At 39.9% G+C, this 107,484-nt stretch overlaps 11 protein-coding genes across 23 annotated transcripts; 2 read left to right on the forward strand and 9 right to left on the reverse strand.

Moving 5' to 3' along the window:
- Positions 1-678: 678 nt before the first annotated feature.
- Positions 679-17,459, reverse strand: kdm1a (lysine (K)-specific demethylase 1a). 4 transcript variants are annotated; one of them, XM_044047565.1, is made up of 22 exons: positions 17,404-17,450; positions 15,122-15,158; positions 13,887-14,180; positions 12,538-12,703; positions 12,208-12,341; positions 12,045-12,123; positions 11,847-11,939; positions 11,474-11,580; positions 11,206-11,287; positions 10,900-10,994; positions 9,946-9,963; positions 9,174-9,316; positions 9,000-9,090; positions 8,375-8,509; positions 6,977-7,050; positions 5,690-5,801; positions 5,376-5,508; positions 5,083-5,270; positions 3,720-3,834; positions 3,428-3,555; positions 2,415-2,561; positions 679-1,674 (listed from the first exon to the last, which is right to left on the reverse strand). In XM_044047565.1, exons 2-22 carry the CDS (start codon positions 15,149-15,151, stop codon positions 1,471-1,473), a joined length of 2,568 nt encoding a protein of 855 aa, XP_043903500.1. In that variant the 5' UTR covers positions 15,152-15,158; positions 17,404-17,450; the 3' UTR covers positions 679-1,470. The 4 variants fall into 4 exon arrangements, with proteins under 4 accessions (XP_043903500.1, XP_043903499.1, XP_043903502.1 ...); XM_044047564.1 differs by having other exon boundaries at positions 12,538-12,706; XM_044047567.1 differs by lacking the exon at positions 15,122-15,158 and having other exon boundaries at positions 17,404-17,459.
- A 459-nt stretch (positions 17,460-17,918) lies between these two features.
- Positions 17,919-23,027, forward strand: tmem30b (transmembrane protein 30B). Its single transcript, XM_044047179.1, has 8 exons — positions 17,919-18,030; positions 19,087-19,300; positions 20,225-20,332; positions 20,424-20,531; positions 20,653-20,743; positions 20,838-20,975; positions 21,068-21,274; positions 22,154-23,027. The coding sequence occupies exons 2-8, from the start codon at positions 19,109-19,111 to the stop codon at positions 22,330-22,332; spliced, it is 1,023 nt and encodes a 340-aa protein (XP_043903114.1). The 5' UTR covers positions 17,919-18,030; positions 19,087-19,108; the 3' UTR covers positions 22,333-23,027.
- Positions 23,028-23,276: 249 nt separating this feature from the next.
- Positions 23,277-27,315, reverse strand: LOC122782710 (transformer-2 protein homolog alpha-like). Its single transcript, XM_044047180.1, has 8 exons — positions 27,158-27,315; positions 25,531-25,664; positions 25,273-25,432; positions 24,749-24,937; positions 24,458-24,573; positions 24,180-24,353; positions 23,966-24,036; positions 23,277-23,847 (listed from the first exon to the last, which is right to left on the reverse strand). Exons 1-8 carry the CDS (start codon positions 27,188-27,190, stop codon positions 23,837-23,839), a joined length of 888 nt encoding a protein of 295 aa, XP_043903115.1. The 5' UTR covers positions 27,191-27,315; the 3' UTR covers positions 23,277-23,836.
- A 373-nt stretch (positions 27,316-27,688) lies between these two features.
- senp2 (SUMO specific peptidase 2) lies at positions 27,689-36,545 on the reverse strand. Its single transcript, XM_044047178.1, has 17 exons — positions 36,224-36,545; positions 34,803-34,858; positions 34,605-34,717; positions 33,551-33,617; positions 33,335-33,419; positions 32,560-32,734; positions 32,202-32,308; positions 31,999-32,078; positions 31,656-31,704; positions 31,500-31,572; positions 31,244-31,399; positions 31,014-31,145; positions 29,607-29,831; positions 29,392-29,471; positions 29,224-29,308; positions 29,044-29,139; positions 27,689-28,723 (listed from the first exon to the last, which is right to left on the reverse strand). Exons 1-17 carry the CDS (start codon positions 36,400-36,402, stop codon positions 28,661-28,663), a joined length of 1,821 nt encoding a protein of 606 aa, XP_043903113.1. The 5' UTR covers positions 36,403-36,545; the 3' UTR covers positions 27,689-28,660.
- Positions 36,546-37,375: 830 nt separating this feature from the next.
- pcnt (pericentrin) lies at positions 37,376-70,134 on the reverse strand. Of its 4 annotated transcripts, XM_044046839.1 has the most exons (60): positions 69,978-70,134; positions 68,500-68,529; positions 66,309-66,485; positions 65,702-65,845; positions 64,759-64,908; positions 63,717-64,648; positions 63,256-63,600; positions 62,676-63,027; positions 62,180-62,587; positions 61,864-62,082; positions 61,673-61,768; positions 61,400-61,543; positions 60,944-61,199; positions 60,686-60,765; positions 60,238-60,535; positions 59,960-60,060; positions 59,657-59,768; positions 59,305-59,431; positions 58,976-59,095; positions 58,823-58,892; positions 58,568-58,675; positions 58,339-58,450; positions 58,169-58,209; positions 57,946-58,077; positions 57,648-57,862; positions 56,746-57,181; positions 56,157-56,354; positions 55,987-56,058; positions 55,134-55,238; positions 54,725-54,877; positions 54,047-54,193; positions 52,643-52,803; positions 52,075-52,247; positions 51,783-51,964; positions 51,531-51,693; positions 51,113-51,355; positions 50,376-50,608; positions 50,098-50,205; positions 49,186-49,206; positions 48,586-48,822; positions 48,315-48,488; positions 47,977-48,129; positions 47,681-47,860; positions 46,559-47,584; positions 45,574-45,744; positions 45,298-45,463; positions 44,811-45,145; positions 44,603-44,705; positions 44,181-44,353; positions 43,833-44,093; positions 43,474-43,631; positions 43,066-43,195; positions 42,125-42,916; positions 41,805-42,017; positions 40,999-41,217; positions 40,439-40,665; positions 40,272-40,351; positions 40,069-40,183; positions 39,858-39,985; positions 37,376-37,857 (listed from the first exon to the last, which is right to left on the reverse strand). In XM_044046839.1, exons 1-60 carry the CDS (start codon positions 70,023-70,025, stop codon positions 37,826-37,828), a joined length of 12,285 nt encoding a protein of 4,094 aa, XP_043902774.1. In that variant the 5' UTR covers positions 70,026-70,134; the 3' UTR covers positions 37,376-37,825. The 4 variants fall into 4 exon arrangements, with proteins under 4 accessions (XP_043902774.1, XP_043902776.1, XP_043902775.1 ...); XM_044046841.1 differs by lacking the exon at positions 68,500-68,529; XM_044046840.1 differs by lacking the exon at positions 49,186-49,206.
- Positions 70,135-70,783: 649 nt separating this feature from the next.
- zgc:112416 (uncharacterized protein LOC550509 homolog) lies at positions 70,784-73,234 on the forward strand. 3 transcript variants are annotated; one of them, XM_044048012.1, is made up of 9 exons: positions 70,784-70,844; positions 70,965-71,021; positions 71,168-71,225; positions 71,633-71,706; positions 72,025-72,228; positions 72,378-72,489; positions 72,570-72,706; positions 72,794-73,008; positions 73,122-73,234. In XM_044048012.1, the coding sequence occupies exons 1-9, from the start codon at positions 70,833-70,835 to the stop codon at positions 73,138-73,140; spliced, it is 888 nt and encodes a 295-aa protein (XP_043903947.1). In that variant the 5' UTR covers positions 70,784-70,832; the 3' UTR covers positions 73,141-73,234. The 3 variants fall into 3 exon arrangements, with proteins under 3 accessions (XP_043903947.1, XP_043903948.1, XP_043903949.1); XM_044048013.1 differs by having other exon boundaries at positions 72,025-72,138; XM_044048014.1 differs by lacking the exon at positions 72,025-72,228.
- A 1,582-nt stretch (positions 73,235-74,816) lies between these two features.
- On the reverse strand, positions 74,817-76,709 carry LOC122782596. Of its 2 annotated transcripts, none has more exons than XM_044047005.1 (6): positions 76,436-76,709; positions 76,106-76,237; positions 75,864-75,934; positions 75,581-75,742; positions 75,263-75,508; positions 74,817-75,149 (listed from the first exon to the last, which is right to left on the reverse strand). In XM_044047005.1, exons 1-5 carry the CDS (start codon positions 76,632-76,634, stop codon positions 75,470-75,472), a joined length of 603 nt encoding a protein of 200 aa, XP_043902940.1. In that variant the 5' UTR covers positions 76,635-76,709; the 3' UTR covers positions 74,817-75,149; positions 75,263-75,469. The 2 variants fall into 2 exon arrangements, with proteins under 2 accessions (XP_043902940.1, XP_043902939.1); XM_044047004.1 differs by having other exon boundaries at positions 74,819-75,149; positions 76,106-76,240.
- A 2,284-nt stretch (positions 76,710-78,993) lies between these two features.
- LOC122782823 lies at positions 78,994-82,206 on the reverse strand. 2 transcript variants are annotated; one of them, XM_044047365.1, is made up of 7 exons: positions 82,183-82,206; positions 80,844-81,215; positions 80,514-80,648; positions 80,272-80,342; positions 79,989-80,150; positions 79,671-79,916; positions 78,994-79,557 (listed from the first exon to the last, which is right to left on the reverse strand). In XM_044047365.1, the coding sequence occupies exons 2-6, from the start codon at positions 81,040-81,042 to the stop codon at positions 79,878-79,880; spliced, it is 606 nt and encodes a 201-aa protein (XP_043903300.1). In that variant the 5' UTR covers positions 81,043-81,215; positions 82,183-82,206; the 3' UTR covers positions 78,994-79,557; positions 79,671-79,877. The 2 variants fall into 2 exon arrangements, with proteins under 2 accessions (XP_043903300.1, XP_043903301.1); XM_044047366.1 differs by lacking the exon at positions 82,183-82,206 and having other exon boundaries at positions 80,514-80,645; positions 80,844-82,176.
- A 1,172-nt stretch (positions 82,207-83,378) lies between these two features.
- Positions 83,379-86,837, reverse strand: LOC122782826. 2 transcript variants are annotated; one of them, XM_044047369.1, is made up of 7 exons: positions 86,593-86,837; positions 85,254-85,625; positions 84,924-85,058; positions 84,682-84,752; positions 84,399-84,560; positions 84,081-84,326; positions 83,379-83,967 (listed from the first exon to the last, which is right to left on the reverse strand). In XM_044047369.1, the coding sequence occupies exons 2-6, from the start codon at positions 85,450-85,452 to the stop codon at positions 84,288-84,290; spliced, it is 606 nt and encodes a 201-aa protein (XP_043903304.1). In that variant the 5' UTR covers positions 85,453-85,625; positions 86,593-86,837; the 3' UTR covers positions 83,379-83,967; positions 84,081-84,287. The 2 variants fall into 2 exon arrangements, with proteins under 2 accessions (XP_043903304.1, XP_043903305.1); XM_044047370.1 differs by having other exon boundaries at positions 84,924-85,055; positions 85,254-86,837.
- A 284-nt stretch (positions 86,838-87,121) lies between these two features.
- atg9a (ATG9 autophagy related 9 homolog A (S. cerevisiae)) lies at positions 87,122-95,551 on the reverse strand. 2 transcript variants are annotated; one of them, XM_044047368.1, is made up of 20 exons: positions 95,387-95,551; positions 95,084-95,166; positions 94,540-94,691; positions 94,414-94,457; positions 94,208-94,272; positions 93,956-94,105; positions 93,428-93,569; positions 93,186-93,326; positions 92,952-93,072; positions 92,650-92,825; positions 92,442-92,564; positions 92,121-92,308; positions 91,622-91,775; positions 90,991-91,170; positions 90,635-90,847; positions 90,308-90,543; positions 89,420-89,537; positions 89,025-89,301; positions 88,620-88,765; positions 87,122-88,514 (listed from the first exon to the last, which is right to left on the reverse strand). In XM_044047368.1, exons 3-20 carry the CDS (start codon positions 94,640-94,642, stop codon positions 88,506-88,508), a joined length of 2,586 nt encoding a protein of 861 aa, XP_043903303.1. In that variant the 5' UTR covers positions 94,643-94,691; positions 95,084-95,166; positions 95,387-95,551; the 3' UTR covers positions 87,122-88,505. The 2 variants fall into 2 exon arrangements, with proteins under 2 accessions (XP_043903303.1, XP_043903302.1); XM_044047367.1 differs by having other exon boundaries at positions 95,382-95,551.
- Positions 95,552-96,579: 1,028 nt separating this feature from the next.
- mns1 (meiosis-specific nuclear structural 1) lies at positions 96,580-101,666 on the reverse strand. Its single transcript, XM_044047250.1, has 10 exons — positions 101,483-101,666; positions 101,129-101,341; positions 99,975-100,102; positions 99,764-99,866; positions 99,294-99,523; positions 98,851-99,067; positions 98,630-98,737; positions 98,239-98,496; positions 97,804-97,929; positions 96,580-97,718 (listed from the first exon to the last, which is right to left on the reverse strand). The coding sequence occupies exons 1-10, from the start codon at positions 101,483-101,485 to the stop codon at positions 97,596-97,598; spliced, it is 1,509 nt and encodes a 502-aa protein (XP_043903185.1). The 5' UTR covers positions 101,486-101,666; the 3' UTR covers positions 96,580-97,595.
- Between the last annotated feature and the right edge of the window lie 5,818 nt (positions 101,667-107,484).

Genomic DNA, 107,484 nt, shown 5'->3' on the forward strand with positions numbered 1-107,484 from the left:
TTACACACTGCTCTGAAACCACGGTTTACCAGGGAGGTGAAAATACCCGAGTAGTGCCGTCCAAACCCCAGCTCAAATTACTGTTGTTACATCAAACATCTCCTTTTGGTCACGATAATAATAACCGCAGCTCTGGGGGAAAACAAGGCCTGTGACGCTTGAGAGTGCATGGAAACAGAGGGGCACAGAGCCCTGAAATACAACTCATAGCTCATGGTCGACCATTTTAATCTCCCCCCTCATCATTCATCAGATCCCCCACTAAGTGCAGCTGCTGCCAGGGACCCTCGTCTACCTCCCTCACACTGTACCACAAACCCTGGGAAGCAGCCAGACCTGCAAGAAAGGAGGGGTCACTGCAGGGTCAGAACAGAAGCAGCCATGTTACTTTTGTACATGCACACTCACTGGCCATTTTATTAGGCACACAAGATACGCAACAGTGGCAGGAGTGTGGTCTTCGGCCACTGTTGTCCATCTACTGTGTCATTTTATGTCATCTTAACTTTTGTGCATTTGATTTATCTTCTTATTTAATATATAAAGCAACAAATAAACAGAAATTATTGTTATTATCTGCCTGAGAAGGAAATTTGTGCTATATATGTAGATGATACAGTAGAAGCACAGGGTGGTGTTGGTGTTTTGAAAATTAAAAAAAACACACAAATAGTTAGATGCATTTTTCTCTTCTTTTAATAACAAAAAAAAGTTGACAATATCAAAAGTATGTGATGACACGGACAGCCATAATAAAATACTTAAACTGTTATGCCAAAAAAAACAAAACACAAACATTCACAGATCTGTCATCCTATCTGTCTTTTACACGTTTAATACAAACTATTTTCCCTACATTCTGCAAACCTAGATGATAGAAGATAAATTCTCACTATGGTTTCAGCCTTCAGACAACCAGGACAAAGCCTCTGGAACAACAACAACAGAGGGAAATGTCTTTTCACTTAGAGGAGCAACACAGCTGTAGTGGATTGAGACAGTGGTACTGAATCTTCTGCCTTGTATATAGTTTTAAGTTGTGTGAACAAGGCGTGAAGAAGTTTCAAGCCGTTCTTTAATGTTCAGAGTGGGGCACATAAATAGACACTGGGTTCTGAAAGCACATATAACACCATGCTTCACTTTTAAGACTGGGGTAAATCGCACATTTATAAAATATAAGATGGATTTTTTACGTAAAAGATAAAATTCAGATCTATTTGAAGTCCAGTCTTTGCAATGTGAGTCGACTGTAAATGAGAACATCCAAATCCATAAGGTTTCTCAATTCAATTATACATACATATACATACAACCGGAAAATAAACTCTACAAGTGTCATTAATTTCATCAAAAGGCAAAAGAGGCAAAGTTGTTCCTGGACTTTCAAGATGTTTCAATTTCAACTCCCCACACACACACAAACTGTTAAGAGTTGGTTTGACAGTCCTGAGTTGTCAGGAAACTTTTTCAGACGCTGGGCGTGGGCTGCTGAGCCTGCTGAGGGTTGCTGGCCGCTGTAGGAGTGGCCTGTCGGGGAAGCGTGTACATGGCACCGAGGAACTGGTCTGCGATGCGGCCAGCCTCGCGGAGCCCGCTGAGGAGTGCGCCGTGAACTGTGGCCGGGTAGTTCCTGATGGTGTGTTCACCAGCGAAGAACAAACGAGGGACAGGCTGAGAGGTAAAAAAAAACCAAAACAAAACATTAGCCATGTTTCCACAAGTTGTATTGCAGAAAAGAAAGTGATTATTCTTGCGTTATACAATCGCCTGGGTCGCAACAGAGGGATGAGAAGATACAACTTGACAAAAAAAGCCTTTTGTTGCTGCTTCCCATCTATTCCTGTAGAAATCTTTGCATCTTGCACTAAGTAGAGGAATGTTGAGGTTTCCTCATCAGTCCACACATTCCTCCCCTTCTCGTTTACCAAATGGGTTTTTATTGGAGTGCAGTGAAATGCAGAAGCATTTTCCTTTTATCGATGCACCAACTTTTCCATCACCTTCTAAACTTTTCAGTGCTATTTTAAGAATCCCCCCCCCAAACAAAAAATTTTTAATGTGCAAATTGAAAATATGCAACAAAAAAAGAGATCAATGTTGGACTGTCCCAACATAATTCAGGACTGAGAGAAAAAAAGGGGGGGGGGCTGGTGAAAGGGAGGGAAGATTGTGTGGTAATAAACTGCCACAAGTCATCATTCAACACATAAATATGACTTTTTCACATTAATCTGCATGCCAACATCAAATGAGCCAAAAAAAAACATCAGTGTTGGGAATAAAATGCTCTGCCTTGGTTTGGTTGAATATTGTGGGCAGGCTGGGAAGCCTCCTCTTCATCACTTTCTCACACACACACACACACACACACTCGTTCTCATGCATACATAAACACATCTCTGTGTGTTTACCTGTGAGGCTCCGGGTATAGCAGGGCCGGGTGTGATGGGCTGCGCCATGAGGTCATAGTCGTTGCCCGAAGAACCCGCTGCTACGTACGAGTAGGAGCCCCGAGCCCAGGGGTCGGCACGCCAACGCGTGACCACAGTTTCCTTTGGCTGCCATGACAACAAACAACACATAATGTTCAGGAGATTCCATGATAGTATTTACAGGGACCTGTATACAGACGGATGTGAGCCGTCCCCTATCTGGCCTCTATGTATATGATTTTATCCAGTTTGAAACCATAAGCAGATGATTTATAATGATGGGTGGTTTGGATGTGATTTCACTTGCGAGTTCCTTTCACATGTGCTGTGTAAAATGGTCCTGGTTACGGGGGGCGGGCGGGGAGGGGGCAACAAACTTGACATTCCACTAAAAACCCTAATGATTAAGCTTGAAAGTATAACATGGCTCCACTTTCTCCGTAAACAACAAACACAATAAAGTCCTATGAGAACAAAACTGCCAGCTTTGTCAGCAAACTATGTTTGACGGAAATAAAACAAGTCAATGTGTGGAGAGATAGCGCGTGGCTACCCGAGCAGAAACGCTCGCTCCACAAATGATTGTTGGGCTCGGGTCAGGTTCGGCCACGTCGATTGACGGGGTCATCTCAACTTTCTTTTGCTTTATTGAATATATGATATTAACATTTCCATATGTAATGTAGTGAAAGTAAGTGATAATAAGTAGAAACTGATAATTGATTATCCTTAGTGTTCCTGTTTCGAAGAGAGGAGGTTATTATTTAAGACAGGACAGTGAACACAACACACAGGCTATAGAAGCATCCACGCTGGACACAAACAACTCAATATAAACCATGATGGTTCGGCTACAGTTCGACAAGAGTTAATTAGAAGAAATAATTGTTGTTAATGGTGTAAGCGAAATTGTATTACACTCATAAGTGCTGGTACAGGAAAGTCTAAAGGGTTTGGGTCAGCTTTATGACAAATGTAGTGCAAACACACACCTGCGGCACAGCACTGCTTCCAAATATTCCTTTGAGAATGGCGAGGCAGCGTCCGACAATAACGTCATCGCTGATGTTCTCCATGATTCCAGCAGCCTCTCCGGCCATCAGAGCAAGTAGGATCGGGGCTGATGAGGGGAAAAGTCACACCTCATTACTTCGTTTACCTTCACTTTAAATTGAAATCTTGTCATATCAATTCCTAGCAATTCACTCTCGAGAAGACAATGAATCAATAAGAATAAATAATGATTGAAATGTAATATTAAAAAAAAAGGTGATCTCTTGTCACCTTTGTAAAGGTTCCAGAAGAGGAAGAGTTCGCCCCGACTTGCTGTGGTGGAGCCGACATGACCAAACAGGTTGACACTCGGGTCCCAGAACACACGGTCAAAACACAGCACCACCTTTAAACAGGGAGGAACACAAAGGAGAAACAGTCACGCAGCCATAAAACGATAATTATATTCAAGAGCTCAACTGCCTGTGAAACACATCTATCACTTCCTCACAGTCTACTGCCCACATGAGTCACTGTGGAGTGAAAGGTGGAGCTCCACCTGCTGTACATAGAGAACAGTAGCAGGTCAGATTGCGTAATCATGCAGTACTGCCTCTGAGTGCTGCAGCAGTATGAAGAGATCAGCTACTCGGATGACGCTGCAGATGATGCTCAGCAACAGAGAGAGAGAGAGAGAGAGAGAGAGAAAGTGCTAGTGGGTCAGGAGTGACGCAGAACAAACACACTGACAAAAAGCATCTCTCTGTCGCACGCAACAGGCTTCAACTCACTCTTCCCACACATACTGCCCATGCCACCCACTCGCACATCCCATCATTCATCTGAGCAAAAAAGAAAAAAAGAAAAGAAAGGAGACTACACAACACTGACAATTTCAAAGGAAAAGGGAAACTCTTGTTCTCTGGGCACAGGACACAGTGACACAAGATGGATCAGTCTTCAAGGAGACTTAGCCCAATAAGGAAATAACTGCAAAAAAACCCACAAAACTAAATTCTGAAATCTCGCAGCAAAAGCTGCTCAAGAATCTCAAGGTCATGTGGCCACCATCAGGACACTGCAGCAGAAATAATGGCAGGTCCTGAATCCTCTGTCCAGTCAGAAATACACTCACCTAACAGTCTGTGTGATATAAAACATGACTCTGATGTGACACGTTATCATACGGCGATTTTATAATCATGACGAGAATCTGTCCTCTAACTCAACTTCAGATACGGATTACACTAAACAATATTTGGACAAATGTGAAGGTGATCCTGTAAACTGAGCAGATGAAAATGCAGAATTGAAAATGTTGCATTATTTTCGAGATCAGCTTGTACAACACACTTGCAAAAGAAATATACTTATGCAAAGGTTTTGATTGACCAAGGACTTATCATTAAAGGGAAATGATGTTTTTATTTAGAGAAGTAGAAAACATTTAAGGGGGCATTTAAATGTTTAAATAAAGCACTTAATATTTTTATGTTAACATCACATACTTATATATGTATTTGTTTATTTATCACAAGTCTTATTGTCAATAATTCATAATATCATGCAGCTGTAGAAGGAAAGAATACAGGAAGCTTGTTCTGATGAAGCCTAAGCTCCATAAATTACTGTAAGCTCATTGTGAGGCCCAAACCTTGTTGAGGTTGCCAAAGCCCATCCTCTGTATGGCAGATGTTTTCCACTCAGGCAGCGGGGGAACAAACTGCACAGCAGGGGGCTGCTGCTTCAACACACCGAGGGGCAGGGTGCACAGCACAGCATCACACTTGTAGATGAAGGTCTGGGTTGTTGAGCGAGTGTTGACCGCTATCACCTCACAGCCTGGTGGTCAAAACGGATAAATAACTGTACGGTACATCCATATTACAACAACAAGTATAAAATCTACGGTAAAATACATCCAAGCACAGCTGTGAGAACACATACCAGATGCTGTGTAGCGGACCTGCCGCACCGCTGTGTTTAGTTTGATGTCCAAGCCTTCAGCCAGGGCCACAGGAACACAAGAGTAACCGTTCCTTACAGTCAGGTGGCTGCCAGTGAACTCAAAGTCATCATCCTGAGGATAAATGAATAACCCGTCATCCTTGTAGCACAGTTAACCTCTTTGTGTCGTATAAAACAGAACAGCTTATTCAAACTAGCAACAACATATTACACACATGGGACTGTAAGGAGGCTTGAGGGTCCACTGTCACGACTAAACGGTTATGATTTTGTAAATGGGTACGTGTAGATACCTGATCCCAGTGTTTGAGAGAGAGGGTGGAAAGGGGTGTAGCGTTGGCAAACTCCAAGTTGGCAAAGTGCCAGTCTAAGATCTGTCGATCCCTTGATGACAGGTAAACATCACTGTGGGAAACAAAAAAGGAGGAAAGAGACATGGTGTTATATTCTGACAGCTATTCAGACATCACTGAGGCAGGTTTACTCATGCACAAGGGCAAAAAAAACAACTGCTACTGGCATTTAAATTCAAGTCACATTAACTGCAGACTGAAGGAAAAGAAAAGAAAAGAAAAACAAGAACATTTAGACAGGGGATACACATGTTGCTCACAGCTGCAGGTATCATACAAGGAAGCAACCTTGCAAGATTGCAAATGACAAAAATCAATATTGCAGCAAACAACTACTTTCTGTGTAAATAAATGACTAAGTAACAGTCTCTGGAGCAGAGACAGAAGTCAAACCCCCGCTGTGCTTCTTGTAACCCGACCTCCTCAGTTCTTTGTTTTGGTAGCTAGTGCAGTCGTGCATGCGGGAGGGTGTGTGTGAACGTATTTGTCCTTACATTTAAGGGTAACGTGGTAGAGGAATTGAAAAATGGAAAGTGAATTCCCTCAACCAACTCACGATCTAAAACGGTCACAGACAACTTAACGAGACAATACTAATCTGGATTTTCTGAGATGAAGATCTGTACGAGTTGATACAGGATTTAAAACTTTACTTACAACTAGGCATGATAATATCTAGTTGAGTTGTTACAAGCGATGTTATTTATTTGTTCAGTGGATCTTGCCTCAATACTAAGCTTACTACCAGCTTGGATGTGTAGTGGCAATGCCAGTGTGGTTGACAACATGGAAGGAGGGAGGAGCCAACGAAATGTACCTTGCTATGTGATGCTGGTGCTTGAGCAATATCTAGTGGCAGTGAATATCATTTATATAACCTTCAACGAGCAACTGTTTTCACCCCAGCCACATAAGCAATAAGGGTAGAGAGTAGCCAAGCTAAGACACTTAGCCTGACGCAGTACATCAAAGGCTAATGCAATGAACCAAACCACAAAACAAGCTGATCCCGCTGCCGTGTCGAGCATGAAGCATGCAAGTGTTTGATGTCTTTTCATACAGTCATTACTTTTACTTGACATTAGAAAGAGTCACATACATGGCAACATTTAAGTCGGTACATTTTTTAGACCGATGAGGAAACCTATATGCTATTAGTTTAAATAAGTGAATATGTTAACGTTCATGGATGGTAGGAATAGCTCAAGCTTCCTCAGAATGACTTACCTGGGTGGATTGGCTTCTAGCTCCTGTAACTTCTCCTCCAGTTTGACCTGCAGCTCCACCAACTCATCATACTCCTACACAAAGACAAACCCAGCAGCAAGACAATAAACTGTATTGTAAAAACATAAAAAAGGTGTATTACATTAACAACTTGATAAATAATATTTCAAAAACCCTAAAGTATTAATCATGTGCCAATAAATGGCTTCATTGGCTTAAGTTTATCAACAAAAATCCCCACAAAGTGAGATTTATAGACTTAAGAAGTTGTTCATATATAGGCGAGTGTTTTTCAAACACACACCTAAGTGTGCATGTGTGTTTAAAATGTACACACCCAGACGGTTTCAGGTCAAGTGGAAAGGAAAAGCAGTATTAACGACTCAACCTATTCATCAGTTCACCACAACAGAGCCAACTGTCATAGTAGCTCAGAGTCATGCCACCTACCACGCCAAGAACCAGGAAACTGTCTACAACATTTGATAAAGTATATTAATCTATGCATTCCTGTCACAGCCACCACCTTACTGCACTTAAAATCTTGTTATAGGGTGTCACAATGTGCAGAGAGACAAACTTGCTGTGTGTGTGTGTGTGTGTGTGTGTGTGCGTGTGTATCTTCAGACATAAAGACAGTCAGACCATGATTCGAGGCCTTGAAGTGGTTTTTCAGACAGCGGATGAGTTGCAGACAACTCCAGTTCAGACACCAGCTGTGTTTAAACCAACTAAAACCTCCTTTTAAAATATACACATGGCAGTAGTGGAGGTGATTTGTCTGCACCAAAAATAAAACAGCAGCACTCGCACTAATAATACATCTCACGGAGGCATTAAACCGCTTAAACATAGCCCGTCGTGTTTACTTAGATAGCACGGCATTAAATTTCTGTGAAGCACTCTGACCCAGCAATCCATAAAGGATCCCCTTTCATGCTAGCATAATAATACTTTTACACTTTACTTCCTTGTTTATAACAACTGTTATTTTTCAGATCTAAGACAAGGATTCTGTCCTGCAAATTGTAGTGGTTGACCTTCTGATTCACCAAATAATCAACCCAGAAAATCTAATACTGACTCAAAGTAAAAACTTCAAAGTTTCAAACTGCAGAAAATCAAAACACAAAAACTATATATTGTACACAGTTTGAAATAGTTAAAATTTAACTGCTGTGAAAAGATTATTTTACAAACTATGGTAAGATTTCTGTTTGGGCCAAAAGATCTGAGGAAGTAATGAAGGTGTCGAAACTAGTCTAGAAAAGTGCCTGCAGCTTGAACACATCTGTAGGAAGATGATGAAAGAACACTTTACTAACTTTATTCTATGTCACTTTAAAGCTTTTGGGCAGTAACTTTTTGTTCTTTTGCTGAAACAGTATTTGAGCTCACTTTGCAGAGTGCGGTGAGGTCCCGATGCTTGCTCTTCACCAGGAACTCAGCTGTGATATCTCTTGGTGGTTTGACTTCACTGGCCTCTTTATACTGCTGATGAAGCTCCTTAACCCGTTCCTTAGTGGACACCAACTGGTAAAGAGAAGAGGAGAAGGCAAAAATGACGCAAAACTTAAAACACTGAACAAATGAATCACTGTATTCAGTAAAAGAAATGCTTCCATGTGTTTAAATTAAATTTTGCCAGACATGCCTTTTCACCTGTGCTGCCAGATTTCAATCCTCATACCACTATGCACCACTCTCAAAGCTGCTTCTCTTATCATAATGGTGCATTCAGACTGCCATCACATCAGGCTGCTACCACAACAACCGAACCTCTAACACTACAGTAGTTTAACAATACAATTTCTCAAGGAATAGTAATTTTACTGGGGAACCATTGAATTTCCTAGGGGCCCACTGTATATTGCATAGCATTTACTACTATGCAATATATTATACTGTGTGAAAAGAGGAATTAAGGGTTCCACGGTAGCTTTTTTCTGACTATTTCATTGACTATGAAGGTCTTAAAATAATAGTTAAGGACTGCCATCGAGAAAAGATGACATTTACTCACCTTGTTGAGAAGATCCCTGAGATCTTCTTGAGTCTTTACAATCTTCTTCCAGTGCTCTATCTGTTCGTCTTTTACATGCTTCTCCTGCAGCCTGCATACACGGAGGCACAAGATTAGTGCTGGAGTTTGTGTGAATCACATCTGAAAGATTGTGATTGTGTATGCCACACTCACTGTATGACCACCTCCAGGGCCTGTCCCAGAGACACAGGTTTGTTGTTGAGGAAGTTGAAGTCAAGCTGGTGGCTGAGGTAGGAAGTGGCCTCCAGCAGTCTGTTGAACTCTTGCTCCACCATTTCATCTTTTTCTTTTGGCACCTGGACACCCAATCACATGACAATGACAGGGACTATTAGTCACAATTAAAACAGTAGCGCTGGAAAGAGATAAAGTACAGCTAATGGTTCATTTTTGATATCACCAATTAATTAATTAATTACATCTGTCCATATTTCACCTTCTGACCAAAAATGAAAACTTGCACAGAGATTATTGGTTGACTTATTGCACACAAGCAGAAGCAGCATGAATTATAGCCACTGCCCCAAAGAAACACTAAATATTTGACCAGCCGTAGCAGACTTAAAACATGCTTCCAAAACGATCTCATATGGACACAATGCAAACATAATACATACATAGAAACAGTTACAACAGTATTAACATTATTGTAAATGTCTTGTTTACGGCATCTTCTTTGAAACATCTTTTAAAATATCTATGCCAGACAATGGTAAATTATTGTATTCTTTAGATTTAGGTCTAGGTTAAGTTGCACATTGTTTCACAATTACATAATGTCTCTTTACATCTCCAACATAGACATGAAATGATGAGTAAACATTATATGAGTTAACATGAGTGATGATAAAATGAATGGTGCCTTTTAAAAAGTTATTCAAAAGGAGTAAAGTTGATTGAATTATGTAAATAAACCAATACATACACTTGTGCACCGTTCACCCTTTAGTTGTTCGCCAAAAGATAAACATGGAGGAGGTTGAGAAGACAAGAGGGGAGGGGGGTGGAGAGAAAAAGAGAAAATATTAAGTAAACACAACTTTAACCTTAAACAGGTTTGCACAAAATAAAACAGGAACACTTAATTTGCCTTTTCCTGCAGTGGGGGAAACCAGTTACATATGATGTAGATATCTCAAGAACTTCACTGGTTTGTCTCTTATTCAGTGGAAATGCCCTGAACATGAACTTAAACATCATATTACTATATCTGCCACAGATAGAATGAAAAAAATGAGAGGGAGCTTCCATTTTAATGACATTAGGCTGTATCCATTTTCTGCTCTGCTTTGAAAGGAACAGGAGCTGTTGTTGATGACATGCAAGGGTAAGTAGTTAAATACATCCACCACTAATTGTGTTTTAGTGGATCATGGAAAGCCAGATCCCTGCCTCAGGGCAACAAAGAGCGCGGAGTACAGCTGTAAAACCCTAAACACAGAGTACCGATTAAAATCTTGCACATACATAAACATCTTCTGTCAGAGGAAGTAAACAAAACAAAAAAGTAATAGTGTGTATCTCATGCAGACGCAGCTATGCTTCCCTGATGGGTGCATACTTCTGAGGTTAGCTGTTTATATGAGAACTTTTACCTAACACAGTGCTGGAAATCTCAGTATGACGGAAGCAGGCACTTATTTTTTCAAGCATGAGCTGCCTAGAGTAAATCACACGCATGCCTCTGCAGCCATAAGCCTCTTGCAATCTATCAAGCCATGAAGAAATGTCTCAATTTTATGAGAAAACCTGGGATTGTTTCAGAAAACATTTTCTTTTTACAACTACAGTAAATATTGAACCACACATTAGGTATCTCAGATTTTAACAAGGGGTTCGGCAACTCAGTTCACTCATTTAACCATTTCATTATACTCACAGCCTGGCCGTTGGCTTCATACAGAGGACACTTCTGTTTGATCTTGGCCAGCTCCATGTTAACCTGCTTACTGACCACTGCCATGGGATTCCCTCCTAAACAAGCAAAAAACATCAGAACAGGCAATGGCATAACATGGGCAATATCACCCTCTCCAGGAGGATCTGTGTAACTGCACATAACTATGAGAAAAGACTATTATCTGGCTCAGATAACAGTGACTTCAAATCATGTGCCACATAACAGACTAATCACTTGCATCCACGTAAATTCAGTATTTGCACAAAAGAGAATATCAATTCATACCAAGGCCTGTCACCACCATGGCTCCCAGATCAGCAACATAGTTGCCCTTCCTAAATGTGGCCACTCTGCCTCCAACACGGTCCTGCAGGGAAATATTATAAAAAGATATGTACAGTCATTTCTGCTTCTATCAAAACAATAGCATAAGACTTTGTTTTATGACAGTGATCAGTAAGCAGCTTAGGATTATGGGAATTGCTGTCTTGTTTGGTAAAACACAACAAATAATAATGTAAAAGGTGAATTAAAAACCCAGTTGGTGACTTACCCTGGCCTCTAATACTGTGACATCCATCCCAAAGCTTTGCAGTTGCCTTGCAGCAGCTAAGCCAGACACACCTCCACCAATAATTATAACCTTCCCAGTCTTCTTGGCTGCAAGGAAGAGGAAAAAAGGGCATGAATTTTCATGGGTTTTCCTTACATTGTTGACAGTTCAGAGTCAATGTCTCAGATTTTTTACACACTAGAGTAGGTACAAAATCTCACTATAATACAACTTTTGTAAAACATTGTTCTTCAGGGGGAAAAGAAAATTCAACATATCTTTTTTATTTCCAAACACAGTGCCCTTTAATGTACTGATAGTTTGCAAATGGTTACTGCAATTCTATCAGTTGCAATAAATGAAGTGAACTTACTGGGTAATGGCTTGACCCTCTTATAAATGCCAAAGTTAATGAGGCCATGTCTTTCCAAGTAGCTGTGTATCCTGTGGACCAGCACGGCATCACCTAAAAAGAGAACAAGAGTACATCAACGTTGTACTTCTACATAAAAATTAGAACGACAATGCAGGAAAATACAAGTAAAAAATAAAGTTCAATTTAATCTCTCACTGTTGTATGGAGCTTCAAGCTGCTGTGCTGTGGCCTCAAAGGTCAGTTGGATCTTAGGGTTGTCCAGCCACAGTTGGAGCTGAGTGAGTCAATATAATTAGGAATACTTTAATACCTATGCAGTAAAGTGATCTCTATGTAATGAGTTTAGATTGGAACTTACTGTACGGTTGCGAATATAGAGGAAGACTTTCTGAGTCTGCTGGGGACCACTGATGATATCTGGGAAGCAAGCGGCCTCTTGGGAAGTCATACGGTCATGAGGAAGACGACTCTGAAAAGCAGCTCCTTCCACACCTAATTGTAAATATACACATCTCTATACTGTGAGCACAACGTGTCATTAAAGACCGATTTCTCGACATTTTAGAATTAAGCTAATTTTTTCAATTCCCGTTTACACAAGAGTTTGCGAGAGATTTCAAATTTAAAGTTTCCTTCTGCTGTAAAAATCTGTTTCCCTTCACGGCGATGCCTCAGCTTTAAGACTCACCAGATGGTTCCTCTGGTTCACTGTCATTCTCTTCATCTACTGGTGGAGGTGGAGGTGGAATCACCTGCTTCCTTTCTTTTTCTGCCTTGGCATTTCTCTCCTCCTCTGAGTAATACTCATCCTCCGATAGATTAGCCAGGCTCTCGTCCATCTCGCGGTACTCCACCTGCAACGGTAGGCACAATAAAAGCATCATTAAAACCAGCGTTAACGAATCAGATTCAGGGGTGTACTCCCACTTCAGTTTTAAGGACAGGTTTTTTTTTTACACTTGTTCATACAATAAAATTTTTTCACTGTTCATTGTTTAGGAGGGCAGCTGTCATTTCAATTGTTTGAAAGATTCAGGCATCATTCATTCATCTTCTACCACCTTATCGTCCACATGAGGGCCACAGAGGGTGCTGGTGCCAATCCCAGCTGACATAGGGTGAAATGCAGGGTACATCATGGACAGGTCACCGGTCCATCACAGGGCAACATAGAGACAAACAACCATTCACTCTCACATTCACACCTATGGTGAATTTAGAGTGTCCAATTTGCCTAATTCACAAATCTGGTTTAATGTTTTTGGACTGTAGGAGGAAACCAGAGAACCTGGAGAAAACCAACACACACACGAGGAGAACAAGCAAACTCCATGCAGAAAGGCCCTTGTTCCAACTGGGTTGAGAACCCGGGTCTCCTTGCTGCAAAGGCAAGAGTAGATTGAGACATCCACCTACTAAAATCCTTTAACTAACTCAGGGGTTTCAAAGTGGCGGCCTGGGGGCCACATGTGGCCCTCCAATTGATTTCATGTGGCCCTCCAAACAATATCAAGTTGTAACGAGTAATTTCTATATGTTTTTATTTTTAAATGAATAGATTAATTTTGCATCACAATATTTTTTTTTTTGCATATTAAAACATCCACTTATATTTTGAAATCATCCAATCCAATCCAACTTTATTTGTAAAGCACTTTAAAACAAACACAGTGGACCAAAGTGCTGTACAGAATAATGGATAAAAGACAGAAAAGCTCACACGAGGCGATAGACTACATATAAAAAAAAGGGAATTAATACGGCATATTGATGATATGAGCTCATGACATCCACTGAAACTTTTGCTCTTCCCAAAAAAGTTGGGCTTTTTTTTACTTGACTGGCCCCTGACTGACCAGACGAGACCGTCAGTGGCCCACAGGTCATTTGAGTTTGAGAACCCTGATCTAACTAAAGATAGATTTTAGGTTCTATGGTTTTGAGAGGGTTATTAAAAGTGAAGATGGAAAATTATGCCTGGGCTGAAAAGAATTACTTTCCTGTCCTGTCGAGCTTCCAGAAAACTTAAATATTTACTTTTGCTCGCTTTCGTCGACTTGTCCTGCGGACTTCAGCTGAGTCCTGATCTGCCCCCCCAGGGCCTGCCTGGTGGGGCAAAGGAGCTCCTGCATGTTCCCCACTAGGGGAAGACCTTTCCTTCTTTTTTACATCCATAGCTCCTCCAGCTGAGGCTGAGGGTCCAGTCTGAGCATCAGCCATCTGGACCCTATCACCTCCTGCTGTGCCACCAGAGGAAGAAGAGGAGGAAGAAGAGGAGCCAGCATCTGACTTCTTGCTAGACAGCATTATGGAGGATGTCGGAGGCCTCTCCTGCACAAACAGGAAAGAGGAATTGTATGAAAAACTTAAAGATGAGACATAGAGCAACCCAAGTTAGAATAATTGTGTGTGAAATGGCTGAAATTTCATGTTAAAAAAAACAAAAAAAACAGACAGTACAACTGATAAAATATTTACAAAATATTGAATATATATTATTAAGTATGGGTTGTGAGCTGAAAAAATACAACAACAACAAAAAAAGGGATAGGATAGACCTATTCAAAAATGGAATGGGTCTATCCTTTGTGATTCCAAAGTGGGGAATTTCTGAATATAAATTAAACTGGTATGGCATCTTCTTCTTCTTCAAAATAGCTAACATATAAAACCTCCATAATCATAACAATCACATATCTTACTAAGTTCTATTGTATCTCAACTTCTGTAGCTTTTCTAGCCTTTACGCCACTAGATTTAAACTAGTATTAGATGCTGTCTAATTGAATGTGAAGACACAGGTGATCACGTCAGTGGGTTTCGATAAGCATTCAAACTAATGTTATGTGAATGAGACACACAGTCAGAGATGGGAGGAAGAACAGACTGATAAACCAGAAAAAAAGTGAGAAACTTCATATGGCATGTTCTGACAGTCAACTAGAGTTAGGATTAATCGAGACAATTCATTATTCAATGTGAACATTTTGGAAAAAACTATCACTAGAATATTATTTCACATCAGACGGGTGCTCAAAGATGTTGATGCACATGATGAAATATAATCATGACACCACTTAAGTCATTGTATTTAGAGATAATTCTCCATCTGGACCTATCTTAAATTTAATTGAACACCCTGCTTTTGAGGGTGCATCGCCCATGAAATATCACATCTGTGAAACTTGATGGCTTTAACATTAATAGTGCATGAATGTCATGGTTTTGTGAAATGAAGGCTCCATGGTACAGTAATCTTGTCTTTGTTTTACCCATTTCTCCGTGCACCTGGTAATATCCATTCAAACACTAAGAAACGAAAACAGAACCAGAAATACAGTTACGAACAGAACCACCTTCACATAAACGTTGGCCTTTTACATTAACAATTTGTAGAAACCCAGTAACAGAAACACTAACACACATGAGGTAATTTCACAAAAATATGCTTCAATAGTAAGCCAAAAATAAAACATATGAAGGCAGAGAAGGATTTAAGTCAGAATGCTACAATGTGTTTTGATAGTAATTTTTTTTATGCCATCAATAAGAGCTGAAACAATTACTCGATTAATCAATTATTAATCGATTACTTAATTAATCTTCAACTATTTTGATAATCCATAAATCGTTTTGTGATTAAAACCAGATCGTTTTCTGGTTTCTTTACTCCATATTATGAAGAAATCATTAAAAACTGAATCATTTTGGTTTGTGCACAACAACAAGACATTTGAGAACATCATCACTTCCAGGTAGGGATGCACGATATATCGGCATTAATATTGTTATCGGCCGATGTTCGTCATTTTTTAACATATCGGCATCGGTTCAATGAGTAAAACTGCGCCGATTTTAACAACCGATGTTTATACCCGTCTAATTGCTGTTTGTGTATGTGTGTCGGGAAGGGGAGACCATGCGGCATTTGTTTGGGCATATGATAGCGTCAGTGGCGCAAGCGCAGCACAAGATGTGTGTGTGTGTGTGTGTTTGTGTTGAGGAGAGAGAATGTCAGCGGTGTGGGCGATTTTTCAGGGTGTCAATAGAAGATACGCGAAAAGCATTATGCAACACTTGCAAAGTCTAGGTAATGGGCTGGAGGGTTCCGCGTCAAGTCATTCAATACCACAAATTTGATTACGTCATTTGAAAAACTGCCACCCTGAAGTACACAAACAACGGCAGGAAGCTAACGCTAGTAACATTAGGCGGCAGACAAAAAGAAAGCAGCGCAGCTGGGACTCGACCAAAGGAAGACAGTGGCCAGGGCAGTAACGATCAAGGTAATGGAAATGATTGCTCTTGACGACCAGCCGAGGGTTCCGACGGTTGATAGCGCATATTGAACCCCACAACAACCTGCCAAGTCGGCGCTACTTTTCCGATGTTTTGCAATTGAATAAATATCTGTTTTTTTTATTATGGCAGCTCTTAGTAGAGCTTGTCAGGTATCTGTTGTGTAGTTTTATTGTTAAGGGAAGTGGCGCGGTTATTGTTGCCGGAAGGAAGGGTTGTTGACTTTATTTACATACCCAGTATAGACGCCCTTATCTCGGTTACAGTAACTTTGGCAGGGTATTATTTTTATTTATGTTCATGTTTGTAATTTATGATCCAAACTTTCTCACAGGAGTTTAGTGAGTTGAGGGAGTTAAACTGTACTTTAATTTAGTTACACACTTGCTACAAGTGGCAAAGGTTTCTAAAAACCTTTACTTGTAGTTGGTTACTTGTGTCTTATGTGACCTTGTTATTTGGAGGTAAAACATGTTTTGAAAATAAAGGAAGACATTCAAAAATTCAGCTTGCGTGATTTTCATTCTGTACAAACTTTTATCATCTCAGAAACCTTTTTTTAAAACATATATCGATATCGGTAGATATCGGTTATCGGCCATAGCAGCAATATTAAGGGGTATCGGTATCGGTGTAAATAGTCATATCGGTGCATCCCTACTTCCAGGTTCCACCGATCCGCATTTTTTTTAACGTTTCCTGACATTTTATGGAACAAACGATTACTCGATTATTCGTGAAAATAATCGACAAATGAATCGCTTATGAAAATAATCGTTATATGCAGCTCTACCATCAAGACAATTATGGGCTGTAACTTGCAAGCTAGCAGAGCTAGCAGCCAAATGCCACAGCTATCACCGTTAGCTTTTGGCTAACAACATATTATTTTGCAGGCGTTGAGCACGTAGCGCATTCGAAAACAACAGCTCGCTACTTAAAATATGTCGTAGCATGTGCTACAATACAAACACAGTCCGGAAAGACTCGAATTATTACACATTTCTTTCAAATGTATCTCACGAGACCATGCTACGTTAGCTCATACGGCTAACAATGGATCGTGGCTAACAGCAACAGTGGCACTGCGGCAGGTGCGACATGTACTGACAAACTAAGAGAAAAAACGCCGGCTTCGCCTGCAAATTCAACAGTTTTCCATAGAGGGCTCTGGAATTCTTGGTTCACATCATACCGTGGTGTTTTAAGCGGTAAAAAAACATGAATAAAATCGTGAAAAAATATTACATATTACCTCTCAATCCCCCACAGATGTCAACACAAAGACGGCTCAGTAGCAGCTCCCCTCCGCTCAATGTACTCGTCAATGATTGGTGGATTGAAAGTGACGCAAAATCAGGCAAGCAAGATGATTGGTCAAAACGATTGTCAATTCAAAAAAGGCGGGGTTTTCTATTCAGTCTTCTTCTATAGTTTTGTATTCGTAGACTATAGGGAACGGAACCAGACCAGATAATTATTTTATGTATAAATATTTTTTTAAATAGAATCAGAATCAGCTTTATTTGTCACGTACGTAGACACATACAAAGAATTATTTGACCGTTGCCCAAAAATATAACATGTAATAAAGAAACCAAATAAGCAATAAAACGTGTCGCACTATCACATACATCTATTATAGCAGTATAATGTAATTATAAAATCACTCGTGGCTGACAGTTTACAGTTAGTGAATGAAACGACAGGACTGATCTCAGATCAGGTGCGTGCATACACAGTGACGTCACATGTAAAGGTGGGGGTGGACTCAGGTAAAGGTGAGATGTGCTCTGTCGCGTCTCTCTTAGACAGGGAAGCAGAGCCGAAGTTTTGTTTACGACGCCTTTGTTTTATTCTTCCATGTTCGTGCTGACTGTGTGTAAGTACCTTTAAATCCAGATTTATTTATTTTTTTAAAAAACAGACAAACAATCGAGGAAGCAGTTTGTTTAAAAGTGGGGAAGTCACTTTAATCTCTGATCCGTGTTGTGCTCTTGGCTAATCTGGGTGTTGCTGGTAGTTAGGCCACAGTTAGATTAAGACGTTTTAATAGTGCTCTGTTTTAAAAATAAGCATTGTGTGTTTCACCAAAATTGAGAACTCTGAATGTGTCAGAGCTGTGGTTGAGCACCATTCACATGTAAATAGACACCGGTACCGTGATTGTAGTACCGATACACGCTGTTTTTAAGATTAGATTTTACTTCCCGCCCCACACAGAGCAGGAAATTATTACGATTGTGGTTTTAAACAGAACATTTACAGCAATTTCGTAGCAGTTATGTGTTTGTACAGTGTATAATTGAGCTGCAGGTGACAATTTTTTCGTCCATTTTGTTTCTCGATGCTTTTAAAAAAATGATAGAAATTGTTGGGAAACGTTGATTGGCGTTTGGTGTTAACGAACGTCTTGTTTCGTCCACAAACCAAATGATTTGTTTGTTACATGGAGCAAAGGAAGTAGAAAATGTCCCCATCAATTCATACTGAGCCTTTGTTATAACGATACTGAGGAAAATTATCGTGTGATATGTATTGCCATTGAAATATTGCCCAGCCTTAACGGAAATATAAAAGTGTAAGAGAAAATATGGTCATCGAGATATTTACATAACATAAAATAAGCACCTTTCACTGTGGAAAAGTGAAAAAGTGCTGTGTCATTATTACATATTATTGACGTATTTCACAGTTTTAAAAACTAAATGTATAATACAGATGTATTATGTATAGATATGTATGTAAATGTATACAAGTAATTACTCGTACATAAGGCCATAATGTTGGTAACAGTGTTACCAACATGATCTATGTTTGATTCTCTATCCTAGTTTAAGTTGGAGTATGAAAGGCCAGGGAGTGTTTCACATGTTTGCCACAGCTTGTATCACAGTTGTACAGTATTAAGTGAGTGGATCTCCCTTCTATCCAACAGAAAACGAAGATACATACATAAAATGGTGAAAGAAGAGCAGCCGGAGTCAGTGAACCGGCCTGACAACACCGCCTTCACTCAGCAGAGGCTCCCGGCATGGCAGCCCATGCTCTCTGCTGGCATCATCATCCCGGGCTTTGTCCTCATTGGTCTGGCATTCATCGGCATCGGCGTGGCTCTCTTTGTCACTTCACGGAGCATCCAAATGTTGGAGGTACTGTATGTTTCACGTCTCGCATTAAGGGTCAAATGTCAGTAAACAAGAGAAGAAGAAGAAGAAGAAGAAGTAAATAAACCTTAGTCGGTGGAAGTGTTGTCAGGTTTGAGATGACATTACTGGTGTCATGTTTTTTTTGTACTATGCTGAAACAGTGTTTCTCCAAATGTTTATATGGGGACCCACTGTTTAGCCCTAAAAGACATACCCAAAGTAAATGAAGAATTGCTCCATAATGTTTAGGTTCATAAGCATGTTCTTGGTGTCCATGGACATCTAGGGACCTCAGAGATATTGTGTCTGTTAGTATATCTGAGTAAATCTGATTAAACCAAAGGAGAAAAGTGACATTTTCTTTGTTGTTGTTTTTCTGACAGAGGCTAACACCATGCTAACAATGCTTCTATGCACACAGATGCCATTGATCCCCTTCAGCGACTCCTTGACTACAAATAAACCAAATGAGATGATAGTTCAGTCGCTTCTTGTTGCCCGTTTTAGTCGAGTCCAACATTAAAAAGCCATTTCTAAACATAAGCTTAATACAACATAAACAGCACTTAAATACACGTTCTGACTTGTTTTGCGAGTATTAAGGTCTTAGCTTTGAGCAACGGTTAAAGAAGACCCAAATAAAACAAAATGTTGTGCAAAATATAACATTTCATATTTCATTTGTTTTGTAGAGAATAATCAAAATGTCATTGTATGCATGCGCTATTTAATAAATCTTAAGTAAAAGGTTTTGGTGACCCCAAAAAAACATCTCGTGTAACTCGTCAGTGGGTGCTGACCCGGCCTCTGGGAGTGACTGCCGTACAGTACTTGTGAGGCGAGGTGCGACGTGTCTCACAGACAATGGCGCTAGGTGTTGTCGCGATCAATAATTAACGATAAGCTTTGTCACTCTGTCCCGCACAGATGGACTACACTGGCTACGAGCAGAACTCCCCGTGCTTCAAGTGCTCTGATGAAAGTGTCAAGAACTGCATGTGCAACTTGGACTTCAACATTGACACGCTCTTTAAGGTTGTTCACAGTCACTGCACACGTTCCTAAATAAAGGTGAGCCACACGTACGCCTGCCTCTCACTCAGTATGTGTGCGTTGTCCTCCACAGGGACCCGTGTTCTTTTATTATGGTTTGTCCAACTACTTCCAAAACTTCAGGAGGTATGGTGTGTCAAAAGATCTCGACCAACTGTCTGGAGACATGGACGCATTTCTGGTGAGTTAAGTTGCCTCCTTAGTCAAACACAAAGGTGCGGCATTACAGTACATTAGAAAGACATAAAGCTAATATTACAAAGACTGATCTCAGATTATTTTCTTTTCTGTCTCTCTTGAAGGACCCGACTAGCGACTGTGCTCCGTATCAGTATGACGGCAACAACAAGCCCATTGTACCATGTGGAGCGGTAGCAAACAGCATGTTCAATGGTGCTTAAAAACATTTCAAATGACCTCAGTTTCTGTGCAGCGAGAAATGAGTCATTGTTTTTTTTATTCTTATTCTCGTTTTGTTGTATTAAAGACACCTTCAAGCTGTACCAGATTGTCAAAGGGGTGAAAAAGCTAGTGCCCTTGGACGGAAAAGGCATCGCGTGGTGGACTGATTACAACATCAAGTACAGGAACCCCACTGTGAAACCTCTGAAGAATGCATTTAATGGTACAAACTGTTTAATTAAAGACATGTCATTCAGTTTCGTGGATTGAACTTTGCATAATGTATATTTAGCGTTAATTCCATTTGACTCTCAGGTACTGTGAAGCCCTTAAATTGGCCCAAGCCTGCGTATGAGTTGGACCCTTCGGATCCCGCCAACAACGGCTTCATCAACCAGGACTTTCTGGTGTGGTTGAGGACGGCGGCGCTGCCCAACTTCAGTAAACTCTACCGACGAATCACTGAGGGCGATTATGCAGAGGGTCTGCCCGCTGGAAACTACTCTCTGGAAATTGCCTACAGTATCCTTTAATGTGTTATGGATTCAATGCATTTATTCAGTTGTAAAACAAGTATTGAGTTCAGAATCAGTGGACATGCTGAACATAAATCAAGCTCATTTAAAGGATGATAACTCATCCACAAACATCGGTGTCCTTTTTTTTAGCGTGGCTTTCATTTGGAAGATTGAACGAAAACAGCTCTGACACATGTTGTGTGGCACCTAACACCACAGTGGCTCAGTCAAACCTGTTTGGCCTGTTGTCGGGTGTGGTTCTGTCTTCATATGAGCAGAAGGAATACAGTGACACAGGAGAAGAGGGAAAAAAAACAAGGGAACAGGCAAATTTTCTAAAACAAGTAAATGAGAGACAAATTAGTTTGCACGACAGATCAGCGTATACCTGGGTGAGGCTTTAAAGTCATCGTTTATTTGCAGTGTATAACATTTAGGAGGCTACCCATACGTCTATTTGTAAAGGTGTATTGTTCATTTTAAATGCAACATGATAATCTGTTTGCGTGCATTTTAAGGAAGCGCCGTGCGCTGCCATGTTCCTGCAGCAGCCCGAACAGATAAACAGAAAGCCTGCTACGCAAATGAAGAAGAATGTGAAGGCCACCGTGGCTCTCTGACGTGCTTTGGGAAGGGGAGTGGCGAGCAGAGGAGTCTTCAGTTTGTCACAATGTGCAGTTTCACCATTAGATGGCACTAATTCATCGTCATCTCCAGTGCATTTGGAGAACTCAAGAAAGTTTTACAACTGCTGATTTAAAGTTTTATGTGTGAAGTGTTCATCAGTTAACCTGCTGGCATGAAGCTCAGAATTCCTCTTTTCTATATTTCACTGTATTTCCATTTTTTCTTGCGTGCGTATCCCTAACACGTTGCCCCTCAGACTATCCCGTGTTGAGCTTCGACGGCAGAAAGAAGGTGGTTTTCAGCAACGTGTCCTGGATGGGTGGCAAGAACGAGTTCCTGGGCATCGCCTATCTCGTGATTGGTTCAATGTGTGTCGTCATGTCCATCGTCATGCTCATCGTCTATGCTAAGTTTAAGTTCCCTGAGGAAGACTGATCACGTTGCCTTGTTTTTACTCGTGGACTGAGATCACATACGTAGAAGAATCCTGATGTTATTTTGCGAGGCAAGACTTGAATTTTTACCATTGACTGCAATCGAGGAACTGGCTTTCCACATTTACAAACGGCCTCTTGCTGGTATCTCAGATTTGTTACATATGCACGCCAAATCACATTGTAAGATATATACTTTCTTTAATCGTAAAGCCTCCATTCATCTTGTTATATGACACGAGGAGAGTAAAAGCAGTGCTGTGCTGATAATTGACACCAGTCTGTACATGTGCTCCTTTGTAAATTATTAAATGTGTTTTCAAGTTGGAGCAGCAGAGTTTGTGTAAGCAGGGTGTTTTTAGGAAGTCACTGAAGGCTCGTACTGCTCATGTTTTTTTCAGACTTGTTTTTTTTTTCCATCGTCATATGATGAAATACTGCCTGCCTCATTTTAGTTCAATTAATGATGTTGAAGCTATTTATTACCGGAGAAGTAGTTTCACTTTACTGTACATGTGTGGGATGCGTCGTGTAACTTGTAATCTGGTTTCTCAGGGATGGATATGGCGCACACGGGCTCTTCTCACTCTCTTCTTGTTCCTGTGTATGCTCGGTTTGGATTGCCATCTTTGTTGAAATTTGGTGTTTTTACTGTCCATGTGCTTTTTATTTATTGAATAAAATGTTTGTCATGCCCTTCGCCTCATTAGATGTACCATGCTTCAATTAGAAATTATAGCCTTTAAACCACTTCATTGATTTCAGAAATTGTTTTAACCAAGGATGAAAGTACAGTTGACCTTCCCATAAAAGCTAGAGGGTCCAGCATTATTACCCTCTGCTTCAGAGGTTCTTACCAAACCAAGTTTCACCCTAAATGTAATGTCAAATAATAGAACTCGTACTGTTATATGCTCATACCCTAATGATGTCACATGCATGAAATCATGGCTGTAATATTTAATTTCCGTCACTGGAATATTACAACACGTGTAACAGTAGTGCTTCAAAAACAATAGAGCAATGTGCAGAGCAACATCACATGATAGCATATAAACACAATAGTCTTTTATTGCTTATATACAACCCCCACAAAAAGTACTTTTAAGACAAAATAAAAAAAAAACCTGTCATATATCCTATATCAAACTATTGTTTCCTCTGTTTAAGAAAAACGGCAAAATCAGAAACTGCAGCACAAACGGCCACAGAAAATCCTTCCAATGGAAAAAAAAAGTCTGTGGAGCCAAACCCAAACAAGTCGGATCCTCGTCTAATTCACACCACAAGAGATTCTTCTCTAAATCAGAACATGAGCCACTTTGATGTGCCCATTTCCCAACAGACTCCATTTCAGGACAAATGATTTGAAATTTACACAAAAACAAATCCTGCATTCAATCATATAAACAATCTGGTCAAAAAATTAAAAGAAGAGGAAGAAGAAAATAGAATAAGCAACCAAACAATAACACTGGATCCATCACTGAGTCGTCTCATGCTGCTCAGTAGTGACCTATAGAGTGAGAAAGAATAATGTGAATATATTGAATAAATCAAAACACAAGTATGAGAAAGTTATTTAAATAGCCAACTTGTACTGATGTCTTTAGCCAAATATTAGAAAAACATACGCGGCGAATAGGATCGTGATCGCGATCTAGAGCGATAGCCCCTGCTGTAGTAAGGAGACGGAGATCTGCGTCTGCACACAAAAACAAATTCTCACATGAATATGAAGACTGAATCCTTTCATTAGTTTAACCCTAACCCTAACCTTAGGTTAGTTTATTATAGCATAAAAATGCTGAGTAAAATACTGTGATTAAAGAGCCGGAAACAACCCACCTGTACGATCTGTAATCTCGGTCGTCATAGCGATCGTAGTCGCGATCATAACCTCTGTCATAGCCTCTGTCGTAGCCCCTGTCATAGTCCCTTGAGACGCGGCGTGAACCACCGCCACTGCTGCTGCCACCTGAACCACCACCGCCTCCTCCACCACCACCACCACCACCACCGCTAAAACATAGAATTTAAGTGAACTGGTAGCCCAAAGCATGTCACATACACAAGTGTAAAAAATAGCAATTGCAATAGAATCAGCACAGTGGAGAAACACTCACTATGTGGGACGCCCCATGTAGATACCAGGGGTGGGCGTGTGGGCTCGTTTAGTGATGGAGAAATCCACTCGGATCCTGCGTCCATCAAGCTCCATTCCATTAGCACGTTCCTTAGCCTGAAACACAAAGGTGTAATATTGTTACTGACTTTGACGATGCGCAAGTGACACTTGGTTATCAATCCTACAATAATAGAGACAGTAGTTTGCACTCTTTTATTTACATTTACAATACTTCATCAAAAACAAGAAGTAAACAAAATGTATACATACGGTATGTTATTCTCCATACCTCCTTGGAGTCCTCAGAGTTTTCAAAGTAGACAAAGGCGAAGCCTCTTGAGCGGCGTGACTGCTGGTCATAGACGATGTTGACGTCGGCCAAAGGTCCATACTTTGAGAAAACCTCCCTCAGATCCCTCTCAGTGGTGTAGAGGCTCAAACCAAACACACCCAGACAGGTGTTGGGGTCTGGGTTGGCCTGTGGGAAAAGAGAGGAGGAAAACATTAACAAATGACCAAGAATATCAGTAGCTAATTGTCTAAAAGGAGATGTGAGGAAACACTACTCTACATGCAAACTGTATTTTATGTAGCATATTTACATTTGGTGTCTAAGTTGCGAAATTCTGAAAAAGCTGCAAATGAACAAGCTAATTTGGTATTTGAATGATAACCCATTTCAAAGATTAGACGCCACAAAGGGGTTTCACTCATGATCTATTTACAAGAAGCTGAAAATACTTGTGTGTCCGTTAAGATTCAGGTCTGTGGGAACCTCAAATAAAGCATGTACATATGAAAGGTTCTCCATACCCTGTTGCCAATGTGCCTACGTCGGTTTGACATGGGTGAGCGGCTATGGCTCCTACGGTGTCGATACTCCTGGCTGCGCGATCGGCTCCTGGAGCGTCGGCGGTGGGAGCGTGAACGAGAGCGGGAGTAGTGCCTGCGCGAGCTTCGGTGGGACCTTGACCTGCGGATGAACATGAGTTTAAAATCTGTTTGCATTCCACAAATGTAGCCTTAAATGACTTGAAATTTGAAAAACAGTAACTTTCCCCCCCGTCCTACCTTGATTTGGATCTGGATCGTGAACGAGATCTGGACCTGGAATGGTGGGAGCCATCTTTGGAGCGTGCTGGCGAGTGGCTGGTAGATTTGGCCGAGCCCTGAGGGGATGCACTCCGCGAGCTGTGCCTTGAGTCCTGGACAGACCAGAGAACACGATCAGAAACACTCTAAAGACAAACATTTGACAAAAAAAAACAAGAGTAAGGGGGACAGAAGGTGACTGCGTTCGCCCTCTACATGACTTTGAGAAAGAATTCAACATATTGTAGCATTTAAGCATTTAACAGGTTTCACATGGTATAATTAGGAATTCGATTATGTAAGGTCAAACACTGTAATTAATGTGTAATTAATGTACAAATGAAATAATTTAGCTGAAAATAACAGTGCACACAAAAAACTAAGCTGTATGAAGGGACTGATCAGTGATGTGTCTGACATAGAGGGAAAATAAATTATGCATGCTTTAGAGAAAGAAACAGGATGAAATAGAGTAATAACATAGCAGATTGTTAGGAAATTACTCATACCCTGGAAAACTTCTGATCTTAACTTCATAACTTCTTTAACTTCATTACTTCAAAACAACCCTTCATGTCTTCTTTCTTCTTTTTGACATGACTTCTTTTTCCTCCTCTTCCCCCATTTACCATCTGCCATTACAACACTAGTAGTGGGGACAGATCTTGATTGCTTCTTTTCTGCATCCAATACATTAGCATGCATCAACACCATCAGCTTCAAACATTAACAACTTCACATCTGAAACGTCTTCCGCCTTTTTCTTTCTTCCAACCTCAACCTTAACAAAGAACAAACAAGGGTGATAAGGCATGTTGGTTTCTGTTAAAAACCCAATGGTACAAAAAACAGGAAAACAACATAGGTAAGCTTAATACATGTTTACTATTTAGCTTTCTTTTATCTTGAGAGCTGCAACAATGAGTTGATTGATCGATTATTCAATGGATATAAAAATCAGTAACTTTCAAAAATATTATGAACTGTAACTTTCCTTTGTAAAAAAAATATTTTTAACTGTAAATTGTATTGTTAAGATTAATAGTATTATTTGTATTTCAATTGTAAATGTTGATCTATATTCAATAATAACAATAACTGAAAAAACCAACAGGACCAATATTTTCCCAAAGTGACCAAGTGAGTAATCGATCAATCGAAGACATACTACTTAATCGATGAAAGAAACTTTTAGTTGCAGCCCTGAATTACTTCACTTAAACTTAGCTGTCATTCGCTGAATGTTTACCTACACATAGACAAGTAATTCATATTTAATATTGTTGGTACCGGCTATGGAGTATTGAATATGCGATAATCGGTAACGTAACGTAACATGGTCGGGGGGTGAAGCACATTGGCTGCTGTGCTTTATGGGCCCGTGCTTTAGCTCTAGCAACGTTATAATGACTTCACGAAATAGTAGACTTAAGAAAACCACCGGGTACATAATATTAATCTCTGAAAACGCCATGGTTAGTCTAATATACATCAATACTTTTCGCAGGTCGGAGGCACAGTCTTTAAAATACGCTGTGACCTGCACACATAGCTAAGCTAAGTTAGCGAGCTTATTATCGTCCCGTTTAAAGCGCCATCTTCTCACCTGCTCCCTGAATTCTTTCTCGTTGTCGCTCATAATTACGTTGTTAGAAAACAAAATGTATATTAAACGTACGCGGTTACAGCGTCTACGACGACTGAGCAAACTCGATAGTACGACATTCACCGCACGTCAGACTGATGCGACGTGAAATGACGTCGATTTCCTGTTTCGGTTTGATTTTCAGAATAAAAGCGTAAATGTCATACACTTTAGACCTAAGTAATATAAAAAGTGACTTCAACATCTACCAAAGTAATTTTCTGTTAAGATACTTGTTATAGATGTGGCATAATGGCATATGGCGCCCCCTAGAAAGTTTCAAAACTCATATATGTACGTATATATACATATACGTACATATATACATATACATATATAGGCTAATTTTATGACCATATCCATGTTCAGCAGTGATGCAAAATACAAATACATTCATGAGAGGTACCAACACAACTGTGTTATCCAGGCTAAACTGAGTGAAGTTCATAGTGGTGCCTATAAGACTGAACTGTAAAAAGGCTGTAGTTTGCATTCTGAAAGGGTGCTGATAATTTATTATTTTCACTGTGGCAGACTGATATTACATTGTCTTACTTAAGGATAATGTTACAACTCACCATACCATAAGTTCAGAACACCAAAGCAGCATTAACTACAATTTAAAAAAATACTTTATTACAGGGGAGGAAAACAAAATGATCACATTTTCAAAGCATGAACTCTAACATGCATGTGTGTGCAGTAGTTTGTTTCGCAGTATACTATTCTGTAACTTAATGAGATAGCCCTAAGTAGCCTCTTGTATAATGATCATGGAAAAGACTCACGGACCTAACAGCACCTTGTGTTACATATGGGCGTCCAACTACTAACGCTCTACTCATGGAGGAAAAACTAACTATACACTTTTCTCATTCACACGCGTCATAAATAATAACAAATCTTGCATATTGCAAGCACTCAACCATGCATTTTTGTCTAAGAGGTATTTCAATTTTTCCATCACCTTTTATGTCAGAGAATGTATTTTGCAATTGGAGACATGCCAAATTTCACCAATAATCTGCTTAGTACAACCACCTCAATCATGAATTATTTTGAGTCCAGGTTCTATGACCTGAATTAAAATTGTTTGTGACTCAGAGGGCTGAAGGCACTTCAGGCAGTACTTCAAAACAGTCAAACTAACAAACCAGTCATTCAGTCAGTAGTGCCAAAGCTTGTACAATACATACATTTCTAACACCATAATAATGTCTCCAATTACAACTCAGAGATTACACATTAACATTTCCCAAACAGGAAAAAGGGACAAGTTCAACTCTTAAGACTAGTGTTTGATTTCTACAGACCAGTACGGATTGGCCTAGGATTCCATTTTGTCCACTTCTTTGGCCCATTTATTTATTTTTTTCCTTGCCTTGTAATTACTATACACAGTTGATGCTCCCATTAATAAAGTCTCTGTTGGGCAGATAATGGAGTGGAGAGTGTTGAAATTCTTTATAGCAGCTTCTGATTGAGGATTTCCCAAATCATTATCTTCCTGAAGAGAGGCATGTGGCACTGCAGAGAAAGAGGCAGATGATGCTTTCAGGTTTTTTATATATTTATAAAATATATATTTATAAAATACATATATATATATATATATATATATACACACACACACATATATATATATATATATATAGTATATGTAAATATACATACATACATACATACATATATATATATATACATATATATACATATATATACATATATACATATATACATATGTGTATATATATATATATATATACATACATACATACATACATACATACATATAATATAGATATATAGTATACAAAAAATAAATTTGGTCAATATATGGTACATACCTGTTTAAAGGTGAGGGTCCTTCCTTTTGCAATGTAGTCAGCATATTTACAGGCAAAAACACCACAGTCGCTGCCATTTTTCTGCTGCGGAATCTCCTGCAGGGCATATATAATAAATCAAAATAATAATCTCACAGGAGCATGTTTAAACGGCACATCATTCTTTACAGCTCAACTTACAGTGGTCCTCAAACTTCCAACAGTCCATTTCGCAGCGTCGAGTTCTCGACCTTTCTTTGCTTTGTGCTCCTCTTTAAGATAGAGCCTGGAATAATACAGGGGAATGTGTGAAAACACACTTAAACTCGCCCATTTAAGTAGATCTTAAAATACACAATGAAGACTCACAGCAACTGACTGCAGATGTCATCATGCCTCTGGCCCATTGAGTCATATGACCTCACTGTCTTCAATTTAAAATCAATCACCTGCAATCAAAGTAAGTGGGAGGAGAAAAGATAAAACATGCTATACATTAATTACCTTCACCCCCTCCATGAACTTTGTCATATGGCAAAGATTCATTACAATAAGCAAGAAAGATATGCGTTATTTTGACTTACAGCCATTGCCCAGTGGACACCCAGATGCAGAGGGACCAGGATGAGGTCGAACAGAAAGAGGTCCACAGCCTTAGTCCAACGCTTCACAGCAGTGTGTCCTCCAGGCTGTCCACCTCCTCCACCCCGCAGCTTTGGGTAGAAGAAGGTACTGAACGAGTAAACTTTGAATCCTGCTGTGTCTCTAGAACAACGCTCCATGACCAGGGACATGTAGAAGTTTATCACCTTGGCAGGGCAACCAATAAAAGAGAAACATGTTAAAAATGCAGACATCGGTCATACAAATACTTCAACTATGTTCTGATAAGTTAGCCCATTAGCTCACAATTTTTTTATTGGTATCACACTGGACGGGTTTGCTGTGTGTAATACAACTCATTTTTCCATGTTACCCATGTGCATCACAAACACAGTATGTCCTACAAACAGTTCTTCGATTCCATTCTTCTTTTTATTTTCAACAAAGATTTACTACACTCTAAATCAGGCATGTCCAGAGTCCGTCAGGTTTTGTACAGCCCGCAGCTTTGGCTTTATAATTTATCTGCTTTGAAACCAAAGTCCATGTATACATCCCCTGTTCTGCTATTTGTCTCCAGGACAGATGATTTTCCTCTTTTGTCTCCTGTATGGCTTACATTTGGTTACATCAGTAAAAAAAATTATAATTAAAAATATAAAAAAATTGATATTAAATCATATAACTTTCATTGTTAAAAAAAGGTCTGAAGGGACCATCAAATCTGGCCCTCGTTAAGAAAGTTTGGACACCCCTGCACTAACGAGTATTTTTTCCAGAGGAAAACTCTATTAAACAACATAGCAGTGGCTCCACAGCAGCAGAGCAGGAGACGCCCACACAGTGTGAAACTAGCCTTACATTTAGTATATCTTAATGCAGTTTATAAATGGCTAAAATTCTCCCAGACCCATTCTTCCTAAACTAGTCCATGGAATATCTCTTCTCAAACAGTGGCACGTGTACCATCAGCGGTACGTCAGCTTCCTCTGGTGGTACGTGGAGGAAATACAGTTTGAGTGTTTACCACGGTATGTGATCGGAGTGGAGCTGAGGAATTTTGAGTGTGTAGAATAACAAAAATTTTAAATAAATAAATAAAAATCACCTTATCTGTTGCTCCAACTGAATCTAATTTCGATATACCAGTGTCTGAAGTATATATGAGGAAGATGCTCTTATTTGGTAAATTAGCTGCATTTTAACATTTGAGAGCTCAATATTTTCTCAGGTGATACTTGCCCACTGTCTTAATCCATGTCTTTTCTGACTAAAACTCTTTAGGTCTAAAAGTTAATAGTTTTGTACAGGAATTTAAAAGTACAAAAAAAACAAAACAAATTTGAGCTGGCATCCCAAGTGTCCCGTATTTCTAAAAACAGTCTTACCTCATCGTTGAGCCAGCCGCCCTCCTGCAGTGTGGCCAGGTCTCTCTGTGTGATGCGAAGTTTGAAAGCTGAACTCAGAACAACATTAGGATCACGCTGAGCCAAAGCACCATACACCTCCACGGCCATTTCCTACACAAAAACAATAAATGCACAAAGTCAAATAAACAATGCGTCGAGTCTTCAACACAAGTTTGACTACAGACAGAGTCTCTGAATATTTGATTCACTTTTGTCATCTTTGGCATCTCCTCATCACTGTGCCTTGTATGTGTTGTGTGTGCAGGTTGCGCGTCAGGCAGGCCGACAGCAGCAGACTCTCTGTCGACGAGATTGAGACGAGTCGCTACTTCTGTAGAGAGGTCTATCTCCGCTGCCTCTTTTTGCTAACACACAGACAGACGTGAGTGATAAATACATATGGGTTTTCTCGCAAAAACTATAATTTAATCAGCTTTGATGAGAGAGAGCAAGAGAAATCGCTACCTTTGCATTCCTGACGGGCTGTGCGCTCTCAAAGCCACCAGTAAATGACTTGCTGAAAGTCAATCCAGCCCACCTGGAGAGGATTTAGAAAGAGGTTAGAGAAGTCAAATTCATCAACACATACAATACACACTTATAAAGATATACTATACCAACCTGTCCTTGTTTGCAGATGCATTTCTCCATGTAAACATGCTGGGGGCAACTGTACAACAGAAACAAAGTCAGTCCAACTGTAATACTTTTACAAAGTGTAATTTACAGCCGTTTAATGTCTTATATGACAGATGCCATTTTAGGATGTACATAATGTAAATTATGATTGTGTAGTGCTGTACCATTATGGTCGTGTGATATTATAATATAGTCTTCGACTTCAGAAAACAGTATAACATTATTTATATGCAGTGACCCTCATCTTAAAATAGGCCCTGTCAAGCAATACATTTATAAATCAAAGATGCATCTCCTTTGTTTAAGATCTATAAAAGGATCTTACCGGGGCAAACCATCTTCCTGGGCACTGACTCAAAGGTTTTCCCCAAAGCAGGTTGGTAATCACTCTGTGACAGCGACTCACTGGAAGTAAAATGAAAATAGGGCCAGTAAGAACAACTCGGTTATTGCCTGAATGTAAACTGCTGAGTGGATGTTGGTGGAATTTCTAAAACAAATCCTAGTAAATTCAAAACTTCTACCCACTCTTGTGGTTTTGTTTGATTGAAAGGCAGTGGTTGACTCTTGCTGTATTTTTCTGTCACCATCTCCAGCAAGCGCCTGTAGTGCTCTTTGTTATTCTGTTTTATGGCCTAAAGGCACAAGACAAACACATGACATATAGACACAATCAAAGCATTGTTACTGAGACTATTCTCCTGGTGAATCAAACACAAAACTGCACGCTGAATACTGAACAAAAAGGTTAATTTTATGTGCTGTGCTGAGAAGCAGGATCTGGTTTGTGGGGTCATTTCAAGTGTAACCCTTATTTTTACAATTGAATATTTTTAAAAGCATCGACAATCGTGACAAATGTGCTTTTTCTACAAACCAAACTTACCTCTTCCACAGTAAGACTGGGCTTGTAGTAGCGGTTGTGTCCAAAGCCACTGCAGGTTGGATCAGGGTTGGTGGTTCCTCCCCTCAAAGCAGACCGCGAGGGCAGCAGCTGGAGGGAGCCTCTCCTGTCCCTGTCCTTTCCCCTGTCAGGGAGACCAACAGACAGCGCTGTCCCACTACATTCAAAAAAGGGCAAATTTGTGAGAAAGGGCATTCAACAGATATAATCTCAGTAGACTGCAGAGCACCATTACCACCAAGCGGTACAGTCCAATTCAGTTTGCTATGTCACACAATTATTTGCATTTCCAATATCAAATGTAGAGAAGGATGTCAAAATATAAGCAAGCCATATAATCCCAGGTTTTGGTTTCCAAGCACACTGTAGCAAGAACAAGAATCATCACCATTCTCTAAGAAAGCTTGACTTATTTTTGTGATGGAAAAAATAAGTCACGCACTTGGCCAAGAAGAAAGAACACTGAATGCTGGATGTCCTCCATTGCTGCTCTTTGTTTACTGTGTCACCTTCTTTTTGTGGAATTTATTGGGGAGCTACTACACTGTGTCATGCTGGTGTGAGGTTACACTATTTAAATAGCTAATGCATTATACTTGAATAGCTACATAATTTACATATTTGGTCCACACACTCCACAGTGGAAACTCAACTTAGATCAGAGTGCACCGTTCCAAAGTGCACCGTGGCAAGTTGTTCTGTATTGTAGTGCTTGGTGGAAAGAGAGAAGGAAAATCCCAAATACTGGACCACTTGCCTGTATTTCCTCATTAAAGGAGGTGAGGAGCTCTGAAAGGGATTTTTGACACCCCTGTCACTCAGTCTACCCACTGGTTTATCTGCTGAATAAACAAAACAAAAACAAAAAAGGGTGATTGGGATTATTGTTAATATTATTAAGGAGGACTATGCAGGGAGGAATGTGGACAAGAACAAAAAACATTATATTCACTGAACAGCTGCCCTCACTTACCCATTCTCCACTCAGTGCCGTTCAGCCAAGAAGTGTGGAGCTCATCTATCCCCATCAGAGTGACAGGCTGTATTCAAAAAAGGAAAGACATAGACAAATATAACACACGGGTATCAAACATGTTCTGGTCGTAATTACTGTCTGCTTTCTTTTCTGAAATACTTTGAAACAATGATTGCAGTCTCAAATCACTACCTGACTTGCAGGGCATATGCTACTTTAAGTTGCAATTAGATAGTTTGAAGGAGTGATGAATTTTACAAGGCTTCTTGAAAGCATCTTGAAGCTGCTCCTCTAAGCTCAAGACAATGTGGACCCTGCATTACTCTCACTTGCTTTCATACACAGGAACCTGTTTGTTCTCCCGGACTGAGTAGAACATTTCCCTCTAAAACAGGGGTCTCAAACTCAAATGACCTGTGGGCCACCGAGTGTCTCGTCTAGTCAGTTGGGGGCCAGTCAAGTAAAAAAAAAAACATTTTTTTGAGAAAAGCAACAGTCGTGGTGGATGATATGAGCTCAAAATGATATATCAATATGCGATATTGATTCCTTTTTTGTACTCCATTGCCTCGTGTGAGCTTTTTTGTCTTTATACTTTATCCTGTACGTCACTTTGGTCCACTTTGTTTATTTTGAAGTGCTTTACAAATAAAGTTGGATTGGATTGGATCCTTTCAAAATAAAACTGCTTGTTTTAATATGCAACAATATTCACAATAAAAAAAACATATTTATGGTGCAAAATTAACTCATTACAACTTGATATTGTTTGGAGGGCCACATGTGGCCCCTGGGCCGCAACTCTGAGACCACTGCTCTAAAATATTATGTCTGACATAAAAATATATAACTTAAAGTCTGTCTCTCGCGTAAAAACACCTTTTCAAGTAATATCTATTTACATTTGTGTTGGCAAACTAAAAAGATGAGTAGGTAGGTGGATAGATCGTTAACATATGTCTAAAGAAAACACACAAGATGAACAAATGCTTTAAACACTGAGCTGTATTTTTGAGCAAGGGCTTAAATTATAGGTTGACAGAAGACAAACCTGTGTCTCTTCATACTGTCTGGACTTTTCACGCCTGCTTGTCAAAGGGTTGCGCAGCCTGAGCAGACCTGCTACCCCGACCACAGTCTTCTTCACAAAGCTGATGACTACATCTGAAACCACAAATAAACAACCTTCATGTGTTTATATTAAACAAATGAATATCAGTGTTTACTTGCGTTTACAGTGTAGACAAACCTCGTCTGCGTCTTTTCGCACCTACCGGATCATTGACACCGTCTGCAACATCAACACTGGAACAGAAAAATAAAAAATTGGTAGGGGACTTAGATAGGGCTGCAAAACTGTGAGTTTGCTACATTAATCTCAAATTATTTTGATAATTAATCAATTGGTTGGAAAGTACAACACAGAGCTCCAGATTGCAACCAAATGAGTGCATTTTGTGTCCAAAATTTGAGACAGTGACCGTAAACTTGCACTAAATTTGCCTGTTCTTATAATATAAACTAGGGCTGAGGCAAAATAAACACTGGTAGCTGCTGTACCAGTAATTTATTTGTATTTAATAGTATGACTTTAGTCAAGTGTATTATTTTTTATTTGTCCTAGCTTTGCCAAAATATGTAAAATGGGCAAACAATGTTTTTGTAAAAAAAGAATCAAATTGGTTGTTTTAAGAGACACAATTTATTTTGATTATTTAAAAACACATTGAAGCACATTGTAAATCCTGCATTTATTTAAGTAAATATCAGTAACGTAATGATGGCCCCAAAAGCCTTGTTTAGACTTAGACTTCCTTTTATTTGTCATTGCACAGAAAACACAGCAGTTATATGGAGCAAAGACACAAGAAAACACACAGTTATATGGAGCAAAGAAACAAGAAAATATTCACATTTAAAAAGCTGAGAAATCAGAGAACTTCTTTTAATAATAAAAAATTGATATCAACATACTTGACGATTAATTTAGTAACAGACTAATAGATAATAGACTAGTAATTGTTTCAGACCTGCATTGGATTGACTAATTGACTGCTCAAGAAATGAATCATTATCCGTCATGACAGAAAACCGTCTTTGACGTGGCTCAACACACTCAACAGTGTCATCTTAGAAGATTAATAACATAAAGAGCATAGAACAATGAGTGTGTGGTATCGTGGACCTTTGTTTTAATCTTTAAAGACCACAGTGGACCTTTGGACCTTTAATGTCACGATAGCTATGATCGGTGTATATAGAGGGACTGATATGATACAACAATATAGAGTGGTCATGCAAGTGCCGGCTCGCAACGTGAACCCGCAGAGTTTTCTTACTTTGTGGAACCGTTAGCACCGTTATTATTCTTAATTGTGTATTATACGTCACTGGGAATCAAACTTATTGCGGCAAACGGTTTTCGTAACCAGGTAAGAGTTTGAAGTAACGTTATTTGCAGCCATGAGACATGATAGGTAATATATGTACCACCATATAATACATTATTGGTTCACTGATTATCCTCCATTTGTCCTAACTATCATTGAGTTAAATTGACATTTTTAGGAAATTTCAAGCAGCCAACTTCCAAATGTAGCCCAAACAGGTGAACGTGAGGGCGTATTGTTCTATGGTTATTATACGTAGATTTGTTTGCCGTGAACCGACCTCTGGTAGTTCCGTTTGGCTGCTCTGCCGTGACTCTCCTGCCGCTGCTTCGCTGCTCTGATGTCAGGTCGAGTGGACTCCTCCGCGCTAACGTTCCCTTTCTCGGGCCACTCAGTGGGCTTTTGCCCCGTAATGGGCTCAAACAGCGACGAGATTCCGTCAACTATCCATCCATACATCCCAGACAAGTACGATGAAATGGTAGCGAGGTCTTCCACACCGGCCAGGACTATTTCCCCGCAGACAAGATGTCAAATGGCGACATGCGACACACACCAAAGATATCCTAGCTAAGCGTTAGCATTGCTATGTTGAAACGTAGAGGATGTGCGTCACAACGTAATGACGTCTCACGTGGTTCGAACCAAAGATATGGTTCGAACGTTTTGTACACCAGGAGAGAATCGTGTGGGCGGAGATACGTAGTGTTCATGGGAGATGCAAGCGACATGTACAGAGTCACTCATCGAACGCACCTCTGACAGCAGATCAGAATATCATTGGCTGGCTGCCCGCCCATATTATCAGAAGTTAATTATGTAATAATGAGCATCAGAGATGATACGTCACGAGAAAATACCTAATGTTAATAAATACGTGAATTCATAGGGTTTAAGTTGCAACAGTATAATCAGTTTTAAAATGTACTTGAAACTAAATAAAATTCCAACATTTCCAAGTCTAGTAATGTATCTCCAATCTTTAGTTTGATATGAAATAGTTACCATTTGAACGGTTTCATTTGTTATTCTTATAAATAATAATACTAATAATCATGAACGTCCCTTAAAAGCTTTAACTTTAATTCAAAAATAATGTGTCACAAATGAACCTACTATTTTGTATTTACAAAGAAAAATAACTAAATATTGACAGAAAAACCTAAGTGGAGTGTGCAAAGATGGATGTTTAAATTTTTGTGGATGTTTACAAGATGTCTACCCACCTGTGAGCTTTTTAAATACACCCCTACCTGTACCATTTATCATTTATTCATATGTTACACAACATATTATGTTCTTGTAACTTCATTTTTACCATTTTCAGGGTATTGAAGAATCAACAACCGACAAGGTCCTAATAAACAGAATTGTCAATAAACCTCACCGGATTCTACCTATAATGTAACGATTCCATGAAATACACCGTCTCTGGATTGTAATCACACATTTAAAATATTTATTAACTTTATGGTAGAAACATAGATATACATATGGTTCACTTTTATGCAATAACATAACCTCTAACAACGTTGGTCATGGATTTCTAGTATAAAACAAGTGCACATTTAAACACACGGACATCAGTCTTATTTACATAGCACAGAGGATTATATAAAATGTTAGGAAAATAACAGCAGTGCCATCTCAAATAAAAACATTCACTCTTCAAACGTCTCAAGAGCGACCTTAAAAATACTGAGGTACAGTGAATACAAAAAAGTTACAGTAGCAATTTAAAAAAATAATTTATATAGTCATAAAAATCAAGCCTATCAAAAAGGTTCAACACACATTTGATATTCCTTTCCACACACGTAAGGCATGGAACAGTTTTAGAACGATAGGCAGACGGGTGACATTCATTTGTTCAATGGCCGGATTACTTCTGGTCGGATGGGAGAAGAGGTGAGCCTAAGAGGACACAAACAAAAACATATCTCAGAAAGTGCATGGTCATAAACAACCTTTACGACAACTCACATAAATACAAGATAACACAGCATAACCAAGGTTTGCTCATTATCTTTCACTTGGTTAACAATAACAAGGTATCGTGTTTTCCCCTATAATCCATATTAATGTGCCACTAATGATTATCATTCATAACGTCCACCTAAAGCTGCAAATTAAAGGTGACATGATTATGGAGGAAATGTATTATATTAAGACATAAAATGACCATGATATGTCATCATAAATTATGGAAACTTCACTGACAACAGTACAGTCAGTGTATTTACAAAAAACTGTGATCATGTTTTGTGTTGGTCTGTTGCTCTAATTCCACCACCCACCCAATGCGGCGGCAAGTAGCACTTGAACAAAGGGGATGCAGAGAGTGAGCAGAGAGAAGTTAGCTGCCAATGATACCAAAACCTCAAAAGCCTCCTTGACCAGAGGAGAATTACGAGCATCTACAGTGGAGATATGTTAAAATATGGACACTACAACCTGAGACAAAGTTCATGACAAGATGTAACAGACATACCAGTGTAGGTAATTGTGAACCAAACAGATTCAAGGTTTATTTAAAAAACAAAGAAATAAAATAAAAAACAGTGTGGGGTACAAGTGCAGTATCTTATTGATGTAATTTGCCAAATCTGGTAACCACACTGATGCAACATGTTTTGTTTGAGATTTAATAATGGAAATGGAATGGAAAAAACTTCTGCATTTTCATGAGATGATTTTAGTGCAGTGACTGCTTTGCTGCCATGATTCTGAAAAAGCCTAAATACTTTTCAAAAATGACGGCAAATGTTGTTAAGTCAACAGAATCTCCTATGACATGAAATATTCAGCTCTGAGGAACCAGACATGAGAAAATGCAGCTCTAATGAAAACATGAAAAATGTACACCTGTGGCTGTCACCCACCAGTGTGTCAGGATAAATGTCCTGCAGGTTTATGTCACATTGTTGGCTCCCAGTACATTTCTTCACTAGTGTTTTTATACCCATTATTTGCATTACTATTACTTATCCCATGTTCACCCTTTTCACAATGTGGATTTCAGTACAAGGCTAAGACATTCGATCACCCACCAAACAAATCTTCTGACTTTGACAAAAAGCTTAAACCTCAGCTGTATGTTTAAGTATCAGATACATTTTGTGATGTTATGCTACATTTAGATCAATGCAAGTAAATACTTAAATAATTCTGTCATGGAAACAAAATGTATTAAACATTTTAGTTTGTAATTATCAAAAGAAATCATAAACATCAATCAATACTAATATGAATTATAAACCTGCATGACATGTTTTCTGTTTTTTGTGTGCGCATCTGTGTGTATTAATCACCTCAGTGACTGCAGACAAGTCAGTACCCATTCTGATCAGAGTATGGTGCTACTTTATTATTTGGTGGAGTGAGTCCGTTACACTCACACTCACCTGGGCCATACAGGTAAAGTGGCGACAAGCAGCTCAGGTACAGCCACGTCCTGTTCTCCTGCAGCCAGCGCTGCCGATAACCAATCATATCAGGGGAACAGGCGGACTGTATCCTCCTTTCCTCTTTAGGGGGCACGGCTAAATGAGTCTTGCTTACTAGTTTGGGAGACGATAGAGCACAGAGGTTTTGCGGGATCTGATAAAACGGTCCACGTAAGTATAAAGCTGCCCACCACAACATCAGAATTTGTTGTAGATTTACTTGTACTGTCTTGTGCAGAGAGAGAAACAGTGACCAAAGACAGATACATGTGCTTAAGAGTATAGCAGCATAAACCCAGTGACTTTAACTATAGTTCATTCATGTGAAGTCATGTTTTTATTGATGTGGGATAAATAAGGACACCCATAAAATGTTTAGTCATCTTCACCAGTGATTTATTTGTGCATTCACTGAACCTATTCAAAAAATGTGCTTGTATCACCCAAATCAAATTTAATGCCTCTCACCTTCCCTGGCTCCTACCAACCGTTGCTGGACTTTCTCAAGATGGTGGATATATTCTGTCAGGGATCGCTCTGGATCCTGAGACGCTACCACTGAATGCCCCAAGGACGGAGAAGTGCTAGTATAGGACCTGAAGAAAGAGTAGACCTCATTTAGGGAAAAATAACTGTATCTGACTATAAGCTAAACTCTTTGCTGAAGGGGAGAACAAACCTGTTGTGCAACCTGAATGGTGATTTGCTCGGTGGAACAAGAGCTGACACCTTGTCTCTGTTTGGTGGGGATTCAGAATTTGATGTTGGTTGTTGCTGCCGTAAAACTTTGAGGCCTGTAATGAAATGTTAAAATGAACAATCTACACACTCATTAACAGTCATATGGTGCATATTATATTAAAATGGGTTCAGTGTGCTGACCTGAAGCATGCCCATTGACAGTCCCAGAAACAGACAATCGTCTAATCGCCCGCTGCCATTTTCTAGTTAGGAACCTCATTCTGGAAAAAAAGCAATGAGTGTGTTTTACTCGCAGACAAGCCTGAGGTCAAAAAGTCAAAACGCTCACACACTTGGATGCTCTCTACCTTGAGACAGCAATGACAACTCCAACAACAGCCCTAAATCTTCTGAGGGGTCTGTGCTGTAAGGAGAGTTGGGGTGAGGGCCGTGCACCCATGTGAGCAATGAGACACAGTGTGGCCTGCTCACACTCCTGGAAACCACCCAACAGCAGCAGCAGGTAACGCTTCTGGTACACCAGGGCTTTCCTGAAGCTCTCAGCACGCAGATAACGCTCATACAAACGCTGCACCTGCAGTCAAAGAACAGTGGATGTACATGTTTCATCAATGTGTCAGAACAGACATCACACTAATAGCTAGTTACTGAAACTGGCCAATGGCCACCATTTCAATACCAATTTTACAGTTAAGCTTATATAGTATATTAGTTGAGCAATTTTCTAATTTAAGTAGATAAACTTTTGGGTGAGGGCAAATACAAAAAGTACAAAAAACATTTATATTTAGGACAAATCCATCAATGCAATCTATCAACTTAATTTGAATGCCTATTCAGTGTGATAGTTTATATCACTGACAAATGTATACTGTATATGTGCCTTCATTTTTTACTCCTTACTGACCTTACTGTTGTTGGTCACATCATTGAGGGGTCTGTTTTCAGTTTCTGCAGTGACTTTAGCGAGCTCGCTCTCTGATCGCTGCAGTTGTCTCTCCAGTAATCCGAGTCTGTGTTTGAGAGTGGCTCTTTCCTGACTCAGCAATGTCAAACGCTCCATCAGCTCCGAGTTCTCGGTCAACAACCTGTCCAGCAAATTGGACGATGGCGATGTGGACGGCATCTACAGTGATACAAGTAAATTTTTTTTAACCAGAGCAGAACTGCATGAGAGAAATTTATTTTGCGTTTCTACATTTCTAGCCTCTTACACAACATGGGGCATTTTAAGTAGTTAAAAATCAGAGAAGAGGTTAAGATATGTTCTCTATAATCAATAACAGGTTCACACCAAATGCTTGTGTGGTGTGTGTGCATTGCAGAAAGTCTTGTTTTTCATGTAAGAACACAAACTGATGAAAGCGTCCACACTGCCTGCATGAGTCGGACAGCTCTTTTTAGAGATCGACCTATTGACTGAAAATGAGGTTTTACTAGTTTCAGCATCTGTACCTGTCTCACATGTTATAAACGCAACAAGCATCTTTTTCCTCCAACAAAGCTCTACTGTGAAATATGTGCACCGCAGACAAATGTACAGCTCCATAATGAAGAGTCCTGGTATTTAGTTTGTATGAATAAGTAAAGATTTTCAAAGGCAAACTTAGCAAGGCAAACGTACACATAGCAGAAGCTCCGCAGCAGGAAAGCAACAGACACACATTTAAGAACCCAACCTAGTATCATTAGCTGAATGACATACTCTTGTACCTGTTGGTTTTGTTGTGAGCTGCCTGACTGAGCGTCAGTCTGAATGTTATTTTGGAGATGTTGTGTAGATGCAGCTTTGTGTTGCTTCCCCCAGCTCCATCCAGAAAGCCTCTGAGCAGCCATCTCTCGCTCCTCTCTTTGCAGGTCTGCCAGGGTGTTCTGCAGCTCCTGCATACGCTCCTGATCCTGTTGCCTCAACAACTCCAGCTCACACTAAAGTGAAAAATGTGTTGTGTATCCAAAACTGAGTATTACAAGCTCTTGATTAGAGAACTAAATGAGAACAACAGGGATGAGTAAGAACTTTGACAATATCTTACCAGTTTGGTGTTGGTTCTCTCCTGTCGCCTCTCCCTCTCCACCTGCTCTTGCCGCACCTTCATCCGCTCTCTCTCCCACTGCTGCTCCCTCTCCCTCTCCTTGTCCTTCAGCAGCCGTAGTTTCTCCTTCAGCTCTGCAAGCTCCACCCCTTGGCGTTTGGACCGTTCCCGCTCTTCCTCCAAAGCACGACTGGCTTCCCGTTTCTGCTCCTTCAAAGTCTCAATAGCTACACGATGACGAGTGGTGGCCTGCCGTTCCCTCTGCAACTCCTCTCTCCTTGCTCTGTCCTCCTCTTCCCATTTCCTTCTGCTCTGCAGTAACTCGTCCCTCAGTTTGTTCATCACAGCTCCCAGCTCCTCCGCTTGCCTTCGCTCCTGCTCGAGCTGTGCACGCATATCATAGATAAACTTCCTGTCTCTGGATGTATCAGCCTCATGTCTGTGGCTGAGCTCATCCAGCTGCCTGGAGTATCGGTCTCTCTCTTCATCCAGCTTCTTATGAGCATCTGCGAGTTTAGTGTGAACATCACCTATACGAGTTTCTGCTTCAGTTAGAAGTTGCTGGAGATGAGTCTTTTCTTTCAAGTGGTGATCTTGTTGTTGGACGGAGCATTGACGCTCCTCTTCGAGCTCTCTCTGGGTGTCACTGACATGTTTTTCCAGTAGCTCACTACGAGACTGTTCAATCTGAAGCTCACGTCTCAGGTTGCTGCAGGTCACCCTCTCTTGCTCTACCTGACCCTTGAGAGCCAAGATTTCTGACCTCTGACACTCAGAGGATACTTGCATAGCCTGGGGGGGGTAAGAGAAGAGTCTTCTTTCAGTGTTCAAAAATAAAAGCTGAGGCACAATGGATTCCACCAGAGTCCAATATTCAAAATGGACACTGCAGAGCCATAACAAAAATGTAATTGCAGTATGCATTGATGTAGTTCTCTTACCTCTTTCTTTTCCTCTTCCTCTCTGTGTTTACAGAAACTCTGATCTCTCTCCTGCTCCAGCTGCTGTTGAAGCTCCTGGCCTCTGGTTTGCTCTGCCCTCAAAGCCTCCTCGACTTCTTGTATAGCAAGTCTGGAGATGGACAGTTAAAAAATAAAATAAAAAATTGGTGGAAAGCCACCACTTTCAAATTAAAGTGAAGGAAGTTCATACTAGCCAGATGACAATCTAAAACATACAGAAACAACTCAAACAAAAATTGTATTCATAACACAAGATAATTAGGGGTCATCTTTTCAAACAGATGAAAAGATTACAAGAGAAGTCCATTGGATAACTGACAATTCAGTTTGTACTCCTATATTCAGTTTAATGGAGATGATGTGCTTTAGTTCACTATGCAAGTATACCTGAGTGTCTGCATTTTGTTATTTTGCTCTTTCTGAGTGTCAAGAGCACATGTCAGTTGTTTCTGGCTCTCCACTAGCTCCGCTTTTAGTTGGGATTCAACCAGTCCATCATTCTGTAGTTGATCTCTGTGCCAGTCCTGTTCACCTCTGTGGTCAGTCTAAAGGAGGAATGTGAAAAATCAGCACCATCAGTTCCACTATAATCAGAGGATAACTCAATGAAACATGACATTTGTAATAAAAACATAGGTCAAAGAACAGGCAATTATTTGGAAAAAACCTTGAACTACATTGTAATTTAAAACTAATTTCCCCATGTCAATAAATGTTAAGTCTACAGCAGTTAAAGTGAAACTCACTTGTGTGTGTGTCTGTGCCATTCGACAAAGCAGTTCTCTGAGAGCTATCACAGTCTCCTGCAGTGCCCTCTTCTCCTGCTGCCAGCTCATGGGGGGGTTAGAGGACGATTTGTCCAGTGTGTCAATTGGAGTGGGGCCATCACCGCAATAATACTGCGCGTGACTTAGTGAGAAGGCATGAGGTTGGGCGGAGGAAGTGGCACGGCGTTGGGACAAGGTAAGGATTCTGCAGCTTTCTTGATAAACTTTCTTCAATAGACCCTGCAGGCAAATCAGAAAGGAAACCAAGTTAATTTTAGACTTCATGTCAAATAAACAGAACTACCGCCAAGTGTAGATGAAGCCCACCTGAAGTTCAGGAGACAGCAGGTCATCGCTGTAGCTCATACTGCCTGCAGCACTATCCGTGTTAGCTGTCGGGTTCATTCCTCTGCAACGGAGGTACTCAACAAACTGAGCATCCAGTCTTTCAGTGTGTTCAAGCTCTACTCTCAGCCTGGCACCCAACTCCGAACTTACATCTGAACCACAAGAGAAACAGCATTTTATTCTAGTGCTGTGTGTGTTAACTGAAGATTTTCAGTGAGTGAGTGTGTGTATATATATATATATATATATATATATACACATACACACACAAGTATCTATCAAACATTTCATCCAAAAACAATTCTCTGCTGCATTGACCTAGCACATTTATATACACAATGACCAAATGACCGACTCTTGTAAGACTTAACTGTGAAGATTTTCAGTGTGCAAATACTCACTGCTTCCATAGCCATCACTGGCCCACCCCGGTGCTGATAGGGAGGTGGTTGAGTCAATTGGGGATGGAGGGGTTGTGAGGTCAAGGACTTCTAAATCAGTCACCTAAAATCATAAGGTATTAAGACACAAATATAAGCAAACCTGTAAAAAAACAGAATTGCACAGAATGAACAAAGAGAAACATTTTAAAGTTGTCAGATCGCATACTCTGTCAGTATCCAGAGAGTCAAGCATGGAGAAGTTGTCAGAGATGGACAATGAACGTGGGGAGTGGGTACTCTGTGTGGCTAGCTCTGGTGTGATGGTCCTAGAGTGGGGAGACTCCATCACAAGCCTGGGAGAGGGCTTGACCTCAGGCAGATCCAGGCCTGTGCTGTTCACTGCACTGAGCTCAGACAGACGAGAGGCCAGGACTGAGGCATGGAACCTTTCTGGGATTCTGTCCTCTGAGCATTCAAGTTTCCTCAGCACCTCTGGAGAACTCAGGGAGGCTTCATCACGAGAGACGCTCACAATGTCCTCAAAAGCTCTGTGAGAAATATCTGAAAAAATATGAAATGAAAAACCATCATTAGAAGAACATGTTGCAATGCAGCTTTCATTTATACAGTCTACTGTCATCTTGACCATCATGAAAAACTGTTCAAATAGACAATAGATGAATATATTCAGTGTTTAAGATTTTAAGTTCTACCTTTCTGTTTGTATCCTTGTTGACAGTGCTGTTGGAGTTGCTGTAGTTCTCTTTGTTGACAGGCCAGTTCCTCTTCCTGCACTTCCAGATCCTCCTGTAAATTCTGAAGCTCTGCCTTCAGCCGCTGGTTATCATTCTCCAGCTCAACAAGGGCAAGGTCTTTGGTCTGACAGAGGAAGAGAATAAAATCAATGATTAACCGATTGAATCTTTGAGGTATATGATCTGTGTCGGATATTATATTAGTGTCGGATATTAGTTACTACATATTCCCACCTGTCCTTCCTCGTGTAGTTTCTCAGCCCTCTCTGCACTGGTGTTCAGACCCTCTTTCACTGTGGCCAGCTCGGTCCTCAGGGCCTGATGCTCTGTCCTTAGTCTAATGAGCTCATCCTCCCTCTGTCTCAAGGCAGTGTCTGCTTTTGCCAGAGTAACTTCAGCATTTGTCTGTCAAAAAGAGAATTCTCTGCTGAGACAGTCTTCGGCTGCAGAGCTTCTGCTATGTTCTACATAGAATTTACCTTTAAATACCATAAAATACTCACAAAGTGGAAAAAAAAACTAAAACGAATGGAATTAATGCATTGAAAAACTAGAGTGCTTTTACTTTGAAGGAGAAACGGGAAGTGCTACGTTTGACATGCAACGGCAACTGAACAAAGACAAATTCACTGTATATTTTTTCTGTGAGAGCTTTGCAATGTAACCACAATCTGAGCACCATATTTTGTAAAAAGATTTTACATCTACACTTTTACATATCTACTAAATATATATTCTAGTACACTGAGACCATGAGAGCTACTGTACATTTGCTAAAGAAGTTCGACAATACATAGACATGCAGCAAGCAAAACCCACTCATTTCAGTTTCCACTAAAATAAACGTGACTTGTTCTTACCACATCCTGCCTCGACAGAAACAAAAATAAACATTGAGAAAACAAAAATGACCCAGCTTTAAAAAACAGGCGATGGCAAAGCTTTTTCCTCCCTCTTCCTCATTTTGGTGTAACTTCCTCCGTGTCAGACTCTGCAGTCTGAGCACTGCAACACGTCATTACGCTCCTAACTGTGACCAGATGTGGTCTAGCTTGTAGTCCCTAGCACAGCTGTACACTAACTGCAAAGTTGGACAGATGTTACTGTCACATTTTTTCTAGGACTCCTGTGGCACAAATAACAGCTCAGATAGAATTGAAAAATTTTTTTGATTTTAATACCTATATAAAATGGGGTTTTGTGAAATAGTGACACTCACCAGCAACTCTTTTTGAGCTTCCTCTTCACTGGTTTTCTTTTCACCGAGCTGAACCATCAGACCCTGGATTAGATCTCTCATTGAAGTCACTTCCAGAGTGAGTCTTTCAATTTCCTCCTGGAGTTGTCGCTCAGTCCTCTTGAGTGCTTCATTTTCAGCAGAAAGAGCTCCTTTTTCAGTCTCAAGCATTTTAATCTTCACCCTTTCGACAGCAATCAGTTTCTTCATGTCTACCACCTCAGCTCTTAATTCCTGGATCTGCCTATCAAGCTCAACACCGGTTTTTCTGAGGACCCCCATTTCTGTTTTCATGTCCTGCTCTTTTGATTTTAGAGTCTCAATCTCTTTCACCCTTTCTTGTTCTTTCTTTTGGAGATCAGTGACGAGGGTATTGAGATGGGCTTTCTCCTCGTGCAGAGAGACCACCTCTCCAGCTTGAAATTGCCACCTGTCCACCTCCTCCTCAGTTAGTTTCCTCTTGTCCTTCTCCTCTTCTACCTGCGCTTTGACCTCCTCCAGCTCTGCCTCCTTGAGGGCGAGGAGGCCTTGGAGTTCATTTGCTTTTTCTTTCTCAGCTTTCAGCCTGTTCCCCAACTCCTCATCATGTCCTCTGTACTCTTCCTCCTGGGTAAGCAGTAATCGCTCCAGTCCCTCTCTCTCAGCCACTGCAGTCTCTAGTTGGCTCTGTATTACCTTAAGACGGGAGTGAAGGGAACGGGATGAGGCAGAGTGAGTCAGACTGAGCTCTTGCTTTAGGCTGCTCGGACCTCCCCTCCTCTCCTGTTCCTGGATGGTAAAGTGCTGAGGTTCAGGACTGGGAGCCGGTGAAGGATTAATGCTATCACCGTCCTGTGAGTCGCTAACTTCATGCACGTTCGGGCCCAATGTGGCAAGTTCTTCCTGCAGAGTGCTGATGACCTCATGAAGACGCTCCTCTTCTTCCTCTTTGTCCTGACGTACTCTTGTGATTTCGGACTGAAGATGCTCCACCTGTGAGTGAAGATCTTCAACCTCAATCTCCAGATCCTTGTGGACAGAGGGGAAAAATACGATTTTCCTCAACAACTCATCAACTATGTGTATTCTTAGTGCATTTGCATTTGTGTGTATTCTCATACTGACCTTGTTGTCCTTGGTGTTCTCCAGCTCCTGTTCAAGCCTATGGATTTCATTGCTGAGGTGGTCGATCTCCTGGTTTTTCTCCTGCAGAAGCGCTGAGGACAAAGTCTCTTCCTCTACCTCCACCACCTCCCTTTGTTCATCTTTCTCCTCCTGGAGAAGAGTGAGGGCAGACACAGTCTCCTGCAAGTAAAATTGTAGGCAACATATATTTGCCTGATCATCAGACACTCTAAATACATAGCATCGGAAACACCGTACTTGAAGATAATTTATTGCTTTAAGGAAGTAGCTCTTACCTTATGTTCGGCAATCTGCTCTTGGAGCTCATTAACATGAGCTGCATTCTGATTGGACAAAAGCTCCAACTGTAGTGCGAGGTGTTTACATTCAACCTCTTTGATGCTCAAATCTCTCTGCACATTTTCCAGTTGGCCAAACACAACTTCAACCTGAAAGACATAAGATTGATTACAAATTAACTATAATGTTGTTACTGTAACATATTAAGCTTTCAGCATTGCTTAGTTTTGGTTTTAAAAAACAGCTCTGGATATCCACACACGTGGCACTGCAAATCATGTAGGCGAAATTCCTTTGATTCCTGAAATTTTGCTTTGCAAAAATTCATACAGACCTCCCGCTCTTTGTTCTGTAGGCTCTGCTGAGCAGCATCCAGGGCATCCCTAAGCTCCTGGGTCGGGTCGCGCGTGTTGTCATGGTAACAGTGTCGCGTCTCATCCAGTTTGGACTGCAGGGCAGAGATCTGAAGCTTGTTTGAGAGCTGCTGCTGCTCCAGTGCCTGCTTATCCTGGCAGAAAAAGAATAGAGTTAAATATTAAAAAAAAAAAGAAGTTTAAAATGACTTTTACAGTGACACCACATCCAAACATAGTGCAAGTTCTTACTTGTGTGAGCTCCTCCTCTCGCAACGTTGCTTTGTGAAGCTCTTGTTCAAGTTGACTGATAGATCTATTATTCTCTGTGCTATTGAGCAGTGCTTGTTCAAGCTCTCTGATTCTCCCAGCTAGCTTGTCTATCTCTTCATTGCGCTCTGCCAGATCTCGCTGGGCCTGCTGATTGGCTGCTAGCAAGGAGGCATGGTCCTCCATCCTGTCTTTGATGATAGCTTGAAGACTTTCTACCTGCAAAGACAAATGCCATAAAGTTTAGCATAACACGTTTCCAAAGTTGAAGTATTTTAAAGTAGAAAGTGGATTTGAGAATCATATTCTTTTAATCGAAATATGCCATTCAGGATGTGCAGCCACTAGTAGAACACACTGAAAGCAGGGATATGGAGGTGAGGAACAAATGAAGCAAATTAAAAATATTGAATAATATGTATATTAGGCAAATGGACAATGAAATGAAAATGAATGGAAAGACCCTATGGCAAGCACTAAGAATGAGCTATTGATGATTGCAGTGAAGATATGATTTAAAATCCACACCATGCACAAGAGTCAGAGGAGCTAAAAGAAGGCGGCTATGGTTAGATTTCATACCTGAAGAGCCAAGTCCTCAAACTACAGCAATCCATTCAGTACAGGGACAAACACATGGTAAAAGTCAGTCATTAGCAATCAAACAACAGATCACATACATTACAAACCAGTTAGTGGTCCTTTAATCCCATAATAACTTTAGACACTTCAAAACATTAAAAGTAAAAATGCAACACAACCATATTTATCATTTTGTATAAAATACTTTGTATTATCCTGTTTTATGATAGCATTTTAACACAGATTTCAAGGCAAATCAGCCCTGTTTGTGAACTGCATACACTTATTTCATCATGGAGTGGTCTCTATGCAAACATTAATGGGGGAGGACAAAATCCTCCAGACATCTGTCATAGGTCTGAAAGGATAAACCACTAGATTTGGCAAAACCAATTTGAATGTAGTTTGCAGTTGTAGTTGACATCACATGTGGCCGGCAGTCTATGTCAGCTACAGCAGCAAACTTCACATCAGTTTTACGTAGAATATAGTGTATAACAGTACAAGGCAGAAAAAGAAGTTAAAGCAGCAAAGTCTGGAAATTGATGGTTCCGATCCTAGGAAATATTATATACATAAGTATTGTGTGCAAAGCTGTTAGAGCACTTGCTTTATAAAAGGGAATACTATATGACTGATTTAAAAGTAGGTTACCAATAATGCTAGAATTATAGGCCCCATTCAGATCTGATATTCTGGTAGATTCGATCACTGCCAGATCATCCCAAGTGTGACTGTTCACACATGGCATTAAAATGCATCCTGGCTGCATGTCCTGTGACCACATAGAATTCCCTCGCCCTTGACTGCTTGCGAAGACATGTTAATACCATGTCTAAACAGGGTCTTAATCTGGTTAGTAAAAAGCACAACCTCATGCTTTATAGGCACACTTGCTTTAATAGACCTTACCCTGCGTCCTTTGTTATCCATACTGCCAGTCTGTCTGAGTTGGGCCTCCAGCCTTCTGATCTCCTGCTGAAACTCGTCTCTCTCATGTTCACGCTCCACAGCTTGCTCCTGCACATACAGGCATACAACTATATTCAAGACAGTGTCCACTACATTAGGTAATGACAGGAGAATTGCAGCCCCTCTTGCATGTCACTAGGAAAATGTGAAGTGGGTATACAGTGTTTTTAAAATACAGAAATACAAAAGGGTTAAGTTTATATAAAACATGAAATCACCTCTATGAACTGTCGTTCATGTTTGAGCTGTTTCTCAAGTGCTTGGACACGCTGGCTAAGGTCATCAGTGTGGGTCTTGTGGTGAAGCTCCGTCTCCAGACCCTTTGTTTCTTGTTCTTCCAAATCTCTTTCCAAGGCCCTGAGGCGCTGAGACAGAGATCTTTGTTCCCTCTCAGCCTGCCGCTGCAAGTCCAGTCTGTCCTTGGTCAAGCGTTCCGTCTCTGCAAGTAGAGCTTCAAAGAGGGGAAGAAAGAAGATGAGAAAAATTGTTTCAATGTAAATACACGTAATGAAAATCAATTTAAAAGCAGGCAAGTCAATAAGGAGTTAAATCATAAAACAGTTAAACACGCTGTGCTTTTCCTCTCAAAAAGGACTGAATGCATTCTCTTGTAACAGTTTTGATCCAAACATCGTTTGAGCAGAAACTCAACAACAAATCACATCACATCAGCATTCCAAGAGCCTTTGCTACAAGCTACTGACGATGGTAGATTACAAACAGCAACCCCACACAACACTGCAAATATATGGCATATTAATCCCCCACTCTCATCACATACACATACAAACTCCACTCTGACCCACAAACCTGAATCAGGATCTAAACTGAGCCAATGGCCTACGGAGAGAAGGCACATCTGAGCACAGACATTACACGAGTGTATGGACAAGCTCACTAAAGAGGTCATGTAAGACTTAATACAGACAGACTCGCATGTGTTTCTTTGACTCACCTTTCTCCCTCTCCCCCAAACCAGAAGAGAGATGCTCCTTCTGACGGAGGAGAGTTGCATGCTCCTCAGTGAGCTCCTGATGTTTCAACCGGAGGCTGTCCAGCTCCCCAGCAAGGCTATCCATCCGATGCAGCTTCACCTTTAGATCCTCCAGCTCCTCCACCAGCCTCTCCTCCTGTGCCTCCTTCTGCTGCAGAGACTCTTCCAATACCACTTTCTCAGCCACATAGCCCTCAAGGAGCCCTAACCATGTGAAAAGAACAAATAAATCAACTAGGTTTTAACGTCAGTTCAAGAGATGAAACTGGAGTACAGGCAAGAGAGGAAGACATGTACAGTCTGACATGTGTAGTGGATTAACTGCTGTAACTTGGCAACAAGAAGAGTAAAGCAAAGCTAACAAGGATGCAGTGCTGACCCTCTGCCTTGTGGAGATCCAGATGGAGTTGACTCTTGAGTTTCGCCTCCTGGTCGAGCTGCTCCAATAGGAGCCTGTGCTGCTTGAGGAGCTGGGCGGAGTCTTCTCTGCCCTGAGAGAATCTTTCCTCCAGAGAAAGATGGACATCATGTGTTTGCTCCAGCTGGTGAAAAAACAAAACCCACATCATTACCATGTCTGCATTGTTGAACACATGTATTGTTTATCCGTGGGTCTATACACATCATGTACCTGAGTGTTAGCCTGGTTGAGAAGCTCCAGTACCATGCCTACTGTGTGTTGCAGTCTGCTGCAGGCGTTCAAAGCTGCTTCCTCTCCTTCAGGACTGATCTGAGAATCTGAAACCAGCAGGCTCTCACAGAGTAGCTGGGTCAGTTCCAGGTCCTCTCCTGACAAGTCTCCAACTGTTATACCTATGAGGGAAAAAGTAGATTTGCAGTTTAACACTGGACTCTTGGTCTTTGAAGAAATTCTAACATTTTCTGTTGAATCAGAATTAATCCGATAAAAAAAAAAACCTCACCCGACTCTTCAGCATCTTTTATCCCTGCTGAGCTCTTGTGTTGAGGGGCCTGCTGAGATGTTAAGGTTCTGGCACTGATCTTTTGCCCAATCAGCTCTTCTGTTGCAATGGTGCTGCGAACCATCTCAATCAGCACCTTACTAAGCTTTTCGTTGGCCTTGTGCATTTTATGTCTGATAAACAAGAGTGAATATCAGACAAATACACATGTAGCAGCTATAATTGGAGATCATATTATATTGCTCAGTCACACATCCTGTCAAGTGTCTCGTAAAACTCATGTGAAAAAACCTTTGTTTGTTGTGTGGATAAGCTGAACTAGTTTATTTGTATCTACATTTCAGTAAAATGTATCATCACATACTTGGTGACAGAAACATTTTTATTATACATTTCCTTAATTCTCCAGCTTCATAATGCATGCTAAATGTGCCAAATCCAGAGACACAAACTGAAAATGCTACCCATGTGCCAATTAAATTGAAATTAGTAACAAGATAAAATCAACCAGTATGAATCCAAAACATTTGGTGAACACAACATATACAAAGAGCATGATGTACTGTACCTTTCTTCTTTGGCAGACTGTAAGTCATCAGTGAGCATTTTTAGAAGGTTGCCTCCCTCCTGACTTTCTCGTTCCCTTCGTTGGAGGAGGGTGTCCAAGGTCTCCATCTCGGCACGCTTCCCTTCCAACTCTCCCTGCAGACAGCCAACCTCTGCCCGCAGCTGAAAAAAAATAATTAACACACAGAGCCTGTTAATTCTACCAACACTAACCCTATTAAATTCCCCAATCCCACCTGTGCTAAGGCTTGTTACGACACGTACTCCGATAATCATGTGTGTACACCTCAATCTTAGGAAGGTAATAGACTGAAAACAGACAAGACAACAGTTGCCATCTCAAATGACAAACTCAAGAGTCAGACAATATCGTATTAGCAACAACAGAAGAAAACCCACAAGAATAACAACATCCAGAGCCAAGAGCATGACAGAAAAAAAAAAACATTAGATATGTTCTGCATACAAGAGGGAAAGACTTTGTCCAGAGACGCATACATACCGACTATTAACAGACATAATTGGCAGATCACTTTACCTAAACTTTAAATCAATGCTGGGGTGAAAAAAGCCAGTGTCTGAATGAAAAGTGTTTATCCATCTGGAGTCAGTTTTTAATCTTACCTTTCCTTCCTCAAGCAGTCCAATGTCTCACTCTCCAATCACATCATGCCTTCCCTCTCTTTTTCCCTCCCTTCAAATAAGTCTCATGCAGCCACCTGCCCCAGCAAACAATGCAGTTGCCCTGGCAACAGCACCCTCCCAAACCCTCTTAAGCTTCTCTTTGCTAACCTCCTGGGTGTGTGTGTGTGTGTGTGTGTGTGTGTGTGTGTTAACATCTCACTATATAAAGCCAAGCCAGGCAGAAGTCATGGAAACATATATACATATAGTGAACAGAATAATTTCATTAGGAAATAGAGCTTCACATTTCCACGAAATAAAAACCTGAAAATTTGACCCAAAATATTCACACATGTTACAGCCTAAATGAATGGCTTTGAGAATTTGTATTTGATTGATACTGATTTTGATTGAAATCATTTTAAATAATCAAATAATTTCAGCTTTACTCGCCACTTTATCCAAAACAATGTGGATGCAAAATACTCATATTTGTCTTGGACGTATTTCAAAGAAAAAATATAGGGGGGAAAATGTAGCCTATGAGCACCAATAAATCTTTGATAAATCTTCCATGCCACTGTATTTTCTCATTATCTCTTTAAGACTGAAATATACATAATACAGGACATTGACTGTTTTGACTTGACATTAGAAAACAAAGCAAAACTACAGGGATCATCCTTTCCAAACTTTTCTTTGCTTTCTTTAAAAAAAAAAAAACAACATAAAAAAGGTGTAGTATATAGTGCTTTCATGTATGCGAGTATGTGTCCAGTACCTGGGCCACTACAGCATCAAGCTGATGTAACTGGGTGGTGAGCTGGCTCATTTTGTCAGTGTAGCTCTGCTCCTTCTTCTCTTGTTCAGATGTGAAGCTCCGCCTCAGGTCTTCCAGCACCACCTCCTTCTGCTCCTCAAACTCAGTCTTTAAATAAAAAAAGAAGATAAAAAATATATATATACTGTCAGCCATAGGACCTATATCAGTGGATTAAAAAGCTTAAATCCAATCCCTTTTCGCCACTGCACAGATGAGAGCAATATAAACACACAAGTCCCAGCAGCACAGAGATGAAGAGCAGAGTGACAGATGGAAAGGACACTTCCTACATAACAGTATATGATGATGGTGGGATTATGTGGACACTGGGTTTGAATAAAAGCTCCAGTGGGACAGTGTCCAAAAGAAAGAACTGAAATGGCAGTGCCACAAAATACACACAGCTCTCAATCTGGATTCATTACATAATTATAATTCAAACAAGCACTCAAAAGGGAAAGAAGTATAATTTATAATTAAATATATTTTCAAATGCCATCCTAATACTTGAACAGATAATCTTGATTGTGTGCTGCCTTAAAAATGTGTTTAACTTCAGGGATCTTATTGAAAACAATGTCACAAAACAGTCTCATTATTTTCCTAACCATCTCTCTCAAACATCTACTCCTTTACCTTCAGTTGATTAATCCTCTCCTGCAGCCTCGCCTCTGATTGGGCTTTGAGGAGCTCCACCTCCTCCATGAAGTGTTGACGTTGTCTTGACGACGACTCGTCAAGCTCTCGGCGACATGCCTCCAACTCCCGGGCAGAGATGCCCCTCAATTCCTACAGTAAGACATGCATTTGGTTAAAGCAGAATATATGCGACTGGCCAAATGTTCTGTGTTTTGGTTTTATTCCCAGAGCACTTTGTGTCTCCATACAAATGCCCCATTATAACAGATGAACAATGACTCTGTGTAATCCTGCCCCTAATGGGCTGTAAGAGCAACAGACAAGATCTTAGAGACAACCATTAAAGACAGAGTAGAGCTTGGTTCATCATTTTTCTTGTACAACAACAAATGTAATCTGGTGCTACCTGTAGCTGAAGTTGATGTTCTTCTACAAGTTGCTCTTTCTCAGCACTGTAGGTATGCGAGAGCTCTTGGAGAGCAGTGCTGTGTTGTTGCTCAAGTTCTAAAACCTGAGAAAGAAAACAGGATATAATGTCACATCATCTGCTTTAAATTAAACCATCAACTGGGAAGGCTAGACTAAAAATTCAATAGAATCGTGAGTAAGTTTTTTTTTTGCATTTCCTAAACATTTTATTGCAATTTTATGATCCAACTATGGGACAGCCATGCAGCCAAAAACATTAACTTAGATAGATAAGCTTTTCAGAACACAGAATTGTGTTGTATTTTACAAATGATTTATTTGCATGACGACAAATTTTAAGGCAATGTAATGTAAAGCTTAACCAGCTGTTTCACTTTAGCCTTTATCTGGGCATCCCATACAAACATGTTTGTATCCACAAAGATTCTGAGATACTTTTATTTTTGCAGTATAATCAGGTTATTTATTTGTGTGGAAATACAATGTTCAGTTAAGATGTAAATGTATTGTGAAAATCCATGTGCAGCATTATGTGAATAAGAAAACAAACAAGTTTAGAATGTGTGACAGAAAAGAGTGAAACTGTAAAATACACATGCCTTAAAGTTCATTATCTAGACTCTAAATCACAATTTTTGTGCAGTTACAGCAAAATGTACAAAGTTCTGTCTTCGTCAGTGAATGTTCTGTCTCCGTCTATCATGCTGTACCAGTGTATATCTTCACTCCCAACTCGTAACAATTGTCAGTGTTCAAGATTAGACACTTAAAATTCAGGCTATTTAAAATATTAATAAACAAAAGAAACTTTGAGATGACTGGGTAGGTACCTGCTTCTTAAGGATCTCCAGGGCATTGCAGTGCTCGATGTCTAAGGCCTCTTTTTGAGCAGCCAGCTCAGTCTGTAAACACAAGTTATGAAAAACAACTCTGATCAAAGTCAACAGTAGTTAACTGTATTTTTGTAGATATACCAAAACCACCCACTTTCATTACTTACCTTATGAACAAGGCTCAGCTCCGCTGCCATAGCACTAAACTTTTCCAAATGCACCTGGGCCAGCTCCTTCCTAAGCTCCTCCCTGATGGACTGCTGATCAGCAACATGGTGCTCAATAATCTGCTGACATTCCGACTTCTGGTGATCCAAATCTTGATAGTGTCTCTCTTCAAGTTGTACCATTTCATCGCGCAGTGTCTGAAATGACAGCGAGTAGCCTCATAAGTACTTTAATGTCTTTTAAAATGAGTATCCCTACACAAGGAAACATTAAGTTCTGCTGGATTCACCGACTTAAATTTAAAACTTACATTGTATCACAATGTCTAGTGGGACTTTCAAAATCAAACTGGTTTGAATATAAAAATGTTTAATGGAACCTTATTGGGGAAAATTAAGCCTAGTACAATTAATTCAGTCTTTTTTTTTTTTTTTTAAATAGTAATAGTAGCACAATCAAGTAAATCACCGTGCCCTGGATGCAAATATGTGGCTTAATTAAGTGTTCAACATTTTTCATTAATATAGAGAAGACATAGGCACAGACTTGATAGATATTGATAATCACAATGCTTTAGCGCCTCCTTACTTGCACTTCTTTCAGGTAAGTGGCCTCTAGAGTGTCCATATTGCCGAGCATCCTCTTTTCCAAATCATCCCTCTCTTCTTGGTGTTTGCGAGTTAACTCGGCCTCTAAAGCCTCCAGCTGAGCCAGACTGGTTTCATGAAATATGGCCTCCAGACGTTTAAGTTCAGCCTCTGCTTTGGATTTGAGGGCTGCTTCCAAGGCAACAATGTCAGTGTTGTGTTTCGATTCAAATTCAGCAGCCATAGCTGTAATCTGATCTCTGTGACTGGCACCGAGTGAATCTAACTGTGCTTTGTGTTCAGCACCGAGTGCTTCGATTTCTTGAGTGTGTTGTTTCAGTATCGCTGCCCTTTCATGTTCCAGCTCAGTTTGATGTTTGTTCTTTAGCTCAGCCAGAGATCTTTCATATTTCTTCTCAGACTGTGCCCCTTCAAACCTGAATAGATACAAAAAAGTTCATCAAGATCAAAGCAAAGCAGATTTTGTTTTGAATGTGAAACCTGCAAGTCTCCATTGATTTGTGACTTTGCATAACACAGTTTTTACATGGCAATATGGTAGAGGTCCACTGATACAATCAGTCAATCAACAGCAACCTCATCTCAAATGAATTTGATCTGTTTACCATTTCTTTAAATATGAGATTGTGATAAAGATGTTTGAGGTTTGGCCTGTTGGTCACAAACCATGAAGGGCATTTTCAAAACATAGCTTTACACTTTATATAAAGACTTAGTCAAAACAAGTCCGTAGTGGCAGTGTTAATCTACAGCACCATATGTCCGTTTCATTTTTGTGAAAAAACAAAAAGGAGCAGCATCATTGATAAACACTTTTTTTGTGTATGGTCTAATCTTTAATAAAGCACTTCGCTCCAAGTTGCAATCTCAAACTGCTCTCACCTCTCTTGAGCTTGTTGCAACTCCTCTTTTTCCTTGTCATGTGCTTTTTTGAGGCGCGATCTTTCCCTGTCAAGATCTGACCTGAGGACCATCAACTCAGCTTCATGCTTCTGTTGAAGTTCTTCCCTCAGCCTCTTCATCTCCTGCACACATTCCCGCTCTTCTTTCAGTGCTTCCTCAAGACCAGTGAGCTCCACAGCAAACTCCGTTTTCAACTAAAGAGAACATAGAGAGGCATAGTCTGTGATTCCTTTCCTTTCTGGTGTTCAGGCAGCTTCCAGTATGTAAATGAATTTACCTTTTGTGTGCTCTGAATGTCTGCATCATGTTGTTCACTCAAGACAGACAGTCTGTTTTTCAGGGTGTGGATGATAGTCATGGTCGTCTGCAGCTCCTCCGAATGACACCACAGCCTCTGTTCAACCTCCGCCTAATTGCATGATAAGATTGATAAGCTTGGTGTATAATGTATATAGATGGATATCGATAAGTTATATCGATTAACAGTTTTTTCTTCTCACCTCAACCTGCTTCACAGCCTCCACACGGACTCTGGTAAGCTCTGGAAAAAACAAAAATGGTTAGATTTATAGATTAACTTTATTGATCCCAAAAAACTAATTATTTAATTTTATTGTTAAATTAGGTTGGTCTTTTGTGTTTATTTCCCACAGGTCTACATTTGAAGTACCTCGCAAGTGACTCTCTGACAGTTTGGCTTTGAGTTGCTCCATCTCCAGAGCATGACGATTCTTCATCTCCTGCAGCTCATCGTAATAATGGTCAGTGAGGTCAGAGCGCACCTAACAAACAGGTAATGATAATAAAAATAAGTAAATGAGGGAGTAAGAGTATCGTCTTCCAAGAGCTTGTCTCAAATTAACAGACAAAGACATTAAAGATAGAGTGTTGTGTCTAACCTGCTGCACCTCTTCCTGAAACGAAAGGGATAATGACGATCGCAGGTTTGCAAACTCCATTGAGTGTTTCTCCTCCAACTGCAGCAGATGTGAACTGTCGAGCAATTCCTAAATGAGACACATAATACACAAGTTGTTCAATAGTAAGAATAGGGTGATCCATGAAAGCATGTTTCTGACCTACCCAAAACACTCATGACAGATCTTTAAAATGCCTTCTGCTAATAATTTGTTGGCATGCATGTACACCAGTACCTTGTGTTCCTCAGGGTTGAGGCTGGTATCAAACAGGAGATCTTTTTCCTCTTCACCTTGCGAAATAGAACTGATAACCAAAAGCACAAAATTATTCAGACTTGTACGCATGACTGAAGCAAATGCATTTAATGTGGATAAACACTGATATACCTGTCATTTGCAGTTTTGAGCACAGACTCCTCCAACGCACTTTCAACAAGTCTTAGCTGGAGAAGAGCCATTTCCTCTCTATAGCTCTCTTCTGTTGCCTGTAGCCGCTGTTCAAAGTATCTATAATAGGATAAAGATCAAGCATATTTTAGTCCATTAAAGAATTGAAAAATACCTAGAAAACTGACAGATGACTGAACATTTTGTGAACTGTGGTCATAAAATCCACAATCCCAGTAAGAGATCAGTTTGTAATCTAAACATCAGCAAAAAATGTGTGTTAAAACCAGTAGGAATTAACATATTAAGACTGTTGTGTGCTTGCATACCTCCTCAAGCTTTCCAGTTCAGCCTCATTTTTGTCTTTGATTTCTTGTTTTTGTTCATTAAAGTCCATCTTTAGGCGTTCAATATCGTCAACACGAGATGAGCGTGCAAGCAGCTGCTCCTTTAGCTCTGAGACAACAAGGGAGACCAAGACAGGACAAACACATACAGAAAATGGTAGTTAGGAGTAATGGAGTAGTTATTCACATTTTCTCTTCCTCAGAGCATTATGTCACACACAGCGGTCTTCTTGAATAAACAAATCTCTTTTGTGCAACTAATTGACATTTTGAATACTACAGGAGGTAAAATAAACATTTTCAAGCCGATGTCAAATCAACCAATCAATCTCACCTCCTAACTCTTGGCGACTCGTCCTCATGCTCTCCAGCTGAGCCCACAGCTGACCAACTTCCTCTTCTGAACTCTGTTTCAGCGAAGTCTTCTCATCCTGTAAACGCAAAACCTGTTGACAAAAGAGAGAACAGCGTATTATAAAACAAATTTAACATATTGGATTTGTATTTTTCAAATTGTGTAGTAATATAGTAATTGCTAAAATATGTAAAGTAGCATTCAAAATAACTTTAATTAAGTCAGTGACTACAAATATAAACGGCCACATGACAACAGGTTCTTGCATTTCATTGAACTCGCCTCTTGGTGCAGTTGCCGCTCCTTCTCCTCTAGGTGTCGCACTTGCTGCTCTTTATCCTTCAGCACTGTCTTATGACTGGAAACCAGTTCCTCCAGGGAACCTGGTAAACATTCACAATGCAGGAAGAAAAAGTATCAACACATTACATTTGTGGACTGAAACTGGGCCAATGTCAGCAGAGAATATAAAGACTCAATTTGGACCATTAGCAGTATAACTGATCAGAAATTATGACGTAGATGATTCTACAAGTCCTGATGCAAAGGATGCAACTCACATGCAGCAGTATCTCTGTCAGCCCAAGCTAGTTTCAGCTCCTCCTCAAGTTTTTGGTTCTCCTCCTTACTGGCAATCTGGACTTGGTGCAGCTTGGCCTGGGACTCCTGGAGCTCCGACTTTGTCTGCAACCAAGCTGCCTGGGCCTCAGACAGAGCATTTTTTACTTCTGTAAGGGAGGCCTGGGTGCTGGCAAGTTCTGTCTGTGTGGCACTGAGGTTATTTTGAGTTTGTGATAGAGAGGTGAGGAGGTTTGAACGAGCACTCTCAGCCTCTTTATCCCACTGTGACCGTAGCGTCTAAAAACAGACAACAGAGGTAATTATAAAGATCTCAAATACATGTTTTATCTAAATCTTTTTCAATTTGTCTATTAAACATTAGATAGAACTGTGGTGATCAACACATGTACATGTAAAACACATGTAAAAAAAAAAAATGTATCCAACCTGTATCTCTTTGGTCTGCTTGTCTTCCATTGAGGTTCTCTCCTGAGCAACACGAGTCTCCCACTGCTGCTTCAACTCATCTGAAGATGCACATACACACATAAATTTGTTTAGCCACACCAAATAACTTGATTACATCCATCATTGTGCTTCTCTTAACATAAATTAATCCAGCAATTCATAATGTTGGGTATATTCAAAGAACAACATGAAAAAGAACACTGAATAAAGAATTGAAAAGCATCAGTGTGGACCCACCCAGGTCTTGTTGGTGTTGCTCTCTCAGTCCCTCCAGCTGCTCCTGGTCCTGCTGTCTTAGCTGGTCTAGTTCTAACTGATGCTGCAGCTGCAGAGTCGCTCTCTCCTGAGAAAACGTCTCCCTCAGGGAGGCCTGGACCTGGGTTAGAGCAGACTCTTGCTCCTGCTGCTGGTTTACTTGTGCATGCTCCAGGTGGGACATGTGGACGGTGGTCAAACTCAGATGCAAGGCTTCAAGCTCAATGGTCTTTTGGGCCTAAAAACATTTTATCATATTGTGTCAGCTTTCCCAGAATCCAATTTAGACTGAGTAATGTGTTCTTACATTAAATTTACACTTTAAGCATTTATTTTGCATTGCTCATAGTGGAATAACAGCAGAAAGATTGAGGCATTATTATGCTTCATGCTAGGGCATAAACTGTTGCACTCTGTTGGGGTGTATACACAGAATACCTGCACTTGCTGCAGTTCAGCCTGGTGAGCAGCCTCTAAGCTCTCCCTCAGCTCCAGGGACAGCTCCGTCTTCAGTTGACTTAGCTCCTCACTGTGTTTGACTGTTAGCGCTGATACCACCCTCTCATGCTCACGTTCAGTCACCTGAGGAAGAGACAGAGGGGAAAAACAATACTGAACATGAAATGTCATAGGCACGGAAAAACAATCTTTGCCAATGTAGTTTAGTTTTTTCAGACACACTCGAGTAACTTCCCCCCCCATCCCTGATACCTGTTTAATTAAACTGATCTGTCTCTTTTGTTCCTCCTCCATGCTGGCCCGCTGCTTCAGCAGCTCATTCTCTAGGTGCATGTTCAAGTCAGAAACCTATGCAGATAAACAAAGGATATGAAAAAATAAGCAGGATATGCAATAGAAAGACCAAATCGGAGTAAAATAGTTGAATTGTTTTCAATTCTTACCTCTTGTTGATGTTTCTCCATCAGGTTTTTGATCTCCTGTTGATGACATATCTTGAGTTTCTCTTCAACCTCCACCACAGCCTGGACCTGCTTCTCCAGGAAAGCCTCAACCTCCACTTCCCTCTCCTTCTTCTGTGTCTCTAAGAGATGTTTCACACTGAGAAGCTCTTTCTCCTTCTCCTGCTTCTCTACTTCCCATTTCTCCCTTTCTCCAGCCAACTGTTAACAAATGTTTTGTACATCATGTTCATCAACAGATTTGCTTACGCGTAACATAAGCAAATGGGCAAAAAAAGATCCACTTAATTTAACTCACCTCATCATCTTTGGCTTTTAGCAGGATCTCAAACTGTTCAAGTTCCTCCTCTAAGACTTGTTCCATTTTTTTAATGCGATCGTCCATCTCTTCTTTTTTTCTCATGTGCTCCTCACTCTCCTGCAGCACCTGGGCCTGAGCCTCCTCTAGGTTGGACAGGTTTTGTCTCAGGCAGAAGATTTGAGATTCTAGGTCTTTTTTCTCTTCACCAACACTGACCAGATTGATATGGCTCTTCTCCAGCTCGTTCTGCAGTCTCTCCACCTCTGCTTGCACATTCTGAAGTTGTTCACGTGTTGTTTCAAGCTCCTTTGTTTCATCTGGCTCCAAGGTTCTTTGACTTAATAAGGAAGCTTTAAGCTTCCTTTTTGTATCCTCTAACTCTGACATTAGACTTTCACAATGTGCCTTGGGAAAGAAAAGAAAAATGGAGAAATTAATTTAGCCTTCGCATTTGTCATTGAACTGTTAACACACATCTATAAAATTGTTATACCTGAAGTGTTTGCAGCTGGTTGTAATCTTTGAGCTCTGGGCTCTGCTTAATCTCCTGCAGAGAGGATACAAGCAGCTCTGGCTCTTTTTGATTAGACAGGAGTGCAGCCTCCTTTCCATACTCTACAGCCAGTTTGTTATCCTGCCCTGATGGAACAAGCAGGAGTGTTTCACCAGCTTCCTTTGCCAGCAGCACTGATGCGGTTTCTTCTGTTAAGGCATCAAGTTTGTTCTTCAGATTGTTTTGTTCATGGGCTTTCAAGTTAATTTCCTCCTCAAAATGTCTCCTCTTCTCCTTTTCATCGTCAAGGTCCCAGAGAGCCTGTCTGAGCTCTTCTGTTACTTGAGCCCACCTGATCAAACACAATTTAAATATAAAATCAATTTAAAGCATATAATATCTGAGGAAACACTGAAGCAAAACTTTACTTGTCACTGTGTAAAATGAAGGATAATAACTATTTATAAAGATTTTATAAAGATACACACACAGCATACTGTATGTGTGCAATTGTGCATAATATATTAAATACAGCAAAATGAACAGATCCATAGTTTTTTTAACCAACCAAATATATTACCTGCTCCTGGCCTCCTCCAGCTCTTCAGCACTCCTGATGACTTCTTCTTTCAACACATTCAAGTCTCTATCCTTGAGAGCCAGCTCTTCACGGAGCTCCCCACACTGCTGATTCAGCAGCTCTTTTTCCAGGTCCGTCTCCTCAAACTGCTGTTCGGACAGTTTACTCATGTCCAGATCTTCAGAAGTGGAGTTGAAAGGCCAGTTGGACAGATGCTGTGAATGCGAGTCGTCTGCCACAGGGATGTAGCACTGTGAGCTGGAGAGGTTATCGTTTTCATCAAGGGGACGGTTTGAAATTGATAACAAAGGCTCTTCTCCCAACACTCCACTATTGAGCTCAAAACTATGGTGAAGAAACACAGAACATCAAGAAAATAAATGAATGTGATGAAACCTAATGAAACTTCCTAAAATATGAGGCAAGAACCCAACACAAATTGAAAAAGAACATTCTCTAACCTGTTGTCTGCAGAGATGTCCAGCTGGCTGCAGTGATCAAAGTCGTCACTGACTAATGAAGAGTGAGCATGTGCAAGGGGAACTGAAGACAAGTATTTTTCCATCATAAGATCCCTGGGTATTGATACATTCATAGTGTCCTGGTTGGGTCCATTTCCCAGAATAACCTCATCTAAAGAAATATTATCACTACAACTTAAAGCAGCTTTTGCCTGGTTCTGTTGATTCTTAAATGCTTTGAGTCTCATGACCTCTTCCTCTCTAGACATCAGTTCTTTCTCCCTCTCATCTAATAGCTGCCTGACTCTTTCCACCTCCTGCTTATTCTCCTCTTTGAGCCTCTGCATCTCATCTTCCTGTGTTCGCCTATCCTCCTCAAGGCTCTGGAGACGAAGGGCAGAAGTGACCACCTCTTCAGTTAATCTCCTCTCTGCATCTTCTTCCTCCTGAAGCCTTTCCCTCAACTCAAGCACTTCTCTGTTTAGTTTCTCCTTCTCCTCTTTGTACTGCTGCATCTCATGGCACTGGGACTGGACTTGGCTCAATTGGGTCTGGAGGTCTTGCAACTGTGCTACCTTTTCTCTTCCATCTTCTTCCAAATCCTTCTTCTCCTTCTCCAGTACAGAAAGCACATGTTGGTGTTTCTCCAGTTCCTGTCTCAGTTCAGCAGATAAGCGTTGGCTTTTTTCTCTTTCTTCTTTCAGCTCAGCTCTCAGTTTGTGCAAAACAGCATCAGTCTCAAGGTCACTGTCAGTGTTGAAGCCTTCAACATTTGATTGAGAGGCAGGTCCTTCATTTCCGGATTCCTCCGAGAGTGTCTCTTGATAACCAAGGTCTCCATCTTGGGAGTGGTGACCATGTTTAAGCTGCTGTCGATGAGTGTGGACTTCACCCTCTGATTGACTTTTGATTCGCAGAAACTCTGCACTGGTCTGGATGAAAGACAATTCAGAGAATATATACATTTCTAATGTGAAGTGCATATTTTAGAGACTGATAATTCTGATATCCCACCACACATTTAGGTCTGAGAGGCACTAACCTGTTGGAGCTGCCTTTGTAGTGCCTGAATCTGTCCAGCCAGCGACTGTGCCTCCAGCTGCACCTGGTCTCTGCTGGCAAGGGCATCCTGCAGGTTGGAGCTGAGCTTGGCAATTATCTCATTACGCTTCTCCACAGCCTGCTGTAATTGCTGCAAGTATAAATCAATTTTATGTTTACAGAATTTTCTTTTTATTTATGACACACACACAGTCATAAATAAACATATTTCCTACAGCAGAGTCCAGGGCACGTTTTAAATTATGCAATGTGTTTCTTACTCTGAACATGATGTAAAATAATGAAAGGAAAATAATTGTTCTTATGGTCATATCAAGGTGCTATAAATAAGTACATGAATGAAATATGCACATGACTATGTCTTTCAATGCAGCCAAACATCCATGCGGAAGCAAAGACAAATACATTTCTCATTGGGTTGGTGATTAGACACAGAAATCCACACAAGTTCAAATACGTGAATGTATGTGGGGGTGGAGTGGCTCAGTGTGCGAAAGACATCATGGTTGCAATCGTCACAAATTCGAATCCACCCCTGGCTGATTGTACTCAATGCTATTGTAATTCCATTACATTACATGTAATACGTACCAAGACTATCATTGTCTATCAGTGTAAACAAAGCCTGAAGACAAATCAATCTGAAAACAAATCTAAATAGACTCCAACACAGTATGTAAGCAGACACTGATGATTGGAAATTGAGCACTTAAACTAACAATATGATTTTAGAGTCAAGGATTTCAACTCTAAGTATATGTTTGTCATATTTAGTCTTTAACAGGATCTTTAAACCAAACACAACCAAATGTTTTTTAAAGATTAGAGGAATGAAAAAGAATAAAGACTATATTATGCCATTTAATTATACACCATATGTCCTAAATATGAAACATTTTCATGAAACAATTGTTCGTATATACCTGGAGCTGCTCTTTGCCAGTAAGTGCAAGTATCTGGTCGTCACTCAACTCTTCCACAGGGGACGTGCTTGGTTTCAGGCTGAGGGGCTGATTCATCTGTTGTTGGTTCTGCTGTACCTCAGCTCTCTCTGTTTTTTGTGGCTCCTATGGATAGAACAGTTTTAGAATCAAGCATGATTTTAACCACTTTGCCTGAACCTAATGTCCAAAATATCAGTGCAATTCATGTACTACATTTATACACATATTGAAGGTGAACTTTTCCTTTAAAAAGGCAGTAAATATTGCCACAGTTAATCCTTGCCAAGTTGCTATGACAACATGTCCTACAGGCAACAAGATGGTTAGTGACCCATTTTTCTGATGTATGTTTACTGAGCAGGGGGCATGGACCACTTGTTAAAGCATAGCAGAGCAAAAACTAAATTAGACAAGCTGCAGGGTCAGATTGTGTGACCCGTGAACGAAACCGAGTGAAGCAATGTAGTCAAGCATATTTGTGTGATGAAAATAAATGACTCTTAATTAAATTGTCTTCTAGTCCACTCAAACCCGTTTTCTTTCCTCTCCTCCAAAAACTCCATTATTGATGGAAACCGTGAAATACCTCATGATTAGTCTTGCTTTTCCGTTCTGTGTCATTGGCTGCTGGAGGCACAGGTTCTATGTGAGGGTCTTGCGTTGAGTTGTCATTCTGCGAGACAGTCGAGCCCTTCCTCTTCTGCGTCTTTTTCGCCGTCCCCGTACCGTTGTCCTTTGCCCGCTTCTGTCTGAAGCTAGCAAGCTGCGCAGGAAGGACAGTGAGACGTAGATAGACACATAGGTCAGGACCACTGAGCACCACCACACAATCAGCATGGTGCAGCTCAGCAGTCAAAGGAGAGAAATTACTTGAGTCCAGATTTATGTCCTTGTTTGAAAAAAGTAATCAAAACAGAGTTTTAAAAATGATTAACCAAAATATAAAAACATGCATGTATAAGTTGTTGAAAGTCCCCAATTTGGAATTAAAAAAGCCCTTATTTTGATTAGTCAAGATTTGTGTTTAAATAAAAAAACAAACACTGAAGTAAGAAGAATTCCCACACCATGACTTGAAGTGTCCAGATTGAGGTGATGAAGCTAAATATTTTCAAATCTCCACATTTAAGCCCATGTGAAACAACTTTTGGTGACACTCAGACAACCTATCAGCAGACAAGAAACAGCAAGAATAAAGAAATAAAGTAGAATTAAACGAATAAAAGCGCAAATCCATCTCAGTCACTATAAATTTTCTCAGCTTGTCGGAAAGTCAGAGAAAAGCTGACTGGAGCTTTATGAAGCAACACAAAATCAAAAGGGAAAAAAACACCAGGAACCTAAGCCTCCAGTTCACCAACTATGAAAAACTATTCCCAATCAAGCTAAATTGTTAAAATTTCAGAAGGACTGATTGGGCACAAATCCATCGCAGGCCTTTTCTTCTTTGGACTTAACTATTGCAGTCTCACTCTATCTCAATCTTCTTTAAGCAGCTTAAATCAGATTACAGCTTTCACATTTTGACAGAGCCACAGATCAGTCCTCCATAAATGACTGATAATCGATCAGCGACTTCCTCTCCTGCAGGTGTTCACGCAGCTCCATTCTTCCTGAACAGGTCTGCTGCTCTAATCTCCAGAACTGTAGATCTTCCACTTCATAGGCCACAGCAAATTTGACACAACCTCCCCATCCTCACTGCCACGACAACGTTCAGAACAGAGGATCCACAAACTCTGGCTAAGGGATGGCATGTGTCTAGACTTAAGAGGGTGGAGACTGAGAGATGTATTCACAAGAAGGAGGAGACAAAGCTCAGTGACTAGCAAGCAGCATCAGTGAGTGCATGTTCAATTCAATTTTAAAATCACATGGCCATGGGAGAGCTACTTGTTGCTTTGTGCGATGAGTCACATGTGCATAACATTGTGTGTGCATGTGCACCATGTTACAAGACTCAAATCAGGTTGACGCTCTAAAGAAAAGGCTGGCTAAGCTACACCACAATTAAATCCCTTCCCAACTTCCACAAGTCATCCATTTTCTTACTTCTAATTACCTTTAGAATCTTGCTACATCCTTTTCTCTGCCTTCACCTGCCACAACACTCATCACATCTCAGAGAGAAACCTCAGCCAGATGAGCTGTATTTAGCCCAAGGCCACTGTCATACTGGGAATCAGACTAACCAGGCAGCTGGAGCACAAACACAGAGTCAAATATGATGCTGTGTCTAACTGTTCACATTTTTATTTGTGGTAATCTGTATGCAAGTTGTGTATATATTTCCTGTTGTAAATGCAGAGAAATTACTGAGCATTTCGTGGCACCAAAAACAGCAAAGGCAACCGACAGTGCTGCATTACCATAGCAACACCATTTGAGATGTAAGTGCAAAGTATCTAACATCTCCAAATCTCATGGGCTCACTGCACCACCCAATGGCCTGCAACCAGCATGGCAGCATATGCAAGGTGAGCAGCTATACAAACACCATAAAAAAGGCACAGTAGATCTCTTTTGGCGTTTAGACAACTTAAAAATATGTCTTTTTTTCCCATTCAATTCATCTTTTTTTTTCCTTTAAGAGCAGTGATCTTGTATGTTGAAAGCTGACAGCAAATACAGCATAGTGCCAAAAGGCAGAAGAAAGCCCTGAGTGCCCACTTTAGACAAACAAAATAAACAAGGGGGAAATCATAAGCAATAGAAACAAACCAACATACCCACAAAAAAGACAAATATCTCTGCCAATCACCAGTTTCTATACTTACCGACTGGTTTTGTGGCATTTTGGAGGATATCTGTCATAAGGAATACCAGTGGCTCAGTTTAGTTGTTTCTTCAGTATCAATCATCATCAGGGTACTCTTGCACCATCTTACAAATGCATTTCACATAGCTGATCTGAAAAGTTGACCCAATTTTAGACCCATCTTTTATCAAAGTGGTCTAGCTGACCCATTACTAACATGGCCTCCGATAAATTAAAACAGCTTTTTTTGGTCCAAATTTGGCAGCTCCGCATTTATAATTTCCACAGACTATCCCATGTGGCATTCTTTCACCAGCTTCTACTTTTCACATCATTCCAGAGCCTGGGTCAGGACCAACAAATGGGTCAAACAAGATTTTTAGGAGATCAACAAATACATTCTTTTTCAACCTTCTACTGAGCACTTATTAAAGAACATCCATTAAATAAGGGGTGAATGGCTTGTCATTTGGGTTCCCACATAAAATTCAAAAAGAAATAGTATGCTATTATATCTCTTATAGCTGTAGAGTCAACTGCTCTTATAAGTTATACTTGGAACACTTGTTTATAAAATGTATGGACCTTGAACTATAGATACCAACATAAAGAATTTAAATCATTTCTCGTGGCTATGAGATAGTGTTTCAAGTTGTGGGTGGGTAGCAATTGTAGGGCTGACTTTATTCCTACAAAATGTTCCTAAATATGAATGTGCTTTATTAATTTATTGCCAAATACATTTCTGAAATGCAAAACCAGATAGTTGTGCATATCAGAAACGGCCATTATATCTGCAATTAATAACATTTAATACAGCACAAAGCTGTAGATTTCTCTAATATTTCTTGTTTAAAAATGCAAAACAATTAATGAAAATAATTTCCATGCTGTACTTAATTGTGTACAAGGTGAATCAGGTTTGGGTAATATTTCAATAACAATATATATCATGATACAACTTTCTGCAATCGCAATATAACAAAGGTTCTGTTATATTTTTTGTTTAGGCAGGTAATAAACAATATCTGAGCTGTAACACATGTAATTACTTTGAATGTTTTACCTTACATGTTTAAAATGTTTGTTTTAACGTTTGTTTAGAGTAATTTTCTGTTTAAAAACATGTGTAGAAGCACATTCTACTACTTACTTCAACTTTCACTTAATGATTTGATATTTATCGTCATAATTTTTAATATCGGTTGACTCGAACATGGCCCTACAGTCCATTCATTAATTGTTATAGTTTGCTACGTACAAACTTGGCTAATGTTTAACGCGCGACATCTGCGCGCGGCAAATGAATGACGTGAGCGACTGCAGTTTGGAATCCATGCAACATGAAAGCTAACAAATGCAAACCCTGTGGAGGTCGGGGACAGAGTTAGGGACATAGTTATGACTTAGCAGTGGATATAATATGCAAAGCTATGACAAAAGAGTTAGCTAACTGCTAGCATGAAGTGTTGGCGTACGTCAAATGCTAGTACAAACCTTGGCTCTCCCCGCTTCTAGTTTCCTCTGCCGCTCATCTTCATCCATCTCTCGGTTTAAACGAAACCATTAACGTAGGGGGCAAAAAGTACAGCAAGTCTATCATAAGTTAGCAAAAATCAAAATATCCGCGTTGCTGCCTGAACACAACTGTCAACAGATATCATTCAATATGGCCGCCAAGAAAGTTCAACTCCGCCCTTATCGAGTCAGCTTGAATGAATAGACCAATGGAATCATTCGAGTCCGCGGCTTCAGCCAATAGCGTTGCGGTGTTTAATGCATTCATACGTCGCTCGTAGACCACATAGATTTTACGTCACACAATGCCCGGAACTGCCTGTGAAATAGTTTATGTAGGTATTTCTGTTTGTTTAAAAAAAGAAAGAAAAATAATTTACGCGTTTAATATCAACATGGACATTTGTAACATTTAATCGTTAAGTTTGACTATCTGCAATTACAATTTCAGATATCTGTGACTTAATTTTGACTTAAACTATAATTACAGATATCGGCAATTCAGTTTATACTCGTCAGAATGACGTCACTTTTGCATTCATGTGTATGGGGTTTGTCATTATAGATATCTACAACGTCATTATGACTAGCTACAATTCAAGTTCAAGATATCAAAACAAAAAGTTAGTTCAATTTTATTATTTTTTTGCCATACAGTTAATAACCTTAATCAGCACTGAATAATAAGCTATTAAAGTATTAAACTTACACATTTGTCTCTCTCTCTCTAACTGAGCAGGTGTGCCACTGGGTGTCAGGGGTAAACATTTGTGTCCCATGACAACCGCTGATTTGACTCAAACACAAAGTGGATACAAGTTTGTTTGACTCCCTATGTCCTTTCAGGTAAATCTGCTCAAATTAAAAGTATATCTGGAGTCACAGAGTCTGGTATTGTAACCAATAATTGTTAATCCAGTACACGGTGTTTGTTAAGTTAAAGTATTTTCCTTTATGAAATCTAAGGATGGCAGTTCAGTGGTGGATCAGATGACAAGACTCAGACTCAAACTACTGGAGAAGGTAGGTGAAAATGTCATGAAATGAAATTGTCATTTATAAAGCTATCATTTTAAACCTTATTTAATTTGGTTATTTCTCCCCTTTAGAATTCTTAAGTAAAAGTGTCTCTCAAAATCTTTCAAAACATTATTTGCTTACATTCACAGAGACTGGAAATAGAGAAACACAATATGGACGACAGAGCTGATTCTGCCCACTCTGCAAGTAAGATAAATAATTATTTTTAATGGCACACTGAAGTTTTTTCCTTTAATGGTGCTGACAGAAATGTATCCTGTGCATTCTCTATTACAGACATTTAGCTAAACAAACAAGAAAATAAGACAAAAACAAATATAAATGTAATAATGATAAAAAAAAGTTGTGATGTGGAGCTTAGATGTTGGATTTTAATTACTGTATGTATACTGTATAGGTAGCACACATGGGCAACAGTAAAATGTTATTACATTACATTACATGTCATTTAGCAGACACTTTTATCCAAAGCGACTTACAAGGGAATTGAGTACAACCTGCCAGGGGTGGAGTTGAACTTGCGACCATGAAGTCTTTTGCCACTCCACCCGAATTATTTGTTATTTGTGAGAATATGATTTTCTTGTGTTCAGGGAGTTATGATGGGCGTCTGGATGCACTGCAGGGTGCACTTAGGCGAAAACAGGGCCTGCTGCAAAGACTGAGGGTCAGTACAAAAAGTGTTGTCTTTGTATTTCAAAATTATACATTATTGTTCTTATTGTTCCACTAATGCCAATCCCAGCTGACATAGGACGATAGGCGGGGTACACCCTGGACATGTCACCAGTCCATCACAGGACCACATAGAGATAAACAACCTCTCACTCACTCAATTCAGGGGACCCATCAATTCAGATGGATTCAGATCCAATGTGCCTAATCCCCAAATCTGCATGTTTATGGACTGTAGAAAGACCCTTGTTGCTGCAAAGAAGTAAAAACAGTTACAGTTTAACTTGCTGCTGTGTCAATTTATGTGCAGGAGCAGCATTTGTTAGAAGACCTTAACAGACCTCACACCTGGGGAGGCTCACCACGACAGTACCAGTCACATGTCTTCACTGGTCCCCAGCCACCTCCACCACTCTCCTCCATGGTACCCACTCACATCCTCCACCCAGCTTCAGTTTTCCCCTACCTGCCACCTCCACTACTGGCCGTGCCTCCGCAGATCATTCAACAGACTGTGAGACAGCATTGATTTCAAAAACACTCCAATCCCCCCAGATCTGTTGATCTGTTTCCATGTGGTTCTCCTTCTTTGTATCCCTTTTGCCTCAGCAAGTCGGGAAGTGTTCATATCAAATATGTAGAATTTTCTTTTTTTTTCTCCAGCTCCCCCAGCAGCCTGCCACCATCATACAGCTACCACAACAACATCCTCTGATTACTCAGATTCCTCCACCTCAGCCATACCCTGCAGCACGATCAGGCAGCATCAAAGAAGGTACGCAAACGGCAAATACAGACATATCTTATTTGAGACTTCCTGCATTCAAAGGCTTGTATGTGTGTGTTGCATGTCAGACATGGTGGAGCTGATGTTGATGCAAAATGCCCAGATGCATCAGATTATAATGCACAACATGATGCTGAAAGCTATACCACCTATGGCCCTGTTTCAAACCAGGGGGCCCAGTCTACATGCTCCCCATGTTCAGCAGGTAACCACACACGCACACACACCCGCAGGCATTCTTTATAAACTGTCATCTACGTCTCTCAACAAAGTCCCTAATCTGTATTTCCAGGACAGTTACCAAGGAAACCCTATTCTTTTAAGGCCAGACCTCAGACCAAGGGGAGGTGCTGTCCATCATCATCACTATGGAACTAAACCTGTGGCAACACAGCTGCCTCCTATCAACTACCCGACCTTGTCATCTGTCCCAGCAGGACAAACAGGGGGTCACCCATCTTCTTTACATCACATGACATCACCTATTACACTCCCACCACTCAACATGTAAGGTCCCCTACATGTAACACCTACTGTATAAACACAGAAATATTTTCCAAATTGCTTTTATTTATTTATTTATTTATAACTACCAAATATATTTGTCTTTGTCTCTGCAGGACTCAGACTTCTCTCTGAGAGACCCTTGCTGTTTGGGTATAAGGTTTTAGAGGAGAATCTATGATAGCAAAGTGGTAAAAAAAAAACAGCTAAAAATTATTTGAAATGTATCAAGCCAATGAAAATATAAATAAACACAGAAAGATGTCAAAAGATTTTCTAGCTGTCAACTCTCTGCATGATTAGCTTGAAAATGGCAAAATGTAGACTAGGTTGACAAAAAAACACAGTTTACCATTTTGGCTATCTTAAACTATGTTACTTTTTTGATTAATTGAATAGCATCGCCACTAAAAAAAAACAAGAAATACGCAATTCTTGAGTATCAAATACTCTTATTACACGTTATGGTGGAGAGATAGAGACAATAAAGTAGTTACTGTATTATAATTTGGGGTGTAAGATGTGCAAGATCACTAAACGAAAAACAAAAGAAGTTCGCCCGAACAGGGACTTGAACCCTGGACCCTCAGATTAAAAGTCTGATGCTCTACCGACTGCGCCAAGAAAATAGCCCGTTTGTCGAGGTCCGAGAACGAGAAATCGCAACACCCTACCATGATATGCCGTTGCGGTTACGGTTCGCGTCCCGTGTCTCCCGTCACTTTTGAAGCGAACTGCATTGTAAATTGGTTATGGTATTAATTAATAAAGCCGTTTTTGGTGTTTGTAAACATTTCAGTATCTAGTTTATCACAATTAATGACTGTTAACGTTATAATATAACATGTATAAGTTTACCAACATTGTGTGCTGTATGTTAACATTGAAATATCGTTTAGCACAATTATTGACTACTATTACCAGTAATATGAAAGGTATAAGGTTACCATTTTCTTTTTATGTAAAACGTATATATTGTCTATCACAAGCATTGGCTGTAAAATAAAGATGTGTATGCTTATCATATGATTAAGCAATAGACAATCATCAAGTAATTAAATGATGAATGTCATATAACTTGATTTTGATGAGTAAGTAGAAGTAATATTACACACACCTTTGTTGCAGAATTACAATAACTTGCAACTTGGCCCTTTGATATGATGGATAATGGCTAAATTATTATCTCTGGTGTGATAATACCCCCCCCATGTGGTGTGTGTGAAAATTTCCTCCTGTGCATGGGACTAATAAAGGATTATCTTATATTATAATGTATATTGTATTTGAATGCAAAATAACACTTGATGGACAAAGCCATCTGAATACAAATTTATTACAAACAAATAAAAACAACCAGTGCAGTAATAAAATCAGTAAAAAAAAGAGTGAGCATTCTAATAAATATATACACATGTAAACAATAATGCAACTCCAGTGAAACAGTGTATATAACAGATAACAAATAGCAATATACAATAATATATACATATAAAACAGAACAGAATACCTTATATACACACACACATAGTACCACAACAGAATATAATCGAATAAATAAAATAGATTATTATTAACACAACAAACTAGAATAGAATATATATAATATTAGATAAGTGAAGACAAATACAATACAATACAAATACAAAATTACTGTGGTGGTGCATCTTTCCTTTTGCCATAACCCCGGGCTTCAAATGAGGCCTTCCACTCAGCCAGAGTTGTAGTGGCTGTGGCTTGGCAGTACCAATTTCCGAAGTACTGCTTGTGGTGCAAGCAGGAGAGGTTGCGGTGCAGGCAGGAGAGGTTGTGGTGCAGGCAGGAGAGGTTGTGGTGCAAGCAGGAGAGGTTGCGGTACAGGCTGGGGAGGATGAAGAGGTTGATCGAGAGCTGCAAGGAATGGTGGCCGAATTGCAGATGGAGCCACTGGCAGGTTCCGTCGCTGTTTCAGCTGTGCCGTCCCTGCCGTGTTAGAGGGCAGGACAAAGATGTGGGGAATTGCCACACTGCTGGTCGGGACACAGGGTCTGTCTTTCCTCACAACTGCGAGAGGCAAGCTCTCTGGGCTCACATTAGTGTTCTTTGGAATAGACAGGCCTTGCTCCAGCATGCTCTTCTCCTGCTTTTTCTGAAGTTTATTGTACCTAAAAATATTCAAAGTATACATTTGTTTGTATACCATAGTGTATCATATATATGCAATATATCTACACAGAACAGAGCACAGATACTATGTCATTCCCTTTTATTAACTCACCAACTAGCGATGGTTGCAGTATTCATCACCGGGAGCTGGATGGTGGTCTTCTCCATCACCATGGCATTATTTAGAATGACTTGGCGGATGTGAAGATATGCTTTGGTGACAAGGCTCCAACGCTCTTTCCTGACTCCATCAATGCGCCTGGGTCCACGATACCCCTTGCAAAGTTGAATAAAAAGTGCCTCACACACACGATTGCAGTCAGGCCACTGTGCTGGGCTTTTCCCTCCTGCAAAGCATCTGCAAAGGTATGGGCAGCATTAGTGTTCATAAAAGACATTATATAATAGTATGTAGCATTGTCATACATACCGCTTTGTACTCTCTACACCAGGTGCAACATTTTTTTTTGTGGCCCTGAATCTCCCTTTGGAGATTGTGTCTTGATAGACTGTGGTCTTTTAATGTAAATAAGTGTCCCGTCAAGTCCTGGACAGCTTGGAAGCCCTCAATGTTGTCTGGTCCAACAGAGTCCTACATTAAACAAAATAGTGATAAAAAAAGAAAGAAAGTATTTTCAAATATTACGCCTATTTGATTTTATTACAGATGTAACCCGAAAGAAGTTAAAAACATCATCAAAATGTTAACCTACATCATGACTGGTGGAGCATGATGATGTTGAAGGCTGTTCCTCTGCCACACTAGGAGCATCTTGCTGGGGAGCTAATTTAGAACACATTTAAGCAAAGAGCAATTGTTATGATGGATAAAACAAGTATGCACTAACAATGCGTTTTAGACAGCTATGCATCTGTCTTTTAGCAGTTTTAGACTGCTATGCATCTGTCTTTTAAGTATGCAACAGTTTGATTAGGACATGCTTTGACCTCTGACCTTGATGAGTGCAGAGCATTTCCACATCCTGAGAGGTCTGAGGAGTGTCGGTTTGAAGCTGGGGACCAAGGCTGGGATTAGATCCAGCAGGTCTCCCACTGTCCTCACAAACTGGGGGGCACACAGGTACAGCTGCTATGGGAAGGACACAGATAAACAGTGTAATGAACAGTGTTGTTGCCTCTATAGTGAGACAGCCTCCAATCTAAACATGTTTTATATAAGTCATTATTATTGGAACCTTTACACTTAACAGCAGAATACATTACAAATATGAAAACATCTACAACTCCATGTTACACAGAATCCTTTTTCTAGTTGTATACTTACATGGATGAAACTTTGGTGGCATAAACAGCCTCTTGACAGACTTGTGGATGCTCTGCTGGGACACACCTTTCCCTGTCAACAATGACCGCAGGGAGGATACAGGCACTGAGGATGGTCGCGGTGAGGTGGAGGGCTGTGATGAGGTGGAGGCCTGTGTGGAGGTGGCTGGTTTACGCTGACTTGTGGATCTCGCCTCCATCTTGAACTGAATGGCATAACGTCCCTCCGGATACAGCGAAATATACTTCAGCAAGGCTCTTTTATTGACGAGGTTGAATCAGCGCTTCCTGATTCCTCCGACATTGATGCCACCACATATCCAGCATAGCCCAGCGCATTCTCAGCCCTCTTCCTAAATTTAGGATCCATTCTCTATGGTTTGAAAACAAACAACAGTTAAAATAAGCTTGGTCTGATCTCTTACTGCAAATACATTTATAGAATTTTCACTCAGTCTTCTTCAGTAATGCATAGATGCAAGCATGCATATGTGTGAAAGTAGAAGTAGGCCTATGCATATATGAATGTGTGGGGACATGAATGTATGTTTATGTATTCACTGTTGCCCATAAAGTTGGAATAAAATATTTGTTACCTCTTCTCATGAAATGACAATGTGATTTATTCTTCATAGATAAAGTGTATATCTATTCAAAACTTTATTGATCAATCTCTTATAAACATATCAGTGAAGATTCAAGCACATATAAATAAAATTAAAAGATCAATGTGTCTGAATACAAAATCATTCCAACTTTAACAGAGTATCTGTCTTAAAAATATATGTTTCTTATATTATATATTATATTTTAAATGCTTTATCTTCTTTCTTAATGTAATAATGCAATTCTTAGCTGTTTGTATACTTTAATACAGAATATAATAAGTTATCATAACACTCAAACTATATTGACTTATCTATACATATCTGTTTTGGCCTCTTTTTGATCTAAATAAGTAATTAAAGCAAATATTACGTTGGTAAACTGTAAGATAAGTCGCCAGCCCGTTATTAACAGTGTAGTCGCGTTACACGATTTCCTATGCAAACAAGCATACAGTTGTGACCGTTGTAAGCGTACTGAAATAAATTACAGTCATTATCGGTAGGTGAAAAAGCTAAAAAAAATGGAGAATTGTCCGTCTGTTAATGTTACAGTCGTTCGTATGTTGTCACTGTCAGCTAGGTTACATGCAACGCAAATAAATGAAACGTTCATCATTAACGTTACCGGGTGTGCTAGCTAACTGGCACCAGAGTATACTTTTATTTGTATAATAAACATATATAACAATGTGATATAAACACTTTGAAACGTTAGAGTGGCACGGAACTTACTGTAAAATGCAGCAAAAGATGACGGTCTGGACGAAATAGCGGCTCTCAAATCTTGGTAGCGATACCGATTGCGATTGGTCAAATCTTGGTAGCCCATGACGAGCGGTGATTGGTTCTCGCAATTCTTGGTAGTGGGGCGCCACCCGATTGGTCAATTCTTGGTAGAATTCTTGGTAGCGAGGAGTGATTTCATTGGCTCTCACATGACGGCCGGAGCTCGACTGACAGGTGACATGGGGGAGCAGAAAATAGCCCGTTTGTCGAGGTCCGAGAACGAGAAATCGCAACACCCTACCATGATATGCCGTTGCGGTTACGGTTCGCGTCCCGTGTCTCCCGTCACTTTTGAAGCGAACTGCATTGTAAATTGGTTATGGTATTAATTAATAAAGCCGTTTTTGGTGTTTGTAAACATTTCAGTATCTAGTTTATCACAATTAATGACTGTTAACGTTATAATATAACATGTATAAGTTTACCAACATTGTGTGCTGTATGTTAACATTGAAATATCGTTTAGCACAATTATTGACTACTATTACCAGTAATATGAAAGGTATAAGGTTACCATTTTCTTTTTATGTAAAACGTATATATTGTCTATCACAAGCATTGGCTGTAAAATAAAGATGTGTATGCTTATCATATGATTAAGCAATAGACAATCATCAAGTAATTAAATGATGAATGTCATATAACTTGATTTTGATGAGTAAGTAGAAGTAATATTACACACACCTTTGTTGCAGAATTACAATAACTTGCAACTTGGCCCTTTGATATGATGGATAATGGCTAAATTATTATCTCTGGTGTGATAATACCCCCCCATGTGGTGTGTGCGAAAATTTCCTCCTGTGCATGGGACTAATAAAGGATTATCTTTTATTATAATGTATATTGTATTTGAATGCAAAATAACACTTGATGGACAAAGCCACCTGAATACAAATTTATTACAAACAAATAAAAACAACCAGTGCAGTAATAAAATCAGTAAAAAAAAGAGTGAGCATTCTAATAAATATATACACATGTAAACAATAATGCAACTCCAGTGAAACAGTGTATATAACAGATAACAAATAGCAATATACAATAATATATACATATAAAACAGAACAGAATACCTTATATACACACACATAGTACCACAACAGAATATAATCGAAAAAATAAAATAGATTATTATTAACACAACAAACTAGAATAGAATATATATAATATTAGATAAGTGAAGACAAATACAATACAATACAAATACAAAATTACTGTGGTGGTGCATCTTTCCTTTTGCCATAACCCCGGGCTTCAAATGAGGCCTTCCACTCAGCCAGAATTGTAGTGGCTGTGGCTTGGCAGTACCAATTTCCGAAGTACTGCTTGGGGTGCAGGCAGGAGAGGTTGTGGTGCAAGCAGGAGAGGTTGCGGTGCAGGCAGGAGAGGTTGTGGTGCAAGCAGGAGAGGTTGTGGTGCAAGCAGGAGAGGTTGTGGTACAGGCTGGGGAGGATGAAGAGGTTGATCGAGAGCTGCAAGGAATGGTGGCCGAATTGCAGATGGAGTCACTGGCAGGTTCCGTCGCTGTTTCAGCTGCGCGGTCCCTGCCGTGTTAGAGGGCAGGACAAAGATGTGGGGATTTGCCACACTGCTGGTCGGGACACAGGGCCTGTCTTTCCTCACAACTGCAAGAGGCAAGCTCTCTGGGCTCACATTAGTGTTCTTTGGAATAGACAGGCCTTGCTCCAGCATGCTCTTCTCCTGCTTTTTCTGAAGTTTATTGTACCTAAAAATATTCAAAGTATACATTTGTTTGTATACCATAGTGTATCATATATATGCAATATATCTACACAGAACAGAGCACAGATACTATGTTATTCCCTTTTATTAACTCACCAACTAGCGATGGTTGCAGTATTCATCACCGGGAGCTGGATGGTGGTCTTCTCCATCACCATGGCATTATTTAGAATGACTTGGCGGATGTGAAGATATGCTTTGGTGACAAGGCTCCAACGCTCTTTCCTGACTCCATCAATGCGCCTGGGTCCACGATACTCCTCGCAAAGTTGAATAAAAAGTGCCTCACACACACGATTGCAGTCAGGCCACTGTGCTGGGCTTTTCCCTCCTGCAAAGCATCTGCAAAGGTATGGGCAGCATTAGTGTTCATAAAAGACATTATATAATAGTATGTAGCATTGTCATACATACCGCTTTGTACTCTCTACACCAGGTGCAACATTTTTTTTTGTGGCCCTGAATCTCCCTTTGGAGATTGTGTCTTGATAGACTGTGGTCTTTTAATGTAAATAAGTGTCCCGTCAAGTCCTGGACAGCTTGGAAGCCCTCAATGTTGTCTGGTCCAACAGAGTCCTACATTAAACAAAATAGTGATAAAAAAAGAAAGAAAGTATTTTCAAATATTACGCCTATTTGATTTTATTACAGATGTAACCCGAAAGAAGTTAAAAACATCATCAAAATGTTAACCTACATCATGACTGGTGGAGCATGATGATGTTGAAGGCTGTTCCTCTGCCACACTAGGAGCATCTTGCTGGGGAGCTAATTTAGAACACATTTAAGCAAAGAGCAATTGTTATGATGGATAAAACAAGTATGCACTAACAATGCGTTTTAGACAGCTATGCATCTGTCTTTTAGCAGTTTTAGACTGCTATGCATCTGTCTTTTAAGTATGCAACAGTTTGATTAGGACATGCTTTGACCTCTGACCTTGATGAGTGCAGAGCATTTCCACATCCTGAGAGGTCTGAGGAGTGTCGGTTTGAAGCTGGGGACCAAGGCTGGGATTAGATCCAGCAGGTCTCCCACTGTCCTCACAAACTGGGGGGCACACAGGTACAGCTGCTATGGGAAGGACACAGATAAACAGTGTAATGAACAGTGTTGTTGCCTCTATAGTGAGACAGCCTCCAATCTAAACATGTTTTATATAAGTCATTATTATTGGAACCTTTACACTTAACAGCAGAATACATTACAAATATGAAAACATCTACAACTCCATGTTACACAGAATCCTTTTTCTAGTTGTATACTTACATGGATGAAACTTTGGTGGCATAAACAGCCTCTTGACAGACTTGTGGATGCTCTGCTGGGACACACCTTTCCCTGTCAACAATGACCGCAGGGAGGATACAGGCACTGAGGATGGTCGCGGTGAGGTGGAGGGCTGTGATGAGGTGGAGGCCTGTGTGGAGGTGGCTGGTTTACGCTGACTTGTGGATCTCGCCTCCATCTTGAACTGAATGGCATAACGTCCCTCCGGATACAGCGAAATATACTTCAGCAAGGCTCTTTTATTGACGAGGTTGAATCAGAGCTTCCTGATTCCTCCGACATTGATGCCACCACATATCCAGCATAGCCCAGCGCATTCTCAGCCCTCTTCCTAAATTTAGGATCCATTCTCTATGGTTGGAAAACAAACAACAGTTAAAATAAGCTTGGTCTGATCTCTTACTGCAAATACATTTATAGAATTTTCACTCAGTCTTCTTCAGTAATGCATAGATGCAAGCATGCATATGTGTGAAAGTAGAAGTAGGCCTATGCATATATGAATGTGTGGGGACATGAATGTATGTTTGTGTATTCACTGTTGCCCATAAAGTTGGAATAAAATATTTGTTACCTCTTCTCATGAAATGACAATGTGATTTATTCTTCATAGATAAAGTGTATATCTATTCAAAACTTTATTGATCAATCTCTTATAAACATATCAGTGAAGATTCAAGCACATATAAATAAAATTAAAAGATCAATGTGTCTGAATACAAAATCATTCCAACTTTAACAGAGTATCTGTCTTAAAAATATATGTTTCTTATATTATATATTATATTTTAAATGCTTTATCTTCTTTCTTAATGTAATAATGCAATTCTTAGCTGTTTGTATACTTTAATACAGAATATAATAAGTTATCATAACACTCAAACTATATTGACTTATCTATACATATCTGTTTTGGCCTCTTTTTGATCTAAATAAGTAATTAAAGCAAATATTACGTTGGTAAACTGTAAGATAAGTCGCCAGCCCGTTATTAACAGTGTAGTCGCGTTACACGATTTCCTATGCAAACAAGCATACAGTTGTGACCGTTGTAAGCGTACTGAAATAAATTACAGTCATTATCGGTAGGTGAAAAAGCTAAAAAAAATGGAGAATTGTCCGTCTGTTAATGTTACAGTCGTTCGTATGTTGTCACTGTCAGCTAGGTTACATGCAACGCAAATAAATGAAACGTTCATCATTAACGTTACCGGGTGTGCTAGCTAACTGGCACCAGAGTATACTTTTATTTGTATAATAAACATATATAACAATGTGATATAAACACTTTGAAACGTTAGAGTGGCACGGAACTTACTGTAAAATGCAGCAAAAGATGACGGGCTGGACGAAATAGCGTCTCTCAAATCTTGGTAGCGATACCGATTGCGATTGGTCAAATCTTGGTAGCCCATGACGAGCGGTGATTGGTTCTCGCAATTCTTGGTAGTGGGGCGCCACCCGATTGGTCAATTCTTGGTAGAATTCTTGGTAGCGAGGAGTGATTTCATTGGCTCTCACATGACGGCCGGAGCTCGACTGACAGGTGACATGGGGGAGCAGAAAATAGCCCGTTTGTCGAGGTCCGAGAACGAGAAATCGCAACACCCTACCATGATATGCCGTTGCGGTTACGGTTCGCGTCCCGTGTCTCCCGTCACTTTTGAAGCGAACTGCATTGTAAATTGGTTATGGTATTAATTAATAAAGCCGTTTTTGGTGTTTGTAAACATTTCAGTATCTAGTTTATCACAATTAATGACTGTTAACGTTATAATATAACATGTATAAGTTTACCAACATTGTGTGCTGTATGTTAACATTGAAATATCGTTTAGCACAATTATTGACTACTATTACCAGTAATATGAAAGGTATAAGGTTACCATTTTCTTTTTATGTAAAACGTATATATTGTCTATCACAAGCATTGGCTGTAAAATAAAGATGTGTATGCTTATCATATGATTAAGCAATAGACAATCATCAAGTAATTAAATGATGAATGTCATATAACTTGATTTTGATGAGTAAGTAGAAGTAATATTACACACACCTTTGTTGCAGAATTACAATAACTTGCAACTTGGCCCTTTGATATGATGGATAATGGCTAAATTATTATCTCTGGTGTGATAATACCCCCCCATGTGGTGTGTGTGAAAATTTCCTCCTGTGCATGGGACTAATAAAGGATTATCTTATATTATAATGTATATTGTATTTGAATGCAAAATAACACTTGATGGACAAAGCCATCTGAATACAAATTTATTACAAACAAATAAAAACAACCAGTGCAGTAATAAAATCAGTAAAAAAAAGAGTGAGCATTCTAATAAATATATACACATGTAAACAATAATGCAACTCCAGTGAAACAGTGTATATAACAGATAACAAATAGCAATATACAATAATATATACATATAAAACAGAACAGAATACCTTATATACACACACACATAGTACCACAACAGAATATAATCGAATAAATAAAATAGATTATTATTAACACAACAAACTAGAATAGAATATATATAATATTAGATAAGTGAAGACAAATACAATACAATACAAATACAAAATTACTGTGGTGGTGCATCTTTCCTTTTGCCATAACCCCGGGCTTCAAATGAGGCCTTCCACTCAGCCAGAGTTGTAGTGGCTGTGGCTTGGCAGTACCAATTTCCGAAGTACTGCTTGTGGTGCAGGCAGGAGAGGTTGTGGTGCAAGCAGGAGAGGTTGCGGTGCAGGCAGGAGAGGTTGTGGTGCAAGCAGGAGAGGTTGTGGTGCAAGCAGGAGAGGTTGTGGTACAGGCTGGGGAGGATGAAGAGGTTGATCGAGAGCTGCAAGGAATGGTGGCCGAATTGCAGATGGAGTCACTGGCAGGTTCCGTCGCTGTTTCAGCTGCGCGGTCCCTGCCGTGTTAGAGGGCAGGACAAAGATGTGGGGATTTGCCACACTGCTGGTCGGGACACAGGGCCTGTCTTTCCTCACAACTGCAAGAGGCAAGCTCTCTGGGCTCACATTAGTGTTCTTTGGAATAGACAGGCCTTGCTCCAGCATGCTCTTCTCCTGCTTTTTCTGAAGTTTATTGTACCTAAAAATATTCAAAGTATACATTTGTTTGTATACCATAGTGTATCATATATATGCAATATATCTACACAGAACAGAGCACAGATACTATGTTATTCCCTTTTATTAACTCACCAACTAGCGATGGTTGCAGTATTCATCACCGGGAGCTGGATGGTGGTCTTCTCCATCACCATGGCATTATTTAGAATGACTTGGCGGATGTGAAGATATGCTTTGGTGACAAGGCTCCAACGCTCTTTCCTGACTCCATCAATGCGCCTGGGTCCACGATACCCCTTGCAAAGTTGAATAAAAAGTGCCTCACACACACGATTGCAGTCAGGCCACTGTGCTGGGCTTTTCCCTCCTGCAAAGCATCTGCAAAGGTATGGGCAGCATTAGTGTTCATAAAAGACATTATATAATAGTATGTAGCATTGTCATACATACCGCTTTGTACTCTCTACACCAGGTGCAACATTTTTTTTTGTGGCCCTGAATCTCCCTTTGGAGATTGTGTCTTGATAGACTGTGGTCTTTTAATGTAAATAAGTGTCCCGTCAAGTCCTGGACAGCTTGGAAGCCCTCAATGTTGTCTGGTCCAACAGAGTCCTACATTAAACAAAATAGTGATAAAAAAAGAAAGAAAGTATTTTCAAATATTACGCCTATTTGATTTTATTACAGATGTAACCCGAAAGAAGTTAAAAACATCATCAAAATGTTAACCTACATCATGACTGGTGGAGCATGATGATGTTGAAGGCTGTTCCTCTGCCACACTAGGAGCATCTTGCTGGGGAGCTAATTTAGAACACATTTAAGCAAAGAGCAATTGTTATGATGGATAAAACAAGTATGCACTAACAATGCGTTTTAGACAGCTATGCATCTGTCTTTTAGCAGTTTTAGACTGCTATGCATCTGTCTTTTAAGTATGCAACAGTTTGATTAGGACATGCTTTGACCTCTGACCTTGATGAGTGCAGAGCATTTCCACATCCTGAGAGGTCTGAGGAGTGTCGGTTTGAAGCTGGGGACCAAGGCTGGGATTAGATCCAGCAGGTCTCCCACTGTCCTCACAAACTGGGGGGCACACAGGTACAGCTGCTATGGGAAGGACACAGATAAACAGTGTAATGAACAGTGTTGTTGCCTCTATAGTGAGACAGCCTCCAATCTAAACATGTTTTATATAAGTCATTATTATTGGAACCTTTACACTTAACAGCAGAATACATTACAAATATGAAAACATCTACAACTCCATGTTACACAGAATCCTTTTTCTAGTTGTATACTTACATGGATGAAACTTTGGTGGCATAAACAGCCTCTTGACAGACTTGTGGATGCTCTGCTGGGACACACCTTTCCCTGTCAACAATGACCGCAGGGAGGATACAGGCACTGAGGATGGTCGCGGTGAGGTGGAGGGCTGTGATGAGGTGGAGGCCTGTGTGGAGGTGGCTGGTTTACGCTGACTTGTGGATCTCGCCTCCATCTTGAACTGAATGGCATAACGTCCCTCCGGATACAGCGAAATATACTTCAGCAAGGCTCTTTTATTGACGAGGTTGAATCAGAGCTTCCTGATTCCTCCGACATTGATGCCACCACATATCCAGCATAGCCCAGCGCATTCTCAGCCCTCTTCCTAAATTTAGGATCCATTCTCTATGGTTGGAAAACAAACAACAGTTAAAATAAGCTTGGTCTGATCTCTTACTGCAAATACATTTATAGAATTTTCACTCAGTCTTCTTCAGTAATGCATAGATGCAAGCATGCATATGTGTGAAAGTAGAAGTAGGCCTATGCATATATGAATGTGTGGGGACATGAATGTATGTTTGTGTATTCACTGTTGCCCATAAAGTTGGAATAAAATATTTGTTACCTCTTCTCATGAAATGACAATGTGATTTATTCTTCATAGATAAAGTGTATATCTATTCAAAACTTTATTGATCAATCTCTTATAAACATATCAGTGAAGATTCAAGCACATATAAATAAAATTAAAAGATCAATGTGTCTGAATACAAAATCATTCCAACTTTAACAGAGTATCTGTCTTAAAAATATATGTTTCTTATATTATATATTATATTTTAAATGCTTTATCTTCTTTCTTAATGTAATAATGCAATTCTTAGCTGTTTGTATACTTTAATACAGAATATAATAAGTTATCATAACACTCAAACTATATTGACTTATCTATACATATCTGTTTTGGCCTCTTTTTGATCTAAATAAGTAATTAAAGCAAATATTACGTTGGTAAACTGTAAGATAAGTCGCCAGCCCGTTATTAACAGTGTAGTCGCGTTACACGATTTCCTATGCAAACAAGCATACAGTTGTGACCGTTGTAAGCGTACTGAAATAAATTACAGTCATTATCGGTAGGTGAAAAAGCTAAAAAAAATGGAGAATTGTCCGTCTGTTAATGTTACAGTCGTTCGTATGTTGTCACTGTCAGCTAGGTTACATGCAACGCAAATAAATGAAACGTTCATCATTAACGTTACCGGGTGTGCTAGCTAACTGGCACCAGAGTATACTTTTATTTGTATAATAAACATATATAACAATGTGATATAAACACTTTGAAACGTTAGAGTGGCACGGAACTTACTGTAAAATGCAGCAAAAGATGACGGTCTGGACGAAATAGCGTCTCTCAAATCTTGGTAGCGATACCGATTGCGATTGGTCAAATCTTGGTAGCCCATGACGAGCGGTGATTGGTTCTCGCAATTCTTGGTAGTGGGGCGCCACCCGATTGGTCAATTCTTGGTAGAATTCTTGGTAGCGAGGAGTGATTTCATTGGCTCTCACATGACGGCCGGAGCTCGACTGACAGGTGACATGGGGAGCTATCCGGGCTCTGCACGATGGCCATAGGAGACACAATATATCGACAAACAGACAAAGATATAGTAGTTCTCATGTTGCGTTTGAATATTCTTGAACCATTCTATTCGCTAAGTAGCTTAGGAAGGGAAAATCGACGGTGGTGTGGGCCGCTAACAGCTAAAAACGATTGTATGTGTCTTAACTGCATAGCCGCTAACGGGTTAGCCGTTAGCTCTGGGCCTATAGATAAGAAATTCATCCTCATTAGACGCCTTTCAGTAATTGTCACTTTTCAGTTTACACACAGAATCAATGCATTGTCTTTAATGGATGAAATTACAGCTGTACAAAATATTCACATGACATATAAAACAAAAAAACAACTGCTAATTTTGAATCTAACTTTACAGCACTGGATTACTGCATGACAATATTCTCAGTCAAGCTTGTGAGACAGGTTTCTTAACCCCAAACCAAATGTACAACAGTATGCACAACTCTTCACCGTGTTAATCATGGCACGTCCCCTTTGATAAATAAAACAATAAAAACACATGTATGAAAACATACAATCTGAGTTAAGTGACACCCTCTGCTTTAACTTATTAAAGTGCATATTCCCTTTGAAGAAGTGTGGCTGATGAATGATGAAGGACACAGATGAAGGTCATGCTGTGAGTGAGCAGGATGTGGAGGATGGTCAGTGTTCTTGCTGTAGGGGAGAAGATGAGTGGATGATAGTCATACACTTGTGCTCGTGGGCTTGCTTTAGACACATAAGTCACTATTACATGCTTTAAACAGCCTTGTTTGCCTACCACACCATTTACCGAATATCTTTTAAAATATAGTATCGTATAGTAAATGGTAAACAATAAACCAAGGTGAAATCTGAATGTTCTTGTTTACCTCATCTCGGGTTATGTGTGAAATTATTCTGCCCTTCAAACTGATTAATAATGTTGTTGTATGGACGTGGTAACATTTATCACACAGTGCAGTATGTGCACAGTCCAACTTGTCTTTAAAATGATAGCCTATCTGTGCAAACTGAGCTATGAATCAGGAAAATGTTTTCAAGAATTCACTTTACCTTTGTGATACAATGAAAGCACAAAGAAATTAAAAAGAGGCAGGTTTGCAAGCAGAGCAGGATGCACAGGCGACTGCTGTTGGTACAGGAGCAGATTCACGCGATACAAGTCCATGCACTTAACTTCAGGTGATAAGAAAGATGATGAATTAATGTTGATATTGTTAGAGAGACGCACATGCTTCCAATTTCACATCTCATGATATATGATTTGTATATGAACACAATTTGGTTAAATTGCTTCATGTTTTAAGCCAGTGGTGTTCAGAATTACAGTTACTCAGCAACACAAGTACTTTCACTAAGTTATCATTATAAAAACAAGTGTAATCTAAAGTGATTGATGGCTTTAGGACACAACTTATTCTTGTAGGGCGGTTCTGATCCACAAATTCAGAGATTTTTGTCATAACATCAAGTCATGATGTGATAGGATCACTGTCTGTCAATGTCCAGATGCTTTCAGTGCACAAGAATTTGTTGAGATCATCTGTGTTCTATCAAATGGTCAATCCTGGAGAGAGGTTCAGTCAATGATTATGACTTTCATTTTATTGTCTGTGGACAGCGGGGCACTGATACGTATTCACATGACTTAGTTATGTAACCTGAAGAGAAAGACAAAGGGAGAGAGAGAGAAAAACAATAGTTTTAATTGTGGTGCAAATAGGAAAAGTAGACGTATCCCAACCAAACCCACAGACACTGTTCACCTTGTGTATGTGAGGAGGCATTTCGTCCTCAGAGCTCTCCTCTGGTAGTGGCTCATGGTGCCGTGTTGCTCCCTGAACATCTTCTGCCCATCCTCCCATGGGGACGCGGGCCGACCTCACTACTCTCCCCCCCGCACCAAACGAGTCTGGGAGAAAACAGTGTGGTTGTTAAAATGTAATAGAATCAGCACAAATGTGTTTGGTTTGTTTCATAGTTGAATTATTATATTTTAGCATTAATACTATTATTTTGAATAAAGAGTAAACCATTACAGAAACTTAAAAATTATTTGATAAATACCAATGTTGTTAGTTTATGGCAGCTGTGGCTTTGATGGTGGTCTAATACATTTATTAAGCACTGTATATATTTATATATGCATTTGAAGAGGTAACTGCAGACACCTGTGGTAGGTCCACTAAATCGCCGATGGCTGCCACCCTGTGATGACGCCGCTTCCTGGCCCATGGTGGTACTGCTGGTGGCTGAAGCTGAAGCTGAAGTGGGAATGGTACTAGGGCTGGAAACTGTGGTGGGGAAGGTGTGTGAGTGGGGGAAATTCCTTGAATGAGGGGTGGTGTGACTCCTCACTTCATCGGGAATGCTGTCGCTGCTTTCGTCACTCTCCTGCCTGTGCCAGGTGTGACGAGACATCTCACCACGGGACTGCTGTTTATGAAGCTACGTGGACAAAACACACAGGCGACATTACAGGTACACAAGGCACAAGACGGAGGGGATCTCGCAGATATTCAACATCACAAGCCAACCTCTCGTATGTGTGAACATAAGTATTTACCTCATGCATGTAAAGTGCATGGATGCTCATCTCAGTGGAGGCATACTCTGATAGGACCAAACTGGTGAGTTGACCCTCCCATGCACTGCTGCCTGAGCTCACAGTTCGGGCATCAGTCCTATACAGAAGCAGAGACGTTAGGATATTAAGATAAAAACAAAGGGACGAGAACATAGAAAGCTGAAGCTGATAGACAGTAATAGATAATGCCTGTGTCTTTTTAGATTGTCTAAATAATTGTCCAAATAATCAAATAAATCTAAATTTGAAGTTAATAGGGTGACTTTCTTTGCTTTCATTGATTCCCAATTAACATACACTATTTAGAGTTGCTTTCCATTATTAATAAGGACTTCAAAAAAGGCGGGGCCACACGGTGGTGTAGTGGTTAGCACGCTCGCCTTGCAGCGAGAAGACCCGGGTTCGAGCCCCGGTTGGAACAAGGGCCTTTCTGCATGGAGTTTGCATGTTCTCCCCGTGTGTGCGTGGGTTCTCTCCGGGTTCTCCGGCTTCCTCCCACAGTCCAAAAACATGCAATGTGGGATTAGGTAAATTGGACACTCTAGATTGACCGTAGGGAGTGTGAGAGTGAATGGTTGTTTGTCTCTAGTTGTGTGTGGCCCTGCGATGGACTGGCGAACTGTCCAGGGTGTACCCCGCCTATCGCCCGATGTAGCTGAGATTGGCACAGCACCCCCCGCGACCCTCTGGTGGAGGATAAAGCGGTTAGATGATGACTGACTGACTGACTTCAATAAAGGCAATTTACTATGAAATTTCTGTGATTAATCACAAGTCTTTGTTTTAAATGATCATTTCACAGCGCTACTTAGTGTAGTCTGAAAAGAATTTAATTTGAGGCATATCTGAGAGGGATCACTTCCTTACCCAGAGCCTGCCATTCCCTTGCTCATGGTTGAAGTGTAGCAGCCAGCGCTCCTGTGGGCTGCACTCAGACTACCTCTCAGGTGCAAACTGCCGCTGACTGGGGAAAGGGAGCACAAGGCAGATGCTCCGTCGCTGATGCCAGCTGCTGCATGATTGGTCAAAAAGTTATCCTTGCCAAAATGAACCGAGCCCAGTGCAGACGGACCTGTCAAGAGGTTTGCTATGAGGCTCCTCGGCTAAGAGTGAGAAAAGAGAAAGTGTGGTTGACACGGAGCTGCATCTCACAACACAGTGATACAAGGAATGACCACTAGCTTCACTCTGTACCTCAGACTCTGACAGGGAGAGTGGATGTGTGTCCGATGGAACCCCAGTGGCCTCTCTGTGAATTCTTTCTTTCAACTGGCTGATGAAGTGTGTTGTTTCTTGAGGAGGCTGCCACTGAGGATTGGTGATGGCAAAGTGCATCAGCGATAACTCTGTCTTTCCATCCTCTGCCTGTTGGTAGATGGAAGCTTCTGTCTTCCCCGCTGACATCCACTGGAGAGGGAGTAAAGCAATAAATCAGAGACGTACAAGCCTGCCTTCTTTGCTCACATTTTACGCTCCAATAAATAACTTATAATGATAAATGCTGAAATGTCTCTTTATGTAAGTATACACATATTATGGCAGTCCCTCACCGCGGGGTGTCCGTGCTGCCTGATGTCCATCTGAGCAAAGGAGCAGGTGTCTCCCACGCCCACCACCTCCACTGTGAAATTCCTGAAGAAATCGATGATCTCCAGAGACTTTCGCCTCAGACAGAAGATGAGGATGATGGGAGTCACCACTGGACTCAGCAACTCCTCGAGAATAAACACCTAGACATGAACAGATTACAAAAACAAATTATTTTATAACTGAACAACGTATAGACAGACAAGGACTGAGCAAAATTTGTTTTAAGTGAGGTGTTTTATGATTTACTGTATATTAAAGATTTTTAGGTTGCTACAAGTTGTGAGACACAATTACCAAAAGTGTAACAAAAGCACCATTTTCTTAAGTGGATCTACTTGGACTTTGAGAAAATTAATCTGTTGGTACTCAAGATAAAATTATCTTGAATATGCAGAGACCTGACCTTTGGTTAGAAAGGGACAGTTACTTTTTACATGAATTACTCAATAATCTTTAGTGGTTGTAACCCAAGCATGGAATCTTGTTCCATTGCTATACCTTACTTGCTATGATAGAATACCTTAAAAGAAGTATTGACACACAAAGATTAGTGCAAATGTATATACCGAGTCTCGATTTCTTGTTACTCACTGCTTTGTACTGGAAGAGCTGTGAGAACTGGTCACGGGTTTCATATTTATGTGCATTGCCCTGCCAGTGGTCAGGCATGTAGTGGATATGAGCCAGGATAACCCGCAACAGCTGCTCAGGACAAAACACCACGTGTTTATCAGGAATAAATGACCTGAAGAAAGAGAGAGAGAGTTAGAATCTTAGTCCAACAATGTATGAGGCTGAATTGAAGGAGTAGTAGGAGGAGTTATTTTAATCATGTTGTATATTTGTTTGTTGTTTGCATTTTAGCATCCGTTTTGAATGTATGAGGAGTGAGGAATATGAATTTGTATGGTGCATTTAGATTAATGTTAGTTTCAGGTACTGTACTACAGCATCTTCCCTGTTGGGCCATAATGAAAATAGGCTTTTAGGCATTTTTGACAAATCATATGTGCATGTCCCTTAAATCAACAATACGTAAGTAGACAGATCAGAACAGCAGACAGATAAATATGTTCAGATGAATCCTGACCTGCAGACTGTGATACACACTCCCAGCAGTGTGATTGACGAGAGAACGTGTTCCACGGCGAGAACATCTTCGTCATATATGGTCAGAGCGATGAGAACAGCCAGGACAGACCCAGCGAAAAAGGCTACATTTTTAGCAACCACTGTCAGCAGAGGTGAAAGGAAACAGTTCATGTACTTGGACGAAGCCTAGATAAAACAAAGCAAAAAAAGATAACATTATTTTCAACGAAAACCATTTTAATATTGACATAAATGACAAAAATAATATACAGTAGTTATTAATAGCATCAACTGTAGGAACATAAGCCAATTCACTGACCTTGTAGCCTTTGCTGAGGCGAGACATAAGCTCGTGGTCCAGTTCATTGAAGTGACGCAGGTAACAGCGACCATAGAGAGACCAGCACCTCGCTCCCAGAGAACCAGGCTCTCGCTTAATCACCTGGATACAGACACACAACTATTATCTAAGCACCAAACGAAAAAGCAAGGTAATTAGAGTTTGTGTCTTTGACTGGAGCTATTACCTCAGTGTAACTAAAGAAGGCATAGAGAATCTGCCACACAAGAATGACCGGACACAGCAGCAGATTTGCAATGCCTATCCACAGGATACGAGATGCTAGCCTGTCAGCCAGCTCGAGCCTGTTGCCTCCTCTTTTGTACTCTGGTTTTAGGCTCCACTCATTCTCAAACAGAGACCCTACAGAGAAACATAAAGAATTTATACATATGTATATATATAAATATATATATCTATACATATATATAAGGAGAGGAAATTTGTTCAAATAGATACAAAAAGTCAAGTTCAAAAAGACACACAGACCTGGCCCCCAAAAGAAGATGAGCTCAAAATTGTATTTGAGCCCCCGGGTGTAGAATACGGACTCCCCAAGTACAGGAAGTCGAAATCGCACAGGAAGGAGAGATTTATTCACCATGGCAACCTAGAGAAATTGAGGTTTTGCTTATGTTGACAAGCAGCTGTGTTATAAATTAATCATTTTCTGAACGATTCAATTATAAAATGTGTTTTACATTTGAACATCATGAAACACACCATATAGTTTTTAAAGCGAAGGATTCTGTGGTAAATGTCGAGCTCTGTGAGTTCCTTTTTGTGAATGCAAATCTGGTGTTCCTTCTGGATTTCCACTATCCTGGCCTGGACCTCCTGCCATGTCGCATAAGGTAGCTCTGACTGAGAAAAACAAGGACAGGGAAGAAAAGAAAGTCTGTGTAATGCTATGAGCCTGACATTAAAATCAGAATCAGTAATTTGACATTAGTCGCCTGTCTCACCATGGTCATCTTCAGGGCGTTGATATAGAAAGATCGGATCTCCCAGTAACAGCAGATGTTGTAGATGAACTTGACCAGCCGATGTAACCAAAAGACCCCAGATATGATCACCACAAACATCACAAATACGTTGTCCAGGATACTAGTGAAACAAAAAAAGTTTCATTTTATTACTGCAAATAAAAATGCAGTAACAGCATCAATGACAACCTAACTGCTAACACACTTCAGCTTTATCAGTGACTACAGATTATGTACACAGCAGAACTGTAGCTCTAGAAGGTAAAACAAAAAGTGGAATCACAGCATTCTTCTTACTCACATAAATGTAATATCATGTCTCACATTTTTTGTTTATGTTCTGTTACACAAATGGTATATCATGGTGATTAAGAAGGAAGAAACATTGAAATGAACACATCTTCATATCATAATGTTAGACGCTCTATTTAAATGATCAAGTATCACTTTTTCTTTAAAGGTGTGTCACAACATTCTTTAAGAAGAAATAACAAATGTATTACTCACCGGGCACTGCAGACATTCACTGGGAGAAAGGCATCAGGTAGGGTGACTTTAGATGAGTCAGTGTGATTTACAAACTTGTTGGCAAAGAGTATATCATAATCTACACAGTTTGCTAAAAATACTGTAAAGCCAACCACAAACAGCAATTGTCTGCATTGAAAAAGAAAGAGTGAGGGGAGAGACAGAAGGAAACATACATTTAATGCACAAAAACATCATATACTAATATTTGTAGATGGATAGAATACATACATCAATTCAAAGATCTCCCCCAGCAGCATACAGGTGAATCCATTCTTCTGATGCAGCTTATAGACGTGCAGGACGTTAAGGACAAGTACTATTAGATAAATGATTTGAGTTCAGATGTCGTAACATCCAGAGCAACCGAATTTAGGAGAATTTAGCGAATATTAAAAGCAAGGAATTGATGCCAAAATATATATAAAAAAGGATATTCTCTGGAAGAACAGGTCCAGGTTTTCTATGTGGTGCCAGTGGGCTGTAAAGAAATATTGCTTATTATTAAAGGTGTTCCTGTCACTGCCTGCATAAAAGAGATTCTGTGCAAGTGTGTGTCGTACATTTGGCTCCTTCAGGCACATGCATCAGCAGGTTCTCCTCTCCAGGTGGAGAGTCGCTGTAGGACGCCTCCAGCCGCTGGTACTCTGTCTCAAAGTGTGCCATAATGACAGCAGCTTCAGTCTCACCAAGAAGCCAAATCTAACACTACAGCCTGGGGAACAGAGATAAGAAAGAGTGTTAAAGTCGTGAAGAGGAATAGTTAATATAATGGGTGTGGAGAGAGGTAAATAGTACATAATATACCTGTAATATATATATATATATATATATATATATATATATATATATATATATATATAAAAAAATAAGAATAGAATACAATTCAATTGTAAATTATTCCCCCACCCCTTTAAATATTATTTTCAAATATTATTATAAAACAATATATTAATTTAGTCAAAAAGGCACCATGGTTAGTAAATGAATAGATTTGGGGTTATTAAAAAGACACACCTTAACAACCGTAACACATGCTTTATACGAGGTTTGCTTTCAGTGCAAAGGTAAAGTGAAGCTGATGTTAGCTAAAGAAACATGCTTTACCTCCATTTCAGCACAGGTCGTCCTCCACAGCTCCCATGTTTAATCAACATTCCCAGTTGAAAAAGGGGAAGAAGAAAGATTTCCTGTGTTATAACACAAGAACACAACAGACTGAGGGACAGCACTGAACAACACGAGGCTAAATCCACAAAACGCGTCCATGATAGCGGACTAGACATGGTCATTTGCTGTGACAGAGCGAGAAGTGTTGTTGTCGTGGATTGACAGCACAGGCCTGCCTCCCACAAAAACAACACAAAACAAACGTCACCTCCCAAATCCCGCTGCGTAGACTCACCTTACCGTTTGTCTTTCGTGTGTCGGGTTTAAATACTAAACTACCGCCGGTGATATTTTCTTCTGTTTGTCTTCTAATAACCGCCTTGTTTTCGTTTTCTCATAGCTAAAACTCATGTACGAGCCAGTTTCATTTTCCAAACAGCCAGCGTAGTGTGTGTGTGGCGTAAAGCACAGTTGAGCAACAGTAGCGCTATCCAATCAGAGGTCGAGTAGACCGAAGAACAGCTCAATCAGCCAATCAGATTGACTCAGAGGCGGGGTTTAACGGTAGCTTTGAAGAAGGGTCCGTCACAGTGGCGCGCACAGAGCAGCGTTATCTAGAACTTTAGCCTTTCTGACTGGCATTCATTTGTGGCTAAAAAAAGATGTTAAACATCGATTTATTTATTTATTAAAGGAAATGCTCTTGCAACTTTATTTCCTATGGGTGCCCTTCCAATCAAACAGGGTGACAGGAAATGATATTCTGTACTGTGTAGAAAATGCCAAATGTGTGTGAGAAACATACTCATTCTGTTAATATTTATTGTGCATCATTTCAATTTTAAGAATTACTGATTCTTCTTTGAGCCTAACACATGAAAGTAGTTATTTTACGGACATCCACTCCCCAAACCTGGCTGTCTCCATGACAACAGCAGTGTTTTTATTTTTATTTTTCTAACCAAACATTTACTTTAGGTTAACTGTCAATTCTAGCAACAGAATCAATTTGAATCAGTTAATATTTTTTCAGAATAACAGCTCTGAACTCAATATGGAAATTTTATTTTTTGTGATGATAAGCAAATAATCATCAGATTAAAGATCAGATTTGTTTTCAATCATCTGCTGGGCCAGAAACTGATGCTGGCAGGCCAGTTTTGGCCCACGGGCCACCAATTGCTGAACACTGCTTTATATGTTTACACAGGTGTGTGAGAATGTGAGACTGCAACAGTTTGATTGGGAAGGATCTGCTGCAGAACCTCCGTCTCCAACTCAACACACTGTCAAACAAAAGCATGCAATGCTTTCATTTATACATCATTTGTGTAAAATAGTGTAAAATTCAGTTTGACAAATACGGAGGTCAACGAGAGAAATATTTTGTGGATATAGCATATTAAAGAGGAGACTGATTGATTGATTGGTGACATACAACACACCTTCATCTTCAACAAGCAGGTGTTTTCAATCAGCTGATGACCACTGCTTTTTATTTTATTTTATTTTATTTATTGAATTCAACCCATTTCAACATTTAGTGTAGCAGTTGAGAAATTACAGTTCCAAAAGAGAAAAAGAAAATTATGCCACCTCAGTTATATCATTTCTCACCCTTTCACTGAGAAACACTGACATTTAAAAATTAAGTCTGTGCATATTAAACTGGAAGAACCATTTCATTGTGTCAGAGTGTAAAAAGGCCACAAATAACTTGTACTATATTCACATCTCTATAATAAAAAAACTGGAAGTAAACTGATGATTTTAAATGAATCATCCAGCATCCAAATATAATCATGCTTTTGCACAACAACTTTGAAACATTCACAGACACTGTCTCTGAAGTTCCCAATAATGCATTGCACTTATAGTTGGGGGCCATTTGAAGCCATATAATTCAGTTCTGTCCCTGGATGTCCAAACATCCAAACTCTAAGCACAAATGTGTGAATTTATTTCCAGCATTTTCATTGAGATGCATGAAATTAGAAGCACAAAAATGTTGTGACTCAAATGGCTGGTTTGTCACCTAACATTTAGTAAGGTGTTGCATAAATTGCAGTAAAATAGTCATAAACAGTATCTTCGACTTTAGATAATGATAAGACTTTCATGTATACCTGCAGTATTTTAAAAAAAAAGAATCCATTTGCAATGCTGTTCTTATACATTAAGATATTGTTGGTGAAAGAGCTTAATGGACTTTATTTTACATAAAGCACCAGCCAAACTGGAATTCAGGATGCTTATATTAACTTATATTGATTTAGACTCAAACTATGTATTAAATATGGAAAAGAAAAATAGCAAACAACACAGTAAGAGAATATATGTGCTGAGATCATTTCTGACGTGACTGACATTGTCAAAAGACAGAAGATAAGTGTATCTTTGTATTACCCTTACGTTTTAATATAAATCATTGACAGAGGGTTTTTTTTTCGACTTAAAGTAAAAGGTGTCAGTTTGTAGTTTTAGTACTTTTTTTTTAAATCCTGAGGAGTTACTTCAACCTTACATCATCATCATCCCAGCTGTCCTCAGAGAAGATGGCATCCTGACGTGCTTTAAACTTTTTTCTGAATTCTTCATCAAAATGCTCCAGGTCATCCTCATGGAGCAGGCCCTATAAGGAGATAGATGCTGACGATTATACACCAACAAATATGAAGCTGTGTGAAAACATTTGTGATCCGTACACTTCCGCATACCTTCGGCATGTACCCAAGGAGGTGTGTAGCGTGACGTTTCAGAAGTTGCTGCCTCTCATCTTCAATTATCTGTCTCCGCAGTGCCTCCCTCTCCTGCTCAATCTCTCTTTCTCGAGCCTCCAGTTCCTTGAAGAAAATTATTGAAATGTCATTACCAAAGTAGACTGTTCAAAATACAATCAAATCAAATTAATCTTGTATTTTCAATGTAAAATCTGTTAGTACTGTCTGTTGGGATACTTGTATAATATCGTATAACGATTTAGTATAACTCTACTTTTAAACTGACTGATTACAGATTTTTTATCTCTCCACCTGCCCATGGACTGAAGGCACAGTAGGGATGATGTTTTTGTGTACTTTCCCTGTTCAAATAAAGAGACAATACAACACAATAAAGCCTATATCTAATGTTAATATGCAAACAGAGAGTACCATGTCAGCCTGACGCTGCCGTCTCCTCCCCTCGATCAGTTTTTCCACTTCACGTCTGTGCTCAAGTTGCTTCATGCGCCTTTTCTGGGCATTCATCTGCTCTATCCGATCATCCTCTGCAAACTTAGCCATCATTGATTTCCTGAAGGCCTCCTCCTCCTCTTTCTCTGCCTGCCTCTGCATCTCTTTGAAAACCATCTGCTCGCGACAGTCCTGCTGCATCCTCAGCCTCTGCCTGATTTTCTTCTCCATCGCTTCCTGTTGGAGGAAAGGGTTTTCTTTAATTTGGGTTTATTAATAGCAGGTGACACGTGAACGTGTCAAAGGAAAAGTCATAATTCAGAAGTCAGCTTGTTGAACTTGGTTACATAACAACAGATACAGTCCTTACAATTTCTCTCATCCTGTTGGCTTCTTCTTGTTCTTCTAAATAAAGTTCCTCCAGGACTCGCTCCATCTCCTCACGCTGCTTTTTCTCCTCTTCTATCTTTTTAGATAGCTAAAGGAGAAGAACGAGGAGTGACATTAGTGCGATTTGTTACAGGAGTTACAGGACCGAGTCGTTGACAAAATAGTTAAAGAGCTGGCCATTTGAAAAAAAGATGTCCGAACCATTGTCTGAAGCTGCTCCTTGGCTTTTTCCCTCTCTCTCATCTTGGCCATTCTGCTCTCCTCCACAAGCTGCTGGCGCTTCACAAACTCCATGATGCGTCTGTTCTCAGCCTCCATCCTTTCCTGCTCCATGCGTCTCCACTCGTCCTGCTGTCTCTTGAATTCTTCAATGTGCTGTTTTGTGGCTCTGACCTTCTCCAATTTCAACTGTCTCTCCCTTCAACAAAATGTTTTATTAAAGGTAAATCCAAAGAAACCGATGCCATGGTCATATTGAACCAATTAATTTTTTATGAACAATATTTGCTGTGTGAATAAATGTACATTTCTATTCCACCTGAAATATTAGATAACTTGACTGAAAGCTACGCACTTTTGAAAATGTACTCCTTGATTTAGGTTTGTTTTATAAACTGCATAAGAATTTGTGCTGAAGGACTCACATTTGATCCTCCTCGTAAATCTTCCTCACAATCTCATCCACCAGGAGCTTCTCTTTGAGGAACTCTTCGTAGGCTTCTTGTTTCTTACGCTCCTTCTCCAGGAGCTGGTGTTCCAGTTCCTTTTGATACTGCGCCCTCTCCTGGTGGCATTTCTGCTCCAGCATCTGCTGCTCAATGTACCCTCGCTCATGTTCGCTCTTCATTTTACGAGCAAGGTCTGCCTCCTCGCGCTAGTGACAGAATAAACAGTATAAATTGCAAAAAAAAAATGTCTTTGCAATGATAAGTCTCCCATAAAATTCTGATAAATAATAATAAAGTATCCTAACCCATCCATACATATACGATAATAAACAAGGCTGAGTGAACATTCTCTAAACAAGGAGTGCTTTAAAATCCACATGAATTCCCTTCAGTAAATGGAAGGAAATGAAAAACCTGAAATCCACATCAACTCTTTGAGTGCTCACCATTGTCTCAAACCTCATAGCTTCCTTTTCTGCCATCTGTGCCGCTCTTTCCTTGTTCATATAAGCAGAATTCAGCTTTGACCTCAATTCTCGAAGCTCGAAGCTGAAAAGGTTTCAACAGATCAGAGACTGAACAAAAGCGAAACGTATTGCATTTGTATTCTAACCTGGAATACACTTGCACAGTAAGTCGCGGTAACTGTGTGTTTACCTGTTCTCTACGATTTGTTGCCTTGTTTTCTCTTCTCTTTGCTTTTCAAAGTTGATGCGGGCGAGCTCTTTAGCCATTCTCTCTTCCTGTTCAAGTTGCTTTGCTCTGTTTATTCTGTCTTCCTCGGCCTGAAAGTCAAATTTCACTATTATCTATCAACTATTATCATTATTTGGGTAACATGCTGTAACTGTCTTGTTATGTCATACAAGGTCTTTCAAAGTATGGATTCTGGTCTATTGTTCAATTGGTGATTATCGATAAAAGTTCATCTTAAAATGACATGCTGGTCTGAGTATCTCAGAAACTGGTCATCTAGTAGAATTTCCATACACAACCATCTCTAGGGCTGGAAAAAAAAGAGACAATAGCCAATTACATCCAATATCCAACAAGGTTTTATTACCTTGTTGTCAGAGGAGAATGGCCAGATTGGTTAAAGATGATACAAAAGGCAACAGTAACAGAGTAAATAACCACAAACAAAGCATGGAGTAGACCTCCTCTGTGGACCTTGAAGCAAATTAGGTACACATCATTTGTGTCTGAGTGTAGAGATAAATGTTAACATATAAACACTCATATTTTCTATTCTTTTTGCAGGGGTCTAAAACTTCCTATCCTCTAAAGTTACATCTCTTTTTTCTGTCAAAGTGAACCCCTCATATTTAGAGATCAAGGCAAAAATTAAACAAGTTTTAATATTTTGTGCGTCACATCCAATGTATACGTCAAATTAGCCAGTGGGAGAACATTAAAAAGCCTTGACAAACTACTGTTTGAAATATGTGAAGCCATTCCTGACACTTAAATGCAGAAATGTGTACACATTTAGAGTCCTGACCATCTTTGGATCCACATACTGTATCTATTTATTCCAGGCAGGATTTTTCAAGCATGAACTACATATAACTATATAAATTGATTTATTTCAAAGTGGGTTCATTTTAATTCCATTAATTATCCTAACTTAGAATGCTTTGTGTATGTGGAGGGTGCTGTTCTGATCTATCATGAGCACTTTGAGTTATATTACTTTGTATGAATGGTGCTATATAAATAAAGTCTAACTGGTTGGAAATCAATAAGATAACCAACTAATAATGTGGTCTTAAAAGTGCTGGTGGTGTCACTCACTCACACACAGACTGTACCTTGAGCACAGTGCTCTCTATGTGCCTGTCTCTGAGCTGCTCCTGCACCTGACGCAGGCTTCTCCTCCTCTCAAAGCTGTCCTCCTCCCGCAGACAGGCCAGCAGCTGTCGCTCTCTGTCCACACGCTGGGCGTCCTGCTGCCTCCGCTGCTCCTGACGCTGCCGCTGGGAGCGGATTCTCTCCTGCTGCTGGCTGTGCGTCCAGTTACGGCTCTGTCCAGATAGAGGTAAAACAAACAAACAAACAAACACACATTAAACACCGTATAAGTGAAGAGGAACAAGCTAGTCCACGTAACAGCGCGGTGCATCCACGCGCATGTAGCAACCAGGCTAACGGTAGCTTCTGTTTACCATGTTTGCGGTGGTTTCCGTTGATTCCAGCCTCCTCTCACTTAACTTTCTTTAAACTCGGTAACTTGAAAACGACTTTAAGTGAGTTTCGACGCCGTGGAGGGACAGTAATGGGAAGGTTTCAACACTTGTTTGGAATGTCGTTGTCCTGGGAACGCCGCGTCACGCGACACGCAACCAATGAATGTTATCAGTGACGCCAGTTCCGGGAAAATCAAAATGTGGGGCGGTTTTGGTAAAATACTATAAAACTGTTATCCATTTGTTTTTTTGAATGTCATTTTTTCCCCCCTAAAATCAGGAATTATTTAAACATTCACTCCTGATGATTTTAACATCAACGACATTTTAGTTAGCTATTACATCAATAAATACATAAATAAGTCTTATGGCAAATTCTTTACACAACTCGCACCACTAATGTACCTAATTTCTTGATCTACTGGATAATAAAAATGTTACCTACACCTGTCATTAAAAAAGGTTTTATTAATTTCCATAACATTACATTACATTTTATAAAAGACGAAAACGAGACATCCTGGACGACATGACCCTATACATTTATTTATTTATTTTTTTTATCAAATGGGTGTTTGTCTCCACCTCCTGGTCGTTTTTAGAAGCTCTGTAACCATGCTACTGCTACAAGTGGAGTATACATAGATGATCTGTAACATTATGTTATGTGTATTTCAACTTAGATTTGCATTAAACCAAAGGCCTAATTACCACTACAATATATTTAATTACTTGTATAGGCCTTTGGGTACATAATGGTAGTGAAAGTTACTTTCATCTGCACAAAAAGTCAAGAAATTCATCATACACAATAGACAACAAAAAAACTTTTATTAGGCTTAAACTGATCAATTTTATTCAATTTTAAAAAGCTCTTTTTTATCCCATGTAATCTGATTTGCCTTCTTCCCTCCTTCCGTATTGACCTTGGAGCAGAACACTGGTAATCTCAATGTCAGTGTTTATACTTGTTTCTGTACATTTTGTTTTATTAGCACAATAGATTCAGTGAATCAGGTTTTGATGATGAGTCAGTGGATGAGGGGCTGGAGCTGACTCCAGCGCACCAAACTGATGCCGAGCTCACCTTCTGTCGCGCTCTGCTGTGATAAATATTCATATAGGATTGTTAAGCCTCTGCAGTGACAGCTGGGCTTTTGTTCACTGTGTCACTGCATTAGTTACACTGTTACCCCAATCTGTGTGTGTGTGTGTGCGCGTGTGTGTCTTTTGAACTTGATAATGACGTTTGCATTAACCAGTCCTTCTAAATTATTTTAGAATTAACACACACACGCACACACACACACACACACACACACACACACACACACACACACACACATAGACATAATGCATTCCCTAGCCCATTAATCTTAACCATCACAACTAAATACCTAGTTCTAATCCTAACCCTTAAGGTCTTAACCCCCAAAAAAGACCTGCCAAAATGTCCTCACTTTCCAAAAACGTCGTCACTCCATATGGTTTTTATAATTTTTGGTTCTCACAAAGCTACAAATACTAACAACACACACACACACATTAAAAAAAATAAATAAAAAAAAATCATTTTTTAAATGTCCTTCCTTCCTCTTTCCCCGTTACATAACATCGTCTTATAGTTTTTGTGTGAGTGTGCTTGTTGTTTATAGATTTTTCACGTGGTAAGGGTTTCTTGGTTGGGGGGGACGATCTGTGTAATCCAGCTATTATAGTGATCTGCGTAATTTAATCTGGTCTGATTGGGATTAGGCTTCATTCAACTTAATCCAGTGGATAGAGTCTGTCAGAGCGAAGCTTGTCAGCGGATGATAAAGCTGATGAACATACAACATGTATAATTCAATTTGATGACCTGAACAAACAAATAAAGTAAAGTAAAGTAAACAAACAGTACCTGCGATGAACATTATTGTTGACTTTCACTCTGATGAGCCTCAACTGCTTCATTTCAAATCATTTGTACACTGGGAGAAAAAACATAGGCAGCTGTTGATCTGATGAAGTTTGCAGAAATATTTTTGTCCTTTTTGCCAGCGGTTGGAATGCAAATAACACATTTATTTGTTGCAGCTGTTAGAATATCCCTCCATTCAAAGTGTGTAGGACAAACAATGTAGCCTTCGCTTAGCATCAACACTCAAAAGATGTTTAATATATATACAATAATATATATTACTTTATCTTCAATTTCTGCCAAATTAAAATAATTTCATCAAAACTTTAGAAACCGGACCTGTTACTTGATTATTTTAACCACAACAATTTTAATTAACACAAATAAAAAAAAGCTGTTTTGGCACTGACTGGCTCACAAACACTTGTATTATCGTAGTGTGTGTCTGTAAGCATGTTTGCTTTTCTGCAGGTTATGGCCGGCTGATTAAATGAAATGAAATTACCCCACTGTCTGTCTGGGAATTAGGGGGTGGCACTGACAGCTAATTTGGTCCGAAGACGTGCTTTCATGCTGTCATGCAGCCGTGTAACCCATGGGTGGTGCTGGGAGAGTGGGGGGGTGGCTGGTGAAGGGGTTGGGACAAGAGAAAGAAGATGAAGTCATCTCTCTCTCTCTTTAGCTACTTAATTAGAGCATATCCTTTGCGACACAACACGGCAGGAATCCAAAACAGTACAGTTTCAACTTATCTTCCTATCTCTTGAGCAGATATGTAGGTTCTTCCCTACTATAATTATTAGTATGTTTTTAAATGCAAAGCCTGATTTAAGTCAAAGAGCAATAAACAGGCATCGTGAAACTGAGGCTTGACTTTTCAAACATTGCATGTGGAATCAATAGTTTAATATATAATTATGTTTTTTGTAAATGACATTCCTCTAAAGGAAATACAATGTCATAAATAATAAATAATCTGAAATCTAATGTAATTTTATTAGTTCCAACTGTTGAAAATACACTTCACGGTCTGATGATTGTAATTATTATTACTTAAAACACTCAATGAGCGTTTATGTATTTCCTCCTCAGACTGAACCTTCTTCACTTGACTTGTTTTTCTCTGAAATGTGGTTTCATATTGAATCCTGGGCCACGAACTATGTGATGCATGAGTCATATACGGATCCGGTGACACCATTATGTCACTCTCTGAGTGGGTTTGTGTGTGTGTGTGTGTATAATGCATGAATCACAGTGTATCTCAGTGTGATGATCCTCTGGGAGTGAACTCCGACACCAGATTATCCCAATGACTCTTAATATACTGTATTTTTTAAATTTCCATTTGACTTCACTATCTGTGTATTTTTTTATTTTAACAGTAATGAAATATTTTCCTTAATATCTATCATATTATTTACTATTTTACCAGTAATTCTGCTAATGTCCCTGCATCCCATGTGTGCTTTATCTCTTTGTCCTTACTCCATCCAGACTTGGCTCTATATTGTACATAAATTGATAATGTGCGTCGTTTGTCCACACACACGCTGACGCCCTTAAAACTCGCCTACCAGGCAGAGAGGTTATTGATCAATAACGACAAGGTATTAACAATCGATACAGATGAAAAATATGGCAGCATGATGTGACGACAGATAGAAATCAGAAGGGATATTAGGAGGGGATAAAATTATGGAAATAATGACAGTAGGAGTTGTTTGGGATTTTGGGACATTTGATTAGTAGTAATCTTTCAAAGAAAGAGAAACAGCGTCACATCTGTACATGAAGCTACAGCAGTATGGAATAAACAAGTCTTTTTGTATCTTTGTTATGGAAAGAGCATTTTCTCCCTGTTTACAGTCTTTAAGATAAGTTGAGCTAATGTGATTCTTTCTATCATTTCAGATCTTGTCTCAGTATATTTCTCAAAATGTGAACTATTTGACACGTTTAAACCTGGTTTTAATTTGGTTTCATTTGTTGTCACGTCTGAGAACATTGTGAGAGATTTATGTTAAATAGCTACTGTTGTGCACAGGAACGTGTTTAATATTATGAGCGATTCAAAGTAAATCAAATCAGAGACTAAATAGCCTCAATCAAGTGTGTGCCATAATTAAGACTGATAAAACAAGGTTTTAATAAAGCTGCCGTGGTTACTAAAACAACAGATAATTCTTGTCATCTCAGCATGAGTGACTTTATGCGTGTCAGAGGTAATTCAATAAAATAATGGTGATGCCTAATAAAAGAAATGTCATTTGTTAAACATCCAACCAAGTGGTTTATAGTTAATTTATATGGTTGCAACCATATAAATCCATTGCATTTTAGAAAATGTAATGGATTTGACACAAATAGCGTCAATTAGTCCACACACAATGTGTCTTTGTTTCTCTGTGACCGTAAAAGGAGAAAAAAGGAGAACTTGTTGAGAAGCAGATTTGACCCTCAGGCCTCGTTTTGGATTGTTCCATTTTTACCAGCAAACTAGTGGCAAGTAAGGCCGGTGATCAACGAGGGCGTTTCACACTGGCTTTTCTCTGCAGCGCTTTAATCCAGCGTGTCCTCTCAGACAGCCATAAACAGATGTGTCTGGAGTACGAGGGTCAGGTCACACAAGAGGGGCAAGAGAAAGAAGGGTAATGAATGACGAGAGATTTATGGAGGCTCCGGCTGTAAAAACTGATTGGCTATGACACTGTGAGTGATGCCTGTTAGCTCGTGCACTCATACGCACACCACTTAGATAAAATGACATGCTTCAGATTAGCTGCGTGTTAGTCTTGTTTGTTAGGATTCGCCACACTTACATGAAGCGTCAGCAGCCATGGATGAGCGGCCTCGGGTCTGAGCTCCTCAGTAATGTGTCTGCATTTCACCTACAGAACTAGAGGGACTATTGATGATCTGTCCTCTGCACACACTTTGGTCTGATTTACACCCAACACCACACACACACACACACACAGTATATGCAGAGTAACAGTAATAGGAGAGGGCGATATCAAGGAGAAAGATGATGATCAGATGAGTAAGCAGAGTTCTGCTCTTGATTCGTACCCACATTTCACCACAGAGGGTCACTCAGTCCTGGTCTTGTCCTGGTAATAAAAATTTAATATCCTGGACTTTCTAATGTCTGTGCATTTCAATGTGTGTGTGTGTGTGTGTGTGTGTGGGTTACCATGAATGTGTGTTCCCGTACACGCGTGCATGCTAGACGAGATTGAGTCGATGGCTTTTAGCCATGTAATTACGAATACATCCCCCCCACCCCCTTCTCCTTTTCACTCCAGGGACATTTCTGTGCAAATCTGTGGCTGTTGCATTTTGTCCACTGACTTCCATGCTGCAGACCTACATCAAAAATATAGTCACGTTTATTTTGGTTCACCTGTGAATACCAGTAAATTTGTGTTTAGACAGTACGGACTATAGCAAGACATTAAGCCACAATTTAAGCTGTAGATTACACTGGTGTCCACTCACATGCGCCCCATTTTTATTGTCAATTTTCATCTAAATGGAACTGACATCTATTTAAGAAGACCTGAAACTAATGCATGAGACCATTAAGTCCTCAGTAAAATGTTAAATGATGTCATAAAACAAGTTAGAATTTGACATTTTCCCATAGACTTCATTCACACAAACCTTTTTCAGCGCCCTCTGGTGGATACTCAATATTGTTTTTACTTCCTCCAGCAAGTCAGAAGACTACATCTACTTTTTATGTACCTGCAAAGTGACCTTGTGAGTCTGCTGCTGAAAGTCTCAGGTTTATGACACAAGTTCTCTCTTCCCTTAAGGCCAGTTCATATTGAAGATTATATAAAGATCAGGTCTCATGTCCTGAGTGTTTATGTGTGTGTGTGTGTGCGTGTGTGTGTTTCTGTCCATACCCCCTCCGGACAAACACACATCGAACAAAAACGGGGGCCCCATTGTTGGGTCTAGCGTTTGGACTGTCTCCTTGATAAAGATGGAAGGCACAGCTAAATAATACTTCCACACATACAGGGCATACAGGAGCCCCATACCTCTAGGGCTCCAGGGGGAACAGGCTGAG

Source organism: Solea senegalensis, linkage group LG16, assembly GCF_019176455.1.
Source record: "Solea senegalensis isolate Sse05_10M linkage group LG16, IFAPA_SoseM_1, whole genome shotgun sequence".
Lineage (NCBI taxonomy): Eukaryota > Metazoa > Chordata > Actinopteri > Pleuronectiformes > Soleidae > Solea > Solea senegalensis.

Coding starts and splice junctions, on each gene's coding strand:
- pcnt (XM_044046839.1), bottom strand. CDS start 70,025: ATGGATGAAGATGAGCGGCAGAGGAAACTAGAAGCGGGGAGAGCCAAG. Junction 40,666..40,998: donor ATGTGACCAACAACAGTAAG/GTCAGTAAGGAG, acceptor CTTTGACTGCAG/GTGCAGCGTTTGTATGAGCG. Junction 39,986..40,068: donor CCATTCAGGTTGCACAACAG/GTTTGTTCTCCC, acceptor CTCTTTCTTCAG/GTCCTATACTAGCACTTCTC.
- kdm1a (XM_044047564.1), bottom strand. CDS start 15,151: ATGGATATTACCAGGTGCACGGAGAAATGG. Junction 12,342..12,537: donor TGAACCAGAGGAACCATCTG/GTGAGTCTTAAA, acceptor ATTTACAATTAG/GTGTGGAAGGAGCTGCTTTT. Junction 7,051..8,374: donor ACCTCACCGCACTCTGCAAA/GTGAGCTCAAAT, acceptor GTCTTTGTGTAG/GAGTATGATGAGTTGGTGGA.
- zgc:112416 (XM_044048012.1), top strand. Junction 71,022..71,167: donor GACTCAAACTACTGGAGAAG/GTAGGTGAAAAT, acceptor TTACATTCACAG/AGACTGGAAATAGAGAAACA. Junction 71,707..72,024: donor GCCTGCTGCAAAGACTGAGG/GTCAGTACAAAA, acceptor ATTTATGTGCAG/GAGCAGCATTTGTTAGAAGA.
- atg9a (XM_044047368.1), bottom strand. CDS start 94,642: ATGGCACACTTTGAGACAGAGTACCAGCGGCTGGAGGCGTCCTACAGC. Junction 92,309..92,441: donor GCCTCAGCAAAGGCTACAAG/GTCAGTGAATTG, acceptor TGTTTTATCTAG/GCTTCGTCCAAGTACATGAA. Junction 89,538..90,307: donor AAGGGAATGGCAGGCTCTGG/GTAAGGAAGTGA, acceptor GCTTCTGTATAG/GACTGATGCCCGAACTGTGA.
- LOC122782823 (XM_044047365.1), bottom strand. CDS start 81,042: ATGGAGGCGAGATCCACAAGTCAGCGTAAACCAGCCACCTCCACACAG. Junction 80,649..80,843: donor GCCACCAAAGTTTCATCCAT/GTAAGTATACAA, acceptor TCCTTCCCATAG/CAGCTGTACCTGTGTGCCCC. Junction 80,343..80,513: donor AATGCTCTGCACTCATCAAG/GTCAGAGGTCAA, acceptor GTTCTAAATTAG/CTCCCCAGCAAGATGCTCCT.
- mns1 (XM_044047250.1), bottom strand. Junction 99,867..99,974: donor CAACAAATCGTAGAGAACAG/GTAAACACACAG, acceptor AAACCTTTTCAG/CTTCGAGCTTCGAGAATTGA. Junction 99,068..99,293: donor ATTTACGAGGAGGATCAAAT/GTGAGTCCTTCA, acceptor ATTTTGTTGAAG/GGAGAGACAGTTGAAATTGG.
- LOC122782596 (XM_044047004.1), bottom strand. CDS start 76,634: ATGGAGGCGAGATCCACAAGTCAGCGTAAACCAGCCACCTCCACACAG. Junction 75,743..75,863: donor CATGCTCCACCAGTCATGAT/GTAGGTTAACAT, acceptor TGTTTAATGTAG/GACTCTGTTGGACCAGACAA. Junction 75,509..75,580: donor GGTGTAGAGAGTACAAAGCG/GTATGTATGACA, acceptor ATACCTTTGCAG/ATGCTTTGCAGGAGGGAAAA.
- tmem30b (XM_044047179.1), top strand. CDS start 19,109: ATGGTGAAAGAAGAGCAGCCGGAGTCAGTGAACCGGCCTGACAACACC. Junction 20,333..20,423: donor ACATTGACACGCTCTTTAAG/GTTGTTCACAGT, acceptor TGTCCTCCACAG/GGACCCGTGTTCTTTTATTA. Junction 21,275..22,153: donor CTCTCTGGAAATTGCCTACA/GTATCCTTTAAT, acceptor GTTGCCCCTCAG/ACTATCCCGTGTTGAGCTTC.
- LOC122782710 (XM_044047180.1), bottom strand. CDS start 27,190: ATGAGCGACAACGAGAAAGAATTCAGGGAGCAG. Junction 24,938..25,272: donor GTAGGCACATTGGCAACAGG/GTATGGAGAACC, acceptor CTTTTCCCACAG/GCCAACCCAGACCCCAACAC. Junction 24,037..24,179: donor CGAGATTACAGATCGTACAG/GTGGGTTGTTTC, acceptor TTTTGTGTGCAG/ACGCAGATCTCCGTCTCCTT.
- LOC122782826 (XM_044047369.1), bottom strand. CDS start 85,452: ATGGAGGCGAGATCCACAAGTCAGCGTAAACCAGCCACCTCCACACAG. Junction 84,753..84,923: donor AATGCTCTGCACTCATCAAG/GTCAGAGGTCAA, acceptor GTTCTAAATTAG/CTCCCCAGCAAGATGCTCCT. Junction 84,561..84,681: donor CATGCTCCACCAGTCATGAT/GTAGGTTAACAT, acceptor TGTTTAATGTAG/GACTCTGTTGGACCAGACAA.
- senp2 (XM_044047178.1), bottom strand. CDS start 36,402: ATGTATGGATGGATAGTTGACGGAATCTCGTCGCTGTTTGAGCCCATT. Junction 31,146..31,243: donor AGATGCCAAAGATGACAAAA/GTGAATCAAATA, acceptor GTTTTTGTGTAG/GAAATGGCCGTGGAGGTGTA. Junction 29,472..29,606: donor GTGTCCACTGGGCAATGGCT/GTAAGTCAAAAT, acceptor CTTTGATTGCAG/GTGATTGATTTTAAATTGAA.